This window comes from Liolophura sinensis, chromosome 7, assembly GCF_032854445.1.
Source record: "Liolophura sinensis isolate JHLJ2023 chromosome 7, CUHK_Ljap_v2, whole genome shotgun sequence".
Taxonomy (NCBI): Eukaryota; Metazoa; Mollusca; class Polyplacophora; order Chitonida; family Chitonidae; genus Liolophura; species Liolophura sinensis.
This window is the reverse complement of record NC_088301.1, coordinates 24,106,245-24,247,339: the sequence shown is the minus strand read 5'-3', so window position 1 is coordinate 24,247,339 and position 141,095 is coordinate 24,106,245. Positions and strand designations below refer to the sequence as shown.

General features: G+C 38.5%; 1 protein-coding gene and 1 long non-coding RNA gene across 4 annotated transcripts in view; both read right to left on the bottom strand.

Annotated features, from left to right (window-relative positions):
- Positions 1-32,362: 32,362 nt before the first annotated feature.
- On the bottom strand, positions 32,363-103,136 carry LOC135471771 (uncharacterized). The gene is made up of 5 exons (XR_010444470.1): positions 103,089-103,136; positions 72,638-72,797; positions 52,696-52,777; positions 34,225-34,635; positions 32,363-32,526 (listed from the first exon to the last, which is right to left on the bottom strand). It is a non-coding gene; the product is annotated as an uncharacterized LOC135471771 (long non-coding RNA).
- Positions 103,137-120,780: 17,644 nt separating this feature from the next.
- Positions 120,781-141,095, bottom strand: part of LOC135470189 (exportin-2-like) — a 23,571-nt gene continuing 3,256 nt past the window's right edge. For all 3 annotated transcript variants that reach the window (XM_064748993.1, XM_064748994.1, XM_064748995.1), the window contains exons 4-27: positions 140,721-140,822; positions 140,256-140,401; positions 139,349-139,439; positions 138,807-138,914; positions 137,640-137,732; positions 136,711-136,878; positions 136,129-136,258; positions 135,545-135,610; positions 135,085-135,194; positions 134,692-134,784; positions 133,829-133,913; positions 133,142-133,203; positions 131,853-131,989; positions 131,373-131,476; positions 129,805-129,902; positions 128,512-128,662; positions 127,583-127,782; positions 126,725-126,822; positions 126,070-126,155; positions 125,522-125,603; positions 124,979-125,122; positions 123,951-124,048; positions 122,951-123,081; positions 120,781-121,205 (exon numbers count right to left, since the gene is read on the bottom strand). In XM_064748993.1, coding sequence (XP_064605063.1) covers positions 121,116-121,205; positions 122,951-123,081; positions 123,951-124,048; positions 124,979-125,122; positions 125,522-125,603; positions 126,070-126,155; positions 126,725-126,822; positions 127,583-127,782; positions 128,512-128,662; positions 129,805-129,902; positions 131,373-131,476; positions 131,853-131,989; positions 133,142-133,203; positions 133,829-133,913; positions 134,692-134,784; positions 135,085-135,194; positions 135,545-135,610; positions 136,129-136,258; positions 136,711-136,878; positions 137,640-137,732; positions 138,807-138,914; positions 139,349-139,439; positions 140,256-140,401; positions 140,721-140,822 — 2,673 coding nt within the window. In that variant the 3' untranslated portion in view covers positions 120,781-121,115. The remainder of the gene's footprint in view (positions 121,206-122,950; positions 123,082-123,950; positions 124,049-124,978; positions 125,123-125,521; positions 125,604-126,069; positions 126,156-126,724; positions 126,823-127,582; positions 127,783-128,511; positions 128,663-129,804; positions 129,903-131,372; positions 131,477-131,852; positions 131,990-133,141; positions 133,204-133,828; positions 133,914-134,691; positions 134,785-135,084; positions 135,195-135,544; positions 135,611-136,128; positions 136,259-136,710; positions 136,879-137,639; positions 137,733-138,806; positions 138,915-139,348; positions 139,440-140,255; positions 140,402-140,720; positions 140,823-141,095) is intronic.

The window sequence follows — 141,095 nt, the reverse complement described above, 5'->3', positions numbered from 1 at the left end:
ACTAGTATGCAAAGGAATGTGCAGCCATGAAACCAAATATACTGACACGTTTTGGCAGCAAGTATTCATATATACAGCATTACGCGTGTGTACATATGCCCCTTGGGAGACACGAACACAAGCCGTCATATATACAAGCTTAACCATGCATGGACCCAAGTTTTGGGGATTGAATGTTTATATCGAAGACCTTTAACTGCTGCCCGAATAGCATTTACAATTTGGTCTACGATTTTCTGAAAAGGGCTGAGAGATATTAGTAAGTATCATCCCGGAGCGCTTACACTGAATGCATAAAATCCACGCGGGGTCACCCTTGGCGTCTGTGCATACACCAGACGTCGCGCATGGCAACAATCATCTGCGTGTGGAAATCAATCCGCCACGAGACAAGACGTTGGCAAATAAATGAATTTATTAGTGTCTGGTGACTAAAGCTATTGGGGCAATAATTAGGTCAAATTAGTGAAAATCAAAGCAGATGCGCCTCGGCCGAAGCGCAGGCTAATTGATGTTGGTCAGAGTATTCAAAGATAAAAGATGCCCGAATGAGATAAGAACAGGAGTCCGATCATGTCAGCGCTTGTTCAATATAATCATATTCTAACTGCTTGACGGCTTTTGTACTACCCCCAACTGCATGAGCGATGAAGACATATTTAATTACTTAAATACTCCATGTGAATGATGTCATGCCCAAATAGGCTTAAAACCACATTAAATTTAATCAATTAACTGGGTGAGAGATGTTATTTATGCACCGCACTTACAATTCGGTCATAGTATATACTAGAATTCGGCAGGATACATAGCTGCAGTATACAGACAAATTGGCGTTAAGCCATGGTCATTCGTTTGTGGTATACAGACTTAATTTGTATATAGGGAGCAATATTTGAGGGGGCAGGTCTCAGTTTATTTATTCCTTTGCTTTAATCTATTATTTTTTATTAGTCAGAGATAAATATTTTTATACGTAGTGCGAGTCAACTTATTTCACAATGTACACACCTAACCACAAATATATAATGTGACCTAACTGTTTCACTGTACTCGATAAACCCTAAATGGTTTTGAAGTCATCGCTTAGTTTATAGCCATATAGTACATGCCTCAGAATCTTACGTACTGTCGGCGCTATCCGCTTTGTAAATACATATGTATATGTAGATAAATGTAAATATATACCCAGTTGGTTCAGTGCAGGCGAACCGATAGCTACAGGTACAGAAGCTGAATTTCCAAAATGACTCCATCCATGTATCATTTGGACAATAAACCGATACAAGTCAAGCCGGCGGTGAATAGAACAACAGTAATGATGAGTAATACGATGACTAGTATTACCATTATACACATGCAGCTTTATTACATGACTGGAGGGAAAGGTGTGGTTGTTTAGTACGGTCGATATAACTGTACTACGTGTACCAGTACCAGTCTGGGTGACCTACATCATGACGTTGTCTGTAAACACACTTATACAAGTAGGCCTACCGGTGTACAGCACACACAATACAGATGAGAAGATCGTATATTCACTTATTTATTTGATTGTTGCTCAACGCAATACTCAAAATTTCACTTACACCCCAAAAATTAATCTGTTAAACTTAACCAAAAGTTTGTTGTCTACGTGATACTGGAATGTATTCTGTAATTTTAACACAATATTCTGTCATATTCAACTCAATATCCTGTTAGTCTAATAGAATGGTTATTTTGAATTAACAGAATATGTGTGTTATATTTAACAGAATATTCTGCTGCAATAACAGAATGTATTCTAGCATCACTCAGATAACAGAATTTCTGTTAAAATTAAGAAATAAATTTTTGGAGTGTAAATGTACGATGGTGACCAGTTTAACGGGTGGTTTAACCAATGAGCTTTATTCCTCCCACTCTCTTATGTACACGAGGCATACGCCATATTGGTGAAGGCAAGTGGTCTTTGGAGAACTTTAAGTTAGACCACACAACTGAGCACAACTTTACCGCTTATTGTCCTGTGAACAATGGATTTCGAATTTTGTCTTTCTCAGAGCGGGATTGAACCCACTCTGTTTGAATCTTACTCCAGTTTGTTTACGTGTCGATTTGATTGGTGTTTTACGCCGAACTGTCTAGGCGAGCAGATGTACGGTCGGGAAAATCACAGCATTTCAGGTATCTGACAAAAAATTCCTGAATTAAAATCACAGCCGCACAATCGGAAGCTGGATTCGAACAGGCGACCTCTTCGCCATACACGGGTTATGTTTATCTTCCGGTAAAACTCATACTTCCACAGATCGCTCTATCAGCGAAGTTCATTTCATGCCATGGTGTTACAATGCGGGCCCAGCTTCCTCGAGCCCATCCCACAACCTCCAATAAACATTATGCACGTATGTATGCTTTCGTTTTACGTTGTTTTAACGGCGAGGAGTCATTCCGTGTGTGCGTGTGCGTGTGTGTGTGTGTGTGTGTGTGTGTTTGTTTGTTTGTTTGTTTGCAAATATACCATGTCTTCTTGAGTCCATGCGGCCCAAGTACTTCCGCCACTGTAGTATCATGCAGAAGACACCTGACCTGAAAACCCACTCAATCACATTATACTGACACCGGGCCAACTATTCCTGCTTCCTTCCTGAGTACCAAGAGAGGCAGCAGTACGTACCATATTTATGTCTTTGGTCAGTATGACCCGACTTGGGGTTGATCCCGGTCTCCTGACATCGAGGCGAACCGCTTAACCACTAGACTGGCGAAGCGGTTTCAATGAATGTTATATAAAGCGCGCGGTACCCTATATAACAGAACGTTTATCGGTGGACACATAATTTCGGACCAGCTATTAATAACTGCCTTCAATCTATTTATGTCAATAAATATGGCATCATCATATCTGTATCATCAGTCTACGGCCACTTTGAACCTGGTAGGCACAATTATCTTTAAGCAGTGAGATATACAAAATAGTTTCACAATCCACAAATTCATGTTATTTATTTTTCCTCTCCATCTCTCAGTTTCCTTGGATGCACTTCAAGAACTGCAATTTGAGGATAAATAATCTGTGAGATCTCACATGCTTTATTTTTACAATTTAATTCGGGCACCCAAAAATAAGTTTTGTGGGGAAAACAACTCATTCGTAGACACAAAGAGTTGAGAGCAAAATAGGGTAATACCTGGTTCCCAGAATACAGCCGAGTCGTAAAGGTCACCAATGTGGATAAACCGATGCTAGAAACCACAGTACTGACGTAGACAAAGCCATCATATGCGTCACTGCACGACCAGACACTACATCACTGAACACATAGCCACGTCTAAGACTAGGCTTCAATTATAGCAGACACCGACTTCTGTCCAGTTTTCAGGTCAGAATATTACGCCGTTCTTGAAAGATGCCTAAATTAAGATCCGGTATGCCGTAAGATATAAGCCGTGGAGAACGTGTGCATGTAGGAACTGAAGGCCAAGCAATTGTCAAATGACGTATATACACTGACGTAAAGTAGTATTTCGCAGGAGCTGACAAAAAGAACTCTAGGCTTTGCTTGGCGAGAGGATGGGTTTTTGGGTTGGGATTTAATTCTACTTCCTTGTCTGCGATACGAAAATGTGAGGTGTTCGGGAATGTATAATCAGTGGATATTTCCCGTGAGCTGTTTGCTCCGGATGTTTATGTGCCTACATAAATGCAACCTGCACTTGACGGGTTTCGTTCTAATCCGGGTATAAAAAATCAAAACCGCGATCACCTGTGCTCACCTGTAATTATAGTCCTGCCTACATTTTCCTTATATTCCTTTTGGCACGTTAAATATGTGAATGGGATGTTAGAGCAGGTATCAAAGGATGTATGTACAGTATGTGTGTACTTAAGCTTTAGATAACTATGGACGCAGCATGTAATCATGTAATGACACAGAACCCGGGCTTAAACTGAAGGTACCACCAGTAATTATATGGCACCGGAGACGTCTAAGTGACCTGTCAAAAACTAATCGGCAAAAGTTATTGGACCAGTTTACCTATACGCATGCCACGTGTTCACGTCACGCGTTCTGTGGCCACTAACTGCACGTCTTAATGCGATAATTATAGAGGTCCAGACTGATGTCCACTGACTTTAAGCAACTCTGTCAGAACATTAACTCAATGCTATGACACATGATTATGACTTGTCAGATTCTATTGTTCCTTGATCCCAGCTATAACAGTGTCACAGGTAAATTATAAGTTACTCTTGCTAGTTTTGATGGCGGATAATCCGACTGGGAAAAAGTTCCGGTCATCCTGAGAAAGCTTCCTGGGGAGGAGTTTGACAGCAATCATCGGCTGGTCAAAAATATAATTCACAGCTTGGTGTGTAAACACATACTACTGCTGGCGCAAAAGACAGGCCTAAAAATATCACGATTATCCGGATATAAATACCAGTAAATGATATTACACTTTTCCTGGAGATGCCCCTTTTCTCCCACCATAATGTTGGCCGCCCCCTTATACATGAAATATTTTAAAGCACGGCTTAAAGCACCAATCCAATAATTAAGTAAAATAAATAACAATTTTGATATAAAGCTGATGAGTTCAATACTATATGAAGTGAAACAATGCTTTAGAGATACTAGTTATGCTTGGCCTACGTGTTTCACAGGGACAAGTGTTGACAAACTGCTCGTGCAGAATGTTCATGTACAGTACATAAACACTCCTATTCAAATGCGCATGACAATTAATATTAGCTGATATGAGCACCTTCAATTTTGTATAACGTCCAAATCCAGTTCCCATAATCCTCAACATACGCACCCAGGGCTCCCACTTACAGGCGTGAACAACCCAAGCGCGTGTAACATATAACATCGTCAGATGTGACTTCACCCCGACGGTGACAAATTCAACCGACTCATATTTCTAGTGACCAGTTAACGCTACAATTATTGGAACAAATGGCACTAAAATAACACGCGTCACCGGAAAAAAAGTACTGCCTATACATAGGGTCGTTCCGTTGCCCTGATGACTAAATCATTGACCAAGCTGTCTTAATCATCGCCTTCTAAGACAACCTTTACCATATATGGGCATAAAATGTTGCGGTGCGCAGCTTGCTTGCTTGCCTTAATGATCTACTACAAAATAGAGAATAAAAATAGTCGAGATTAAAATGAATAATTTTTTATTTTAGGTACCAGAAACTGAAGGTAAAATCGATAAGGAATGCGAGAGCGTATAGATATATTGATCATATATATGTATATACGTTTACATCACGGTGTTTTAATACATAATCCTCTCCGGTCGTAGGTGGGAAGATCTTGCAGCAACCTGCGGATGTTTGTAGGTTTCCCCCAAGCTCTGCCTGGTTTCCTCCCACCATAATGCTGACCGCCGTGGTATAGGTGAAATATTCTTGAGTACGGCCTGAAATATTCTTGAGTACGGCCTAAAACACAACACAAATAATATATAAATATAATACATAAACATCTTTTTCACTCATAATGGTACGAGTGCGGGAATAAGTACCAAGTATCTACATCAAGCATACTCACATGAAAGTTCGGGCTTAATTTACTTGCACCGTTCACAATACTTTATACATGCATATATCTACACCTTTTTCTTAAAAATTAAATTATAAGAAAATTTCTTAAATTATAAACTGTCCATTCAAAATACAGATGCATTGACATACTCTTAACGTATTCATTGATGGATGGGTTGACTGACTTTTTTGTCTTATCGATTTATTGCCTGATTAATATTTTTCAAGATGGAATTGTACAGTTCTGACTTACAGATGTATGAGTGAATGAGTCAGTGCTTGGGGTTTAACGTCATACTTAACAATTTTTCCGTCATATGACGACGAAGGAGTGCTTAGAGTGCCTCCCTGTTGTAACACGGATTTCCACCCCTCTTTCATCTTGTGCTGCTTCACTGAGACGCCTTACCGAAGGTAAGTAAGGCGCCCCGCCCGAGCCATTATACTGATACGGGCCAAGAAGTCGTTGCAATATCTAACCGCTGAATGCTATGCGAGCAAATTACAACTTCTCCTCTTTTAGGTGTGACCCGACCCAAGATTGACCCTGGATCTGCCGTCTCCCGAAGCGGGCGCTGTACTAACTGTGCTATCGGGGCCGGTACAGATGTATGAAGACTGCAGCTGCATCAAATGCTTGTATATTAGATGGTAACTACAGCATCACCTATACAGGGCGAGACGTGGGCACGAATGGCATCCCTGCAGTCAGAATTAGAGACAAGCGTGAGAAATGGTCGTCTCATTAATTGCAATAAGTGTGTCTAATTATTCTGTATCGGTGAGTCTACAAGGGACTAATGTCCTTTACACCTTTTAACACCGTAATTAAGCTTAGTGGGCGTCTTTTCAGAGTCATCTTCCCCTCTACACCCCACCCCACCTCCACCTTCTAGAATTCGCATCAGCAACATTTATCATCGGTGCGTCCCCACGGTTGTCAAAGACATCGAGTGAGCGAGTATATGCCGAGCGCGTAAACCGACCATTATCCTTCACACAAGCGCACGTGGCCGAACCATTATTGAACAGCACTGTCCTAAAATGATAAAGCAATTAAATGCCATTTGGAGCTGGGTGGGAGCGATATAGCGTCAGGGGTGCATGGGGTAAATAAGAATAGGGCTTGCGAGTAAGAACACAAATCACACATGTCATTTATAGCCAGGGCCTTCATTACGGCAACACAATAGCTACCTACAGACCGGATTATGCCCTCAGAAACGTCCACTTTTAGCCTTTCTTGTGGCAATGCAATTTCCGTTTCTTTCCGCTACACTGATTTCCGATTTCCTCTTTACTTATTTTTTTGTTTTGTTCCACGTGGATTGTACAAGGAGTAATTTGACATGTGTATAGATGGAGATCTACGGAAGCTTACTGCGGACATGCCTACGTGTCTATCTTGTACTGCTAGACTGGTGGCGGTCCATCAGTCACGAAGTTCACGCTTATAATAATATGTAGCCTGGCAACTCGAATCATGTAATATCCTGACCACACGGGTGGCTGTACAATCACATCCAACTAGCGACAGTCACATGATGGCATGATGACACGCTGATGACACTAGCAATGTCAACCAAATTCAGTGCCACTTCCGCAGTTAGCTAACGAGTGCATTGCATTTGTCCAAAGAAGAAAACTCCATCCGTTGACTTTTGCTTTTTATCGGGCTCTAAGTCTGGATTGCCTCTTAGATGTGACCATTGAACTAGAGTTTCCGGTGATATTCATTCCCAAAGCCAGACAATCCTCACTTATCCCATGATAACAACAAGTGTACCAATAGCTACTGGGCACTTGTGCGTTACCCCATGCAGTAAGTGTGGCAGGAAATGAAGTGTCATGCCTCAATGCAAGTATACAGGCCAAGCAATCCACTTTATACAGACCAATAGGCGTCATATCAGGCATTCACACACCAATCGTCGACCATAATGGACGTTCCACGTCAGTAATCGTTAAGACGATTTTCAATCCAAAACAACAAGCAACACAATTCACTGAAGGACTAAGAAACTAAAGTATAAGAAATTAAGACGGCGTCGTGTAAAAAGAAGCAGTAAACAATTTTCAATGATGCCAGGAAATGCAAGGGACGATTTGAGCGCGTGGACTTATTTGAATCACTGTTCATGCTAGTGCAACCTACGGCTGGGTTTCCCCTGGGCTCTGCCCGGTTGCCTCCCACCATAGTACTGGCCGCCGTGGTATAAGTAAAATATTCTTGAGTACGGCGTAAAACAACGATCAAACAAATAAACTGATGCTAGTTAATATAGCCTCTTGTTAAGATGAGTTTGACACAATACGGTTATAGCAACCTGCTGATGGTCGTGGGTTTCCCCCGGGCTCTGCCCGGTTTCCCCCCACCATAATGCTGGCCGCCGTCGTATAAGTGAAATATTCTTGAGTACGGCGTAAAACAACAATCAAACAAATAAATAAATAAATACGGTTATAAGGAAAGTTCCAGAAAACTTCTATACCGAAAATGTTCCATCCGGCAAATATTTTCCCATGGAAACTTTCAAATGAATTGAAACTATTTTCCTACCGGAAAACTGACCTGTTGACTTTTTGTGAAAAACATATACTAACCCAAAGGAACTTAGGACTTCAAATGCCATGAGTGGTAAATACATATAGTCGTAAGAAAATTACAGCTATTTCAGATTGCTACCAACAGTGTGAACGTTTGAAACTGTTGATTCAAATTGGTAGACAGTATCTTTTAATACGTCTATAGACCCACAAGGTACGTTAGGTTGTCCTTAACTGTAGGTGGAATAAAACTTCGCTGAATATTCCACTCCATTTCTAAAACTCGTCTTAGTTTTTCCAAGATGGCGGCGCTATGCTAGGCAGTTTGAAACCCTGAGGGATCTCCATACATCAGGCCATAAATGAACAGTGTGCTAACCATTTAGAAATCACGCTACATGCAAAAACATGTAGATTGTTTATTTGAGCCAGTTTTTTAGTGTTACATATCTTCTATGATCAATAAATGTAATTATCACACGTATATATTAGCCCACAAATAGCGTATTTAGCTGATCATCCTTAATATGGTTGTAAAAATTCCTTACAAACGGCCCCATCATGAAATATGGAAAAATCTATAAAGCGTCCCGAGTTTTATTTGACGATACAAATCTCAAAATACAACATAGCAATAACTTAGCAATAACATCATACTTTGCTCTGGTTTCGCCATTTCATACTTATACCTTAATTCATAATTTTATAGCTTTATTATCGATAAAGGTTTGAAATTGTTCTGTTAAGAGTTTGTCATCGATCACGTAAATAAAGGTGTCAGCGTAGAAAGGCTATGGGTACTATTCATCTTTCAAGATATTCGTATATCACCACTGAATAAATGCAGCAGTTTTATTTGGCATTTATTTCAAAGGTGGTTTACGAAGCATACTCAAGGAACAAAATGACTACCGGTGGATTTTATGTATAGCAGCTAGACCAGGGTACTCGGTGACCCATTATACTCTGATACACCTAAGTCACAGGTTCGAATCCAGCTCTCGCTGCTTGGACGGTGGTTTTTAATCCAGAGACTTTTTCTTTAACCTTCATTTTCCTCCATCCATAAACCTAACCACTGCCGTATAATTAAGTGGATAATTCAAATACCCAATCATGTAAATAAATTAATTCAAAGTAAATAGTCACGCACATGCAGATCCCCGACAAACATTTATACGATTGCACATATATGAATGAATAACTAAAATAGTATATGGTTTTCACGGCCTTTTTCGTGATAATCGTCCAGACACCAATACGGTGCCAATGCTACACCAATACTGCGCAGGCGTTTTGCATGACACGTACGTGAATCAGGTTGGGTTGCACTTTGAAGTCTGAATTCACAATCATCAGTTTCCATATACATGTACATTTTACAGATTAAATCGCCAATAAAAGATAGTCCACATAACGTTTTCTTCATCAGATGCTTCGGTGCTATTAATAAACTGTTTACCTAAATGAACATATTTTTTTTAATATTAATAGCCGTGGCTCATACGCTTTCATTGTCTCCTACTTTTTCACTGTGCAATATACGATTGCTGCACTTCTTTAAAAACGGGTACTCTCTTAGAAAAAAACAATCTGTACAAAGTTTACATCTGTCAAACGCCTTCAGTTTTGAAATGGTATTCAGCCTCTGCTCTTAATATACTGTAAATGTATATGTTATGTCAACCTAACCCCAGCTCTTTGACGAATGCATGGATTCAGTGACATTGTCAGGAGATAAAAAATGCAATCGAATTGAGTAATATGACATAATAATATATGGCATGCCGTTACTGAATAAATGTGCCATAAAACTTGTGAATGATTTGTCAATACAGGTAACGCTGGCCGGACTACCATCACTCAGAGATGGGCCCACAGTTAGAATCTGGGTCTTAGCCGGACTACTTTGTTGCGAGACGACACAGGCTAATACGATGTAATGGCGCTTGGCATTTGGGACACGTTTCGAAAAAGGTATTGATGCGTGTTGCAAAGTGTAACTCTGGTGACGTTGGACAGTGCGCAGTGGGAATGTAGCGTGCGGAGGAAGTGTGGTTTGTGTATGGAGGGCGGGGTGGGGGGAGAGAGAGAGAGAGAGCAGTTAGGGGGTCTGAGCAGTTGCAGGAAAGAGGTGGTGGGGAGAGGTGGGAGTGATTACATCACATGTCATTTTGTAACGTTGCAGCTGAAGAGTGACAATTGGTCGGTGCGCATGCACAGTGTCATGTCAACTTCTAATCTCATTTTGCACATGCTGAGAACGTGCGGAGCTTCAGTAGTGGAGCTGATAATTATTACTTCTTAACGCTCTGACATTAACATGTTATTTCCGACGATCCTGTACCCAGGCAAGGTCAATGCGACAGTGTAACATAGAACCTGGTGAAAAAACATGAAATATGCGCCATATGAACTGTCATTTATCAGCGAACACTTCAAGTTACTGCCGAGTTGCAAAGCATGGCCATGTATGTGATATCCCCCCAAAAATCTGTTTTACATTTTTATCTTTATCACTCTACAGGAAACAGTAACACACTTTGAAAACACATAACAACTAGCTTGTGTACGTATACTGCTAGTTAACGTTGTTTGTAAAATCGGACAACATGACATTTTGAGTAATTCTAGACCAGTGACGTCTAGTAAGTTGTAATCAATATCACTGTGTTTTTTTTTTTTATTTTCCTTTAATTATGGTGCTATAGGGGGCACTGCTTGGGCATTTACATGGATAGTTAGGGTACAATCCAAACTGAGGTAAACTGACAAGAGACCCGGATTTCACTGGTTACGTTTGACAAACTATCACTCGTCGCAACTCTGCATTTACTCTCCTGGCTCTAACATTCTATCCTCATAATGTTGTTTATTGCTAGCTCAGAACAGATAGAAGAGCGCATTAGCTGATTGCTCCTTCATGTCGACGACGTAAGATCTTAATGGTACGATTGCAAGACTCGCCTGTCGTCAGGTGCCAGAAATAAATTGTCCATTCGGACCAATGAATTTCCGCCTTTTCGTAATGCTGCAGAGATGACCGGCTTAAGACACCAAGGTGATGCTGATCACGTGAGATCTAAGTCACAGTTTCGTAGGCCAATTTGTTCAGACCACTAGGCTTGGAGAAGGAAGTTATAATGAGGACCCCCCTTTGCGTGTTGAGCTCCAATTATTGCCCCAGCCCAGGGAAACAAAACATTAAATCATTTTATAACAGCCACCGGGGCGTGCATCTTTGAGCGGGGATAAGGTAGAGACAGACGGGAAGTCTGTATCACCGACTTGTCTTTAACCAGCAGACTGATTCCGTCACACTCAAATTTGCCTGATAAATGCTGCATCGATTTCGGGGTGCACGCCATCGATTTTCAGTCAACTTCAGAACACATACGTATTCAGGGCTTAGAATAAATGGCCTTGTTTCCTTGTGCGCGTGAGGTCAAGCATAGTTGTCTAACATGATGCGGATCACAAGCACAGTCGTGCCATGCAGTTGGCTTCAAGAGAACGTCATGCCGTCAGTCTCAAAGTGACAATATAGCGGCGTGTCTCTGTAGAAAAGATAAAGAGTGTAGTTGCCGGGATTCAGTATTAGTGTTTCCTTTTAACCCACATTAAATATTTTCTTTCTCACTGGGGATTATGGAGCGTGCGCTCGGGCGCTGTTCTCTTCTATACACGGACTGACTGGCGAATATTAATTATAATTCATTTCAATTTGTTTTCGCGGCACACAAGGGGATCTGGCATTGTTCCGCCTTACCCTCGCGAAATCAGCCAATGTCGCCATTCTGCCAATCCAAGATTACGCTGTAGTTGCCTTAACTTATCACCCGCTACGCGACACCTGTAATGTCAGCCTATCTTAACGCTGGGAGGTGGTTGTTGTCTAGTCTGCTATGGCCCCAGTCTTTATCTGACCAGTGGTCATTTGGAACATGTGTTAGCAGCATGTTTTGGTGCCAAGGCGACTGGCCAGTCGGCTGCCGGGCTGTGATGTGTTTCTTCAGCGCCATACTGACACTTAATACGTTGAAAATCCTAAGTCGACCAGTGTTAGCCCATTAATCATGGGAAAGTTGACCGGTGCACGCGGGCTATGGGACCTTTCTGTATTAGATGACAGATGTTGATTCCTTGGTAGAAGTATCAAGGACATAAACAACCGTGCCCATTCGGACCATCATCGCCCCCAAGGCCCAGAGAGGCATCAAAGTCCGTGACGTATCTTACGCTCTCTATCTTGTAAGCTTAACATCACTGGAAGCCACTTATCACTCATCTAAGCCCGCTGGCGATTGCTCTACGCACTCACAAACACTACACTGATTGTGTAAACAGTCTACCGTAACACCAAATCTGCTAGTTAAACAACCAATGTCACATTCTTAACAACTGAAAGACTGGGCATTATACATGATTTAAGACAGTACATGGTGCTATATACACTTTTGGAAATAGGATTTGCTGTGTGCATAGAGGAGGAAATCCACCGGGTGATCCGCATTAAATACTCTAAAGCTTGCAACATGGGGACTTTCTTTGGCATATACTAATGACTGATCATGTAAGCCACATTTAAGCACTTTTCACATTGGCAAAATTTAACAACGTGTGTATGGCCCAGTACATTGCATAAGAATACAATTCAACGGACCATGCCATTCAATGCCATGAAATCCACATGAATGCTTGGGAAATTTTACATAGAATTGTTTACAGAAATACATGCATAGACAGGAAGATAATTCATTGCCTGTACTCAGAATGCTGGAAGGCAGAAGCTGCTATGAAAAGTTCAGTAAAAGACGTCGGATAAAACTGGTAACTTTCTGCTGTCGCACACCATTTCCTGTATCCTAGTGGAGCCCCCAACGCCCCCCGAAACGCATTAAGAAGCTGAAATGATGCGACACCAGTTCCATCTGTTTAAATTTTTCTCGCTGTCCCAAATCCGAGCGGCGTGCTTGGCTAGCACGCGAGGACACGTGTGAGGGTGCAGGAGCTGACGGTCCGGGTCGCGCCAGGGAAACTTGACACTTCTTCTCTAAGGCGAAGCCCTAGCCTGGTTAAGATGGGTCGATCCTGTCTGAATAGCTTACAGCAGAGCCCCTCCATCCTCTGCCCCCTTCCCCCTTCCATCATATCCTCGACTAGTCTACCACAGCCGCATCTTCCGCGGTGTCACCAAACAAGGCAGATGAAAACCAGATTGCAACATCACCGGGGATCTAGAAGGGGGACACTCGCGGAGAGAAAGATGACCGTTATAAATCTGCACACACATTTCTCAAAACTTTTTCAGTCGAGTTTTCGTAGCGTGTCTATATTAAATCTGGTCGTCTTACCATACCTTTACCTAGAAGATATCATTCACGAAAAACGTGAGAAGAACCCTGACCTACGAAGCTTTGTGGCTCTGGCCCCTGATCTGGTAAGGTTTACAGCCATCTAAATTAAAACCAAAACGCATTCTACTGTTTATACGGATAGCACATAAAATACGTTTCAGTTAATCAATACTGTCTTAAGCAAACACAGACGCGACGGCTAAGAAACCGTTACTATCTTGTGTTGGTGTTGAGTAGATGTTTACACTCGCACCTCACATAGGAATTTTGTCAACTATCCATCCGAAATTCCCAAAGGGGACCTCTTTCGCTGAAAAAGATAAAGTAATTACCCTTTGAAGATGAGGGAAGGGACCGACGACCGCACCGATCTGCAGAGTTTCAGGTTACCTACCATATGGTGCGCTGATTAAAATTAGATAAATAAAGCGGGAAATAGGTCTCGAAAATTCCAGCCGCTTGTGAACTTCTATGGCTGCCCAGTCAAGTGCAATTTCACGCCAGCTAGAAGTACTCGTAATTTGTTACACTCGCTGTATACACATGGTCAAAACTGCCTTCATTCTGGCGACTCGATCATTAAAATATTAAAACGGTAATCAAAGGCAGATTTATGCCATTGTTTACTAACAGAAAATCCAATTTCCGGGCTATGTTACATTTGCTCTCATCCCTTAACGCTTTGCATGGCATCTGCTCAGTCTGTTGGATCCCGTATCCCGTCACCTTACAGCGAGATGATATCACAAAGCTAGTCAAAATGCAGAACAACTCGACCAGGAGCTGTCAGATAAGCCGCTTCCAGGAAAACTCATCGCCACAAACTGTCTAAATGGTGTTTGTCAAATGGCTTCTGAATTCAGCAGACCCTATCTTTAACCTAGCATTCAACATTTTTCTATTCTGGTATTTATTTGTGTGCGTCGTGGACTCATAGGCATTAAAGTCTAATGGACTTGAGGCCATTATTTTAATAGGAAATAGCTACTCGTTCTTAAATGGTTCTACTACCAAAATTATCTATCAGAGGGAAACAAATGACCATACAATTTTTTCAAGCTGGTTTTGGGGACGACTTTTCGAGCTTTCACAGGTCATGAGGTTGTTAGTTTTTTCTTTAGTGTAGAAATAAACTTAGAAACTCTACGTTTCTTTGACGTTGCTCTTTTTGACTAGTTTTCGTTGTTTCAACTAAGTAAAGCTGTACAGTTTGTATCTAAAACTTTATCTGATCGTGCAGTTTAGCGCTGTTAGTTTTGTGCATGGATTATAGGTAACGTTTCGTCCTTTATATGCATGGTCAGTTATCTTTTGAGTACGTGTAAAACTTGAAGTTCGCTTTGCCAGACCGTCTATTAACAAAACCTAGTCAAGACAAACGATTACCAATACTCATCATGACCAACATTTTTGTGGAAGGCTCTATGTTTACGTTTCTTGCCTAGATCCGATGTACAGCCGATATCCTTCTTGGATACATCTGGGAGTGAAGTTGTATGTGTTTATATTGAAAAAAGGGGGACCAACGATGAATACCAGTTGTGCGACCGTGTCGGCTCAGGTATCATCTGATGGACAACAGTTGTAAGACGGTGTCGGCTCAGGTGTCCAATTCTGAATACCAGCTATCACGCTGTGTCCGACCAGCTGTCCACCGCTGGACACCAGCTATCCCACCCCGTCTGCTCGGAGTTCCACTGATGGACATCACCTTGTCGGCTCAGTGGTCCACTGATGGACACCAGCTATCTCACCTTGTAGGCTCAGTGGTCCACCGATGGATACCAGCTATCCCACTGCATGTGTATATGGACATTAGAGACAATTATATGTGTATATGGACATCAGAAACAAGTAGGTGTAAACGGACATCAGAAACAACTACATGTGTATATATGGACATCAGAAACAAGTAGGTGTAAACGGACATCAGAAACAACTACATGTGTATATGGACATCAGAAACAAGTAGGTGTAAACGGACATCAGAAACAACTACATGTGTATATGGACATCAGAAACAAGTACGTGTAAACGGACATCAGAAACAACTACATGTGTATATGGACATCACAAACAACTGTATATATGTGTATATTCGTCTTGCAGATACTTTGGTAAAAAAGATGTGTTTACTCCAGGCCCTCGGTTAGATCCTCTCACAAGACTGGCCGTCATTGTTCAGGTGAAAAAGTCGTGATAAGAGCGTTATGTACACCAATAAAACCCATGAAGACATAACTATTTCGTGAAACACTTATGATATGCTTATCTCTAGACATCCAGCCAACTCCATTTATGAAAATAGTCAGGAGAATACTGATTAATGATTACATGTGTGAAAGAGAATAGAGAGACTTAAACAAAATGCTCTAGGATCTGGTTGTTCAAAACTGTTATAAGACTTAATACCAGATTAAACTTTACGCCAAGTCATCAATTTTATACTTAACCCAAAAATGAACAGTATATTAAATATGAACTAAATATGCTGCTGTCATACTTTAGATAATTGTATTGGCTTCTGAATTTGCTTAAAATCTTAAATATAATTTATGACTTGATATCAGATAATACACTTTCGAACAACTGGGTCCTGTTTTACATTCGTAAGTTTCGATATCATTTAAAGGCCGAAATACCACATTAAACTAGCACGTGCTCTGCGTGATGCAAATTATATGGTATACACTTTACACACTTAATAAGTAACCTTGCATGGATCTATGGTTCATGGATGTGCTTCCTAACGAAATATCCCAAAGGAGCCTACCGAGAGCTATCAACAGACATCAAGAAGATATTTGAAAAGCTCGTTTCTTTCTCCCATATGTTACATTCATTAAATTGCAAAAAAGGAACAAACAAAAAAAAATCGCCAGAAAAACTGTGGTTGACCTAGAGTCAGTCGCATAGGGCCTTCCCTTTCTTAGTAGACCTTTATGCGGCGTCAGCTGTGGTAGAGTATCTGTAGTATATGTACACAGAACCTTTGGCACGGGGACCAGGCGCCGTGTGTTTGGATGTAAGTAAACCTAGGACGATTTGCTGATTTCAACATTCCGCACAGCCCACGTATCAGCTGTCACCAAAGCCCTTGTGTCTCCCCATCAGCTGCCCGGGTATACCCAGGGTGGCATTAGCTCCCGTGGGGGCTCCGGGATAGTATACTCTATGGTAGCTATCCTGAGGTCCGGCTGTAACGCCAATGAGATATAGTTTGGTTAACAACTGTTCATGAACTTGCCTAGTAGACGATTTGGACGCCGATTAAATTTATTTGTCTCGAAAATTCCTTTGCCTCTTTCCAACATCGTTGAAAAATGTTAACTGCTTCTCTTTGAATGATTCCGTCTTAATTTCATACGATATTTACTTTCTTAGTTCTTTTGATGGTTTCTATTCAATGTTGTTCCGGAAAGAGTCGACTTCCGATACTTGTCACGGAACGTCCATTATAGTCGACTGTTTCTAAAAGAGTCCGAGTGTCTGCCCATGTTGCTGGGCACCAAGGGTAACATCAGCTTCCGTAGGGACCCGGGGTAGTAGGCCTAACCTTGTATTGGTATTACAGCCACAGAGAAGTCCAGCTGGAAGGGTATCATCTAAAGAGAGTTTACGGGGCACGGACTCTCTCTACAGATCATATCACGTCAAGTCTACCCACCCAGATAGAAACGACATCGCTAATGAATTCATTACAGAAATTTAGGACTGATTACAGGGACGAAATGTAAGCTGCCCGGGTCATCTGCTGGGTTGAATCTATACAGACCTGGGTGGTAACAGACCCCTTAATGATTTAACATTGAGGAGAACCATATGTGTACAACAAGGAGCTATCAGGGCAACTCGTCCCACGACATACATCCCACTCCAAACCTTTTCTAACGCACGGCAAGTATAGGCATCAAATCCTGAGCTTTATATATGTCTGTTGTCAAAACGAATCACACAAATGAAGTTATTAAAGCACGTACATTCGCAGCGCTCGTTGGTTTAGACTCTTAAAGCGCTGGGTAGCTGCGACTGCCAAGCCCTGCCCAATGGGATCGTTGTTCAAACCCACTTCTGTGGCCTTCAGCCAGGAGGTTTGACTAGTACCTGGCAAGTGGCGGTGGTTTACTTCGATTTCCTCCACCGACAAACCTCACCGCTGTGATGTAAGAGGTTGTGTATTGTGATGGGAGGGAGGAACTGAAATACTACATGTACCATCCTGGAATAGAAATCTACACAGCGGCTTCCAACCAACGAGGTGACGTGATGGTCTATAGTTTTAGTCGTGGCACTAGGAGAAAAGGTATTTTTAACCTGTAAGACTCATTATATGTTCACTTTATAGTGCTTTATATACTACATGTAGTGGGCCTATACTTTCCTTGTCTATCCGTTAAATGGCCTGGAAAGGGAATGATAAGTCAGTCCAGACAGTTTAAACAGTTTAACTATTTGAGCTATACCACGATTTTTCAAAGACGGTGATCTTATCCAGTCTCTCTTACATTCGTTTTATCAAAACAGGGCAAGGTATGTGATACACATCCAAATGGACAACATCAGTGGTCTCCATCAGCTGTTTTACGATGACGCCTGAATAGCCCAATATGGTCTAGTCCAAGAGTAGTAATACGAATTGCCGTTAAAGGATACTTCGAACATTGGAAAAACACTTTGCTACAGCTTTAAAACCGTGAAGTAGGATCATAAAAGTCCAGTTTTAAAACATCATTAAATTTGTATTGTTCCATAAAAGGCCTTTCCCAAGACCGGTCTGTCACCGAACACTATGTGGTGATCGCCAGTACTTTGTCCAGGATAACGACTGTACCATCTGGAGGATATACGGTCGTGTTGTAGACACATCCGAATTTTTCATGCCCAGCACTTCCATGGGTGTGTGTTCCGTAATTGCAGATAAACGTAGTCAGGGTCAAACACGCTCAAATACACTTAACTTATTTATTTGAATCCAGTTTACCGTCACAGTCAAGAATGCTTCAGTTATAGGACAGCGGTCAGTTTAATGGTTGTAGGACACCACTTTGCCCTAAGCCCTTCGTCAGGTACGTTAAAATGTCCTGATTAAAAGCCGTGACCGAACTAGCGAGAGCTGGATTTGAAGCTGCGATCCAGCTCACTGATCAGGGATGAATACGCCGCGGCGATATCATCGCTTTATATGAATGAGCCAGCGCAAATGTACTGAACAAATATTAAGGATGCCGATGTGTTATATATCATACTGAGAAGACTACGGCATAGAGAGTAAAACCGGAGCAGTGACAACGGGGTGATGGTTGGCAGATGGTCACAAGTAACCGTAGGCCCTTGTCAGTTTACCTCAAATAAGGTTTTACTTCAGCTGTTCAAGTAATTTCTCAAATAGTAACAACTCATGTTAAAATGCAATGATGTTAACTGCAATTTATTAGATGTCAATGGTCTAGAATTATTCAAATTGCTGTGTCATCACATATAATAAAAATCACACGAAATCAATGCGAACGAAAAAGGCCTCGGGGACTCACTGACCACAAAGATAATACTTTACAATAGATAATCCACAGGCATCAAAACACGCATTCATATAGCAGCCGTAAACCAAACTGGACGCACCAGTTTCCAAAAGAACGTCCAACACAAAACATCACAGAGCTAACGAAGTATATAAAGTAAGAAATTAAGATGGTTTTATACGAAGAGAAGCAGTCAACAGTTTTCAACGATGATGGAAAGACGAAAGGAATGATCCAAGTAAATGAATTAAATCAGAATTCAAATCGTGTTTGATTTCATGTTTGTTTGTGTCAAAGTAGGTACCGATATCTCAGGTGCCCTTTCATTGTTATTGCTCAATAATATGAATGTTTCCTTTTCTTTGTATGTTATAAAAAAAGCTTACTCTAACCACATATTGAAAAATGTCAAGGTTAAGTTTTTCATATTAGAGGTCTTGTAAATAGAGTCATCTCCGGACAATGACAATTCTAGGCCAAGTTCACAGATAATAATTATGTCCAGCTCCAAACGCTAAAAATTTCCAAGGCCATATTCCTCATATAATAAGTCTTCCGTACACTGAAAAGTTTCAAGGCCAAGAGTCTCGTATAATATTAACAATAAAAAAAACAACCACTACAGAACTAATGAAAGGCTTCCACCTTTTCTAAAACGGAATCGCACATTCTGCGACAGTAATGATGTACACTGCACTATAGATGTTTTCTTATAACAACAACAGCAATTCGTCACTGCAGCAAATATATAGGAAAAGACTTCCCATAAATGGCACTACGCCCTACATAAGCACACACACTAAAGATAGGCTGGAAACTTCCATTCACTGGCTGGCACCTAGACATGCACCTAATGGCCTGTTGGTACTGGATAGCTTCACCAGTAGGCCAGCATATCTATCTCTCCCCCTCTCTCTCCAGCAGGTTCTGTATGGTACCTAGACAAGTCTATCGGTTATTCCGCTCAAAGTATCCCGACTAAACCCCTGTCTGGCCCCCATTCTCACCTCGCCTTGGGGATCAGGGCTATCATTCGGCGATTATGTCTGCGGAATTCATCCCATCTTGTCAAAAAAAAACATGACCCAGTTCCACGCCAATATTTCTGCGCAGCTGACAGATAGTGTGTTTTGGCAGACATTCGCAATTCTGTGCCTAGCCAGCCAAATGGCCCTTCGCATACAGTCTAATCATTGGTAAATTCAGCAGGAAATGTTGTTTTCCTGTTGGGAGGATTGGTACATTCATTTTTTTTTTGGTTGGCCAATTTGCTCTCAACCCATTTCATTTGGGTTTAAATATACCAGTCTAAAACAAGATATGTTTACCTTCTGACCGACGTCAACATGAGACTGCCTAACAAATAACTTTATTATAAAAGACAGCCACGACACCTCTGTACACAAGCGAGTGTCCTACATGTAAAATTAGTCCATTAAATTTAACTCCAGATATGAAATTCCAAAAACCTCACGAATGCGCTCCGTCGAGCCTCCGTATGTAACTTCCGCCGAATCCAGATTGCGCATTTTGATACACATTTAAAACATTGAGGTGACATATTCTTCCCATTACATAAATTAAACAAGTACTAACTTTTACGGCTTATATCAATCATCAACAGTTAAATTAAATGATTGTACAGGCATCCAGATGGGACGTACAAAGATATGCGTATACAGGTTGGTGACTTCATCCGATGCAGACATTAATGGATGCCTTGGTTTTATGATCCCCGTATGTATTTCTGCATAAAACGTAAATATCCATGCAAAATGCACATTACAGAATGTATATCACCTACATCATCTTTTCTCTGTTGTAATTCACGTTTGCTATTAGATATCATAACAATACACACACAGTATTAAGATTTATTTATTTATTTGATTGGTGTTTTACACCGTTCTCAAGAATATTTCACATATACACGGCGGCCAGCATTATGGTGGGTGGAAGCCGGGCAGAACCCGGGGGAAACCCACGACAATCCGCAGGTTGCTGCAAGACCTTCCCAAGTACAGCCGGAGAGGAAGTCAGCATGAGCTGGACTTGAACTCAGCGACCGCTTTGGTGAGAGGCTCCTGAGTCATTACGCGGCGCTAGATAGTTCTCTCTAAACCTTAATGTACAACCCTACCTAACCCGACTGACCATGAACCCGCCACTCTAACTGGCAATCTTCTCCAGCCAAAACACACACATTACTCCAATCTTTCATCCCCACACTGGTTATGAACGCACAAGCAAATAATTACTCTACAATTTGACTGATTACGAATCTATCATGGCCAAACCTATCCACAAACTGAGAGATAATGAACGCCCAAGCCTATTATGAACAAACCTTGCTATACAATTTGACTCATTATGAACGCACAAGCCTATCATGAACAAACCTGTATATAAGCTGACTGCTTATGAAAGCACAAGCCTATCATGAGCAAACCTGTACAAATGCGGACAGATTATAAAGACACAAGCCTATATCATGGACAACCCTTCCAACACAATCTGAGTGATTATGAACGCACAGGTCTATCATAGACAAACCTGTACACAAGTTGACTGCTTAATACTATCTATCTATGAGGGTCTATTTAATATGATACAGCACTCATAAACAATCTTCCTTCACCTGACTTTTTTACAACCGCACACTGAGCCTGCATACTCTGTAGAAACGGATTATCTACAGTATTGCTAAGCGAGGCATTTGTGGCCTGATTTCTTCATTAGATCGATGCCCCAGTTGTCTAGAAGATCTGAACTGAATATATCTGTGTTGCAATCGACCTCGTCCGCTTTGGGGCCAGTTCACGAGGCCGATATGCCGGGTTGTCGAGGGGTCAGTTATATACCCAGACAGTTGAGCTTCTGTGTACAGAGAAACCTCTTTAGTAGAGAGACCCCCAACACTAATACGTGGAATTATACATTTCACATCTGCTGACCGATTTACCCCAGCCTGTAAATAGACACTGACCCTTGCATTAAGGATGCGATGTGGGGGAAAATAGGCCTATTAACGCTATGCCGCCGATCTCCCTTTGGCTATTCACAGAAACTGGTCTGCTGGAAATCGCTGTCACTTGGCGGCAAATCGGTCAAACGGATATACATGTACATATACCAATACTCTATATTTCCATCGGCTTTTGTGTGATTATGAACGTTCTAGGTCTGAGCAACACTTCATTTTGCGATGATCAATACTCTGATGTTTGCATTGTCACGTATAATGAACTCAAATAGCCTCAGCGACTTGATTTTCCCGAATCCGCGACGTGCACCGAAGCAAGACAGCAACTGTCAAATGATTATTTCTACTCTGTCGACTTTGAAGACTGTATCGTCATCATTAAAAGCGAAACTGATTCTTGTCTCTTGTATATTATACAATAAACCGTGATATTTGAATACGTGTTATTATTGACACCTATGGACCATATACTAAGATCACATCAATGGTGTTGCCAAGGATAGCAGCCACTAAACCTGGTATTCAATGATTGGAATATATCACCTTTTATATCGATTTCACCCGTCATTGCTCTTCTTGAGCATTGCTTATTTAAAGCGTGCTGTTCAATTTAGGCCTTTAATTTGCCCTTTCTCATCTTTGATAATTTTGTTCATTTACTTCATTTAGAGTTCTTTTTTTGTCAGTATAAGCGTAACGTCTTCATTACACCAGTCATGAAACAACAGAAACACAAACTGCTGCCTCAGAGCATTAACGATGGAACATCTCCCTTGTTGTGTCTTACTTGTTTTAACAGATGCAGTACTTTTTGACATACAAACTTTAATGGCAAAGAGCTCACTAAAATGACGTCACATCAGGTTTTTGCAATTTAACATGCATAAGACTGCTACATTTCATCATTCAAAATGCATATACATACAGATCTATGAATGCATCCACAAATTTGACAATGAAACAAATTATTTCGGGCAACGAGAAAGGATGTGACGTCATTGATTCCCTCTGGGTCACAACAGACCACCGTAGAATCTGACGTTTTAACACTATTTTACTCCGTTAGAAAAATTCTAAAAAAAATGTATCCAAGTATTTTCCTGGACAATGTTTCATGGTCTTTCATCTGATGTGTACTTCATTTTAATTCAGTTCTGCCTTTAACACATACTTGAACAAGTACAGGTGAACTAAAAATCACACCAAGAATCACACCAGGCATATGACGATTTCAGGCCGACCATGCATGGAGTATGGAGGTTTAAAAATTCTATTGCATAAACACTTCTTACCCGTTCTCAATTTGAGAATTACCACAGAAACCAGAAAACAATGCTACAAAACGATGTCCAAGTATATATATATATAAACATACACACCCTACGACCATTAATATCGGCCGAGGAATAAGCCGATCAGCATGTAATATTTGGTTTGCTTCTTAGCTTTTGTGTCTGTCTCAGAACAGGAGAATCGGTATAAATATCCCATGTTATCCCGCCAATAAAGCCTGATTACTTTTTAGTCCTTAGGACTGACATCTTTTCCCGCTGACTGCACGTGGAATGAAACCGCACAGACGAATCTCCACATGCACGGATTCGTTGGACAGTTTTCAAAACTATATACATGCATATGGTGGTATGTCAGGATGGGGTTAGGTTAACTATCGCCAGGGAGAATAAGCCGTTGGCCGAATGCGTAGTGCGTAGGATAAGTGTAATGTTCGATAATGTTTACTCAATTAATTTCTGCACGAGGAGGCATGATGAATCAACCAGGTTAAGGCAATTTCTGTGTGGCATCAGTTTCTTGGCCAATGCATTTTTCATTTTTCATAAAATCCACAATAGTATTAATCGGTGTGTACGCATGTGTACGTGGGGAACCCACGACCATCCACAGGTTGCTCCAAGACCTTCCCCGGTACGGCCGGAGAGAAAGCTAGCATGAGCTAGACTTGAACTCACTGCGACCGCTTTGGTGAGAGGCTCCTGGGTCATTACGCTGCGCTAGCGCGCTAACCAACTGAGGCCCCCGGAGTATATAATACAAGAAACCCAAGGACCCCATGTTATTAAGCTCACTGCGGGATTATATAGATATACACTCCCAGATCGTGCATGTTCAGTGATGATTTTAAAGCCCAAATCTGAGTTGGTGTAAATCTAAACGTGAAACTCAACATTCGTATACTACTGGTAAACCATGAAAGGGCATCAAAGTCGATAACCCCCCAGGCCCTGTACTAAAAAAAAAATTGAACAACAGTTATCTACGGAATATGTAAGAAATACTTATGTAAATGGTAAATCAAGCTGGAATTATTATTATTATATATATAATAATTATTATTATTAATATAATATTATTAATGCTGATTCATTCCTGCATAGATTATATCTGTGAATTACCAGCCATTACGGACTCTTATTGTCAACGAAAGAGTCGTTCAGCAGTCGGACGACGAGTTCACAAGCTCAAATCCAGCACTAATTGGTTCATTTGCGGGTGCCCAGGACGTTTGTCGAGTACCTTATAAAGGGAGGTGGTTTATTCTACTTTCTTTCATCAACAATAAATGGAATTAAATCTGAGTTGAGCCTATTTAAGCGTGTGCATCTTGGCTAGTATATTCATTTACTTATTTTGGCCTTTTATACGTATTCTAATATAATTAAATACGTACCAACATCGAGGGTGAAACCAGAGCACCGACAGTGTGACATCTGGCAAATGGTTACACGTAACCGGTGAAATACGGCCTCTTGTCAATTTACCTCAGTTAGGTTTTTATTGTAACTGTTCATGTAAATGCATAAATAGCAGCCATTTACACGTCCCCTAGCACCACGGCTTAAGCAGAATTAGGTAAAAAATAATGTAGTGATATTAACTTCCATTAGACGTCACTGGTCTAGAATTACTCAAAATGCTGTGTTGCCTCTTTTTTAACATACATTCACATTAAAACAACGCAAAGGGACCAGGTCTTTGAGATGGTTCTACGCCCCCACTTACACTGCAGATTGGTCCGCCATCGGGTAGGACCCCGGATGAAGTGATAGGATGGGCGATCGGTTAAGTACCTGGAAAACTTTCTGACATAAAGCAGCAGGACTAGACTGGTTTTGAACTCGCGACCCCATTGGTTAAGGCGTGTGTCAAAGGACAGGGGTTCAGCTGAACGTCATACCATATCCTGTCCAGTTGAGTGTAATCCGATCAAGCCTTGGGAAGACAGTAAACTTTATGTGGCATTTCTCAACAGACGATGACATATTTTATTCCCATCCTATTAAAACAAAATGACACGCTTGTATTGATTTTCCTTGGTTAATACTGTATACAGATGCATGTAAGGTACTCCTGAACATCTGAACATCGCCAAGTATTGCTGCTAGTCTGACAAATAGAGACTCTAGGACCAAGCTTTCTCTGTGGCATTCGGTTCAAGGACTCTTAAGTAGGTCCGTTTCTGTTCGACAGTGGCTTTAACGATGGCCCTAAAATCTGTCCTTGCCTGGATTTTTTCATACATCTGTCCTTTTGGTTAATTGCCAATTGATTGGCATTTACAGACGAGAGCTTTTGGTGACCATGAAATTCACCGAAGTGCTAAATGGTCGACCTTGTTGAGAAGGTAAAAAGAAGGTGATAAAATGGCTTCTAGACTATTACATTCTTGTAATTAAGTCCATGTTATGTTTACTGTGACGACATGACGAACCAATTCTAACTCAAAGGCAGGAAAAAACACCATAAATGTGTTAGCATGATATATATGACTGAAATACTGTTGATATTGCGTAAAGTCACATTTATTCATTTATGCGGAACCCACTGACACATTTTATATTCTGCATTCTAAAACATAATATTAGTCAGCCATTCAATCCTAAAAAGAGATAAAGAAGGCAGATGTATTATATAATGCAGCTTTGAGACACACGAGTTGGGATTCAAACCATTGTACAGTGAATTTGTACATTTCGTCGCTCTCTCTGCTTGAGGAGCCTTAGTAAAACTAAGCGGTCAGCGATGCTCATGTTGCCGCTGTGGCAGTCTAATTACTTGTCTTTTACCAATGACAGAAAGCTTGTCAGGCACTCCGGATTCATCCAGCCAAGTATAACGGACCAGTATCGTATAAGTGAAAAAAAAAATCAATCAAATAAATCAAATAAATAAACAAATAAAAATAGAAATCTGCTTTACGATGAAATTGCCAAAATTCACTAAGCACCGTACTGGAAACTGGGAAACCTGGCGAGAAGGCAGTAATAGGTAAAGCGTTATGCATACGAATTAATCAAAGCTTGTATAATTCATGGCGCTAGTAAACTGATACTAACAGAAACCCCAGTATCGTGCCGGGAGAGGAAAGTGGCACATTTCTAAGGTAAATGACTCAATCCCACCCATGGAAACATGGAATTTCTAAACCCTCGCCACTCATTATTCACTGGGTGTAAGCAGGGACAAAAATAAAGCACCAATAAAATTTTTAAAAAATACAGGGTAAAGTCAGAGCACTATAACAGCAGTCTGAAAGTTGGCAAATGGCATTCGTTGGTTTCGAACTCATTGCTCCTCATTAAACGCCAAGTAGATGAACCAACTGACCCAGTCATCACATAGTTCATGGTTGTATTGAAAGCTGTTTTATACTATTCAGGCTAACTCGCGATTTGTTTGTTCTGTAAAATATGGCAGTCTCTTTGAAACATGTATCAGACAGGCCTCTCGACTCTCTATCATTAAGGCTCACCTAGATACCAACTGTTTAAGATACCGACAGCAAACAACGGCCACCAGGCCTCTGTTTGATGGGATCTGGGCCGATAGCCATATATACCTGGTCACCCCAAACTGACCTCCGGCCCCTCACCCTCGCCATTAATATAACACCCTCTTTAAACAGTAAGAGAATATTTTGTTAACACGGGACAGGGCAGGTGAGAGGGGACAGTCGCAGCACCTGCCCCGCTGACCACATCCTACATTCTCTCGCATCACACCCCAGCACCACCTACTCCCATTCATGGTACGGTTGTCCCGCCAAATCCCGGCACATATGCGTATATCCGCTAACCGTCATGATTAATTATACAAATCGCTCTGTCTTCTTCAACAACGCCTATAAGCTGTTTGCCAAACAAGAACGTCAAAGCGTTTTCAAGGCTTCGCATATGCGCCAGAAATTTGTTCAGATTAATAACGATTCCTTGAATCTGTCTGAGATCAGTCTTATGGATACACGATTATAAACGTCAACACGCTCCAGTCTGTACTTACAAGACAACACGTATACATGCATTATCATCAGTGGTGGTCTTGGACATAGATCTTCTGGCTGAATTAAAATACACCCATATATACATAACGTTTATATATCCGATAAGAAATATTACATTTTCTGGCATCAGAACCATCATTTGTCGCAATTAAGTGACGATCCCTTTCTGTTTTTGCTATGTATACATCGTTTGTCTGGAATGGCGTAATTATCCGGATCTGACTAATGTGATTAGAGTCTGTGCAGACGCTACGCCAAAATGCCTTGATTGGGGTAATACTATTTGATTCTCATATTTTCTTCTCCAGACACACACACATTGGACGAAATTGTCATTTGTGCCTTACAGAAACTTTGTTAGAAAGGCTTTACGTGACATGAATTAGATGAAATTCGATATGTAGTCGATTCGTTGGCGTCTCTTGAAATAACGAGACGAACATTGTAAAATACGAGTGCATTTTGTATCTTTGTCTTCATATGTGTACAAATACCTATAAAGTTCACCATGAAATTTAGTTCTTTTCATGGTGGCAAAATAAAGTCCCGAAATACTGAGTCGATATGAGGCTTTGGTTTTTCGGAGGTGCACTTCTCGTGTACTACGTTTAAAACTCATCAGTGGAACACAAGGTTTCTGGAATATTGTAAATGTATTCTAAAATTGACAGCAAGCAGAGTCTGACCAAAGGGAAACGTACATCGCGAAGTAAAATATCTATAAGAGAGAAAAGATGTTTACGAATACACAAGAATACTGCCGAACAACTCATCATTAGCGTGAACATAAACATGTTGGGCCTGGTCGCTATATCTACATAACCACGCACGTGTACTAGTATAAACGTGTTTAAATATCGGTTTGCAAAAAGCAGTCACACAATACCGGTGTAACTTTAAGATAAGTATGCTGGAATGGTAGAGCGATGACCTAGGTCAGGGTCTGAAGTGATCTGAGGTACAGAATCAGGGTAATTAGCGAAAGCTTAGAGTGGTCAGCCTGTTTATTGTCGAAGAAGTGTATGGTCAAGGAAGCCATCCTCAGTTAACAAGGTCTTAATGAGACCAAGAACGAGATAGCAAATCAAATCAGATGCGAGTATTGATCAGTGGCCAGAGATTGAACCTGTTGTTGTTGGACACTGACCACGCACTGACCGTTTTTACTCGTCAGGTCAGCAACGAAGGACAAACCTCTTCATGTCAATTTCTAACGGAAAACATCGCTTGTACGCTATCTTTTCAGATTCACTCTTGCTGAAATGCCGCCAAATATGAATAGATCTGACCTGGTTACCTACCAGTGCCCCATGCACACAAGTCAACCCGATATCCACACACCCTTGTGGATGACCAGGAATTATTGACCTCACTGTGCGTCCTTGGGTAACCCTACCCTTTGATGGTAGAAAGAAGATGCTATATTATGACTACTGACAACTACTGATGGGTTTTTGTCATGTTTCAAAGGTACAATTGATCGGATTCCATAAAAGATCGGGTGTATCCGACAGTACATGCATATCATGCGGGTATTTCCATCCCTTGCAGGAAGCGGGTAGTTAAGCCTATTGTCGTTATCCCAGACGATTAAGTGGTAAAACTGCACCGTATCAGATGCCTTCTTAGAGTGGAACTTCTCAGGCATGTATTTGCGAACACAGGAGAACTCTTCTTTCCAAAACTGTATCTGTACTAGTTGAATTTCCTTGAACACATGTATATTACGAAAACAAATATATCTTTAGTCTTTGGCGAATACATTATATCATCTGTTATCAGAGAAGCATTCGATTTTTTTCAAGGTTCCAGTGATAAATAAATGCATTTTTCTACTACAACGACGCTTGGAGCTATATGCACACAATTTTCTTGTTCATGAAGAAGATACTGCATGCACATACAATACAAGACTACAGCACAGATTTTAAATCAGAACGGCGACGACAGTGTGATAGTTGGGTAATGGCCAAACGTAACCGGTGAAATCCGGCATCTTGTCAAGTTTTTAACTCTTACTGTTATGTAAATGGTTCTAAACCCACACAACCCCTAACAAAATCACAAAACTCGCCATGAACAATGCGCCATTATTCAAAATCTGGCCTTTCATGTTTCTATTCGAAGATGTGAGGCTCTTCCGTCTTATGTCGCTTGATGCTGTACTTACATGAAGAAACCGCACATGCAGAAAGCCTTGTTGGTTTATTGACAGTAATTATGGTTGCACAGAAGCAATGGAAGCCAAATCAAACATGCTCAGCTGATTGCAGTATCTATGGCCGGAACTTCTAGACGTCTCCAGGACGCTGGGGTTTTGATCCGGAGATGAACTTCCTTGGCCACCGTGGGGAATGCCAAAGAGCGCGTTTTCCGTTCCCTTTCAATGAACCTGACTTGAATATTAAATGGTCCATGTTTACCTAAGATCTGGCAGTCGGGTTTCATCAATACCTACACGGGAAAGGACGCCAGTCGCTTTCTTCTCACTTGACAGTCCTCTAATCTGTCGTTTGTCATATCAAAGAGCGGGATTAGTGAAGAGAGAGAGAGTTAAAAAAACCCTTGGCGAGATCAATATTTTATAATGATTCGGAAACACAGTAATTGTGAGATAAGCTCGCACCAAACTCGCTGAGACAACTGTCTGTTTTCAGCCCGAAGCAAATCTAATATAACAGCCTAACTCGATTCCATAAATCTATTTTGTTGCCAATGGCTGCGGAGATTTTATGCCTGGGTTAATACACAAGAAGAGGAAAAGTGCCAGCTTAGTCTCGCTATTGAATCCCGCCACTCAATAAACGGCCAAAAACGGGACAGGTTTATGGTAAATATAACAGCGGGACACTTCAAACTCCCCAGAACAAATTAGCCGAGGAGTTTTACGGCAGGTTAAAGGTTGCATGGTCAATCGTTTGTCATCAGAAAATACACAATACAATGAAATGACTCACTTTGGTTAGTCATTAAGCTTCCCGCATTTCAACAAGTTTCCTCCGGATACTGCCATGGATCATGTTTCCCTTTTGCAAATGACTTTCCTTCATATATGCGTGTTAATACCGAAATACACATATACGCAGGTATTCAGCTCTCTATTACATACGCAAAGTAGATTTAAAGGGATAAAGAATCGATGCTGATTGGCAGAAAGTGAAGATAGTGCTTCCTGGGTCCACCTCTACAGCCTATTTATGTATTTATTTATTGATTTGATTGGTGCTTTACGCCATACTCAAGAATATTTCACTTACTAGACGGCAGCCAGCATTATGATGGGAAGAAACCGGACAGTCCCCGGGGGGGGGGGGAACCCAAGACTATCTACAGGCTGCTGGCTGACCTTCCCACGAACGGCCGGAGAGGGAGGAAGCATGAACTGGACTTGAACTCACAGCTATCCCACTGGGGAGAAGCTCCTGGGTCATTCCACTGTGCTGGCACAGTAACCACTTGCCCACTGAGGCTCCCACAGATACTTCAGTGGATGTATTTGTTTATGGTATATGTATTGGGGTTTTAATTCGTAAACTAGTTTACTTCACTAATATCAACTGTCAGTCTGAAATCTGATAGCTGCTCATAATATCTACACGCGATTCTCCCAAAGGAAAAATTGAAATTTTAAATGAAAGATGTCAGCCTTATACGTGCTCATCGAATAGGTTGCCGCTGAGTGTTCATTGTGCAGTGAGTAAAACAAACCAGGTCAAATACAATACGATGATACCCACTGGTGTTTATCCACAAAGATAGATGTGTTTCTTATACAATATTGGATAATGATTTACACGCGTAGAACATGCTGAAGGTTTCGGAAGACTTCCTCGGGACAACTTGACAGTATTACAGATAGGAAAGTCAAATACCTACATCGCCACCGATTATTTTTTTTATTTCACACCTAATTGTTGTACTCCGCCGTTTCAGTGAATGGGCGGAAGAAACCAAGCAAAACCCACTGGAAAACATATCTGAAAACATGACGCTGCGCGTCTTTCTGAGATGGACTTTCTGACTAAAAGCCTCTGCTAAACCAGAATCACCACATAACAAAGTTTGGTCAGCCATTTCAAAGTTTCGGGCCTCCTAAAATAGAATGTACGGATACTATGGTAAGCATGCAGGGACATCAGCAATAGAGAAAGTCGTTAATTGGCCTCTGATCAGTGAGTTTGTAGGCCAGAGTTCAACTTACGCTTCTTCTGCTGTGATTTTAAGAAAAGTGTTTTTATTAGGTACCTGGAAAAAGGTTTCTGCTTATGCCAAACGTGGTAAAGTTCACTGATAACCTGTCATCGACGGCTGTTTACTCCGGGCACTCCTGTTTCATCCACACATAGACCTGACCATCATCCTATGCGTGGAAAATTCTTCAGGACTACATGTGTTAAAACCCGATCAAGGTTTCATGAAAAGAGTGAGTGAGTGAGTGCTTGGGATTTAACATCGTACTTAACAATTTTTCAGTCATATGACGACGAAGGAATCCTAAGAGTGCATGTAATGTGCCTCCTTGTTGCAGGACGGATTTCCACCGCTCTTTCATCTAGTGCTGCTTCACTGAGACGCCTTACCGAAGGCATGTAAGGCGCCCCGCCCGAGCCATTATACCAATACGGGTCAACTAGTCGTTGCTCTATCCCCTTCATGCTGAACGCCAAGCGAGGAAGTTACATCTTCCTCTTTTAGGGTCTTAAGTGTGACTGGACCCAGGATTGACCCTGGATCTACCGCCCCCGAAGTTTCATGAAAAAAAGGTTTGCCAACTACCAATGCAAAAAGTATATTTAACGGAAGAGTCGTCAAATTTAGTCAAGTCATGGAGGTATATATACCTCCATGTTCAAATGGACACCACAGAGGTGAAACGATGTACTCTCAACATAAATAATGTCTCTATGAGGTTCCTGTGTGAACACGCTTGAAGTGACATGGATTTCCCGATTTCTAAAGTTCTGACTAGGATTAGCATTACACACGAAAAAATATAAAACAATTGCGGAATATTAACCAGAAACTACAATATGGAACATAAAACAAAGCTTAATTCAAAGGCAAAAAAACTGAAAACGCAGGAACTGTATAAGGACAATACTGTAACTTTTTTATTGACAAATATCAAAAATATGGAAACAGTAACAGTAAAACCGATTAAAGCGAGCAGTGGTCATGCATTGGACAGTACCGCTGTTCTTCAAAAGCGCCAACTCTTTCTTACCTTCTGATTGCCCACATGCAGAACTGGCTGGAAAGGGTGTCCTTGATTGCTGTTAAAGTACAGAAAAAGAACCCCGTATAAAAGAATTGCTGGAATTCTGGATTAGACTAACATATAGTTGGCCAGCTAGATGTAAGGTTTTGGCCTCATTGGCAAACCTCATATTGATAGTAGGCAAGCAATCAACGGTAAACTTTAGGTAAGACCACTTCTCATAAACTATGGAAGCAGAGGAATCTGGAAGACTCCATCCACGCATGGTACTAAACACACGACAGTGATTATATGCCTAGCAACCATTACCTACTCCCTCACTACACTGCTCAAGCTTTTCGCATGTGAAAGAGCAACTTTCAGTGCAATTTATGCACATTTGTCTTTTTATTTTGGAGACAAAACTACACTGGTTGAATTGGCCAGTTTCAGGGCTTCATAAAAAGTATAATTTTATCAGACAACACACAATGATGCTTTCACAATATATTTGAATATAGTGGCTCAGTTGGTTAGCTCGCAAGCATAGCCTAACGACCCAGGAGCCTCTTACCAATGGGATCCATGTGAGTTCAAGTCCAGCTCATGCTGGCTTACTCTCCAGCTAAACGTGGGAAGGTCTGTCAGCAACCTGCGGATGGTCGTGGGTTTCTCTCGGGCTCTGCCCTGTTTCCTCCCATCATAATGCTGGCCCCCTCCCATCAAAATGCTGGCTGCCGTCATATTTGTGAAATCTTCTTGAGTCCATAAATCAAACGTGAAAATGTTGAAGATTTACAGTATGAAACCCATAATCCTTTTTGACAGCTATAAAAGTTGCTGTCACATTTTTTTTTTTAACTTCCAGTTCCAACATCGTACAGAGCTTTTCCTGGTAACTTTTGTAATCCCCTGAACAATGTTACTGACGACACAATTGGGTCCAATCAATCATCAAAGACTACTTAATGCAAGACATCTCTCAGAGTTTTTGATTGGTCACGTTCTATCATTTTGATGATACAAGGTCTCAAGTGATATACAGGCCTCAAACTGAACCCGCCAGAAAAATATCCTGAATGAACTGGTAACACGAACAGTGTTGATAATCTTTTTTTTTTTTTTTTCTTTTCATTTTTTTTTTTTCATAATGATTTTTTGCCAATTCTAGAGTAACCATTATAATATTTCTTAACTTACTAATACTAGTTAGGCTAATGTACTGGACCTAAAATTTGAGGCAATTTAGAAGGAAATAAAGCCATTTTAGAGGGAAATAAAGACTTTAGTGTCAAATAAAGGCATTTTAGAGGAGAATAAAGGCATTTTAGAGGCAAATAAAGGTTACAAAATATTACTTTTAGTGCTGAAACATTTTCCAATAGGATGTTATTCTACCTCAAAATACCATTGTAATATGAATGGAATTTCAAGTAAATTAATAACAAGTCATCTTTTATTTTATTGCCAAGTTTTATGCCAAATGCAGTGTTTTGAAACATACATGTATCTTTAATTCACAGGCAACATTGATAGTCTTTCTTTTCCTACTTTTTATCAAGAATTTCTACATGCACCAATAAATGATACCCTTTTCACCCTTTTAAATCAACACTCCTGTTCAGCATTCACACAACATTTTAATCATTTGATGTCTGTAAAGCCTATTCTTAGAGCATTATCTTAATGCACCTCCATCATTCAAAATAAACCTTCCTTCCTGAGTTTAATCCAGCTTTCTTCTGAAGCATATGAATCTGGACTAAGAACTTGCCTGTGTGATTGTTTCGCGGGAGGGCTAGGTTGTCTTTGATCTGTTCATTAGCACAGCCCGGATTTGGCCGGATCAGGTTGCCACAAGGCCAGGATGAGTGCTGATGATATTGATTCCTGCATTTATCCACAGCGATGCTTCCCTCTATCTCTTTTTTTTTTTTTTTGTAATTATTTCTTCCTCTTCAGGTGAGAGCCGGAGCTGTCGTTGCGTTCTCCGAGGGCGCATAACTCATTACAGGACAGGTGAGCCCGGATTAGCCAACATGTTGCTTTGGATGGTAATGACTTAGACTGTGTCCACATCAGATGACAGCGGGGGAGGGGGGTGTGGTGAGAGCGCTGACATATCATGCTTCACGGACTCCCGACTGCTTTACCATTGCTACCTGGGGCAGGCTAAAAAAAAAAACTAAAAAAAAAACAAACGTCTGTCTTAGCAATTATGCCAGAGTAGTGTGAGATCAATTATGGCCGGATAATACAAGTAAAATCTCTGCCGCTAATTGATGGAAATGGATCAGACAACATTTACCTGCCTCAATATTGACAGATCCTCCTGGGCTGAATCTATTCCCACCCCACTTATCTTTTCTTGTACAGAGATCGGACTGGCTGAAAAAAAAAACCTCCTACCCTCTAAAGTTTCTATTGATGCAGAGTTATGTCGAAAAACAATGCAGTGTCAGTGAGTTTATTTGCCTTGTGAAAATGGCTCGTAAAAACACGATGTTTAACTGCATGGACAACCTAACTCATCAGCATTAAGTAGGCAATGAGCTGTGGTATAAATCACATGACCTGTACACGCTGATTCGGCTGTATTGTTGTCATCTTGAGCAAAGCAGCAGGCCTAGGGTCAATGTAAGGGGAAGCCATTAGGGTATTATGTGTGTACAACCGTACACAATAGGACAGACAAACAGCCACCTAGCTAAGGTACATGGATTATGTATGTGTTCTATTATGTCCAAAGAGAATGTGCACTGCCATCTACTTGAGCAAGTTTGCTGCTGATGAAATTCAAAGCCTGAGTGAATGGAAACACAGACATTTGCCGGGAGTAGGGGATGGAGGTGTGGGGGCCAAGTATTAATAACTTCAACCATGGAATTATGATTTATGAAGGGCTTCCAGGCTAATGCTGTTAATGAAATCAACACACAATTTGAAGAGGCTCCTTTATGTAAGGCTAAACTTCAACGCATCATATCTATTATAAAGCACATACTGATATAGATTATTTTCACAACAAATCTACAGAAACATATTGCAATCTACATGTACTGCATTTGCTCTAAAAAAAATCCCTTGGAAAAAAAAATGTATTTTTTGTTGCAAATACATGTATATGTAATAAAATAACACTTTTAAGGTGATCAATTTTAAGATCACTTTGTTATTGTGGTAATTACGGAGATTCGTATTAGTAACTTTACCAGTTCATGGTTAATTCGTACAAAACAACTAAAGGATGCTAAAATACGGCATAAAACGCCAATCATATAAATATGAAATAAATAACGATACTAAAATCTATTCATTGGGGATTCCATGAAACTGAAGCTAATTCCATCATAGCAGATTGGTTAGTGAGAGGCGTCTACAAGATTAGATAACACCAACTTGACTGTATGAATAATTGAAAGCTGTGCTACACATCAAAGCAATCTGAGGCACAATAAGTCTTCCTGGCAAAGCTTTGGAATTGCCCCCATTAAATATTAGGATTACGGGACCATGCCAGCAAACATTATCTGCCACCCCCCTCCCCTACCCAAAACTATATATGGTGTGTAGTAGACCCTGGAGGATCTGTGTATGCAATTGTTGCCTGTAACAGCTATCAATCACTGTTATATTTATTGACTATAGTGACTGATAGGAGAGGCAAATTTCATCTGGTTTTACAGTCACATTAATGATTAAGTGAATTTTACATATGCGTCCCAATACTTCTATTCTTCCTAAAGCACAAAGTAAATCTACTGAATACTGCACGAGTCTGATGTACAAAAAACAGCACTGACAATTACCATGCGTACAGTGACAGGTGTACAGTAAAGAATTAATACAGTACATGTTTATTTCACCCCAAAAAGTTGCTGTAGGTGGGGTTCAGTTGGTTGGCGAGCTAGTGCAGCGCAATGACCCAGAAGTCTCTCACCAATGCGGTCGCTGTGAGTTTAAATTCAGCTCATGCTGGCTTCCTCTCCGGCCATACGTGGGAAGGTCTGCCAGCAACCTGCGGATGGTTGTGGGTTTCTGCCCGGTTTCCATCCACCATAATGCTAGCCGCCATGGAGTAAGTGAAATATTCTTGAGTACGGCATAAAACACCAATCAAATAAAAAAAGATGAATGTAAAGTGATCCAAGAACTTTTATGCCGATTAATACTTTAAATTCAATAAACTGTCATGTAAGTTACATTTTAATCAGGGTTCACACTGCTTACATGACTTCAGACACAACAACTTTAGTGTAGGTCTACCCATTCAGGCTAAATTCAAGAGCCCTCGTTTACCCCTATTTTACATGTACAGGTATGTGTAAAGTCCTACTAAAGTCCCAAGACATTGTTTCTTCATGTTTGATAAACACGCTGTGAAAATATAATTTATTTATTTTATTTGATTGGTGTTTTACGCCGTACTCAAGAATATTTCACTTATACAACGGCGGCCAGCATTATGGTGGGTGGAAACCGGGCAGAGCCTGGGGGAAACCCACGACCATCCGCAGGTTGCTGGCAGACCTTCCCACTTACGGCCGGAGAGGAAGCCAGCATGAGCTGGACTTGAACTCACAGCGACCGCATTGGTGAGAGGCTTCTGGGTCATTACACTGCGCTAGCGCGCTAACCGACTGAGCCACGGAGGCCCCTGTGAAAATATAAAGAATATTTTCTCATGATATTATGCATATATGTACACACATTATATGTAAGTGGTCAATCTGTTTATTTTTTTATTTCAGTTTATTTTATTTTTTTAGATTCTAATTGAATTTCAGACTTTTCGAGAAGACAAAAATAAGCTGAAATACTTAAAAGGCATTGAATTTATTTAAATTGAGCATTCAGGAACCTGTGCAAACCATATTTCAAAAATGTGACTACTTACGAACGTCAAAGATGACATCAGTTAATATAACTCAGAGAAAATCAGATTAAAAGCAAGCGACACAACACCAGACTCTGTCATCGACAAAACCAGAGCCAGATTTGAACTCCCATTTTTCAGTGGGTTGGTGTGGTATTTTGCCAGCAGTGGTTGCCCTCCCTACACTCTATTTCAGATTAGGCTCATCTACATCACCCGACTTAACCAGAATACTGTTCAGAGTGTAACACACTCATTTAATTAGGCCTTGATGTCATGGCTGTCTTAAGCGCTGACTTGCTGTAACTATGTGTAACTTGACTGATAAGGCTGTATATTCAAATCCAGCCCGTATGTTTAATACAGACTAGTGAGTTTGAACTCTTAACATGTACAAGACAATGTTTTTATAATTGATATGATCTTCTATTATCTACTGCTTTATTTTTGCATTTGTTATTATAACGCAAGATTTCAGATGCAAAACAGAAAACATTTTTGAAGTTTTCTGCAAATAAAATAAAACAAGATAATGTTTTTATAATTGATATGATCTTCTATTATCTACTGCTTTATTTTTGCATTTGTTATTATAACGCAAGATTTCAGATGCAAAACAGAAAACATTTTTGAAGTTTTCTGCAAATAAAATAAAACAAGATAATGTTTTTATAATTGATATGATCTTCTATTATCTACTGCTTTATTTTTGCATTTGTTATTATAATGCAAGATTTTAGATGCAAAACAGAAAACATTTTTGAAGTTTTCTGCAAATAAAAAATCTTTAACGGACTTTCAGATTTCACCACCTGTCAAATATTTGTATATTCTCCATGAATGTTTGGAATATATATATATATATATATATATATATATATATATATATATATATACATATACTGCCTCACAAGATGGGATTTCTCACTTCAGAATTTTGGGAGCTGCAGACTTTACAGCATAGTCTATTGAGTTATACAAAACCCTTAAGCTATATCTTGCAGCATATTTTCTTCTACGCAGTTTGGCATGTGTGCATTATTTGTGTGAAAAACAATTTTTTTTTTAATCTACTGTCAACCCTGGCTCTCAATAACCAACAAGTGCTTTGGTCACACTAAACATCTGTTACTTGAGCAGTCTAAAAGAAGAAGAAAAACTGAAGATAGAAGGCACCGTGTGGTTTATGTTCAAATGAATAGTGTGATGGTGGCAGTTGTTTGCTAGGTACCAAATGTAGATGGTGCTACAATAAAGCACAAAGCCAGTGACATACACACACAGACGCTGGTCTTACCATATTATGACATCTACAGATGGTCCCCCTTTTCAAGGAGTTTTAATTAATTCATGCGGTGGCTGACTGACAGATGGCACACCTATCGTTCCTCTTCACACACACACAAACCTGCGGTTAGCAAACTAGCCATGCGGAACTAAAGAAAACCTAAAGTGTACTAACTTCAACTTCTGGCTAGGTTACACTTTGCCATATGCCACAGTTTGCTGCCTGATGGCAGCAGGTAGATTATTTGCCACTTCGTGTAATAAATGTTTACAGTCCTGGGCAAAGTCTATCTGCAAGCTGGAGTCAATAGCTTTCATATACATATATGGCTTACTGTATTTCAACTGAGTGACATATTTAACTTGATTCTGATTCGTCCACCTTATAGGGCATCTTAGGAGTTTTTTGTGGAGTTGGATTAATTTCTTATCAGAAAAAGTTTAGTGTTGGCATTATACAGTATACTTATTTCAACATAGGTATGTATATATATATATATATATATATATATATATATATATATATATATATATATATAGGCAAAAGCTTCTACTGGTAAAGGTTAAGACACAGAACACATACAAGTACATAAAGACTGTATTTACATTACATAACCTGCACCCAACAAAGGGCATTTCGTACAGGCATATCAAGATTACTGAAAATTACTTTTGGTGTTAAAACTTACACTTCCCTCATAGAATATCATCCTAGATGTACCTTTCAAAAAAAAAACCTCAAAACACCTTTCTAAGATAAAAAGAAATACTCTCAGGCAACTTAACCATTTACAAAATTATGGTCACATATGGTACATAAAACATACACAGCCATTTTAGTGGACTAAGAGCTGTTTGCATAAGTTACGAAGCTACTGATCAATACGAGGAAGTGTTCAAATTCACCTCTCCCCCTCCATTTTGCCAATAAGAAAACAATTTAATATGTAACTTTTGCACTGGAACTTCATCTTGCCGCCCACATTCTGTTTTAAATCTAACGGCTGATTTAAAGCTTTATCTTGGAGAAGTGTATAGCCAATGACTGTCAAACATGTAGTCCTAACACCCCCTTCAAATTGCCTACTTCCAAGAGAACAAAAATTTGGACCTCAGTGGTATGACTTGATTAGGGGTTGAACTCATACACCTTCCATTAAAGACAGACACCGATTCCTTGTTGAAAAGGAACATTTTAACATTATAGCAAACCCCATAGACATTATAAATAAACTGGTTAAAAAAAAAGAAAATAACTATTATTTAGTATCTTGTATTGTTCAATGCATTGATGATGTTTTTTTGTTGTAAGGATAATGGTTGACATCACAGAAACATAAGACCATTACTTTAACCTTCCAGGGTTTATTCCTTTAAGAGGAGGTGGGGGGGCACGGGGCAACTTTGCTTTTTAATGGAACTCTGCAAGTTTTGTCACTCAGAAAATTTTCCAATTGCACTCCAGGGCAAAGGTTAGAACATTGATCAGCCAAAGCCTATGTAATGTGCCGATATGCAAATGACATCACAATCTATTAATTTCAATGAACATGCTCAGAGTAGCGTGAAAAGGGAAATGTGCGAAGTTTGAGTCAGCTGAAGATCCCAGTCTAATTGGATGTGTGAACTGACCTGACTCATCAATTAGCGAGACATAAAAGGACACAAGCCACGGTGTGCGCTGCATGAGACGCCTGCTGCCATTGGCCTGTGCAGTCTATCTGGGGCGCTTATAAACTGATCAATATGCTTGCTTGCCGATAGGCAAGTCTTATCTGCAGATCTGGGAGAGCCGTAATTCCAGGCCCCCACCAACGAATAAATGAATGAGAGATTTTCAATAATGGCAATGCGATGATGAATTTACATTGCACTAAAGGCAAGATGACTAACTATGTCAAGTCATTACCCAAATAATACACTAATAGCCCAGTATCCATGACTGGTGAGTAAACTGACATATCTGTATGTAAAATGATATTCAGTATTCAAGTTCAATGAAAAAAATGATTAAAAAATAAATAAATAAAAAACATATAAGCAGCTTTGTGAAAAAATACCACTCAAAAAGTTTTACATATTGTGGCATGTTCATAGATGCTGCTGACTTTTTTTTATACAGGCTATCAATTCAAAACTTGTTACCCAGTTAAGCAAAAATAAAAAATCATAAATTATGCAATATAATCTACTCATGTGAGCTGTAAAAAGTTATCTTTGAATAAGATATACAGTATGCTGATTACATACTAATGGAATAGTCATTTCTAAGTGGGACCAGTGTGCTGTGCTGATTGTATAGTTAATATGTTAATGTTTATAAGTGGTATCTAAGTGAGATGTACCAGTGTGCTGTACTGACTGCATACCAAATGCATTCACAAAAATGACACCAAAGTGAGACCAGTGTACTGTGCTGATTGTGTACCCAATACATTGGCACAAATGACACCAAAATGAGACCAGTGTACTGTGCTGATTGTGCATCCAATACACTGACACAAATGAAACCAAAGTAAGAACAGTGTACCATGCTGATTGTGTACCCAATACATTAATACAAATGACACCAAAGTGAAACCAGAGTACTGTGCTGATTGTGTACCCAATACATTAATACAAATGACACCAAAGTGAGACCAGTGTACTGTGCTGATTGTGTACCCAATACATTGACACAAATGACACCAGAGTGAGGCCAGTGTACTGTGCTGATTGTGTATCCAATACACTGACACAAATGAAACCAAAGTAAGAACAGTGTACCATGCTGATTGTGTACCCAATACATTAATACAAATGACACCAAAGTGAAACCAGAGTACTGTGCTGATTGTGTACCCAATACATTAATATAAATGACACCAAAGTGAGACCAGTGTACTGTGCTGATTGTGTACCCAATACATTGACACAAATGACACCAGAGTGAGGCCAGTGTACTGTGCTGATTGTGCATCCAATACACTGACACAAATGAAACCAAAGTAAGAACAGTGTACCATGCTGATTGTGTACCCAATACATTAATACAAATGACACCAAAGTGAAACCAGAGTACTGTGCTGATTGTGTACCCAATACATTAATATAAATGACACCAAAGTGAGACCAGTGTACTGTGCTGATTGTGTACCCAATACATTGACACAAATGACACCAAAGTGAGGCCAGTGTACTGTGCTGATTGTGTATCCAATACACTGACACAAATGACACCAAAGTGAGACCAGTGTACTGTACTGATTGTGTACCCAATACATTGACACACCACCAAAGTGAAACCATTGTATCCTACTGATTTTGTACCCAATACATTCATACAAATGAAACCAAAGTGAGAACAGTGTACCGTGCTGATTGTGTATCCAATACATTAACAGAAATGGTGCCAGTGTACTGTACTGATTGTGTGCCCAATACATTAACACAAATGGCACCAGTGTGTTGTACTCATTGTGTGCTCAGTACATGAACACAAATGGCATCAGTGTGCTGTACTAATTGTGTGCCCAATACATTAACACAAATGGCATCAGTGTGCTGTACTGATTGTGTGCCCAATACATTAACACAAATAGTACTAGTGTACTGTACTGATTGTGTGCCCAATACATTAACACAAATGGCACGAGTGTGCTGTACTGATTGTGTGCCCAACACATTAACACAAATGGCACGAGTGTGCTGTACTGATTGTGTGCCCAATACATTAACACAAATGGCACCAGTGTACTGTACTGATTGTGTGCCCAATACATTAACACAAATGGCATCAGTGTACTGTAGTGATTGTGTGCCCAATACATTAACACAAAAGCATCAGTGTACTATACTGATTATGTGCCCAATTACATTTACACAAATAACACCTGTGTGCTGTACTGAATGTATAGCCAATTAATACATCACTACAAATGACATCAAGGTGAGACCAGCGTACTGTGCATGTACTGAGACTATATTCACTATACATTCCTACATCCACCCTGGCACAGACGGTGGGCCTGACCTCCCCCTACCACAAGCCCATATGGTTTTAAACTTACTACTCTGATCTGTAACCAAGTAATTGCACACAACTTTGTACGCATCCTGCCACAATATTAAGGTTGGAGGTCAATAGCACATAAATTACACTCAGAGGTACAATGAACACAGTGTATATGTGACCAAGGGTGTAATTATAGAGCACAGATGCCTCAACCACAAAATACCCTCGTTATTAATTGAGACCATGTACTAAGTTTACGCTTATACTGTTAAATAGTGACATATTATAAAGTTCATCAAGTACATGTACATGTACCTTACTCATCTGTCAACATCACAATTACCCATCAAACATGTTCACAGTATCACGCACAAAATAAGAAAATAACCGTGTTTTCACCACAGTTTAATAACAGGGCCAAAAAAAATTTCTTATTGTGGTCAACATGTTGGGTATGGTGACCAAATTTTGGCTTAAATTGGTAAAAGACTGAAATGCATTCTTTATAAATAAATACGCATCTTACTATTAAAAAGCGATTATGTCACATCACACATTTTAATCAAAGAACTGATCAAGCTCAATACACACTGAAACTTTTAGTATCTTCTTTATTCAGGGATGTTTGACAAAAAGTGGCTGAATTTGAGCACTGAAATGGGCACTATGTAAGTAATTAGTGAAAAGTTGACAATGATGTAATATCATACCCGTAAGTGTTCAAAACTTCTGCACCTATAAGATTTAGTTCATGTACAGTACATAAACAAGGTTCACTTGGTACAAGTTTGGTTTACAACATTTGGTTCATGTATACATGTAGTACATATACAAAGCTCACTTGGTACAAGTCTGGTTTATGACATTTGGTTCATGTATACATGTAGTACATATACAAAGCTCACTTGGTACAAGTTTGGTTTACAACATTTGGTTCATGTATACATGTAGTACATATACAAAGCTCACTTGGTACAAGTTTGGTTTACAACATTTGGTTCAGGTATACATGTAGTACATATACAAAGCTCACTTGGTACAAGTTTGGTTTACAACATTTGGTTCAGGTATACATGTAGTACATGTATGAGGCTCAGCTGGTACAAGTTCACTTTGCAACATTTAGGTCATGTTCGGTACTTATACAAAGCTCACTTGGTACAAGTTTGGTTTACAACATTTTTTCACGTATAGTACACATACGAGGCTCAGATGGTACAAATTCTATTTGATAACACTTGGTTCACATACATGTACCATACACAGCAAGCGCAGTTGGTTCAAGTTCAGTTTACTTTACCTATGGTAGTTTTACACTTTTGTAAAAATTCTGTTTACAACACTTGGTACATGCACAATACATACACCAGATTCTGCTGGTACAGGTTTGTTACAGTCAGTGGACCTAAGACAACTGGAGTGGATGAGGGGGAGGGGGGGAGTTGTTAGCCTGGGAAAGTACACTAGCCCTCTGGGGCGACTTATTTGAGAGTGGGACAGATGGGGACTATTAGATGGTTGGCTTTGATTACTGCTGCCCAGATGAAATATGGCATGTATAAACAGTGTTACTGTCCCCTAGCTAGGCACATGGAAGGTGTATGGACAGGGAGACCTATTTACTCATCTCCCATGCTACCCATGACTGCTGCTTCTTCTACCCCCCCCCCCCCACCCCCAACCCCATCCATCCTCCTCCAGCACTACATCCCTCTATCCCATCTTCACTGCCCACTTACTCCGTCAAAATACAGGAAATGCATAAACACCTGGTCTTTAAGTCGACTGAAGTAACACTACTGGAACTGAATGCATGTCATCATAAAGTTTTGAAACTTCAGTGAATTTTATTTTGTACAAATGAAATTTTGGTCTGGCAATTAATCGAAGCCCTTAAAAGTACCCCTTCTCATTCCACCATATGGGGATACCATATTTATTATTTCTTTTCAGCCTGAAATACTTCACAAGCTATTATATATCCACACACACGGCATGTCTTAATGAGAAACTTACGAATAGTTTCAGTAAGAAAAAGTACGTGTAATTGTAGATAAACACGTGCATGTATGATTGGAGACATATCTGCAGTAAATGTTGAGCACCCAAAACATTCTCACTTGTTTTGTAAAACGTAAAATAAACACATGCACATGACAAAGACTTCTATACATCGCTGACCTCATTGGGTTTTCTTTTTTTTTTTTTTTGAGTTGTAATGTGTCAAATTTCTTTTTTAATAGAATATTCATGCCTGTAAAATAGGTTTGGATCACAGAGCAAATTGCATTACTACTGTTTATTGATGCCGTAATTTTTTTACAGATCAACCCTAGACCTTCAAAAGCTTGTGTTAAACCTGCTGCCTGCATATGAACATCTCTCAACAAGCTCTACCACCCCTGTGGGCCCTCAGTCCCTTCACATTAATTATTAAGAGCATTCATTGCAGCCTTTGGCAGCCCAGAGTACACCCAAGGGATTTGGTTAATCCTTATCTCTTCTACAATCCCTTCATGTTTGATCATGCTGCAAGCGTGGGTCTGAAAGCTCACAACAAAATCCGTCACTTCTAATGTATTTAAGGAACGTAATATTCTGGGTATATCTTCAAACGTATCAGACGACTGCGTTAAATCAATGTACCTTATCAAATCCCCGACAAACTCTGATAAGACAAAAAAAATCACTTAGACTTATCACTGGTGATCTTAATTGGGCTGTTCACAAGATTTCAACACGTCACTTTATTGCTGTAGACACTTTACATGCTTCAAATTTTAAAACGTAATTAAAGTGATTTTGTCACCAGGCAATTTGACATCCTATGACAAACAATATTTGTGTTTTCAAACAAAAACTAAAGCCACATTAATACTGGTATATGGAGGACTGAATCCAATGAATGTAGAAAACACCTGAGCAAAATTACAGTAAACAAAACTCAGCTGTTCTTTTAACTTAAACAGGAAAGTTGTCATACTATCTTTACTTCTTGATTTACTTCTTGATTATCTGTCAAACTAAAGCAATTAAGGCATAAGGAATAAACCAAAGCAATTAAGGCATAAGGGATAAACCAAAGCAATTAAGGCATAACGGATAACCAAATCAATTAAGGCATAACGGATAAACCAAAGCCAACATTATTAGATTATTGTAAACCTCATTCATGTAAAGACAAATGAATGCTAAATCCTTCAAAAACAGACAAATCTAAGCTAAAGTCACCCTTCAAAGCCATCAGTGCAACTTAAAGCCCAAGTCACTTGTATAAGAGAAATTAAAGCCAAATTACATCTCAGAAATTTAAGCCCAAGCAAGACAAAATGAAACCCATCATTGTCCAACAAAATGAAAGCCATCCTTGTCCGATAAAATGAAAGCCATTCTTGTCAGACAAAATGAAAGCCATGCTTGTCAGACAAAATGAAAGCCATCATTGTCCGACAAAATGAAAGCCATAACTGTCCGACAAAATGAAAGCCATCATTGTCCAACAAAATGAAAGCCATCCTTGTCAGACAAAATGAAAGCTATCATTGTCCAACAAAATGAAAGCCATAACTGTCCAACAAAATGAAAGCCATCATTGTCCAACAACATGAAAGCCATCATTGTCTGACAAAATGAAAGCCATTCTTGTCCGACAAAATGAAAGCCATTCTTGTCAGACATGTTTTGTCACACAATGTAAAAACACTTATGCAAAAAAAATGATTTTAATGTATAATCAAGCATTCATATAAAAAACACTTCTAAACATACAAATGCAACTAATTTAACACAGCAGTTTTTCAGAAAGTGAAATCTGATAGTTGACTTTGTACTCGCAGAAAAGCCCAGCACTCCTTTATAGCCTAACAGTCTGTCGTTAGTCTGATCATTTTCACTGGGGCAGTTAATTCTCATCAAACATGCCAGTTTACACAATCAAACACTCAGAATTCATCTTTGACAACACTCAGACATTCTCATGCCAGGCAGGGAGTACTGCTGCCAAGCCACGGAGTGCTAAACCCTAACTCTAGATTTCCCCCGTACAGGTGACCCTCAGGTACCCTTACTGTGATTCCAGACAAGGGACCCCAGACACCCAGCCCCCACTGTACCCCTGTATGTCAGGTCAGCAGATGGCTGCCTTCCCAACCCTCTTCATATCTGACACAAGTGTCAACAAGCCTCACTGTTTCTTTATCTCCACTGGTTTAGTATGGAAGGTGATTCCTGAAATCCTTCAGACTACCCTGTAAATGACTTCCATAGATTCCATTTGTGGGTGAAATAAAAGTATGCCATCTGCGTCCCCCTCCACCCCCCCCCCCACCACTGACTAGAGGGTTCTGATCACATCCCTTAATACACAACCCTGTGCCCCCCAACTACTCCCTAAACCTCCCTGTGTACATTCCCTTCTTACACATTTCTAAATCATTCAGATCTGCCTCCCTAACTGCCCTTAGTGTGAAAACTCATACATGTACATGTATAGTACACATACATGTAGTACACTCTTGTTGTATACATACATACATTCTTACATACATACATTCTTACATACATACATACATACATACATACATACATACACACATACATACAATTGACCCAGAAAGTACAATATTTTGAGACAAATAGATGTCACACAATATTACTTCTGCCAGGTTCTGAAACTTAAAACCTGTCCTTGGACATGGAATTTATAGATTCCTATGGGGCCTTGGTCACAATAAACAGGTCGGCAAAGTTCGCCTTGCCATCTGCGCACTAGAAGTGTTTAGTGAACTGCACTTTTCATCCACCAATATGATTCTCTGCATGTCACACATATATGGTAAAGTTCATCAGTGTTTGCCAAAGGTCGGTCTTTTACTTCGCAAGATCCAATGCTTGAGTATATGGCATCAAATAACAATGAAATAAATAAAGTGAACTGTACATGTCTGAGCAAACTAGCTTGTATTTTTTTACATCAAAATGACTGAAGATACACACTGTTTTAAACTTACTGTCAGATAACCTGTCTTTTAACAGATGTCAGTTAATGTCTGATATGCATGGCAAGGACTACCAACACATTTCAATACTACATGTAAAAACTTATTACTGAACAAGTTAGGTGTTCAACTTCACATGCATACCCAGAGGAAGTTGTGTGCATCAATGTACATTAACAATTTTCGATATATATATGTATGTATATATATATATGTATGATTGTATATTGAACAATATTATTCAACAGAATTGAAATGTCTGTACCAAAATTGCAACAACATGGCTGAAAACTTGCCGATGTGGCCTAAAACCTTAGTCATTCATTCCAGTATGCATTCTTAAGTGTGCCTGAATACCTGTATTTCATATTTGCAATCAAACCATCTGGGAAGAAACTCCAGTATATGTACACTGTAAAACAGTTTTTATCAGTGAAAAAGGATGAAGCCATGGGATCAGTTCAGGTCCAGATGACAGGCTGGTTGATGTTGTTGTGTAGAGATAAAATGTTCTCAGGAAAACACTTCAGATGACGTGCGTACTATAACCGCAAAGGACAAGGTACATGGCTCACAAATAATATCAGGAAATCCTCGTCGCAGATCTTATCTTAACCACTATACCCTAAATTCTTGTCTCTGTTTTATTCGAAAAAAACAAAGCACCTCTTACATATAGGAGTGATTCAATTATTATTTTTTTTAGATGAATTATACCCATTTTCAGTTTATTGCACAAATATGAAATGAGGCTAAGTAGACAGCATACTTTTGTCATCGGGTCAAAACTACTACCCTATTTCTCCATAACCTTTTTGCTGATTGACTGGACATCTTATGATGACTACAATTTTTCATGAAAAGCGATAACTATGAATGTATTTTCTCAATTTGCCAAACCTTTGAATATTTTAGAAATGTCAAATCATATTTATTCCAAGATTGCTTTTCTCTGAAATTCCTTGCTTATTTACGTAAGAATGTACAGAAACTTTTTCAATGCAAGAACGGCCTGACTTGCATTTATTTTTGTTAATCACAAATTAGCCTCACATTTGCTACAGTTAGTTCAAAGTTATGTGTTTTCATACTTTGGTTTTGCACATGAAATCAACATTTTTATTAGTTTATGTTATCATATAAGATAATGATCAAAAATATATATCATACAACTTAGGACACGTATTAAGACTGCAAATCTTCCCTGACCTTTGGGTGAGTGCTTTTCAAAACGAACCATAAAGTGTTACTTTCATTTATTTTTATTTATATTTCATTTTTTTTTTCTTTGATAGTGTATAATACCCGATTCTCAAGAATTTCCATTTACACAAAAAAAAAAATTCAGCCATCTTCTGGTAGCTGACAAAGTGGTCTACCCAGCCACAGCTAGATCTGAACCTGGGACCTCATGGGCCGGAGACTGATCAGCAGCACAGTGTTCATGTAAAGTCTCATGAAGAGCTGACTGCATGTTTATGATGAGATCACTGTCAGATGCCAAAGTGTTGTGGGTTTAATGATTTCCTGACAAACATAACCTGGTTTTCCTGTTACTATCTAAAACCCAAAAATATCATCAGTGATATTTACATATGACTAAACAACATGTGCACGAAACTGACGATCAATCAATTAAGCATGCCTTTTATCTTTGTAGCAAATTGCCTGGTATTTTCGTAAAATTACTTATCGGATATTTTCCCAGAACTGTGTGATCAAAATTAGTGTAACATAATAAGAAATGTGCATGTAAATTTAAGAAAATATACCCCCAAAAGGTCTGTACCTGACGTACCAATCACTGCTGATACACACAGCATTTGCATGACTTATCACATTTATAGATCTATAATCTTAATGCTGACTTAATAATTACTTAATCTTTCTTCACATACCAGAACAAGATAGTGTGAACAAGGAGGCCCCATTCAGTATATTTAGCCTCTAAACAGGGGCATACATGGAAGTAGAAAAAATTAAAATATTGATTAGGTTTAAACATTTTCATAACTTAATGTATTTCAACTATAATTCACTCAGTGTGCTTCTTACCGATTTCATTCACCTTATAGCACAACTTAAAAGTTGTTTTGTTTTTTTTGTGAAGTTTGAATGATTTCTTACTAGAAAAACTTAAATGCTAGCATCAAAAGTCCTTTCTGGGCTTTTTAAAGTGCACTTTACTTACCAAATTTTTATAGAAAAATACGGAACATTTTCATTCCCAATTGTTAATTCTACAATAAATGGTCTTTATCAATTCATTTAGCTTTATTTGTTTAAGATCGTTTAAACATTGCATAATTAAACGCCATCTTTAGATGGCAAATGTATACCTGACATTCAGAAGAGCATAACAGGAGTTTTGTCTGGATTACTAAAAAAAAACAATTGAGATGGCACATATAAACCCTTAAACTGTATTTGAACTAAGACTTAATTTTGTTGATGGAAACAGATGCTTAGTTGCCATTTGGGGTAAAGCATATGTGTATACATGTCACTTGGGTAGAAAAATGCCATGTAGATATAAATATATACAAATTTTACAACATCATAACTAAATCATTCTAGTTACCATCAGGACATCCCACAGGGATTATGAGGTACCATAAACTATTACACGTCAACGACAGCATCATCCAGCCATCTGGATAATTCAAGGGAGACAAATTTGCTGAGCGGAGAGTTATCAGTGAAGGGAACAGCCGAATTCGTGCAAATGTAACCCAGCTGTGCACATGCCAACAAGAAAATACGGGTGTAGTGTATTCAGACAGAATCAGCGACATTTCGGCCAGCTCTACATCTTGGTCAACGACATTTCAAAGAATAATGTAAATGGAATTTGACAAATTTTAACAAATTTGACTGACAAAAGTCAGTGAAATTTACAGACACCTTATTTAAAGGTGTTAATTACTATTTAACGAAATTCACAATAATGAGCACAGGTATTAATTACTGATTAACCCACTCATGATCTCTGATGTGTTTAAATGCTTAATCTCTTTTCAATGAACTGTCATGTGCCAATTAAAAGTTCTCACACCCTTGAAAATTAGTCTTACCCATTGTAGTTCTCTTAACAAATTCCCCATACAATTTCAGTTTTAAAATCATTAGGTATTTCAGAAAACGAAAGAAAAATGTTCCAACTTTATATGTTCGTTTATGCTTTATGAGTTTTAAGGAACTAGTGAGTTTCTACAATGGAATTAACCTCTATTTTTTTATAGAGTATTAGATATTCATTCATCAGCATCTGGACACATTTTTATAATTATCTGCAACAAATCAATATTTGCCCAAAATCTTAGAGCAGTGTGATAATCAAACTAACCTAAACCAACTCCATTTTCACACCTGTTCATTACTAATATCTAAGATCAAAGGATTGAACACCTGTTCACTGTAATTCTGCCATCATCTTTAATACAATGTCCCATTCTCTAACATCTTCAGGAATAATGGTTTTGACTTTTGGCCCCCATCTGCCAGTGGTTAGTTACTAAGCCCACCCAATAAATAGCATTCTTTAGCAGGTCTACAGGAAGTTCTTGACCTACGTTTTCAATAATCTTTGCTGTACACAAACTTCACAGCTTATCAAAAGTATATACTTATAGCAGTGCTTTTACAACTCTGGACAGAATGTATATTTTTTAAGTTGTAGATGCTTTACATTGTACACCGGAATATTTTGCTCATACAACAGTGATAAAATTAATGGACCAAAGAAACCACTCACTTATAGAACAGTGATAAAGTTTATGGACCAAAGAAACCACTCACTTATAGAACAGTGATAAAGTTTATGGACCAAAGAAACCACTCACTTATAGAACAGTGATAAAGTTTATGGACCAAGGAAACCACTCACTTATAGAACAATGATAAAGTCTGTGGGTCAAGGAAATCACTCACTTATACAACAGTAATAAAGTTTATGGGTCAGGGAAACCATTCACTTGTAGAACAGAGATAAAGTTTATGGACCAAGGAAACCACTCACTTATAGAACAGTGATAAAGTCTGTGGGTCAAGGAAATCACTCACTTATACAACAGTAATAAAGTTTATGGACCAAAGAAACCACTCAGTTATAGAACAGTGATAAAGTTTATGGACCAAGGAAACCACTCACTTATAGAACAGTGATAAAGTCTGTGGGTCAAGGAAATCACTCACTTATACAACAGTAATAAAGTTTATGGGTCAGGGAAACCATTCACTTGTAGAACAGAGATAAAGTTTATGGGCCAAGGAAACCACTCACTTATAGAACAGTGATAAAGTTTATGGACCAAGGAAACCACTCACTTATAGAACAGTGATAAAGTCTGTGGGTCAAAGAAATCACTCACTTATACAACAGTAATAAAGTTTATGGGTCAGGGAAACCATTCACTTGTAGAACAGAGATAAAGTTTATGGGCCAAGGAAACCACTTTCTTATACAACAGTGATAAAGTTTATGGGCCAAGGAAACCGCTCACTTACAGAACAGTGATAAAGTTTATGGGCCAAGGAAACCACTCACTTATACATGTGATAAATGTTTATGGGCCAAGGAAACCACTTACTTATACAACAGTGATAAAAGTTTAGGGGCCAAGGAAACCACTTACTTACAGAACAGTGAAAAAGTTTATAGACCAAGGAAACAATTGACACAGCAGCAATTATAGGGTTACAGGCAAAGGAAACCACCCACTGATACAACACTGATTATTGGGTTACAGACCAAGGAAACCACTCACTGATAGAAAAATGGTCAAGTTTATGGGCCAAGGAAACCACTCTCTGATACAACACTGATTATTGGTTTACAGACCAAGGAAACCACTCACTGATACATCACTGATTATTGGGTTACAGACCAAGGAAACCACTCACTGATACAACACTGATTATTGGGTTACAGACCAAGGAAACTACTCACTGATACAACAGTGTGATTAAGGTTACCACTAGCTTATATAATAAAGATTAGTGCTATTGATGGAGAAAAGATGGAGGATGGTTTGGAAATGTTAATAGTCAAGGACAGTTTGACTTCCCGTAACACGGCTTATCGCTGCTCACCTGCTGTGTCATCACCTGTGGTCACCGCGTAAGTAGGGCATAAAACATTCCATTTAGCAAGTCAGTCCATCTTTTGTCAATGCTGAAAATGACAGTAAATAAGGTATGCGTTAATGAGAGCCTTCAGAACATACAAATATGTTAACTGACTGGAAGGACAAATCAATTTGGGGTTTCTGTCAAGGTATTAGAGACTTCTAAATTTTTCAACTTTCAAGTGAATTATCAGGCATACCCTAGTTCATCTAATTATCTGGACACATATTAGTTGTGCTGAAAAGCAAAGAATTACATCTCTCTCCAAGTTTTGGGAAAATGTAAAGATGTGAATATGTTAAATGGAATTACCATGTGAAAAGCAAGAAGCTTAAATAATTTTCTGATGTTTATAGACGTGACAAACATTTCTAGAAATTGGCGCACACAGTCTGTTGGTAGGTTGGTAAGTCTATCCATGCAACAAATGTTTTGACATCCCACTTCCTACTGGACATTTATTTCATGAGGGAAATGAGTGGAAAATGACACTGATTTATTGCACGATGTCACACCTATTCAAAATTTGCATTTTTAATTATGTTAAAATTTGAAAAAGAAAAATGCTTGGTCATGGTGAATGTTTGAAACAATTTCACAAATTGAAGGTAGATTTTACATGTAGATTGTGGTGCAAATTAATTTACAGCAGTATACATCTAGGGCTTAATATATATATATATATATATATATATATATATATATATATATATGGAAATGTGATGCAGGAACAAATAGCTTTGTTTCACTCAGTGTTCATACAAAACACTGCACCTGAGACACTGTAATTTCGAAAATGACCTCATACTTTATCCTTAATACTTTTTTATAATTAAAAAAAACTACATCTACATGTGTAATCTTGCCTTTTGTTATTATGGATGGACAAAAAATAAAACATTTTTCACAAAACTGCTTTGATAAACAACTAAATTGACTGTAACAGAGCTCAGTTGACTCTGCAGCAACTAATTAAGGGTCAATGCTTTTCGTTCTGCACAGTAGTTTCTGAAATGTACAGCTTAAATCAATGTGTCGTGATTTTCATTTACACACACAAAATCATAAAGACCCTTTCATTTTCTCAACACTTGTTACCATGGCTACTTAGGCTAGCCAGGTGACTTAAAGTGCATTTCGGACCAAATTTTCCCATTGAATTTACTGTTATTAAACTTCCAATATATTAGCATGAATATTTCACCATTTCATTGTTCAGATCCATTCTCTGACAAAAAAAAAAAAATCTACATAGGGTGACAGTGCCTCTAGGGTTTTATCTTTAATATGAATTGCTTTTTAAAAAAAAAAAGTTGAAAAACTATAGATTCAGAAATCTATACCACTCAGTTGCCATAGCAACCTGCTGGGTGTATAGTGTTCTGGGTAATGATAGAACGAGTGTTGTGCACGTGCGCTATCAGCTAAACTCACGCGCTCTGCCTCATCGTCATGGTAGCCAGCAGAAACACAATAACACACTTTACAATGAAAATGAATTGAAAACAAATCCATTTTAATACTCTACATCAAGTTATTGATCCTCCCTTCTTCTACCTTCTCCTTCCTCCACAAATATGCAAACGTGTGCTCACACCAGATTAGCCTGTAAACTGTCGGCTGAGAAAATCTCTGTGGTAAATTCAGGGCCATGAACTGACTGCTGATACAATATTTATAAAGGGCCATCATAATATTGAGACACACCAGCTATTATCTTACGGGGGGGAAAAGTTCCTGCAATCAGCCTGATTGAGCATGACCTATTTAGCTAGCTATAAAGATGACCTCACCTATATCTTGTCTTTTAGCAAAAATCACCCCCCCCCCCACTCCTCCCCCACATCTTCATCACACCCCCTTCCCAACACTACTGACACTGGCACCCTATTTTTTGCATTTCTGCTCTTTCCCTGGGGCTAGGGATAAGGCTTCTGTCACTGTTGATCATTAGTTTGGTTTCCTATGAGGGGTATGGCTCCAAAGGCTTGTTGGAGGAAGGAGGAAGATGAAAATCAAGTTGGTGGAGTTGGGGTGGGTGGAATTGGGGTGGGGGGAATTGGGGTGGGGAGACTTGGTGTGGGTGGAGTTGGTGTGGGGGCAGTTGGGTATGCAGGTAAACCAGAAATAAAGAATGCTGGGAAAGCAGAAATAAAAGGGAGAGGACAAACAGGAATGGTGTATCGCTTTCATAACTTAAAAATGTTGTCATTTTCAACTGGATTTAATAGCCTGGGCATTTGACAAATATAAATAATTAGAATTAGGTTATGAGCCGAATGAATGATAATAACATATACCTCATTCTGCTCATATCACAGAGTAAAGTTGGTGAAGATAGGAGTTAATGTTGGCCTTCAGGTCACACTAATTAATACATTGTCAATAAGCAGACACCTTGAAGTTACATGCATAATCTTTCTATTTATAATGTTGACACTGCTTAATGCTAAGCAAAATAAGTGCATACTGTATACATACTTTAAAAAACAAGATATGTGGATAATTAACCCTTAAGGCATGTCTCTTTAATTCAAGCTAAAGTCTTTCAACTCTGGGAAAAACGAGAAATGCTACGTGTTATCTCGAATAATCTAGAGAAAACAATCATTTCTGGCCATATATTGAGTCAATCTTGTGACTTGTCTTCATGCTGTAGAAAACAAATTGTGAAACAAGAGACTATTGTCAGCCAGCAGGGCTTTAATGATCTTATTTACTTCTCCTTTCTGGTTTGGTCTATTTTTAGACATCCACAAACAAATTTAATAATTATCTTATCTTTAAAGTCGTGTCCTCTATCACTGATAGATGCCACATAAACATAACGCACCGTCTGTTCTCATTCAGCCACTGTAAATTTAAACAAAAAACTCACAGAATTTCAATTAATTCCACCAAAAAGTTGAATAAGTTTAACAGCAGAAAACATCTGAGATGAGAGAAATGCTCGTGTATTAACGGCCAATTAATATGTCAAGATGTGAATGGTGTTCATACTTGGGGATAAAAAAAAAAAAAAAAGCATTTTTCATAGCCACACGTAAAATGTGCGAGAGGATTTTTGTGAACAGAAGTGATAAAGGATCGCTGTTGAAAACTAAAAGTTACAAAGTTTATGATTCTCATTATTAAGTCAACATAAAGAAGATCTGTGGATTGCTGATATCGTGACCAATATCGGGCCGCAGTATGAATTTCACAGCTTTGTTCACATGCGATGACCACAAAGACACATTACGCTACCTCCAAGAGCCTTTGACAATACCCAATCAAGTCAGCACATCGATATGGTTTTGTTTCACATCATATATTCTATTATTGCTGTCCCGTGACTTAAAACAGTATACATTGCATGCGTTGGGCAGACAATGGCTTTTGGAGAAAAGTGTTCAGTCAAGCGGAACTTTTCATGTGGAATAGTGCCTTTCCCATGACCACTTTCTCACATACATTATTAACACGATGCACACACGCCTCAGTCTCTCAAAAACAGTGTCACTTTTGGAAGAACAAAAAAAACAAAAAAAAACACACAAACACACACAAACTGGTCTGAATGCATAATTTCATTCTAAATAAGCTTCATCATATTTCCCCTTCACACCATAAATATCTGTATCTTTCCAATGACTGTATTATTTATTAATCTCAACTTTTCCTGCCGACGCTGCTTAAAGAATTAATAACTCAAAATCCGTTTCATTATACCACGCGTTTGATATGATGAATAGTTTCAAATTTTATTTATTATCCGTGAAAGAATAAAATTTTCTTTTCTGGTATTTCTAGCTAGCCAAAAAGTTCAGAATAAACAACTTCCAAAACAAGAGGGAAATGTTAACACAAAGGTTATCCGAAATGAAAGAAATGCAAAAGTGTAAAAAAGTGAGCATAAGAAATATAGATGGGTTAGGACTGACTACAAAAGCAAAATAAAACCCGCAGTTGTCATGATAAAAAGCGTCATTCCTCAAACCAACAGCTGGCTTTGGTCGTCTTTTATACATCTGACAACACCAACTAGCTCAAACGGTCACGCCTCACTGATCCAGGAGTCTACGCCCAGACTTTACCCGCCTAAATATTCACTTTCATTGAAGTCTTTACATAAAAAAAAATAATAATAAGAAGAAGAATAATAGAGCTATCTACAGTTCCAGTCCTGAGTCAAAGTCGTAAATTGAGCTGTGATACTTGAGCTGGCTAACATAATCCCTGTAGACAGCCACAAACCCTATGGCCTACTTTGACAACTGCTCCCTTCCAAGAATAGAACTGATGCCATCATCCACCTCTTACAGCAGTTAGCTGTGCAACTGGCCTGAAAAACTGCCCACTTTGACTAGCGCTATCATCGACTGACATACGGGCCTTAAAGCCTTTCCTTGACCCAGAAACAGTAAGATAATTCCGATTGTCTTCTTTCTTCAGGTGTGAATGTCTTTACAGTGCAGCCTTATATATGTGTCCTAAGATGAGCTGTATTCCCAGCAGTAAAGAAAATAATGGGTGCAGAAAGAGCACAACCTGGATGCAGTTAGAGAGCATACTAAATATTTTAATGCACAATATTTTCACAGGTAAACGATTCAATGTAATCCACACTTCATGGACATAATCGTCCAAACTTTGCTTGTTTCTGCCTAAATACATTGTCTAGCCAAGAATAAAAACATTTATCCATGCATACTAAACGAAAAAAAAAACTCCAAATTTCCCTATAATGCTTGGCCTTGAGGATGTTAAAATCAAAAGCTCGCTGTGCTTCAGCTGATAAATCTTAACATCCTCATGCAAATCTCTTGCACGAATGTTTCACTTACAGGTAGATCATATTTTTGTATAAAAAATTTTAAAAAACTGAAGGAATGAAATCCTGTGTTTAAAATGGGCTCCACCCATGCCTTCTGAATAGAGAGCAAACAGGGGAATTCTTCAGTTAGATAAGTGAAGATGACATCAGCGTGTGTTAAAAGACACACAGACTGTTGCCTAGGAACAACCTAAGAAACAAATGTTTTTATTTAGCAGATGACTTAATCCAAACATGCTGATGTAAAAATAAATTGTCCACATTCAAGACTACAGTACTTGTTTGAGATTTATATACACCTGTATTTAGATTTTGGATGAACTTTGAACTTGGACAAATAAGCAGGTATTTCAGTACCCCACAATGACAGGCAATCTGTCAAGTTCATTATGCGCCAAAACTGCCAATTAAGCAAATGCTGCATTTTTAACCTGTTTTGGTTAAAGTAAATACTTCATCCTCCTTGCTGTCACCTTTCTGTCCTATTCATCATTGCAGTTTCTGACTTAGGAAGATGTGCAATTTATCTTGTGCAATTATGTCTCCAAAAGCTAATGCAACTGTTCATAATAACATATACCTTAAATGACCTAACATTCTGCCTATAAAAATGCATCTACAAAGGCAAATAAATGTTACAAAAAGCTATTTTTGGAGCTGAACCTTACAATTTTCCATTAGAATATCATACCATGTTCCAAGCAAACCTCAGAACACCTTTCTAAAATCAATATAACTCCTAGAATCAGGAAAAATGATCAAGTTAGTCATGGAAGAATATTTAGGGTCATTTAGGGTACGTGCAATGTTAAAGAAGTTACAGACCTTCCCTTTAACAGATGGCAGACACGAATTTTACAATTTTACTTAATTTGCGAAGATTGAACTAAATTCTTCATTACATCCCCTAAGTACATTTAGGTGGAACTTTCCTACAATCCAACAGGGTCATCATCTAAAGTGTAGCCAAAAGCTGTAAAAAAATACATAATAAATTATGTTGAATCTATTTTCTTTCACAATTTACTAGAAAGCAGACCTTCCTTTTGTTCCCCTGTTTTTAAGACTATACGCACTAAACCATTTTATCACCAAACAGTACAACGGATGCTGGCCTGATCTCTTCATGGTTGTGAATGATGCATCTTGATATAAACTTTAATGATATTTTTTTTTCACAATTTCCTAGAAAGCCATTTTTTTTTTCTACAGTTTTTAAATCTATATATAAGTGGCTACAGGTATGTTTATCAACATACTGTAATATGATACTAACTTACTGCATGACTGATAGAGGTGATCGGTGATATTAATAGCCTACAACTGCAGAAATGAATGCTTTCTATTTTCGGTGAAGGAGAGTTAGGGGTAGTTGGGGAGGGTGGGGTAAGAGGTTACATCATTGGGCATGCAGGTATTTATGATCGTTACAGAATACTCCAGACCCATCATTACATGCCTGTGTACCTCATCCAGCTTTATTAATACGTCTAAAAATGGATACTCTCACAGTCGCCCTGAACTACTTTTTCCATTATGTGTGTTCAAAACACAACCAAGCTGATCTAAGCACGTAATCTAAATTTAATCTTTTCAATTTGCATTTTCATGTCTGCTTTTTTTTTTTTTTTTTTTTCCTTCTTGTTTATGATCTTGTTCATATTGTCATAAACACAAAGATAAAATGAGTCAGAGGGAGAGGCCATGGAAAGAGGAAGTGGCTATTTTTACCTGTAATACGCCGTCCGGCTATAGGAGAGCAATCAAGCTCTATTGTTACCACTGACAACAGTCATATACACTCTTAACTTCATATTTTCGTGTTTATTTATCAATGCATAAGCAATTAGCACCTGTACAAGGTTTTCTGACGTCCATGACCTGTATTGTCTAAAAACCTGTACAGGTAGCTTACGAGGCAGAGTGCGTATCAATGACCACTGCAATGTCTCACACTCCCTGTTGTGATGTGATGTCACTGGTTACAATATGCTTAGAAAAGGCCACCGTAGAATCCAATGTTTAAAACCTGTTTTGCTCAGGTCATAAAATTCCGCAAAAAAACCACAACAAAAAGCTGCTTTCTAGGACTGCGTTAAATGGTCTTCCATCTGACACATATTTCATATTCGTGTTTTCTTTGTGTCAAACATTAGATTTCACCTTTATCTCTATTTGCAATCCTTAGCTGGCTAAGTAGTTTAATGAGTTCTGCTGAAGCCCAGTAGTCCCTGATCATCAAGGTCACAGGTTTAATCTTGCTTCGTTTATTTATTTTTTTTATTTGATTGGTGGTTTTATGCCGTACTCAAGAATATTTCACTTACATGGTGACAGCCAGCATTATGGTGGGAGGAAACCAGGCAGGGCCCCGGAGGAAACCAGGCAGAGCCCCGGGGGAAACTCATTGACCATCCGCAAATCCTGCTTCAGTCACAACTTGATTTGTATGAGTAACATGAACCTCATCAATTAGAGTCAACGCTAACAATTTCCTTTGTGTTTTTCCACTTTCTTTGACCCATATATCTCACTAGTGAAATTATTTGGTTGTTGTTGTTGTTTAATGCCACAATCGGGAATTTTTCCAATATAAACCATGACAGTCGATTTTATGGGTGAAGGAAACCGGAGTGCCTTTTGCAAATCACCGGTTACTGACAAAATTTCCCACCTGATATGCACACCATACTGGTGGAAGCCAAGTGATCTTCAACGAACATTAGACTGTCTTTCGAGTATCGTTGACCACTCATTATCAACAAGGCCCCATGGACAGTGAGACTGGCCGAATATTATCATGTTCATCAAAATCAATACTCATTATTCTTATTCCTATTATCCTTAAATTCTTCTTAATTTTATTACAATTATTATTATTATCCAAATCAATTACTAATCTATTATTATCATTGCTGTTTCAAGAAAATAAGAGCCAAAAAAAGCATTATTATTATTATGATCATCATCCAAATCAATTACTAATCTATTATTATTATTATTGCTGCTTTCAAGAAAATAAGAGCAAAAGAGAAACATTATTATTATTATTATTATCCAAAGCAATTACTAATCTCTTATTATTATTACTGCTTTCCAGAAATTAGCAGCAAAAAAGAGGCAACTTACTCTCAAACCTAGAAAATGAAAAATCCATCTTCGTGAAAGCCTGTGGCTACTTCATTCATTAGAATAAACATGAAGCTATTGACTACGTAATTAGATATCTTACGCTTACTGTGCATGACAACTGTGTAATAAGCTGCATTTGCAAATTAAGCAGGCCAAGAAAACACACAATAGCTCTTTATCAACTCCATGTAAGTACGATATGTATGTACTATTATCAAAGGTTTATTTATTACACGTATTTGATTGAGGTTTTGTGCTGTGCTCAGGTATATTTCATATCACAGGTTTGTACATATACATATATATTTATATAAACACAATACACAAATCAAATTTTCAAAGCTCCATAAATCTTTGTTGTTAAAAGCTCATCAACACTGTGTACATGTGATCCAAACATCCAGTAAGTTGTTTAAATACCTACATGTACATATATAAGCAAATAATTAATATTACATGTATCATAAAGATTACAACAAGCTCCGCAAGAATATAACATGTTTAAAATGAAGGCCAGCACAAAAGCTAACTTTCAAAAAAATCAAAACAAAAAAATCTAAGATAAATATTTTGGCACATTGATCATCTGTCAAATTGGAATCAAACATCCCAGCTGGTTTATTTAGGGAATAAATCTCAACCAAGCAGAATGAGTAAAAAAAATGCTGTCCTTGAATCGCTTTATACAAACAAAGAAAACTCTCTTAGCACTGGCTGAGGGTTTAGTTTAGTTTCAGGAAAGGATTTGGCTCTGTCAACAAATCGGAGACAAGTTCTCTGTCAAACCCTGATTATTCTCAATTTCTACAAGTGGGTCAGACAGTTTGCTGTGTAATACCTAAACAACAACGTTTGGAGCCCTGTCAAATATCCTCAGTTCTCCTGCCAAAATATCTCCACAAACTGGACTATGTGTTTCTGTTTTTGTCCGCTGCCATAGCCGCAGGCAGGCTGGCTGGCTGGCTCATAGATCAGTAAAGGTTAAAGGGAGGCAACTCTTCGCTTGGCCAGAGTCAGGAGTATGTGCTACTTAAATAATGCTGTGTTTACAAACAAATTGCAGATAACTTTGGCAAAGTGCACCGGTGCTAAAACGAAGCCTATGCATTTATTTTAAATGTGACTTTGTTAACTATCGCTCAGTGGTATTGACTGAGGGGTTTCGAGCACAAGACAACATGTTTGACATGTTCGATAAAACTGTGGTACGTCTAGATCATGATGAATAAATTATAGGCCTAAATGTTTGTCCATGGCTGGCAAAGAAAGGAGTAATGGCTACAGAGAAAGGATTACTAAACAATGATGTAAAAGTTGCATTTGTGTATGAACATCAATAATGGTACATAAAATTGTAACCGACATGTATAAGTACAGCTAGATGTATGTTTACTTGTCCTGAATTCTCGAACTTTCATGCCTCATATAAAAAAAAAAAATACATAAAAATTTTCAGACAAAAATTTGCACTTTGAAGCCATTTATATATAAACACGATTCTCCCAGGGCCAGTTCAAAGTCCCTTTGAAACTGATTAGACGTGATGTACAGGTAATGAGTTACAGCATGGTGATCTAATTTTGGATAAATTACTTATCATATATAAACATGAGGGAAGAGTCCTTAAAGACAAAAATTGTGACCTACCTATTCTGACATTTTTTTTTTCTTTTCAAGTAATGAAGACAGCTATATAACTGCACTGTGGGAAATGTATGAAATAGACTTCCCGTCTGCATGGTTTTACACAAAGTGAAGTTTTTTAATAAGATGTATACAGTATACCCATCAAAGAATAACATGAAGTTCTGAAACAGGTTTGACTATTCAAGCCTTTAATATTGACTTTTTATATTAACCTTTTCAGAAGTTCTCCTCTCATTTTCCACCTTGAATTTAATTACATGTTCTCACTTAGTTTGATATGATTTGACTTTTCCCTTAAACACCTTGTCTATACATATACACTGTACATGTATCAGTGTATTTCACCTACAGATTGGTACCTTCAAAATGTTCGTTCAGAAGAACATAATGGCATTTAATAAAACAGTGCATTTCACATGAAGACTTCCATTTTTCTGACAAGAAATTAATCAAACTTCACAAAAAAAATCTCTAAAGTGGCCCTCTAAGTGAATAAATCAATAAGAAATGTGCCACTTTAAACAACATCTACGAAACGTTGGGGGGAAATACAGTATATGTTATTTTTATGCACACAAATTTATTAACACATTTGGAACAGCCCACTTATTAACATCACTGAAAATATGAATAATTTTCCATATTTGAAACACCCTTAACAAGATCTAATGTTTTTTTTTTCTTTTAAAGACTTGCAAAAAAATTATCTTAATTAAAAATATTTATCCAAAAAACAGTATTCAGAGTATAACACATTAGTATATCACTGCTATTACTTTGTAGCAAATCCAACCTATATGTTTGGAGCAAAATCTCAACCACTATAATGAAATTAACATAAATGACTCTGCAGGTACTCTTCCAATGCATGTAATTAAGGTAATTTCTGTTGTACAATTGATTTTCACTCCCATCCAGGTTGTACGAGGGTGGACTTACATGACAGGAGCTGGCTAATTGTCTACAGGTAGTCTTTCACACATGCAAGTTGTTTTGTTTTTTTTTTTCAGATAAAAAGTAAATCAATATGTATCACGAGGCCAATCTGAGACACATGAGTTCCGTGTGCTGTCCCATTTAAAAGCCTACAAAGCCATAAAGAATATGTTCATCAATATCCTTTGCACGGTGTAATATTTCTTCTCTACAACTATCCTTTTGAGGTTGCTCTCTGTTAACGCTGCCCTGACAAACTCGATCGTGTAAAGGACATACCCCGAGCGAATGAGAGCGATTAGCACTACGCTCAGATCTTCAGCCCCTCCCCTCCCAGCGTTGATCCCCACCCTGTTTCCTAGCCCTATCCCTCCCCCCCCCCCCCCCCCCAACGACAACACCCAACTGAGAGGCACACTCGCTATCTCTCCACACATCAATTTCATAAAAAGATATACCCTTAAGACAGACTTTCCAAAAAAAAAAAAATCACCATAACTCTCATTAAATCCTAAACTGTCCACCATGATTATGATGTTGCCATGGCAACTGCTGTTGTCATAGTATTTCAATTTCCTCTAGTTTCCCTACAGTGTGATTAGGTTTCACATAGCATGGACGCATAATGGCAAATATTATTGTGATAGCGCCTGCAAGACAGCGCTGACTCATTCATTTGTAAACTGCGGCTCTTAAATGCATGTGCTACAAGTTAATAAAAGCTCTGGGATGTCCTGGGCTAAGCACAATTCTAACCACTCCACACGTGTTCCTAGCAAACACACACAGGTCTTAGGTATCCGAACTGCGCAAAACACCGACATGAATTCACCAATTATCTGTAATGAGAAACGAGCAGTTTTGATCGTTACAGGTCTCCTGTTAAAATAGAAATATCCCTAGGTTTGTGATCAAAACTTAGATACAACAATCCCCACCCCACCCCACCCCATCTTTGTTTAAATACAGCTTCTGAACTAAACATCAATATGGTTATTAAAAAAAATTGCAGGAAAAGAAATGTCTCTACAGAACTTTTGCATTTTCCTGCAGGGAATAAATTGATGTTCTGGAAATCATACATAATCTTGAACAATTTATCTGATATGTAAATTGATATTAATAATCATATTGTTGACACAGAAATGATTCAGGTAAAACGTTCTACATTAATTGTCCTTTGTAAAACATTATTTTGCGGTAATATAACACATATTGGAATTATTTTTTCCAGTGATTTATTTTAAATGTTCAATTTTCATATACACAGGATGCAGTGTTTTAGACAATATATGAAACAACAAAAAAAAAAAAAATGAAATAAATAAGATTTTATCTTCTAGCAAATTTTAGTGAAAATTTAGATTAATAAAAGTTTAAAAAAAGCTGACTGAACACCTAAGATGTAGTAACTAATGTAGAAAAATGAAACTGAAACTATAGCAATTAATATAAAAGTGTATAAAAAGTAATCAATCTATTTATTTATTTGATTGGTGTTTTACGCCGTACCCAAGAATATGTCACTTATATGACGGCGGCCAGCATTATGGTGGGAGGAAACCGGGCAGAACCCGGGGAAACGCATGACCATCCGCAGGTTGCTGGCAGAATGTAAGTAACATCAACATCATTTACATACATCCACAAGTATAAATTATATCCTCTGCTAACACAGTCATGTCGACTCCTGTAATCAGTTTGATCACGCGCCGCAACATTGTTTTTTTTGATCGGTTTCATGCGGATGCACGTTGAACGGCCGTTTGTAAGATGAGCTTGTCACACCTGGTTATTTATGTCACATTCATGATAAACTTGGATAACGACTGCGAACCAACCATGACGCAATCCAGAGTCTCATTATGCTTCACAAAGGCTACCTTCATGTGTTCACGCTGTGTCGCACAAACACTGAGGATCATATGTGTGTGTATCACATAAATATCCAACACTATACATGTTTTTTTCCCTTCTTCTCCTATAAATGGTTATAAATAAATACATTTCATAATACAACCCCTGTGTTTGTCATTTTTATTTCGCCACATATGAAGTCACTAAACTTTCAGTGATAATTTAGTACTGTCTTTGATGATATTAAAAATTATCTTGATAATAATACATGATAATGTATAAAAAAAATACACGTATTATCCAAAATGTGAAATCTTAGAAAACAAAATTTGGGGGCATCAAAGGTATGGGTGTTTGAAAAAATTTTCATTACATGTACAATACATTATAAACTTGTTTTAGACTGAGAGATAAAGCCTAAAGAATTCCACACAATATACCTTATAATATAAATCTTCAACCTTTTCCACCTCTAAAGCACTTTTTTCAGTGGAATTTATGCATACAATTTTTATGTTTATGATGCCAGAAGTGATGATTTATTTGTGTCACTAAAGATGCAAACTTCATGAAAACTGTACAGATTATTTCTCTATACCCCAAAATCGCAGTGGTGGATGAAAAGGTCGAAGAATTGAGGTATTAAATTTTTCTTTTCCAGAAGCAACTGCTTGAGGATAAGCCATGTTCACAAGTGAAGTCATTAATAAGATGTATACAGTATACCCATCACAGAATCATATGAAATTCTAAAACAGGTTTTGCTATTCAAGCCTTTAATATGACTTCTAACCTTTCAGAAATTCTCATCTCATTTGCCACCTTGAATTTAATCACATGTACTGAGTTAGTTTGATACGATTTTACCTTTCCCTTAATTCAAAATATTTCACATAGTTTGGGCTTACTTAACTTACTTAGCCCAAATACAAATGCCCAGGGCACTACAACAACCTTATTAAGTTTTACCTGGTACTAACAACACATATATGTTATATCTATCCCAGGCTTTACTTTCTGGGGGGTCAAGATGAACTCTTGTATAAGAGTATCTATCTATTTAAATAAGCGTAATGACCCAGGAGCAGAGTTCCTCAACAAAGCAGTCGCTGAGTTCAAGTCCAGCTCATGCTGGCTTCCTCTCCGGCCATACCGGGGAAGGTCTTTCAGTAACCTGCGGATGGTCGTGGGTTTCCCATGGGCTCTGCCCGGCTTCCTCCCACTATAATGCTGGTCATATAAGTGAAATATTCTTGAGTACGGTGTAAAACACCAATCAAATAAATAAATAAAATAAATCTATTTAAATAAAACCAGTTTAACTGAATAAAATGTCAGCTGTGTAATTTCCCAAAAATGAAATAAAATAAAATAAAAATAATTGTGCATTTTTTGGGGGGGGGGGGAGATTGAATTTGGAAGCATTTCACTTTTGAGCTAGATTGAGTCCAAAAGTGAAATTCCCATTTATCAGTAATACCGAGTCTAATAAGTAAACAATTTGTACACAGAGAATTGTGCACATTATAAACAAAATATGGCGTCACAATGGCATATCATATTTTTTGACTCAATAAATAAAGACAAAATTCACAGATGTAGGTGAATTTCAGCACATTTTATATCAAAGTGAATTCACTGATTATAAATTTTCAGCATGATGTTTGAACAAATTGTTGGAAAATTTATTTTTTCCATCATAACTTGCAATTTTTTTACATAAAATGGCAACAGCCTACTTCAGGTGTTTCCCCCATGGTCAACAAAGAGATCCCGTACTCAAACTGTATATTTAACTGAAACCTCTTTCCTGACATACGTCATCTATTGTAAGTACCTCTACAACATACTATTAATTTATTTCCTGAATTTCAAACCTCTACTGTCGCACAGAAAAATATTCATCAGACAACAAAACATAGAGAGGGAACATATGTATATCTTAACGATCTATTCGCCATAGAGTCCTGTTGGATTGGGGGTGTGGGGGAAGAGATCGGGGATAACGCTTTGCAAGCCATTTTCAATCTCCAGATAAACACTGAATAAGTCACTTTTGTTCACTTTTCATCTAGTCGGTTTATTTTTGATTTACTGCCTCCAACTGTTACGGTTTTGCCATGCGGGTTGTTCATACAGTGTTGCAAATGTTATTTCAGTGCTGTGTTGTATTAGACACTGAAATAACCAGGCTCTTCTGAACAACCCCTCTATAGCTACAGGCAGGGGTGAGGGCATTGAGAAGACACCGGCTAAGGCCAGGGAAGTGAGGGAAGCAATAAAAGTAACCACCCTAGCTTTCTGTAAGGTTTCACTCACCTATCTCATTTAAATAACTATCCACAATTTATCACTGGCCCGGGCGCCAATGATCCAGCTGCCGGGCCTTATACGTCTCAATGGACACAGCTCGTGCCAGCCTATTCTTTCATTCACGCGCCTCAATGGCATTTGTCGCATATGCCCCAGCTACTTTACCCTCCAACTTGCAGTCATTAGGATGTTCGTGTTAAATGCAAACTGTAGGGCAAACAAAAAAATGTCATCGGGCTTTAGTTCACAGGCAGCATACTTCTGAACAATGGTAACTAAGTGTCCATTAACACCCTTGTGCCCAACTACAAAGTGAAACAAAAGTCGGCAAGGTCATAGTACAAAATGTAATCGAGATTTCTCTTTTTTGGCATCTCCATTATTTTCTCGCCCTGGACTGGCCAGAACTGCACGCCCTGTTGGAGTTTGAATTGTTATAGGTTTTAACAGCGTTGTTCCATGCCACAAACAGCACTGAAAACCATCCAACTCTGCTGACAATAGTTAATGCATGTCAAATCCGGCCAGCGAAGAAAAATGAAGTAAGCCGAGTCCAATAAAGTTATTCATTAACCCCCATCTTTACAGCAGTCCCCGCTTTTTTTGCACAGTCCCCGATGTAAAAATCTACATACAAATAGGATCTAAGGCCTGGCTCGAAAAAGGAAGCCATCTTGAAAATCTCCAGCCCATCTGTCGCAGTATTTGGATGGTATTGGTAGAGGATGTGCTTCCTGTCTAAGGATAATCACACGTAATTACAGTGCCTGGCCCTGCAGCCATCAGCTAAGTGACGATTGGTGATTGTAGGGAGAAAAGCTGATCATCTGCCACATCAAGAGCTATGCACGGACACTAATTAAAGCCATTTTTTAACGACAATTAGTTGAGATCCATACCAACAACTAGGCTCCATTTCCACAAAATTAAAAAGAAAAAACTAAATTCAAATAACTGCACTGTGCATGTTTCTGTGTTGTTTTCTTTTTCGTCACAGAATCCAAAGTATGCAATTTTTTCGCTAACAATGACAACTCACAACTAACAAGGTTTTTCCCAGTTCCTCCATCTTTGGAACAAGTTGTGGTTTTTGCACGATTCTGAACAGCTTTTCTGGTCTATAATTAATGTAGACCAGAAATAATATATAATTTATAGTTCAAAGAGGGTTAAATGATGGTCCTACTGCTTGTCCTGGAAAGATGACCAGCCCTTGACCATTAAGGCTTTAAGTTGATATATAATACACACCAGTTCAGCTGCTCCTTCAAGTCACGGTGTTTGTTAGGTATCTTAGCGGTTCAAGTGGTTTCCCTTGGGCACTGCCTCAGGTCTCCTCACCGCATAAACCGAACTGCTATACATGTTAAGTATTCTGGACTAAACTTTTCCGTGACCAAGCTACTAATTCCCCAACTGGAGTTCTATTGCTCTTGGGAAGTGTTTTGAGGTTTGTTTACATGGTAGTATGATGTACAACTGGGAATATGAAAATTTTAGCATCAAAAGTAAAATTTAATGACTATTATTTTTTTTTTCTAGAAGTGCATCTGCATTCTTCTGAGTCTGAAAGTGTTTTTCAACAGCCTACTAATTTTAGATCTTGTGTATGTAAGAAAGTCAAAGTGCATTAAATTATAGTTTTATTAATTACCATGTAGATGCAAGAAGCTGCTCCATACATGAAAGTTGGGCTTTTAAACACCGGCTGTTCATTTAATGAGGGGACCGAGAGTAAAACAATATTGACTTTCCACATGATGTCGCAACTATCAAAATCTGCGCATCTTTATATTCAATATCAAACGTGGACCTAAAGTGCTGTGAAACACTGTTATATACTGTGTGCTTATATTATGCCTAACTACAATACACAGAATAGAAAGCGTCATTTACATTATTATCATTATTACAAAGCATTATTAATGCTGATATCATCATTGATTAGAGCTAAATAATTATTTAGTTATTCCGTTTCTTTTTTCGCAATAGCTATAGATATATTTACGTTGTTTTTCTGGAACTACATAAATAAACATGAGGTGAAAGCATTTGTGGACAAAAGTCATAATGCATGCATTGTTGTGATACATGCATGATAAATATACTCCTAAATGTGATGTAAGTAATTCAAATAGACTCAATGACAACGGCAAAGACCTGATAGATAAAGGCCAAAAGATTTCAATACACTCGGAACAAAAAACAAAAATGGTAAACGAAAAAAAAAAAAAAACAGGTACCCTGTCGATGATTCAGTGCAGTTTACTGTAATTGTACTTGTACCTACCTGTAAACTCTTACCTGTAAGTGATTTAATATGCAAATTTATTCTTCAGGAGCGCCTGGATGAATTTTTATTACTCAGGTATGGGAAGGCGACTAGTTCGTACGTGTGTTCACCAGTGACTAATTCTAAGGCAGTTTAGTCACCAACCTGCAGAATTTCAATTCCCAATATGACTAACACATGGAGACTGGTACTGACCAAAACAGTCATCCATAATTAATCCATGCAGGTGCAGGTTTACTAATTCCGATCGGAAGGCTCTAAGTGCTTCTGTCACATGATTACTCACTGTTTGTGGGTTAGACAAACTATAATGACATGCAGGATGGGCCAATGCAAGTCACTTTCATGTTAGGCGTATTTATTGTATTTCACGTAAGGTGTGGAATCAAAAAGGCGCACTTTCAGAAACACATCAACGCCTTCAGATGACACTTTGAATGCCAACATTTAAGGTTTTCTGACTGAGAAATAAATCAAACTTCACAATAAAAAAACTCCTAATTGGCCCTATCAGTTTGATGAAACAATCAGAATCGAACAAAATGTTTCACTTATAAAATAGTAAGTTTTGGGTGAAATACAGTGTTTTGAGATGTTTAACGGCTTACATCAGTGAAGGAAACAGTACTGGCTAAAAAAAATGGTAAACCGCCATGACATCAGGCATATGATAAACCCACTGAATAACAACAGCCAGACAAAATATACAGCACTGATAATGGATTTTGGGCCTGGATTTTAAAAAAAGGCTTTGTTAAAATCTTTCTTGAAACTCCTCAGACAAAAGTTCGAACAGACGAAAGCTGCACATGTAAACAGACAAAAGCTGCATATGCGAACAGACAAAAGCTGCATATGCAAACAGACAAAAGCTGCATATGCAAACAGGCAAAAGCTGCATATGCAAACAGACAAAAGCTGCATATGCAAACAGGCAAAAGCTGCATATGCAAACAGACAAAAGCTGCATATGCGAACAGACAAAAGCTGCATATGCAAACAGACTAATCAAGTTCGAAAAAACGTCTTAAAAAGTCAAGTAAAAAAAAATTTTAAAACAAACAACAAAAACAAAATTTGGTCTGGCCTGAAGTGCACTTGCTTTACTTGTGCCATTGATCGCCATACCTTGACCAGTTGAATGACCAGTACACTTAGCAGTGACCAAACAATTAATCCAGGTAAGAGGATACTTGTCCTGTGTGTGTGACTGCCCGCTGTCAACAACTGTTCACCCTGCCTGCTACAGGATGACACAGCTGTCCGACACATTACTCCCACATACTCAGGAGTCTGCCACTCCCAAACCTTGATGTTACAACAACACTAACAAAAATGTGAATTGCCATTTAACCATGAAGGTTTAAACCGACACTGCATATGTAGGACTGATCAATTTTGGTATGAAACAAGGCTCAACGGTATCGGGTTACACAACAAACACCAAGAAGAAGATGTTAAAGTCTATGCTACCGCAAAAAAAAAAGAAGAAAATGGGGCAAAAATGGCGTATTTCATGTTGCCATTCTCCACACAGGTCACGCATTTTAGACCAATCAACAACAAGCTTAGGCCATTGCAGTTGACCTCGATATTTCAAAGCTGCGTATATATGACGCCATGTCTCATTATTACGTGACGCAGAAATGTAAAAGTTTACTGCACATGTATTATGACATCATACCGCTGAACTCAGATTGAAACAAATGCTTCTTTTGCCCCATCATGGCGTCTGAGTGTAAAATATCACACGTGTGAAAACAAAAGCAATATCAGTAAACTGTATGAAATAACATTTTTATGACCAAAGGAAATTCCAATAGTTCACTTTTATATAAATCAATTAAAGCAAAACTAACAAGTAGACAAACTCAAGTTTTTCTATTTGTAGACAAAAACAGTATGAAATCAGGGAGGTAACGGCTGGTGTGTTGCATGACACACTCGATGTTGTTTGAAAGGTCATATCTATTTAATATGTATATTTGCACACGGCCTGCAACTAACAGTGGGGTAGAATGAGAAGCACCTCCATTAATACTAGGTGGCTATGACCTAAAAGCGTAGTTAACACTCAATCCCAAGAAATAAAGCAGTCTTTTTCAAAAAGTATCCATTACAAGTGTTTAAGAAAAGGTGTACCAAATTTGAATTAAGTCTTACAGTACTTGAAAGATAAATGAGAATGACTTTAAACTACAGTTTTCCTACAGCCCCAGTGATCACTTTAGAAATTAAGCAGCCTGCAGTCATGACTTTTACAGTGACAGCTGCCAAAAACTAACTCTTTGGCAGGAATGAGTTCAAATAGGGAGAGCTTTGCTGGTAGCACCAAGGCAGTAAGTTTACCATTGATATCATTTCCGCAAATTTTCGCCTATTTGATAAAAAAATTTGCCTAACATAATGAGCAAATGATAAATTATAAGTTCCAAATATTAAAATTTAAAAAAAATCGTATGGGGACATATGTGTGATTGTTTTTATTTCCCTCAACTATAATCTCCAGTTTTCATGCATCCACTATTAAAGGTAGTATAGTTCAATACATTCATGTACATGTCACAAGGTGGCAGTTTTATTACTGGTAAACTCGCCCCGACCACTGTTTACTAGGATATGCACTGTAGCAGTATACTGGACAAAACCACATCATTCATTCCTGTAACTGGATAGCTTCTCCAGACACACGGTGACCTTTGACCCATGTGTTTACCATCACACTCTCTATAATTACTGCTATCATAAACTCTTCCCTGTCCACAATGGCATACACAAATAAACCACAGAGGCTGAAAATAAAGCCAAACACAATAGCTGTGTTTATATACAATATAATGAGTCAGTGTTACTCTTGAGTGTTATGTACCTACTGTATGGTAAAACAATTGAGCCTGTGTATCAGGACTTACCTTCTGTATGGCTGGATATGACAATAGCAATGAGAAGAGGGTAGGTGGTGTGGAGGGTATCAAGGTTTCATCATCCCCTATTGCCATATTTCACCCTTACACAACAAACCATTCTGGCAGATCTCCAAAAAACACCAAACATAAAGTTCAGTTGTGACATCTGAAAAAGGAGGACAATAAATCTTTTCAAAATGATTTCACAAACTTCTTTATTCCAGAATATTTCCAACATTCAACTGCAGTTAGTATTTTGAGTGCAGGAAACCAGGTAGGGCCTAGAGAGGTTTTGAGTGCAGGAAACCAGGTAGAGCCTAGAGAGGTTTTGAGTGCAGGAAACCAGGTAGGGCCTGGAGATGTTGTGAATGCAGGAAACCAGGTGGGGCCTGGAGGTGTTTTGAGTGCAGGAAACCAGGTAGGGCCTAAAGATGTTGTGAATGCAGGAAACCAGGTGGGGCCTAGAGGTGTTTCGAATGCAGAAGATCAGACAGGGTCTGAAGATGTTTCGAGTGGAGAAAACCAGGTAGTGCCTGGAAATGTTTTGAGTGCAGGAAACCACATAGTGGCTGGAAATGTTTTGAGTGCAGGAAGCCAGGCAGGGTCTGGAAAACGTTTGAGAGCAGGAAACCAGGCTGGAAACTGAGGACATGACAAACTACAGCTTGCTGGGAACATGACAAGACATTAATCACCCAATTCCCCATTTCAGTTAACATGTATTCTAAAAGACTGAAGGGTAATACCCACCAAAAAAAGTGAGGAAAATCGTGGAAAGCTGCACAGTATTGTGCAACACATCAGGTGAAAGTCCAAAAATAAAAAAAAAAATAAAAAAAAAAACAGCAGAAGTTGACAATAAATAATAATAGTGATAAACTAGAATCCCGATTTCCAAAACATGGCAAGATGTTGGCAAGATGTATGGCAAGTTTTATCAAAATCAACACTGCAGTTTGCGAGACGCATGGACACAATCATGTCCACAGACAGACAGAGACAGACAGACAAACATGGACGGATGGACGGACAGACAGACAGACAGACAGACAAACAGACCAACAGACACAGACAGACAGACAGACAGAGAGACAGGGTGAATAATGAATAATGATAATCATTGGACCTTGACATTACACACTAAAATATGTTACCAATAAATTAACATACTGCTTCATTTCCTTTTTTTCTTCTGTTTCTTTTTACCTTCTTTTCACTAAAATACATAAATGTGGTCAAAAAAACTAAGCCTACTTAGGAAAAGTAATAAAAGCATCTTTTACCACACAAGATCATTTATCATGAGATAAGCTGTTGCAGAGGATTTATGTGTGGAAAAGATACAGGTGTGGTGCTGTGTAATGACAGGTATCACTGATTGCAAACAGGACAGGTGAGGCACGTGGCTAGTGTATACCTATCAGCTCTTCAGCAGATCACCCCCCCAGGGGTGGGTTGGGGGAGGGGTTCACATGACTAGGGTATATGCTGTGACCAGCAGCTGGTAGGTAAGGGTCCCCAATCCCGAGCACCTGCTCCTCTTATCAATTAGATGAACCGAAGTCCCTCTTGCCCTTTATGTACCAAACTCCATATATTAATGACTTGATAATAAATTACAGTAGCACACAGATAGCAGTCCCCGATAAGACTTTCATCAGCTAAATGACATTAAGAACGGCTGAAAAGAGCTATTCTCTCAGAGTACCATTGAAACAAATGAGAAAATCAGACTTGTGCGTTGAAGTTTATCTCCATGAAACAGCCCTGGGGCTCTTCTTCGACTATCTAAGGTACCAGATATAATTATTATATATATATAAATATATACATTCAGGTGATGCTATCTACCCCCCCCCCCCCCCCCCCACCCCCCACCCCACCCCTTATCATTAGCCTGAGAAAACCAGACTACTTATATACATAAATGTATATACAAGTACTTTGGAAAAGGGGTTTTTTTTGGCTGTACAAATATACATACATGTGTAGTAAATCACCTATTATGGAGGAGTTTCGAGTTCAACCTCTTTTATCACTAAAGGTAAAAAAGTCCTATTGTACAATGTTTAACTATTTTCGAATACATTTACTATAACCTGAGCGTCTGAAAAAAGTGTACCAAAAAGTTACATAGAGTAAGATAAAACAATAGGAGAAAACTGAGTTTAGCCTTTGTGAACTTTTAAAGTTCCTGAGGGGAAGGCGGGTCATTTGTGCTTTTGGAACATGGTAGGACAGATAATCAGCAATTTAATGTCAGTCAAAGTTGTCTAACATTTTCAAGATGTCACATACAGTAGGGTTCTTTTTTTTTCGCCTTTAGAAACAGAAAAATTCAATCTCAAAACTCCCCCTATTAAATGAAATTTTTGATCACCTGATCACCCATCCACACAACATATAAAGCTACTGTGAAAATATGCGATTTACGGTAAAAAAAACACACTTCAGATTATTTTTTTATCAACTGATCACCATTATGCAATGTGAAGTCATTAGTGCAAAACTCCGTGGAATTATAGTTGATTTTAATCTTGCAGGTACAAGTATATTCAGATTAAATCCTTGTTACAAATTTACAAAGGCCAGTCTGTATATCATTAAACGCACAAAGTCAAGACAGTTTCCTGTTTTGTTTTTTTTTTTTTTATGTACATTATCAGATATATTTCTATATTAAGGGGCAAACTGTAATCAGCTCCCATCCACACCTGAGCAGAGTTATTAAGACAAAAAAAAACTACCAATACATGTGTGTATATAATATGAGTAATGAGTCCTGTGAGGCGTATCTATCAATCATCCGCCCTGTCACTTCAAACAATTGGTTATATTATACAGTGAGCTCATCTTTCTACACGCTTGGTCATAAGACCGACAGGTAAAGTCTGCCTGCGCAGCACCTTAACCATGCAGACGAGTATAGGAAAAACAAAACACAAAGCATTCTCGACCCCCACCTTAACTCTCTGAGGTACAATAAGTCAATGGTTTTCCTATTGGTCGACTTCCGTGTCAGATGGTAGGTTGAACGAGCCTGAGTGAAACTGACACTTAATGCTGTAGTTGACCTAAAATTTTGTCCATGGACAACTTACTCGTTATGCCTCAATCAAAGAGTTCTATTAATCTGACAAGTGTGTTTTGTGGTTAACTGTTTCAAAGGTAAGGTGATATCCTACCGGACAAGCGTACATTTCAGCTACAAGGATAATTTTCAGGACCTTTAACTGCCTCTAAAAATGACACTTTTTCGAGGGAATTTTTAGGCAAATGCAGTAACCTACAGGGGGCTTAATTGTGGGTTCTACAGATAGATTACAAATCATTTATTAACCATGGACAATTTTTACCCTAGGTACCTTTATGGCGGTGAGTAACTGAGTGCTTGGGGTTTAACATCGTACTTAACAATTTTTCAGTCATATTATGAAATTATAGGGGTGGTGTGGCTATGTACAAACAGTTGTCAAAATCATCCTGGGAAAACTCATCATACGGATATAATCATAGCACATAACCTGATAAATATAACGCTCTCCAACTGCCGCCTAAGGCTAAAATAAAAGGAAATGTGATTAGCTGTGTGGTGTATCTAGATGAAAAAAAAAGAAATGACAGCCAAGAAATGGACAGACAAGAACAAATTGTCCAAAAATTTCGAAGAGCAATGGGGCCAACATGATCACGAATTTGAAATTTTTTTGATTTTTCTTTGATTGGTGTTTTATGTTGTACTTATATTTGAGAAATTTGAAATAATCAATACATAATGATAATTGTACAGATAGAAGGAACATTATCTAAATATCTGGGCTAAGATTGGAGATAGATGGTTACAGCCAATGTGTGCCGGGGGGGGGGGCTGTGATGTGTAGTACATGTGTGTAAAGACGCAATTATTCACGTAACACACCAGCCCCCACAGCACAGTTAGTAGAGCATCCGCTTCGGGAGCGTTAGATCTAGGGTCAATCCCAGATTGGCCTTCAACATGAAGGGGATAGTGCAGCGACTGTTTGACCCGTATAAGTATAATGGCTCGGGCAGAGTGCCTTACATGCCTTGGGTAAGGTGTCTCAGTGAAGCAGCATTAGAATAAAAGAGAGGTGGAAATCTGTCCTGCAACAAGGAGGCACATTACATGCACTCTAAAAATTGTTAAATACGACATTAAGCCCCAAGCACTCACTCATTCCACACAGCAAGAATAGAATGGAATACCTGGTACAGCTTGCAAAGTTTCTTGAGTAAATGTCCATACATTTTTCCCCATATAAGTAGATATATTCATATTCTGTGTTCATTTATATATTATATTAACACATATATTTTATGTACTTTTCACGTTAAAGACACAAAAATGTGAGGTCACTATGGAAGCTATAAGATGGTTGATTAGTAAGTACTTCAATAAGCAATAAAGACCCTTCAGGAAATTCCAGAATTGGCCTCTACTCCAGCCACATGTATTCTCTTGGATATATGTAGTAGATGTAATCAGGGGATGTGTCATTTTCTCAAACAGATTCTGTAGTCTGCTACATGCCGTTAAATGAAAGAGGGATCCGTGAGAAATCAGTGATGACTCGTTGGTAATACCATATGTCACATAATCCACTTAGCCAAAAAAAAAAAAAAAGTGGGTATATGTAGAAGTAGAGGTAGATCAGACGCAAAAATATTAAAAACCCAGACATTTTACCTATCATAAATTTGACATCTTTGAATGCAATTTATGTGTCAAAATAATACAGACTGGAACATGAAAATGCTTTTCTTGGAATGGCTCGCAGAAGTATTTATTTGTCTGTCTGGAAAAGATAAGAACTACTGAGATTTAACTGATCATGCATTGTCTCCAAACACATTAATAGCATGCTGAAGAGACAGGTTGAAGCTCAACAGTACTGTCACCGATTCCACAAAGCCATTTCTGAATTTTAAAACTTCTTCACAAAGCTTAGTTTTTGGCACAGGAAGTTGCAATTTAGACACATTTGTCTGAAGATAACACTGATGATGTGGAAAAAAGTTTTAACTTCTAAAGCTGAAAAATACGCTTTAAGTTCGTATTTTGAATATTGACTTCAGCCAGAAATGGCTGTGGAATCAGCCCTGAGTATTCAAAGCTAGACTATTCAACTATACAGCCAACTAACAGCTACATGGGACAATTTTGACCATAATTTTGTTAATTCTCTTGATCTAGATAAATAATCATTTATTATCTATGCAGTGTTTTACTTTTGATCTGAATCTGATCTTTCTGATGCTTAACTGTCAAGATCAACTCTTATAAACCCCCAAACAGCAGGAATCCAAGCAAGTTCTTGCACAAAAAGAAGTCACAACAACTATTTTCAAGATAGTCAAATGTTGCTAAATTTCCGATTCATAACTACACGCCCTTCACTAAGACAAGTGGATGTGAGTTATACATTATTTCACTAAAAGTTATGCACATGGAATCCCTGAATCTGTTTACTTTTCTCTGTATTAAAACTTTCATTTTGAACAACAAGCTTTGTGGTTATAGAGTTGAGCAAAATTCTGGTGGGTTCCTGGAAAGCTAGTGTACCGGACTCCATTTACGGTAGATTCTACTATTATGAAAACAAAGTCCTGCTGTGCTACATATTCATGTACTCTGGTTGCAAACACCTTCCCCCAACCCCTACAATCCTTACACAAGGCTTAGTGTATCTAAGTACAATTTCTGTAACTGCCATGGAACCATACCTCAATTCAATCTCCTCAGACTTTTGATTTTGTCAGGTGTGTCTTACTAGCACACTAAAACTTTGTTTCAGGAGTGTGTCAGGTGTGAGAGTGTGATAGCACACCTCAATTCAATCTCCCCTGATTTTGTCAGGTGTGCCTTACTAGTGCACCCAGACTTTGCTTCAGGAGTGTGTCAGTTGTGAGAGTGTGATAGCACACCTCAATTCAATCTTCCCAGACTACTGATTTTGTCAGGTGTGTCTTACTAGCACACTAAGACTTTGTTTCAGGAGTGTGCCAGGTGTGAGAGTGTGATAGCACACCGAAATTCAATCTCCCTAGACTTTTGATTTTGTCAGGCGTGCCTTACTAGTGCACCAAGACATTGTTTCAGGAGTGTGTCAGTTGTGAGAGTGTGATAGCACACCAAAATTCAATCTTCCCAGACTATTGATTTTGTCAGGCGTGCCTTACTAGTGCACCAAGACTTGGTTTCAGGAGTGTGTCAGTTGTGAGAGTGTGATAGCACACCAAAATTCAATCTTCCCAGACTTTTGATTTTGTCAGGCGTGCCTTACTAGTGCACCAAGACATTGTTTCAGGAGTGTGTCAGTTGTGAGAGTGTGATAGCACACCAAAATTCAATCTTCCCAGACTACTGATTTTGTCAGGTGTGTCTTACTAGCACACTAAGACTTTGTTTCAGGAGTGTGTCAGGTCGGAGAGTGTGATAGCACACTTCAAATCCAAAAGCCTGTAACATGTTACCCTAATTCTTCTAATATTTTGGGACATATATAAGTAGTGTTGAAAGTAGAATATTTACATTTCTTTACCAGCCATTTGGAAAAGTAAGACCATTAGATGGTCTAACCATGTGAGAAAAAAAGAAACTCAATATTCCTACAAGAAATTACATGTAAATATACGTTGGCTAAAGCGAGCCTACCAGGTGTCCCAAATTTTAGAAGAAATAGGGTAACATGTCCTGCAATAGTAGTTACATTCAACTTAGTCCATGATGACAGCATCATAAAATAAAGCATAGATTAGCCAATGAAAGTAAGGTTAAATGATAAGGATTAAGATAGTCAGAATTCCTGTATAATATCGTAAATTTTTTGTAAAATGCACTGTATTACAGCCGTTGTTGTTAGTGTGGGAAAATAACATAGAAACAAAAGATTTCTGTTGTTTCCAAATTTGCCTGGTGTGACATCATACAAGAACACTTGACGTCACCGATCACTGACGTTTAGCCATAAATGACGTTGTATTTTCTGACACGCATGATGCCATTCCAGCATAACTGTCTTACTCAACGTCATACCTGCACGGTTCATCATCACACAAGGAATATTATCACAAAACAGCAGGGAAATTTTGCAGAAATATTCTGAGGATTTAGTTTTTGAGGACTCTTCACTTAACGGGGTTAAATAGTGCTTATACTGTTATGTTTTTTAAACCATAGTGCCGGCTCCATTCCATAGTGTATCCTTCATATCAGTTTAATATTTTCGCTTGGCCTCTCCTGCGACTGAAGTAGTAGTTAAAAAGAAACAAAAACACTGATTTTCAGTAGAGATACATCAACTCCTGAACTCGATAATTTTCACATGTACATGTAGGTATGTAGACATAGGTGTAACTGCACCAGATGTTCATGATATTTACCTGAGAAGCAGGTCACAGAGTGCAGTTCAACTGATCACACATGTTTACACACAAACGTCAATCAATGCATGATGTGTGTCAGAAGGCCAGCAATGACCCGTATTATTTTCCAAGTCACCTCCTAATAATGATGTCAGTGAGAATGTCCTCTAGACATACCTACATGTGCTTGTTTGTATGTCAGATACCGATCTTATCGTTGTATCAACAGACAAACTTCCGTTTACCTGTACATTACCATATATAAGACAGGAAATATCAATTCGGTTAGCAGGAAGGTAGAACAGCTGGACCCTTGTTGTATGTCTCGGTTTCATACAGATATACGGACATCCTAGTTTAACCTGCTACAGGTCACCAAGTGTAAATTTTACCTACATGTACTTAAACTCACCTGTACTTAACTATATCTATTCATTTTAGTGTTTAATATAACAGTATCTTGGTCAAGGACTTATTTATATCATTATGTTATGTACTGTACTAAAAGAATATTTCACTTCTCATTTAAGCAGCATACGTCATGTTTACACTTTACAAATGGGGGAAACCATGTACAGAGCCAAGATGAAACCATGCAGGGCTAGGAGGACAACATGTAAACCATCCACAACCATGAAGAATACATGAGGAAACAGTATAAAACCACGTGGAAACAGAATGAACCACCTGAAAGAAGCCATGTAGAAATAAATGTAGGAAGAAACCCTGCAGAGTCAGGAGGGAAACATGCAGAGCTGGAACGAAACCATATAGTACCATAAGAAAATGGTTCAAACTATACAAGCCATCAAAAATCCAAATCATGAGGAAACCATATGTAGATAACATGAAACCATATACACATCCAGAGCATGTAGAGCTAAGATGACACCATGTAGCACCATAAGGAAACCATACAAAGCCACTGGACATCCAAGCAGAGTCATAAGGAAACCATATGTAGACAAGATGTAACCATACACATATCCTGAAGGAAGTCATGCAGAGCTAAGAGGAAAGTCTTGTAGTCATTGCAGAGTGCATGTAACTAAGACAGAGCCAGGAAGAAAGTGTGCTGCACAATGCAAAGACCATGCAATGTAACTGACTGGACACACCTGACAATTTGTTGCACACAACCTAGCAATCAAAATCTTGAACACAACATCAACTCTGCAAGGTGGCACTGTCAGCTTCAAGGGTACAGCATTTACTTACCAGCCAAAACATAGGGAGTTTCTTAAACATGTCACATCCTAGATCGATTGCTTGAATGATTGATTGATTAGTGTGTAAGGCCTAACTCAAAAACCACAAGATCAAGACTGATTATTCGCTTGAAGTTTGCCACCTTAACATTATGACAAAAGTTTTTTAAATATAATTTTTGTCACCTTGTCCAATGCTGAAATGTTCAATATGCTGCCTCACTGAAATATAAGGACAAAGACTCCAGATATGACAAACCAATAGCCCCACCATGTACATATAACAATGACAACAGCACTTAACATTCAGACGTGATATACTGTCAGTATATCATATATCATATATTAGTGGTACTGTAGGTTTTCGGTAGAACACAAAGGCTATTACATCGCAAGTACCATAGGCCTACAAATGTGTATTGCTAACTGTGATATCACAAGTACCATAGGCCTGCAAATGTGTATTGCTGCCTATGATATCACAAGTACCGTAGGCCTTACAAATGTGTATTGCTAGCGGAATACGGGTTTGACATGATGTCAGCAGTACATGATGTCAGCAGTATATGATGTCATCAATACATGATGTCAGCCATACTGTACTAGCAGAATATATATACACACATTTTGTATGTTGTCCATATAATGCTGAATATTACCTTTGACCTCTTGACCCCTTATATATTGATGCCATAATGACACTCTAATTTTAATAATCAAGTTTAACCACTTCATTCTTGAATCAGGCAACATATCCCTTAACTGTCTGCCTGAAAGTACTGACTATAAACAGGTAGGGTTAAAATGGCAAATGTTATGAGACCAGAGACCTGGAAATCAATACATGCCCTGTAGTATACACAGGTGATGATTTACACCAGCAAGGTTATGGCTGTTTGAACAAGACACATGACGACAATGACCCACTTGTAACCAGTCTGCATGTTTACCAAGTCTACATAATCTGAAACAATCAGTACTCGTGATAAGTCAATTGACGATGCGAGTTTTCTTTACTCTTACAGGTCCGCTGCTCTGTCAAATACAATATAATGCAGCAGTGATATTTTGAAAGGTGATGACAGCATTACCTGACTTGTACACGCAGCCTTCAATTACCGTTCAGTTCTCTTGACTTACTGAGACCTATTCTGACATACATCATATTTCACAGCCCAGGTGCAACTGATATAGAAATCATATCAAAGAACTTTACATACCCAGATTTAACTCCAATTAAATCAAGACTGGTATACTGGTATACAAATCAAATTTATGTCTTAGCATGAGCCATTTATTAACGATTAAGGAGTTGGAGAGCAAGAAACTGCATCAAAACCAGGAGTTCATATATTTTCATCTTGATTGTGTGCATACAGCATTATATTCTAGAAAAGTATAAAAAAAAAGACACGTTTTATACCATGTATGTTACCTTGTAGGTAAATAACCACTAACAGCCCCCCACTCCAAATCCGACCCCAAACCCCACCCCCCACATACACCCCCCATCCCCCACCAGCAGGTAGCCTAATGCATTTAAATGTTGTGTACTGCTAAACCCCAACCTAATCCCTGGCCCTAAAGTACCTGCTGAACCCTTAGAGGTACTTTTATTAGAACATCTGTCCTTACCCTCTGGCTGGAAATACTTGATGACTTGAGCAAAGAAAAACAGACACCATCAATTAAAAAAAAAAAAACACATGAATTATAATTTAATCAATGTAAATTACACCAGAATGTTCCTAAGCAGTCAACGTATAAACAGTCAAAATATTCGCATGACAAAGCTAAAAATTAATGACAAACATGTCACAAGATCTAAATATAAATGCAAAGATTCAAGAAGACAGTTTAACTGTCATAATTCCCACATTAAAGATGAATTTTAATAAGTACTTACATAGCCTTTATACATTATTCAAGATGGCAAAGGTTTTGTAAAGGTAATTAAGAATTTAACGCAACCCTATTATACAGGAAGTCACTTATACACATCTTAGCTGTCAAACCAAAATGCTCTATGCAGATGCAGAATAACAAAATTGTTAACACAAACATCGGGCATTTACATTTGTGAACACAGGATTGCACTGAGCTCTAGTTTTCTAAATTTTACTGGACTTAAACTCTGTCTTACAAAATGGTATTGTACTCAACACTACAGGTAGCTATAGCTAAACTTTACTAGACTGAACATGAGGTAGCTAAACGTTAAAGAAGTGAGCACTAGCTACTTATACTGGCCCTGACAGCTCAGTTCGTAGGGCGTCCGCTTCGGGAACGGTAGATCCAGGGTCAATCCTGGGTTGAGTCACACCTAAGACGCGTTCAACATTAAGGGGATAGTGCAACGATCGATTGACCCATACCAGAATCATGGCTCGGGTGATGCGGCTTACTTGACTTCGATAAGTTGTCTCAGTGAAGCAGCACTAGATAACAGAGCAGTGAAAATCCGTCCAGCAACAAGGAGGCACATTACATGCACTCTAAGGACACTTCGTCGTCATAAGACTGAAAACTTGTTAAGTTGACGTTAAACCCCAAGCACTTACTGGCTCATTCACTCACTCCAGCTACCTCTTTAGAAACAAATACTGCCTAGATGTGAATGAACACTAGGTAGTTCAACTTTACTGGACTGAGCACTAGCTAGCTAAACATTACTGGACTGAGCACTAGCTAGCTAAACTTTACTGGGCTGGGCACTAACTAGCTAAACTTTACTGGGCTGAGCACTAGCTAGCTAAACTTTACTGGGCTGGGCACTAACTAGCTAAACTTTACTGGACTGAGCACTAACTAGCTAAATTTTACTGGACTGAACACTAGGTGCTAAACTTTACTGGACTGAACACTAGGTGCTAAACTTTACTGGACTGAACACTAGGTGCTAAACTTTACTGGACTGAACACTAGGTGCTAAACTTTACTGGGCTGGGCACTAACTAGCTAAACTTTACTGGGCTGAGCACTAGCTAGCTAAACTTTACTGGGCTGGGCACTAACTAGCTAAACTTTACTGGACTGAACACTAGCTAGCTAAATTTTACTGGACTGAACAATAGGTGCTAAACTTTACTGGACTGAACACTAGCTAGCTAAACTTTGCTTTACTGAGCATTAGTTACCTAAACTTTACAGGAAAGAACACCAGTTAAACTTAACTATATAGGAATGAATACTAGCTACATGTAGCTAAAATTTACGGGACTAAGCACTGAACTTTACCGGTATGAAAACAACATGTAGCGGCATAAACTTTACAGGTATGAACAGTAAACGAAAGAATACAAAAACGATTGAGACATTCTCAACTTTCTACATCTTCGTATTCCGATTGCAGTTTCGAACATCTTGTTCTTATCACAGAATGGAGTGTAATAGTTAAACATGTATATATATGTATATGTATATATATATATATATATATATATATATATATATATATATATATATATATAAATTATCCACTCTTGCATTAAACTTAGATCTTATCTTTGTGCATGTAAAGTTCATCATAGAGTTAAACAATGCTATACTGGAAGAAAAGTTAGAACAGGCATAGCACCAAAAATGGTTCAGACTTCGATTTTCAGTTAACCAAAGTCTCCATTTAAAACTCCTCTACACGCATCAGTTAAACGCATTTTCCGGCTTACTAAGCACGACTAAATGGTTAATAAGCCATTTTACTGCCCTTACATCACAGTTCAGAATAACCAATTTGTTGTCTTTCATCTGAGATGGTGGGAGACCAGTGGTTTGGCCCTGATCACAGGTGTATAATCATCATACCGTAAACGATCTAAAATTTCGTTCAGGACAACATTATTTCACTTAAAGTACACACATGGGTAATGTGAGGGTCAGTTGTAAAATTGTGGCCCACAGACAATAAATACCCAGTGATTTGTCCAGGGCTAACCAAAAAAAAAAAAAAGAAAAGAAAGTTCAACATGTTTCAAGTGATACACTTTGCTTGATTCTGATAGATTCATCCAGTTTTCAGTCAAGTTTTGTTTATCAAAAGTATCATTCTAAAGACTTTATGTGCTTCTGAAAGTGCCTTTTCTTTTGTCATAACAAACTTTAGATGAAATTCAGTTAGTGGTATCTCTACTGACTTTAGAAAAGTGTCCTGAGGTTTGTTTGGCTGGTGCGTGTAGGCTGATATCCTGCCAGAAAAATGTAATTTTTAGCACCCAAATAATTAATTGTATTATGGTTATTTGCCTCTAAAAACACACTTCTTATTTATGTTTTGTTTTGTTTTCTTAACATGAAAACCATCATGACCATATGAATCCGGTTCCAGGATCTTTAACAGTAACCACTAGTATATTCAACAGACACATGTTCATAAGAAATGAATATATATATGCAAACAGAAATAGATTGGTGAATTTGTAGGGCATATACATTACTCTAATGAGCTGTGAGTCAAATTAAGACAGGTTTACCTGAATCCAGGGTAAGTGGGCAGCAAAGTCGCCCCAAGGGGCCCACTCTGCATTGTAACCTTACCCCAAGATTAGCCCTGGAGCTGTGACATAACACAGTGGGGTGGAGAGTTGGGGAGGGGGGAGGCATATGATGTAACAGCCAACACAAGGCTTCCTGCCCACAACTGGACAATTCACAGACTGGACAAACACACAACTGATCAGTACTATCATTAGATCATCACACATTTAATTACCCACTCCCCACTGGCCCAGGACATCAAAGGTGATCTAATTGTTTATCATAAACACTGTTGCTGTCTAATTGATTACACCACAGTACTGGTATTTATGTGGGCTAATTGATCAACCATCTGTGTAACAGTCTTACACAGGGAGACTGAAGCCACATTTTGCTGCCCCAGTCTGTCTCCTCCATGGATTAGCTGATTTGTCTCTGAAGGGATTAATCTCTTCCGCAGTCCAAAACCCAACTAATCCCTTCATTACAGCCTACTTTCAAATTTAAGAAAGTAACCCAATCCTGAATATGCCTGCACATTTGGTAATCAATCCTGAATATGCTTGCACATTTGGTAATCAATCCTGAATATGCTTGCACATTTGGTAATTAATCCTAAATATGCTTGCACATTTGGTAATCAATCCTGAATATGCTTGCACATTTGGTAATCAATTCTGAATATGCTTGCACATTTGGTAATCAATCCTGAATATGCTGGCACATTTGGTAAACAATCCTGATTATGCCAGCACATTTGGTAATCAATCCTGAATATGCCAGCACATTTGGTAATCAATCCTGAATATGCCTGCACATTTGGTAATAAATCCTGAATATGCCTGCACATTTGGTAATCAATCCTGAATATGCTTGTACATTTGGTAATCAATCCTGAATATGCTTGCACATTTTGTAGATTAATCCCCTAGGTTTAATCTGACCAGAGCCTCATCTTCCAATTTATTTTAACGCTGAGAGTACTCAAAAAATTTTAAATATGTAATGTTGTGTATCATGAACTACAGTGACTCTGCCATCTGATTTATCCCACATAAATGGCCTGGTAGATGGAGTGCTTACCAAGGTTCAATCTAACTGAAGGCTCAAAGTAAAACATTATTTAAATCCAATATTTTGGTATGTCCTCCCAAGGTGCATGGTACATCCTCCCTAGATGCCTGGTAGGATCCTTCCTTGATCCTTGGTTATTTATTTATTTATTATTTATTTGATCGCCGTTTAACCCTGTAAACAAAAATATTATACTGGAGGCTGATCTGCACTCTACAAGGAGATAGAACTGCGATATGACCAAGAATAATGCTAAAACTGCGTCTAAAACTCTGAATTTGCTAACCTTCCGATTAGACTGAGGTACTTGTTGGTTGATCAAATGACTGCAGTCTACAATGTACATTACTGGGTTGTTGGAAGACTGAGTCACTGGTTGACTGACTGACTTACTGATTGGTTGATTAAATGACTACAGTGTATGTCACTGGGTTGTTGAAGGACTGGGTTACTGGTTAGCTGAGTGAGCGAGTCACTGTTTGAGTTAGTGAGTTACATGTTGGGAGATATACAGTGGCTGAGCTGCTGGTTGTTTGACTGAGTTACTGGTTGGTTGACTACAGTGCATGTTACCGTTTTGTTGATGACTGGATTACTGGCGAGCTGAGTGTGCAAATGAGGTTGAGTTGGTGAGTTGCATGTTGGGTGATCCAGTGAGTGATCTACTGACTGGTTGACTGAGTTGCTGGTTGACTGACTGAGTTACTGGTTGGTTGACTGGGTTACTGGTTGGTTGATTAATTGACTACAGTGTACAATGTATGTTTCTGGGTTGTTGAAAGACTGGGTTACCGGCAAGCTGAGTGTGTAAGTGAGTCAGTGGTTGAGCTAGTTAGTTTCATGTTGGGCGATCCAGTAACTCAGTTACTGGTTGATTGATTGAGTGACTACTGTGTATGTTACGGAACTGTTAAAAGACTGGGTTACTACTTACCTGAGTGAGTAAGTGAGTCACTGGTTAATCTAGTACAGTTAGTTCTTGGGTAATCCCCTGACAGGCTGGTTATATGAGTCAATAATTTACTGGTTGTTTGAGTAAGCAAGTTGGTTATATATTTTATTGACAGTACACTTCGCCTGTTGCCAAGTTATACAGGTCCAACGTCATTAATTTGAAACCGAACCGAACAGTTGGAGAATAATTTGAAAAACAGGATACTTGCTATCTAGTACCTCATTGAAAGAAAGTGTGTGTGAGAGTGTGTTTCAGAATCAAGGGAGCTTTATGGAAGGGAGATAATTATTAATGGAATTGCTAAGTTATACTTTAGCTTTGTGCAGTATAGTTGTCCATAAATCATGTCAGGTTGAGATGAGAACGTCACAAATCAACACTGGTACCTGAACATTAATTCTGGAGTAATGGTCCTTACAATTTATGATACACACGAACTACAGGCACGGGTGGTTGGTAAACTAATGAATATAGACAGTAGGCAAAGTAACCAGTTTATTGATTACCACATAAATAATCAATGTACATGTGTAATATGACAGAAGGACATATATATATATATATATATATATATATATATATATGCCGCCAGCATCGTTAGCCTAAACGAACCCACACCTGCTTACTACCCGAGGCAATGTCAATAAACATATTAACTGGTCCTGGCTTATCTATAAATAATACAGCAATCTGATGCAGAAAAAAAAATGAAGATTGAAAATTATAATATAGAGGTTTATAAATGGTGAATTTTTTTTTTTTTTACTTCTTTTACACGAGGGCAGAACAGAAAAGCAAGCAAGTTTTGATTCAATGTGGGATAAGCACTGAATGTATGAAAGTCCTGAGGAGTAAGAGATACTGTGTTTCCCCCTAAAATACCCTCCACAGCCAAGTAACTCCCTTCAAATGATTCACAGAGATCACTAGATCATTAAATGTGTATTAAGGTGTATTAAGGTGGGATGATATCCTATGGAGGGAAAAATGCAAGTTTCAGGACTATAAGTTATTATTTATGACCATTATTTTCCCATTATAATGCAATTTTGGGGAGTGATTTTTAGGGAAAATACAGCATATTGTAAATCTTACTGGTTGTTTCCACTCCCCCCCCCCCTCCCCGTCAGCTGTTGACACAAGCTCTAACCTGATATAACCTGTCATCACAGGGATGCTGATACAATTAATGACAAAATAAAAAAAAAAAATGAAACTCCAAAGGTGACCTTTTTATTCACACCAGATAACCACCAGCTCACAATTAAACATTTAAATTACGAATAAAGGACCTATGTACAGAAAGCTCTGCCCAAAAAAATTAGGTTGAATTTTTTATTCTTTTAGCTCAGTCATTTTCTCTAGAATTCGTTTTGACATTTGCACCGAAAATAGACTCCACATTTATTTTCTGCGCAATAAAACAGGGCAGTTTGTTTGACATTTAGCAGGACATTTTACAACATTGTACTTCTCTCCTCAGACGAAAAAAAAAAAACATGTGAATTGTGTGTAGGTGACATTAAGAATTGTTGCGGCTGTCTATTGAATGCTTCCAATATTCAGCCACAAACAATTTGAACTAATAACTTGAAAAGTGGCCTTGTATTCCCCCCCCTCCCCCCCCCCGAAAAACAGAAAAACAGAAAAACAATAAAAATTAACCTCTGCCTGACACTAGTATTAAGAAATGCAACAGGAAAAGCAAACTCATGGGTTGAACAATTTACAGCACCATAACTGCTGCCAAGAAACTGTTAGCAGTCTGTTATGGCAAGTGAAGATTTTGGGACTTTAGTTAGTCATTCATCTGGTTTTTCTTTCTGGCTCTGGTAATGAAAATCTACAAGTTCTTTTAAGGTTGACATAAAACTCGACTTTACTCCGCATGTACATAACTTACAGCAGCACCGGTCCTGCATTCTTTAATTTACATATTTATAATCTGATCTCATGAATATTCATTCATCATCTTCATATATAAATGTATCAATCTAAGAGGTGCGCCTATACACATTTGCACTGTTTGCCAAATGAGGCATTTAAATTCAAAACAGCTACATGTAATCATAGGTTTTGGGATGAACATTATGTATTTTGTGGTAATAGAAAAACAGATCAGCTAATTACACGTGAAAGTGTTTTAATGCATATATCTGTTACGATGTGCATATCTGCAAGGTATAATGTCAAAACTTTGAATTCCAATATCATTCAGTTTTCCACACAATTACAGTATACAAGTTTAAAAAAAAAAAAGTTGTCTTCCACTCAGGCTCCTGGTTAACTCGAGTTGACATCCTCAATCCCTATTTTTTTCAAAAGTGAACAGATGAAAATACAAGTACACACTAAACTGTTAACACCACCTAATACCCCCACCCCGACCCCCGACCCCTGACCCCCACCCCTCCCCAACCTTTGCGTCCACAGGCCTTTCTAACTTGCTGTCTATCCTGGAACTTCGTTTGTCACAGAGTATGTGTTTGGGGATATCTACCCAATTGTTATTAATGTATTCAACCAGCATGCCATCATGACAAAAATGCCTCAAGCTTTGCCAAAAAAGATTACACCACACCCCCCTCCCACCTCCACCCCCAATGTCACCCCCTCATTTAAACACCTCACTCCTTACTTCACACCACCTTAAGGGGTCATGTGACTTCCTTACCAAAGGGATCTGAATGGTACCTGACACTAGTCAATGACAGGTAAGTTTGGTGTCAATTATAATGCTAAACTCTCAAGTGATTAGGGACACCCTTCAGTGGGCCCCAATAGGATCACATGTGTGGTTCATGTCAACTGGGAAGGTCTGGAGATTAGCACACCTTACTCCTCAGGGTGATCATGCGATTAGAAAATGACTGAAATTCCATCAAAATCAAATTTAATGGAATTACACGGATTTTTATTTATAGATTAATGATGACAATTTGCAACTATCTGAATCTGATGGTGCTTTTTTTTCCCCAATGTGGATGTCTGCATCTTACAGGTCAAAGTCAAATGACATTCCTAGTCTATTATCTCAACATAACAATGAATCTTTCAATAAACTTTTCTCAATGAAAGAGTTTTAGAACCAAACTGAGAAAACAGAAAATACGGTACAAAAGTAACAGAGGAACTTCCAAAGGAAATGTACACTATAATTCAACCTTTCCATATAAAAGAACAACTTTCAGTGCAACTTATGCACATTTTTAATCTTATTTTGGATACAAAACTACAATGGTTGGACTATCCAGTTTCAGGGCTTCACAAAAAGTACAATTCAATCAGTCAACACAGAATAATGCCTTTAGAATATTCTTGAATAAACACCTTGCAAAAATGCAAAAGGCTCAAAGAATTACAGTATGTAAACAATTATGGTAAATAATACAAATCCTCCCCCCAGCCCCCCCCCCCCCCCAAAAACCTGCTTTTTTAAAATTCAGTGTCATTAAATTTTGGACGCTTTCCTGTTACCAGCAGGATGTCATCCCAAATGTACAAGTAACTTCTAAACAAACCCTCAAACATCTCTCTATGATCAACGGAACTCTCAAAATCAGGAAAAAATTTGCAACAGTGTTGGTCCCTCACATACTAAAACACGGAACAGACTAAATGGGAAGAGCCTGTTTGCTAGGATCCTTTTGGTTTAGTTCAACGTCCTTTTTTATTGTATGTGTTAAGAATTCCATTATGATGATTTCAAATAACTTTTTTTTTTGTTTGCAAAGACTTATGCAAATGCATATATGACATATAAGTACATCTGCATTCCACTTTATGCACTTCAAGGCTACATCAAACATACATACATATATGTAGATGGCATAAAGTTGTCCAAACTAACCAAGATATAGGCAGAAAATGTGAGGAAGGTTAGAAAGGACTTTTAAATCTCCTCTACCACATTATTGACAAAAGACAATATCCAAGCCAAATTAAGTCAAGGTTTCACACTTGCACAAAAAGACTGACTTTACACACGTGTTGCAACATCTTGCAATTTACCAGTATGTATAATATATAGTTTTTAGAGCAACATCTTGCCACATACAAGTATGTGGCAAGTATACGGTTTTGTTTTCCTTAATTTTCATTTCATCTAATCATTTGAATAACTCAGATTAAGAAATATTTGTTCATTTTTGGACATTGAGGTTAATGTTCATTTCCTCCAATCATTTGGATAACTCAGATGAAGAAATATTTGTTCATTATTGGACACTGAGGTTAATGTTCATTTCCTCTAATCATTTGAATAACTCAGATTAAGAAATATTTGTTCATTTTTGGACACTGAGATTAATGTTCATTTCCTCCAATCATTTGGATAACTCAGGTGAAGAAATATTTGCTCATTACTGGACACTGAGGTTAATGTTCATTTCATCTAATCATTTGAATAACTCAGATTAAGAAATATTTGTTCATTTTTTGGACACTGAGGTTAATGTTCATTTCCCTTAATCATTTGAATAACTCAGATTAAGAAATATTTGTTCATTTTTGGACACTGAGATTAATGTTCATTTCCTTTAATCATTTGAATAACTCAAACTAAGAAATATTTGTTCATTATTGGACACTGAAGTTAATGTTCATTTCCTCTAATCATTTGGATAACTCAGAATAAGAAATATTTGTTCATTTTTTGGACACCGAGAAAGTACAGGAACAAGGGTATGCTTCTACTGAACCAACATGTGACTCTTAATTTTAATTAGGTGACAGGTAAGTTTGGGTCAAATGGGATGCTTAACTAGTGAGATAGGGTTGATATTGCCCCATTACACCCAGTCCAAATAGGACCACATGGGGGATTCATGTTAACCAGGGAGGGTCTGGGGATTAACACAGCTCACCCCAAGGGATCTGCTGACAAGGGGATAGTGTCTCTACTGTCAGATCAAATCTAAGGGGGGATTAAATGCCAGGAGTAGCAAGTCCTGACTGTGTATAATTAAGCCATCTTTATGCAAATTCTACGTGTATTTATTGGAGTTCCAAAAAAAAAAAAAAAAATACTTCCTACATTCAACAACGTGTGAAGAATCTATGGATTTGGTTAATGAGCTTGCCCATAGAATCAGTTCAAGAGCTTGCCCACAGAATGAATGCAAAACTTTGTTTCACGAGCTTGCCCATAGAATGAATGTTAAACTTCAGATCAAGAACTTGCCCATAGAATGAATGCAAAACTTCAATTCAATTACATAAACTACTTAAAACTTTTACCTTAACGCGGATTCTAGTACACTAATGAGAAGTGATGATCATGAGTTTTGTACCGCCTATCTATTCTTTAATTTGGGCACATAGCATCAATGATGAAACATATTTCCAGTGTTACTGTACTTTACAGCCAAAAAAAAAAAAAAATCATGTTATCCTTACAAATCAATTGTTATTTTTCACTGATTCAATGAAGTCTTCAAATGCTGTTTATCAAATGCGCACTATTTATGTTGTGTTCCCATCTGATCCAGGCTTATCATATAACAGGGCCTGGTTGCTCAAAACTTAATTTTAAAGCTTAATAAGACTTAAGACTTAATACCAGATTTAACTTTAATCCAAGTCTTCAATTTTGTACCTAGCTCAAAAAAAATTTTGTAACAGTATATCAAATATGAACTAAAACTGCTGCTATTATACTTTGATTTAGGACTGCATATTGGCTGCTGAGTTTGACTAAAATTTAAAAATTAATATTTAAAATATGGCTTAATACCAGTATTAGCTAACACACTTTCGAGTAACTAGGCCTTGCACTGGGTGAGAACTTCCCAGATGTCACACAGAAAGACATTTTGTGCAAATAAACATGAAGTTACATATTTATTAGGGCAAACTTTGTACATACAACAGGTTTGGAATCTATACATTGGTACTGCATATGAAATGATACAGTGTTTATAGGATACTAATACATGCACATTTCAATACTGTTTAAATTCAAAACTGTGAAACTGTTTATCTATTGGACATACAAGACTCCAACTGTATCCAATCACAGCCAAGTTCTCAGCTTTCATCCAGATGCTTGTTTACATAATGGGTCAGGTTGTAAGATCAAGGCTTGGGTAATTGAGGAAGCCCTTATTAAATAAAGCTGGGATGGCTTAGTGAGAGAGGATGTGACAGTGATGGATGATGGCCATAGCCCCTGGGTGTTGAGAGGCTGCATGGTCAGTTAAACTAGCCAATCAGTGCTCAGAGTTAATAACACTGGTCACTTCTGTTTAGCCACCCTTTCACCAATGTGTCAACAATTGGTGTTGGGTTTACTATCCCTTGTCTGGCAATTCACAAACTCACTCAATCAAGGAAATTAATTCCACCCAGCCATCCCTACCCCCAAATCCCTTACTCCTACCCCACCCTAAAGCTGAATCCTGTCACATATTTCACCTATACTTAAGCATTTTTCAATAAAATGTTTTTCCATGATTCTGAATGACTCATCCACCTTATTGAATCGTTTCAGACATTTTTCAAGAAAAATTTAAGTGTAATTTTAAGTGGCACCAAAAGTATCACTTCAAGGCCTGTATGTTCTTCTGAAAAATGCAGTTTTACACACCAAAATTTAGCATGAAATAATGTATATCAAGAAAAAATATTATCTTGGAGCTTCATGGTAAAATTTTTTCCATTTTTTTTTTTTTTTCAGTCCACTTTAAACAAATTTCTGGCAAATTTAGCAGGCCTATCCTCTCACTTCATTTCTCATTGAAGCCCGAAAAAGGGGTTTTCTTTTAAAGAGGAAAGAGAGTCTTGTCAGTCAATAAAGTTTCTATTTCATGGTCCGTCACCCAATGATATAGATTACAGCTGTGGCACTGTAAAAATTAAGCCTCCATCCTACTTTCTTCTGGGAAACTACACACATGGCAACCAATTTGAAGAAGAAGAAGAAAAAAAAAGGCAAGTGAAAAACTTAAAAACCCCATGCTTCATTGTGCAGTGTTTTTGTATAGTCATGAGATATTAGATATGAGAGTTCAGTATAGTCTAATATTGTCTTTCTCTATGATTAATGCTTTAATAAAGGCAATTATCTTCAAAGTCAGGTTTTCTGTAAATTCGAATCCGGAGCCTGTGTCATCAGATGGAGCCTGCATGTACAGCCCCCCCCCCCCCCGACCTTCCCTTTTGCTACAGCCCCCCCCCCACCCCCCAAACCAACTCCCTTAACACCAGACCCTCTCCACTATCTCCTATTTGCATATGCCTGGGTGTGCATGGCAACCTGCTGTGACTTCAGCCCCTGGGCCAGAGTTAGTTTGAAGAGAACAAGAGATGAGAACTTCAAGATCTTAATAATTGATGACTGGGGTGTGATGAATGGGAGAGTTCATGTCAGCTGAGAGGGGTAGGGAGGGCAAGGTTAAATCCACACTAAATAGACCTTTCAAACAAATGACTGAAATCTAAACTGACAAAAACTATAATACTGACAACAATAATGTTAAGTAATTCACATAATGATGAGTTTAACAGACGTGCCAAATGTTTTTAACTGAATCAGAGCAGAAACTTTATTGTTTTAACTTGCTTAAAGTGACAATGTTACTTAAAAGATTGCATCAGACACACTGCCATTTCTCATGATAAATGAGAGACTTAAATTTGTCAGCTACACGACACATGTGACTAAGATATACAATTTAGACAACTCAGAAATAAATCTGAAAGAATTAAGAATGCACACATCAGATCAAGTTGTGATCAAGTGATTTTTGTTTAATTAAAATTAACCTCCATTTCATCAGCTAATGAACAGAATTACATCATACAACAGTTTAATGTCACGTTTTACACCTCACTATCAGAAAATATTCACAACTTTTTCATCACAACAATCTTCAGAAGACTACCATGTTTCTTCAAGCATTTAAGAGAAGAAAAAAAATTCAGCAGCAAATTTGTACATCTGTCTGTAACCTGTCAATTGCAAATAAATCTGCTCTGACAGAGATTAGAAACAATCATCACACGCTCAACTCTGATCATGTCGGAAAATAAATTTGTGAAAATGTTTGACTGTAAAAATCTCCATATTTCAATTTGAAAAATCTTCAGTTCCTACCCCACCCTTGCACCCCTGGGACCTAAAGTGGACTGGTCCCATTCATGTGCATTTGTTGAAGCCATTATCCCATGCAAAGCTGTTTTCCACACACCATCTGGTGGGGTAAAATTTGTCAGGGAAATCAAACTACTGCATGCTCTCCTGTCCAAACTCAAATAAATGGTAACTGACCTCAAATAATACTGAACTAGACATAGATAAACAGACTGGTCTGCTATCTGGGTTTAAAGAAAGGAGTAGTCCCACTGACCTTCCTGAACTTTCAGAAAAAAAAAAAAATAACAAATATTTTTTTTTTCTATTTGAAAACTGAAATATGAAATACTGAAAGAATTATGGGACCAATGCAGAATAATACAAACTTTTGACAAAAATTCATAATAAGATCTCATCAAATAAAAACTTTCAGAAACTGGATAGAATTCAACAGCGTGCTAAATGACTGATCACCCCATTATTATATGTCGCAAACTTTTGTCCTAAAACCAGAAGATACATCATACACACTTTGAACCAGAAACAATTCTTCCTTAAAATTCAAGTAGTGAGAATTACATAACCCAATAACAAGTAAATGGAATTTGAATGCCCCAAAGCTTCTTGGATAATTCTTTTCAATTTAACGTTAAAATGCCGTGCTCAAAAATGCAATTCTAATCCATAATCTTTCAATCATTTTGTTCACGCAGCATGAGTAGCAAAGGCCATGAAGATTCAAATTTTCCAAAATTGGAAAATTCACTGTTAAATTCACAATTTTCAAGAATTTATCACCTGTTAGGGCCATACATGTGTCTGTAGCGCTTTTAGATTCGGAGAATGTTTGGGCACCCAAACTGATCAAGCTGTGTTAAAACTAGCCAGTAAATTCAACAAATGTAAGACTGTTCACCACTACAAAATGTTTAGTTTTCGTTCAAGTTTCTTTCACTTACAGACTTCACAGATCTCAGAAAGCATCGTTTTGATTTGCATTTTATAAAACGTCTGTATATGCACGGTCAAGATGCCACCTTTAAAGTCTGCGATGAGAATGTTCAATTTGTTGACTGGATACGGGCCTGCTTGTGGTCAGTTTTACGGATGCAGGAAAGCAGAGCCACCAGGACGCTAAAAAAAGTCTCTGTTTCACTTTGTAATATTAAAGTCCTATCCTTTATCTGATATGGGTAACTAAGTACATAAAGATACAAACAAGTTATTCAAATTAATTCTGCTTAATTTTGATATTTCCTGTGTCATCTCTTCAAAAACAATAAATACATATACGTAAAAGAAATAAACAAAATCTTCTTTCAAAAGAAGCTTTCAAACAAATAATATCATCAGTAAAGGATATTTTCCTTTTTTAATGTAGTTTCCTGTGGATGACTCAGCCCCCCCCCCCCCCCCCCCCCAAATATAGGATGTAATAAGGATTTCATGAAAACAGCCATTTTATAAACAGCAACTATTACAACTGATAACAATTCTCTTATTAATCCTAAAGCTACACTTGATGAGATTCAAGCGAACAAGTCATTACATTATGTATTGTGTTATAATCAAATTGTTCACAAATTGTTTTTTTTTTTCTTTTTTTAAATTTTTTCTCTTTTTTTTGTTTTTTATTGTCTACTTTCCTAATGTTTACATCAAGCATACAATCTGCAAAAAGTGGAGACAGGCTTTGCATGTAGACAGTTGACACAAGCCGTTGTAAACATATCGAGCGATCCTTATGTTTTTTTTATTTAATTCTTTTGTGTGTGTGTTGTAGGATACCTTGAACGACAGAGTGTGATAGATGTATATAAATAAAGCTGCTATCAGCACAGCGGCCGCAGGGGATGGGGGGAGGGGTGTTGTGGGGGGGGGGGTGGGGGCAGCAGCGGCGTATTAATGGCGTGTGCCACACTTGTGCCCTGCTATTGTAATAGCCCAGTGGGTGACGCACATCGAGGCGTGTTTGCAATACATCTGTGCCTGATCTCAGCTCCATCTGGCTATAAAATAACAACTCTCCTAAGGGTTGTATGTAACTTAAGATTTGACAGATTATAGCTGTGCATTATTGTATGTCCACCAGGATAGGTAATCAAACGGCCACAGACTGCGAAGCGCTCTAAAAGCCTTTCACTGTTCTGAGCACATTTAGTACACCTGTAATAACATGCATTTTCATTTTGGTCAGGTAGTCATACCACTCACATCTACAAGATGTAAAGTACAATCACAATTAAGACAAGTATTGAAAAATCACCATGCAATGTCTACCATATATCCTATATATACAAATGTAAATGACCTAAACCTGCTGATGGTCAAGGGTTTCACTCAGGCTCAGCCCAGTTTCCACCCACCATAATGCTGGCCGCCGTAGTGTAAGTAAAATATTCTTAAGTACGGAGTAAAACACCAATCAAATAAATAAATAAATAAGTCAGTCAGTCACCTAAAATTTTGCCCCAAAAATGTCTTTATGTCATAAAATAGTACCTGCAGCTCAAATTTAGATTTTTCTAACAGGATGTCATCCTTCTTTCCAATAAAATCTAAAAAAAAAAAAAAAAAAAAAAGTAAAAACCATTGTAGTTAGGAAAACTGAGCGCATGTAGCTATGGACGAAATTTAGAATTTAAACTAATCAGATTATATAGGTGTCTCTCTCTCAAAAGTCGTCTCTAATGCTGAGTAAACTTTTCATCTGCACTGATAATAAAGCATTAGAAGATAAAGAAAAATGGAAATTATATTTCTACATGTTCACGTAGTACTCTAATTTATGTCAACTATCTCACATAGATGTCAACAATGTGACAGATGACAAAATTAACATCTTAGATAGGAGCTGAAGTATTCAATCAGCAAAAAAATGGTTGCTGAGAAAATGCGCTTTTATTTGAACCATTAAGTTTCGTACCACAACAAATTTTACATTTATATCTATCTTACAGCCGTAAAGTTGACAAAAATATTAACAGATATATTTTCTTAAGGAAGATAAGAATAAGAAAATCACTCAAATGGTACAACATGGGTTTTTTTTTCTTTTCAGGAAAAGAAAGAAAGAGTGATGAACTAAATATACGTCTGTTGTTAAAAACGCATGCATGATGGCCTTATAAACTTCACTGATCCGTGTACAGCAGACCCTTTAGCTTTTAGACTGTGACAGTGTCATTGCATTTAGTTTAGTTCCTTAATTTACTGTTACAGAATGGCTGCAGACCAATAATGAACACAGCAGTAGCCATCATAATGATGTATTCATTTATTAATTGATTACTCTAATTGTTCAACCTTCTGCATATTTTCAAGGTGTCTATTCAGGCATATTCTGAAGGCACATGTATTACTCTGCATAGACTGATAAAATTATACTTTTTACGATGCCCTGAATTTGGCCAATCCAACCGATGTAGTTTTGTTTCCAAATTAAAACATGCATAAATTGCTCTGAAATTATGTTCACACAGACATGTTCTATTCCGTTTGAGTTGAATGTACATACATGTATATCTAAAGAATATAACCAGACAGGCACTAATATAAATATAAGTCACAAGGAGACAAGAAAAACACAGCCGAGTCAAAGTAAGTTTAGTTGGTTGTTGGTGATCTGTTATCAATAATATTCATGAGGTGGTCCTTTAATTTACATATATGTTTAAAAAAGTAACAGCGGTGATTGATTTATTTATTTATATATTTGACTGGTGTTTTACGCCGTACTCAAGAATATTTCACTTGTACGACGTCGGCAAGCATCATGGTGGGTTTAAACCGAGTCCAGGGGAAACCCATGACCATCCACAGGTTGCTGCAAGACCTTCCCACGTAAGGCCGGAGAGGAAGCCAGCATGAGTGAGAGACTCCTGGGTCATTACGCTGCGCTAATGAGCTAACCAACTGAGCCACAGAAGCCCCGTAACTGTTTTAAGATATTGAAGAAGCTTGTTCCATTTTCATTCCCGTTCTTTCAAGTGGACAGAACATAGAGAGGTTAGTTCTGGTAAGAGGTGTACGGAGCTTTGATCTTTGATTCTGTGTATGGTGAAGGTGTACATCAGATTGTATTTTGACAATGGTTTCAAAGTTGCTGGAAGGTTGAAGAGACTATATACAATCTTAAATGGATAATTTAGAGGCATTAGAAAGTGGTGAGTTGAAAAACATCAGGCATTTGTAATTGCCGGGCTCAAGAATTTTTCGCTCCCAGGACAGACAGTTGCCATGACAACAACAAGGCACATATACATGTAATGTGTACATGTTTAAATATACATGCATGTACAGTACACACATGTAAATGACTGAAGAAAATTACCGCTCAGTTATTCATATAAAATGTATCATTATTTTATAAATTTGCTTGTTGTTGCTTGTTTGTTACCATACTCAAGGTTTATCACCTGCACGATAGCCAATGGTTTTAAGGATGGAAGAAGCCACGATCAGCACATGTAAACCACTGACCGCTTGTCTTCCACCAATATGGTGTGCGTGTTTGTACATCACATGTGGGTAAGTTTGTTAGTACCTTGCTAATGGTTGGTGGTTTACCCCACGCACTCAGATTTAACTCAAACATTCATAAAACCCTTGATAAAATGATCTTTTGAAAACACAGCTGAAACAACACTCCAGTTTTCATTTCATATTCAGATGAATTTAGATGACTTTTAATTGATCTTTTAAGTAGTACACAGTTTAAATTTTATGAATATTTCAGCTTAACAGATTCTGTTTTTCTGATCAATTTGTTAAGTTACAATCTAGGGGAGATAACCTCTAGGGCTTCAAGCAAAGTAGCAGAACCAATATGCCAATACAGTGAAAATCTCAGCTTATATACATATTAAGATCAAAATATAGTAATTCATGCTAAAATTTAACTTGTTTCTAATCAAAGATTCAGCCATAAAGTAGTCATCAGTCAAAAAAGATATCACACACTTAAATCTCACAGAAGCCTTATTTTACTGATGTTGACATGTACATGCACTTTCAGGCTGACAGTTTGATTGCATCTATAGTCAAGGGGGCATAACTCACATTGTATCGGCATTTCAGTTTGTTTGCCTAGTTATCTTCCCTGAACTGACAAAAGTGTCATCATGTACTTAAGGTTGAACTTGCATGCATTTCAGCACTTGTACTAGTCTGTAGCTTATGGAAATTTCTCTTTAGCCTGGTTGGTAGAGTGCCAGATTTCAGATTTGGAGGACCGAGTTCAAATCCTGGTGAAATCTACAGAGCAAATTAATTAGCAATTTCACAATATAATGATTGTGAACTAAAAAATTGTTAAGTACGACGTTAAACCCCAAGCACTCACTCAATCACTCACAATATAATGATATAGCGCTTCTGTAGTTAAATGAAATTACAGAAAACCCTCCAGACGTTAACTCACAAGAAAATACTGGATTCAGAATGTAGTTACGATGTATGGTCATGTACCTAAGGACAGTTTTCTAGAAGCTACATAAACTGAAACTTCTGGGATTGATTTTTGATTTATCTGTTTTTGTGCTAAAAACCAAGTCAAGTCAGTTAGTACAATTCACCCTGCTCCCTAGTCAAACCAAACAGTAACAAAGGGCAACAACCCATGCAAACTATTTTAGTGCAAAAAATATATATATAAAATTCGCAAGGAAAAGTTGGATCGGCCCTGAAAGAACAGTTGGTAGAGCATCCGCTTCGGGACCCAGGGTCAATCCTGGGTCAAGTCACACCTAAGACCTTAAAAGAGGGAGTTGCAACTTCTTCGCTTGACATACAGCATGAAAGGGATAGTGCAACGACTGGTTGACCCGTATCAGTATGATGGCTCTGGCGGGGCAACTAACTTGCCTTTGGCAAAGGCGTCTCAGTGAAGCAGCACTAGATAAAAGTGCAGTGGAAATCCGTCCTGCAACAAGGAAGCACATTACACGTACACCCTAAGGATTCCTTCATCATAATATGACTGAAAAATCGTTAAGTACGATGTTAAACCCCAAGTACTCAGTCATTCACTCAAGGAAATGTTTGAACGGCCAGCACATACCTTTGCTAGAGCTTGGCAGTTTGCATATAAAACAGAGCGGATATTCTATCAACTTGCTTTATTCAAAAGTTTAAACAGCTGGATTACTGTGAAAAGACCGTTTACTAACAGAAGCTGGTTTTCACCAGACTACACTTTACATGACTTTGAAAATCAGTGCATACCAAAGATGTGAAGAAAGGTGTGACAAGAAAATTTTCATTTAGCTGCTATAATAAACACTAAAAAAAACTGCTCTTCATACACTTGTCTGTCATGGAATAGATAAAATGTTCTTGTCTGGCCTTAAAACAGTTAAAAAGACAAATCTCAACAATGCAAGGATAACAATGATAGCTCACTACATACTTATCTCATAACTTCAACATGTATCGTTTTAAGGGAAATAAAAGAAAGCTATGCCAACAAAAAATGAAAAAAAATTCATTTTTTTGCATATTTTATGTGTTTTATTAATGGCTATTTTGTAGATATTTTCCATCGATGATAGGGAATATTCAGAAATAACATCATCAATTAACATACTGGGAACTCGGGACAAACTTAGCAAACCCAAATCTGGCATAACACCCAGACCCCTACCCCCTCCCCAACAAAGTTGTTTTGGCAGCCATTAATTTTCAGATTGACCTCAGGTGCCTAAGGAAAACTGTAGCTCAAAGTCATTTTTACACCAAGAGAAAAGCTGAAAAGATTGCACAAATGCCAAACTGCGAAATAACAATGTCAAGTTCAAAGACCAGTTCTGACATGTTGAATTGCCTTTGAATCTGTCATACTGGAGAGGAAAATGCACCTTTAGAAAATCACTCTGGAAAATTACCTGTACACCTATTACTTTGACCCCTGCACAATTTTAAATACACAGTACAAATATTTACGTCAGGTAGATGAACATGCCAGCTCAGCCAACTTCTTAATAATTGTTTATTTTTCGTTCATAATTCACATTAATAAAATGATCTTAATTAAACACATCACATGAATTCTTAACTGTGTTTTTGCACGACTAATACTTCAGTTCAGTTTACACTGGAAGGTGGAAGCAATTCATGGGAGATAACTTCTCCAATGCACATTACATGGTCTGAGACTTTTTAGGGCCAAGAGTAGTCCCCCTTGAACCACTATCTTACTACAAAACACAACTAATAATACAATAAGCCAGCAACACAGATTACTTGATACGACTGCATTTTAAAATTTAAAGGAAAGTTAAAACTCACCAAAACTCTGCTGTAAGTTATCAAAAACTGCTCGCTAGCATCACCTGTTTAAAACAAAGCAAATACATTATTTAAATCCGTTAAGTTTCATCACTGAAATTTTACATTAGAGCCTACACATTCACACAAATTAGTATAATGAAAAACTGAGAAATCATGTATTTGACATTCAAAGAACAATCAGAGAAATTTATGGATTCCCTTTTTTTTTTCTCTCAGTATATCTATACTTTTGCACTATGCTAAGCTTATTGGTGGATCAATCAAGTTTTTTCACATAGTTCTAGTACATAGACATGCTTGTAGATGCTATAAATACAAGGACCACCAAAAACCCAGGTCTCATACATGCCAAACAGTATGGCAAGATGTTTACAAAAAAAAGGCATAGTAATTAATAGTTTCTAGAATTTCAGACACTCTAGAAATTCAGACACACTCTAATACCCCCTCCCAAACATCCAGGTATTTACTTTTCTGAGAATGCCGCCATGAGAAATGTCAAGAACACAGAGCCGGGTAAGCTGCGATTTGCATATCAATACAACTCGGCTGTTTATATCTGAATACGCTCAGTCAGTAACAGATTGACAGATATGGAATAGAACAAGATCTTTTGGAGATTTATTCCTGCCAGATTCATACCAGCAATAATATCAATATGTTTCTGTTTGTAAATCTGTATGCCTACTGTTGTAAAACTGTTCCCAATGATTCTGGTGAAATAAAAGACAACTCAAAAATTCAGACATACCTCCCCCATGAAATTTCCACACAATGAACGCTATTGTTAGATCATTACAGCCTACATTTGTAAAATGTAAAGACGTACAATATGTATGTTTTGATGCAACAAACTGAGTGAACATGGATTTTCTTGTAGCTCTGAGCCTAATTTCGGTAAGCAAATAAAACAAAAATAAACAAAGATACAAATTCTATAAAACGAAAAGAGAGCAAAGGCAGCTCCAGATATACATATAATTTCTCATTGTCCTTTATGTTTTTTTGGTGACGTTTTATTAACATGCAGTGTTTCACTGATCAGATTTTTCAAAAGGAGGCTTCAAAATAAATTTGTCAACTAATGGACTAGAACAAGAATTGAAATCATGTCTGAAAGTATTTGAGATTTTAATTGAACAAACATGATGATACTTGGCTCTGTGTCATCTGTAACATCCTCAGCATGAGTTGGGCAGGGGTGGGAGGTGTGGCGGTGGAGGGAGGGGGGAGGTATTGAAACAAAGGCATTGTCTTAAATCAGCAGCCAGCTGTGAAGAAATATCATAACAAGCTGCTCATTACTGTTGTAACGGAGACTTTGTCATAGAAACTAGGGCAGCGAAAGACAAGCAACAAAGGAAAGAGAGCGAGAGAGAAAGAGAGATGGAACAATAAGGTCAATGTGAATAAGACAATGTAACACAGGGAGTTGTGTCTGGTTTGTAGCATGTTTACAATTTTTTTTTCAAAAATTTACGATGTAATTCTTCTTACTTGTAGGGCATCTATTTTGGAAATGCTGAAAGCTACAAATTACACATCTCTCCTAATTTGTTTTTTTTGAAAAGTAAAATATGGATATGTTGTTCATTAGATACATAGACTTACAATGTGAGAAAATTGAAACTGTGTATCCCTGTAACAGTTACATGTGTATTGGATAAAAACAGCAGACCAGCTGTCTCAGAAACGAGAAGAATTACATAGACACATGTAAATTGTCATTCCAAATTTCTTGAGATTTCAGTATCCCCCCAGGCTCTGGCCGGTTTTCTCCCACCATAATGCTGGCCACCGTCGTATAAGTGAAATATTTTTGAGTATGGTGAAAAACACCAATCAAATAAATGAATATAAAACTGAGATTTCAATATGATTTTACCAGTAAAATATCCAAATTTTTGCCAGATTATATCCTTTCTGATACAAGTTTAAGACAGATGAATAACTTAATTTTAAATGTCGAAACATTAGTCAAGGGGAGTCAAAGACGGCCAGAGCAACTGTGACTGGATGGCCAGAGCCACTGTCGCAGGATGGCCACAGCCACTGTGACAAGATAGCCAGAGCCACTGTGACAGGATGGCCAGAGCCACTGTCACAGGGTGACCACAACCACTGTCATGGGGTGAACAGAGCCACTGTCACAGGATGGCCACAGCCACTGTCACTGGGTGACCACAACCACTGTCTTGGGGTGAACAAAGCCACTGGATGGCCAGAGTCACTGTAACAGGATAGCCACAGCCACTGTCACAGGGGGACCAGAGTCAGTGTCACAGGATGGCTAGAGTCAGTGTCACAGGGGGACCAGAGCCACTGTCACAGGATGGCCAGAGCCACTGTCACAGGGGGACCAGAGCCACTGTCACAGGGGGACCAGAACCACTGTCACAGGATGGCTAGAGTCAGTGTCACACGGGGACCAGAGCCACTGTCACAGGATGGCTAGAGTCAGTGTCACAGGGGGACCAGAGCCACTGTCACAGGACAGCCAGAGCCACTGTCAAAGGACAGCCAGAGCCACTGTCACAGGATGGCTAGAGTCAGTGTCACAGGGGGACCAGAGCCACTGTCACAGGACAGCCAGAACCACTGTCACAGGATGGCCAGAGCCACTGTCACAGGGTGACCGGAGCCACTGTCACAAAGTGAACAGCACCACTGTCACAGGATGGTCACAGCTGCTGTCACAGGATGGCCACAGCCAGAACCACTGTCACAGAGTGACCACAGTCACACAGGGCAACTAGAGCCACTCACAGGCGGCCAGAGAGACTGTCACAGGATGACCAGAGCCACTGTCACAGGTTGGCCAGAGCCACTGTCACAGGATGACCAGAGCCACTGTCACAGGATGACCAGAGCCACTGTCACAGGATGGCCACAGCCACTGTCACAGGACGGCCAGAGCCACTGTCACAGGACAGCCAGAGCCACTGTCACAGGGGAGCCACAGCCACTGTCACAGGACGGCCAGAGCCACTGTCACAGGATGGCCACAGCCACTGTCACAGGATGACCAGAGCCACTGTCACAGGACAGCCACAGCCACCGTCACAGGATGGCCACAGCCACTGTCACAGGACAGCCACAGCCACTGTCACAGGATGGCCAGAGCCACTGTCACAGGATGGCCAGAGTCACTGTCACAGGACAGCCACAGCCACTGTCACAGGACAGCCACAGCCACTGTCACAGGATGGCCAGAGCCACTGTCACAGGATGGCCAGAGTCACTGTCACAGGACAGCCACAGCCACTGTCACAGGGGAGCCACAGTCACTGTCACAGGATGGCCAGAGCCACTGTCACAGGACAGCCACTGCCACAGGATGGCCAGAGCTACTGTCACAGGGTGACCAGAGCCACTGTCACAAAGTGACCTGCACCACTGTCACATGATGGTTACAGCCAGAGCCACTGTCACAGGACAGCCACAGCCACTGTCACAGGATGGCCAGAGCTACTGTCACAGGGTGACCAGAGCCACTGTCACAAAGTGACCTGCACCACTGTCACATGATGGTTACAGCCAGAGCCACTGTCACAGGGTGATAACAGCCACTGTCACAGGGTGATTACAGCCACTGTCACAGGGTGACCACAGTCACTGTCTCAGAATTACCAGAGCCATGCACAGGATGGCCACAGCCACTGTCACAGGGGGACCAGAGCCACGCACAGGATGGCCAGGGCCACTGTCACAGGGTGACCACAGCCACTGTCACAGGGTGATTACAGCCAATGTCACAGGGTGACCACATTCACTGTCTCAGAATGACCAGAGCCACGCACAGGATGGCCACAGTCACTGTCACAGGATGGCCAGAGCTACTCACAGAACAGCAAAAGCCACTGTCACTGGGTGACCACAGCTACTGTCGCAGGATGACCAGAGCCAATGTCACAAGATGACCAGAGCCACTGTCACAGGATGGCCAGGGCCTCTGTCATGGGCGGACCAGAGCCACTGTCACAGGATGACCAGAGGCACTGTCACAGGATGGCCAGGGCCACTCTCACTGGGGAGACCAGAGCCACTGTCACAGGATGACCAAAGGCACTGTCACAGGGTGGCCAGAGCCACTGTCACAGGGCAACCAGAGCCACTGTCACAGGACAGCCAGAGCCACTGTCACAGGATGGCCACATCCTGTGATCAAACATACTGGCACAAGGTGATCAGAGAGAGTGGTGCAGTGTGATCAAAGAAACTGGCACTGGGTGGTCAAACATACTGGCACAATGTGATCAAAGACACTGGCACAGTGTGATCAAAGAAACTGACCCTCGATGATCAAAGATACTGGCACAAGGTGATCAAAGACATATAAACCACTGAAATTGTGAATTTGGTAATTTACGGTAATTAATATGCCCACAGAGCATCAGTGATAGAACACCCCTCTTGTGTCATTGTGTTTTATATGCTTATAAAATTTCACGTCAATACATGCTGTACTTTTTGAGATACCATCCCTGACATTTTGTTGAACTCTGATTTGAATAAGTCGGGAATTCAGTAATTTATGGTATTTAATATGTACACATCGTATCAACGATGGCATACACCCCTGGTCCTATTGAGCTCTACATGCATGCTAACCCTGAGCTCAATACATGCTGTACTTTTTGAGGTACCACTCCTAACATTTTATTTAACATCGATCTTAGTGCACAATACACTAAGTCAGGAATTTGGTATTTTATGGTATTTAATATGCAACACTCCGAATCAGTGATGGAATATCCCCCTCTTGCTAATGTGCTCTACAAGTGTACCCCTAACATTTTGTTTAACATTGCTTTCCATGTTACTGGATCCTACAACATACACCATGCCTGTACTTTGTACGGATGGGCTAAAAGTACTCCCATAGCGTGATCAAAGATACTGTTACAGGGTGATCAAAGACACTTGCACAGAGTGATCAAAGATACTGGTACAGGGCGATCAAAGACACTTGCACAGAGTGATCAAAGATACTGGTACAGGGCGATCAAAGACACTTGCACAGTGATCAAAGGTACTGGTAAAGGATGAACAAAGATACTGGCAAAGGGAAGGGTGATCAGAGAGACTGGAACAGGGCAATCAAATATACTGGCCCAGGGTGATCAAAGACACTGGCACATGGTGATCAAAGACACTGACATTGAGTGATCAGAGTGTACACTTCATTCATGGATAAAGAAAAAGGATGTCCACAGTTTTGAAAATTTGATGAGTAAATTCAATTGCCATCAGTGATAGAGGGCTACAACCTAATGGGCGGAGCATTCATAGCGCCCTTATCAGCAATAGGGCGCCAAAAAAAAAACAAAGGTCATAAATTTATACACATCACATTTGATGCTGAAACAATTCTCCAGCAGGTTATCACCGGTACCTTCCAAACAAACCTCAAAACAACTTTTAAAGATCAGTAAAAATACAGGAATTAGGTAGAGTGTGTAACTTTGTCGTGTACAAAATGATAAGTAACTTACAGTATTAATTAGCATAAATGTCTCTCACAAAATTAATCATATTGCTTAAAAAATAGCAGCAGAAAACATGATTTGTCCAATTTACCCAAAGTCCTCTGTCGAGTACTGAAATTACAATGTACAAGGTGCTTCAAAACGCCAGGTTTCAGTGCCACTGGCTTAAGTTTTTTATTTCAGATTTGTGCTCCCATTTTTACACCGATTCCAGGGAAATGAGTTCTACAGTTTGCTGGTTAACAACCAAATTCTAAACAAAGACAAATCCTAGTAAAGTTTGACAACCGTTTGACAAAGAAGGCTGCATGCGAGCTCATTAACATCCAAGACAAGCTCTGATGAGCAACAAAGGCTGGACAACAAAGAAAACTTTGAACAATGGAGCCGAAACAGACGAGCTATTGTCAAGATGCACCTCTAGATTATTGAAATTTCTGTTGTCGAAGGACAGCAAAGAAAGGCAGTCTGCAAAGTTGGGTTAAACAATGCCTGCAGACAACTTTTGGGTTTCCCAGATGTCTGACACTTTGGGATGATATCTTGGGACCAAAATGAGAACTGGCAAACATTTTTTATACTTTTGAAAGTGGCAACTTTATTACATTACTAAGTTACCTTTTCATTCCTTTTTTTTTTTTTCAGACTGAGCTGGAGAAATTCTTAAGTGTCAAAGTTAACTAGGTTATGGTAGAAGTTCTGAGAGCTTAGAAATAAAATAAGACTTTAATATACACATTGAACAGGCCACAATTATACATTTAGGTTATTTCTATGTGATCCACAAAAAAAAGAACATGATTTCATGTTTCAAACTTTGACTCCTGAAATTCTAAAAAAAATTTTAATCTGCCCCAGTGTAGTCAGTGTAGAGTTGAAGACGCTTTCAACAGCAAACAATTTCTGCCATACCATTTCTTGTAAACAACACTACAACAATTAACCAATGATGATCAGTTACAGTCAACAATCATTTATCATCATTTAATGCATCGTTTAAACAGTGCGGATGGCGCCAAAAGTTCCAAAAATAGGGACAATTTAGTAAATCAGATTGGTCGGGTTGTGTGCATACATTTCATTTTGTGTATTTCAGTTTTAAAGGTACCTCCACCTGCTAACTTTTACATCCAATTGACACCTAAAGCTGGGGAGCCTCGTGGCCTGGATGTTAGCCTGCTAGCGCAGCACAATAAACCAAGAGCCTGTCACTATGAGTTCAAGTCCAGCTCATGCCTCCATGGCTTCCTCTCCAGTCGTACACAGGAAGGTCTGCCAGCAACATGTGGATGGTCGTGGGTTTCCCCTGTGCTCTGCTCGGTTTCCTTCTACAAACCATAATGCTGACTACCGTTGTATAAGTGAAATGTTCTTGAGAATGGTGCAAAACTCCAATCAAGTAAATAACTAAATATTTCAAGCGGCTGTACACGAGGATTAGGGGGAAAACTTGGATCAACAAAATTCAATTCTTGCTATTATTTTAGAATAGCCCAATTAATTAGCTTTGACAAAATGTCAGCCTCATTTTGGGAAACATGTGACCATTCTACATTGATAATTAAATTCAACCTTCACATTTTTTAACAATAAAAAAATTTAAACAGTACAGGCCGAAGTCCAATATTTAATGAAAGGTAATAAAGTTTTCCTTGGTAAATTTTATTTCATTGATGAATATATAATTTTTGCAACAGCTGATTAATAGCTATCAAATCAAACTTTGAGCTTTGATGTTTTCAGAGAGTAGCTGACTCTGCAAAATTCAATGGAACAGGTTGAAAGATTTAGTATGTCAAACTTTCAATCTCTTCAGACACTGGGTTAACTAATTCTGCCAAAAGTTTGACCTACTGTAATCAGGTGGAAACTTTTCCGATACTGACTTCAATTCAACAGCACAATTTCCGGAATTGCTAAGTACAAGAAGTTAAAAATTGAACACAAACCAATTGATTTTAAAGCAGCAGTTAGTTCCAAACTAAATTTTTAGACAATGCATGTATTCTCAAAATGCAATGCAACAGTTTCTTTACTTTTAAACTTTTAAACATTTTAGCAAAAAAAACTGATTATTATGAAATCGGGCTTGCTTGGGAAAATCAGCATCAAAACTTTAACTTTCACAAAACTTCTTCCGAACAGCTACAAGTGTAATGTGCAAAATTTTAAGAATTCAGACAATTTTCCAAGTCACCTGATGTCAATGCAGCAGTTGGTTTCACACAACTTCTGTGCACAAATCTACTTTTCTGTGTTCCCAATATTTCAATGCATGTTTTGCACATGTTCCAGGATGCCCTCTGATTGCGAGCTATTACATAGTATACATATATATCCCTATATAATGTTAATATATTATTAACCAGTTACAAACACTGGAAACCAATATATGTTACATACATTATTTGTACAGGTGAAAACCTGCAGTAATATAATTCCCCAACCTTTCTGTATGTTTCCAAGGTGTTTATTCAAGCATATTCTGAAGGCATTATTCTGTGTGGACTTATATAAATATACTTTTTCTGAAGCCCTGAAATTGGCCAATCCAGCCAATGCAGTTTTCCTTCAAAAATTAAAAAAAATCCGAAAAATTCAAAAAGCATAAACTGTACTGAAAGTTGCTCTTATTTGGTAATTAGGGCATAAGGTTTATTATAACCCCTAGGAGTAGTTTATTTGCCATCTGATTGGTCAGTTACCCACTGATCAGAAGTATTATCAGGTGCCCTTCCCAACCAATACGGCAAAACTTTGTTTCCACACACCCTTTATAGCGGAGCGCACAAAAAGTGACACACACATGAAAGCCTATATAGTATTACTGTTCAGTGTGATTTATTTATTTATCTGATTGGAGTTTTAGGCCGTACTCAAGAATATTTCACCTATACGAAGGTGGCCAGCATTATGGTTGAAGGAAACCAGGCAGAGCCCATGAGAAACCCACGCCAATCCATAGATTGCTGGCAGGCCTTCCCACGTCTGGCAGGAGAGGAAGTCAGCATGAGCTTTCGGTGTAATATTATGATTTGCCAATAATGCCTGATTTTCAACAAACTGGAAAAAAAAAATCATTTCTTCTAGCAAGCATTGTATGTGCGGAAAAAATGGAACATCACAAATTATCCAAGACATAGACAGCATTACCGTCACTTTGTAATAAATACTACAAAAAAATTAACACACAAAAAGAAAAAAAATAAACTTGGACAAGTTACTAACTTTCCCAAATGTGACGTCCACCCATGCACACGATATCGGTGAAAGATAAATGACCTTCTGCCTTCAGCGAAGGTTAAACTACACAAACATCCACATGAGCACCACAGAAAGCTTATTGACATTAAGGTCGGACTAGCAGCGAGAGTCGAGAGTCGAGAGTCGAGAGTCGGGCAATACACTACAACACAGCCCAAGACATGGACTGAGCCCACACCCAAGGATTCTGGCGTGTGAAAGACAAGCATCTTAACCACTATCCCTCAACCAGCTCCCTACAATTGTTTAACAAAAATTGATAGTCAAACCATTATTTAGGCCTAAGAAAAAAACTTATATGTACTCTAAAAGTTTGAAATGGAAACTTAATAGCTGGGGCATTCACCCTATAGTTCAGACAACTGTCTCTTTACCAATTGTCTCTTCACCAAATGATGTTCTTTAAACTGTGTTTTTCACTTTCTTGTATATGCGTAGTTATCTACACCTCGTCTTACTGCTGTTGTAATACTTAAAGGTTTGCACTAGCCCTAGACCAGTAAGGATGCAGGTTCAAATCCAGCTGGTTTTGTCGATGGCTTTAAGTCAGGAGTTGAATGTACCTAGCAAGGTGCTTTGCACAGATTTCTCCCATTTCCTCTACCCGCAAATCTAACTAAAGTGCCTCACATACAAGGAAATTCTTGTGTAAGAATTTTAACAGTAGGTAAAATTAGAAAATAAACAGACGCAAAACCTGTGACAAATGATATAATATGAAATATATTTTCAGTGTCTTGGAGTACATGCATGTACATTCAATTAATAACTGAGAAGATCTTTTACTAATTCATTCACCAAGCTTACCATTTACACCTATATGTATTAAAACAGTTCAGGGTGTGTACATAAACATATGGATTCTGCCATGGGTAAAACTTCCTTATGCAGAAAGGAGTGTGTGCTTAGGGTTTAACACCATACTTAACAATTTTAAGAAGGAATCCTCAGAGTGCATTGAATGTGCCTCCTTGTCGCGGGACAGATTTCCTCTGCTCTTTTTATCTAGTGTTGCTTCACTGAGACGCCTTACCGAAGGCAAGTAAGCCGCACCGCCCGAGCCATTATACTGATAGGGGTCAACCAATACTAACCCCTTCGTGCTGGATCCTTCCTTACTGCAAATCTTTAAAAGAGGAAGTTGTAACTTCCTCTTTCAAAGGTATGCAGTAAGGAAAATCACAATTTGATATCTTACATCCAAACACAGCAACAAAAAAACATGTTCTTCCCCCAGACATTTTTTTTTCAAGAAAATTATCATCTGCATCGACACATAAGTTCCATTTTTATGAAGTTCTGAAATGCAACAAGTCAGAAATTTGTTGTATTTGCACTAAATATACGGTAGAATATTTTTGTTGCATATCTGGCAGATGACAGCCTCTTTACACAGTAAAACCAAGTAAAAATTCAAATTAAGTTACAGCTAGATGTAAAACAAATGCCTCCCAAAGTTTTTTGTGAAGTCAGAAAAGCTATACAATATAGCTTCATAACTGACTGTGTAAACAGAAATTAACTCTGAGAGAAAGTTTTTCACGGTTGTACATGTATAACTGCCCACCTACGAAAACTTTCCAGAAAAACAGGTTAAACCGGCAATTTTATTTACCCAGGAGTCCAGACCATCCTAGACCAAAGTATTTCTGGGTGTTGACTAACTTTTAACCGTCAACAATCTTCATGAAGATATATCACATAAACAAGACTGCCTTTAAATGCATATCTATTGATTCCGTTCAAGAAATATTGTTATTGCAACGAACAATAATAATATAAATACAGGTTACTATTTCAGATAATAAACATTATCATTTCATCAATACATGTACAGAGTACTATTTCTGAAATTATAATCAGCTGCTTTCTGGAATGACTTTTAGTCCAAGAATTTCTCCATGAAATAAAACTACCGATACATAAATACAGGTTTGCATGTGAAATCTATTTATTTATTTATTTTATTGGTGTTTACCGCCATACTCAAGAATATTTCACTTATACGACGGTGTTCAGCATTATGGTGGGTGATAACCGGGCACAGCCCGGGGGAAACCCACGATCATCCACAGGCTGCTGAGAGACCATGTGAAATCAAAGTTAACAATCTGATGACAGTACGAATTCTAAAGATGCATTAAAATTTTTATTTTTTCTTATTTCAAAAACCAAATTTTTGTTTATGCCTTTAAACTTGTTTAACTGCCATACCTTAATGTTACTTTTGAGAGCTTTTTTGTGACAGAAGTTGGCAACTTGAAATACATGTAATCAGCAAGCAACAAGGTAATGCATTTAAAGTAACAGAAACATACTTTTTTTTTTACAAACAGGGCTTACTCCTTTTTATACATTCTATTACAAGAATATTAAATTCTTTTTTTTTTTACCTTATTATTTTCATTAAAGTGATATCTTCAACAGAACATCAAGACAACTTAGACTGTTGTGAAGTCTTACAAAGGACTGGCCAGGGTGACAACAAAGGGGCTTCTGAAGAGCTGTTACATAACACCGTCTGGGTTCTGCCCAGTGAACGCAGCAACAAAGCAATCACAGACAGCTTCACACAAAACATCCACTTGGAAGGGTTAATAAAAGCACAATAGCATTTAAATCACCAGAATGAAAGGGACTAAAATCTGGCAAGTATATAGCAATGATATTTTATAAACAAATCATTTCGTTGTATTAATATTCACCGAGTTGGTTCCATAGAATGAAACAAAGGTCATGTATTGTGATCGCGGTGTTCACACACAATTTCCACAGAATGGGCGTTAATTAAGCATTTTTGTACAATTATTTTCGCGTTCACATGTTAAGTATTCAATATTCCCGACCAACGCGACAAGAAAATACATCTTTGTATGCATATCTCGAAAGAAAAACTCACTTTCTGTCCCCCGCGTGCCCGTTACTACATGCCTGTTGATTAACCCGGAAATAGAGGGAAAAAGCAAATCCGCTTTATTTGTTTGTCCCGTTAAAGTTTGAGATGTGAGACATACAGAAAACAATATACTCTGTGAGAGGGACTTTATTTTGTCCAACTACGTCAACGAAAACCAAGGTTATAATTCTTGTGTTGGAATTACAAATTACAAAATCACTCACAATGAAACTCGACGGGGGGTGTACCCCTTCGTTGCAGGGCTGAAAACACACCTATTCAAATTATCGCAAAACAAAAGTTTACTTTTGTCACGGAATGTTCCTATCTTGTGCATGATATCTTTAAAAAGTCAACAAATTCCAGACTTACCGGTAACAGAACTTTGTGCGCAGTTTTCCCGTTCTACTTTCATACATATCACCTCACGTAAAATCCATAGTGCCCCTCCCCCACACCCATCCCACTACAGAATACGGGCTCAGGCCCGTGAGGGGCTATGCTGAAGCCCAGCTCACGCGCGCTGTGTGTATTTCCTCATGTCCTCGTACTACAGCGTGAACAAAGACCATACCTTATTTAGGCATTCACTCCCGCCAATCTCTTTGTCTCCCTCATTCATAATCACATGGTCGACGTGCACTGTCTGATTGGTAGCTCCCTTATATTTTTTCGTTCAGATCAATTCTAAAAACTATAAAAACTGGTCTGTGTTATAAACACCATTTTTACCGTGTACGACGAGTTGCATATGTTTATTGTTAGCCAAAGTTACTTCCCTTGTGACTGTGGGTCTAAAATGGCGTCTATATCTGTAAGAGATACTACTGTGCGGATACGAGCTCGCGTTCGTACGTAATTTCGACTCTCTCCGCCGCCTAGCCGGAGATTGCCGAGTCCTTTACCCGTGCTCACAATCGTCCACGTCTACGCAATCACATTTTGACTTGGTAGATTTGCCATTTTCTCTGGAAATTTGGTTAGATTTGTCGGACTGACACTGAATCAGGTTTGTATGATTCCATTGCCAATAACAGAAACTGCATAGACACGCGTAAATCTCGAAATCAGCGTGATAAACAGAGGCGGCATCATAGTAGGTGGTTGTGGTTTACTTTTTACGACAACAACGTCAACGTGTAAACAGGATCGCGGTTACAAGTAGAATGTTATCGTTTAAAACTACGACAATCATACATCTGTGTTGATTCCTGAGACATGGTAAATTAGATTATGTATTCATATCAGTGGAGTGAAATTACATCATAAGTAGTCCAAAATTTGACAGTTTCAGGGTTTGTGTCTACCCTATTTCTTATAATTTTTGAGACACCTGGTCTACTCATTTTATCCAATAAATATGTAATTGTAGCAGGTATATTCAGTTTCTTCTTTCTCACATGATTAGACCATCTAATGAGCAACATTCTTGTATCTTTACTGTTCCAAAAGGCTGGAAAAGAAATCTAATGTTCTATTTTCAACACAACTAATATCCCCAAAAATTAGAAGAATTAGAATAGCTCTACCTTTGCTAACAGTCCGGTAGAGCTGTACCTCCTTCTGTTTAATTTTCTTGGAGTACTGCCAGAGTTCTGCATACTCACACCTCAGGCACTTATCTTGTCTCCTGCAAAAGAACAGATGTCCACAAATTGTGGTGGCCTAACATATTCCATAGCAGCCTGCTGGGCTCAAAGATGATTGCCCCATGTTGAAATCGGTGATAGGTATTAATGTCTGTTTTCAGACTCTTATATGCAACAATATAGACAACACATATATATACAGAAGAAAATCCAATCCATGTTGAAATTGAGTAGACCCAACTTGCTGTCATTAATGTGTTCACCAGTTAATTTTTTTCAGAAACATTTAAAAACTTGTAATGCTCCATTAAAGTGTGAATGTTTTAGCTTGACTGTTGTGACCAAAACAGTTCAGTTATGAACAAGGCTCCTACATAAGGTCAACAAAGTCTGCATGAGCAGAGGTCTGCACAACCAGTGGTATGCACAACCAGTGGTATGCACATTATAGACAACTGTTAGCAGGAGGCAATAAATATTTACCAGAGGGCTGTCTTTCAAAGCAGGTAATCACCCTCAGTGATTTAGTCCATCCAATTAGTGAGAACCACCAAACATGACTGTCATGGATCATTTTGGGCAAATTTAAGGTAGTCACAATTTGAACTTGTTTTTCATCTTTTAGGTGGGAGGAAAGATGATAAAATGTAGCAAAATGTAAAATAAAAGAATGACCAGATTTCAGTCATTAGTATTCTTAAACCTATCCTGTCGATATCACTTTGAATTCCTTAAGTTTTCATCATCTTTTTAAATTGTACTTATAAGTGTTATGTTTGTATTTTTCTTTTCAGTATGGTGACAGATGTACAGTTAGCAATATTTGCAAATGCTCTGGGCGTGAGCTTGTTTTTGTTGGTAGTCTTGTACCATTATATCTCTGTGAATAACCCAAAGAGAATGGATTAGAGAACTAATACACCAGGTGAGGTTGTTTAACAGTCATGTTTGAAGTCTTATGTCTGGACCTATAGTGAACAGCCTAAATTCAGACTACCATAGCTCTCAAGTAATGAGGTTGTGTGTCCTAACTCAGCTCTCTCTCTCTGGTTCATTCTGGTCACCGTATCTCTGCTGGCTTGTCAGGTACTGATATGGTACAAGCAGCATTGGTTTCATCTAGGTGGGGTGAAACCTGCATGCATAAACCCTATTGTTGTGAAGTATGTGGTGACATAAAATATAAATCAAAGGAATGCTACTCCGGTCAAAATTTTTCCAAACCATTAATCTGGTATGCAGTGTGATGACTGACTGCTTACGACACATAACTCACTGTAACATAACTTGGTGCTTCCTTAGTTGGCTCAGCATTGCCCTTGATAGAATAATAACTTGTTGGTGAGGTGCCAGAACACACAGTCTGGTTGGAGAATCTGCTGGGATGTCTTGAAAGATGAGAAGCCCTTTTGTTTGACTCCTGTTCTTGTTAGCTCGGCTGTTGCTTTACATCAAAATTTTTGACAAGTACCACTGTACTTTGCAACTAAAAGTAAGTTGCACAAGTTCCATGAACGTTAAGTGAACCATAATAAAAGTTTCAGAACCAAAAGCAGTATTTTCTGACGTATGTTCTTAATATGTACTTTTTGGGGGATTAAATGTACATGTAATGTCAATTACCATAGATCTGAAAACTGTTTTGAAATGACCAATCTACAAAATCTCCATAGTGGTAATGTTTTCTTTTTTTTCCAGGCTGGACCATGGTGTACTGTCAGTGTTGCCATGACAACAGGCATCATTTCCTGATGAAAAGCAACAGACTATAAGTGGCCTACCCCCAATGGCAGCGGCTGTATGAACTCGACTGTGGTTAGACTGGACTTGTGTATATGTCATGTCTTAACAACTATCATGTCTTCATAATAGTTTATCTTGTAAATAAATGAATCATTTACATCACATCTGGTTTGGATTTGGTTGCGTTCATGGTATTTGGTTGCAGTTTAAATGTATGATTTCTTTTTTTTTTTTTTCCTTTCTTTACAAACATCCTGTCTATGGCTAGGATTAAACCAGTACCTTATGTCTTCTAGCAATTTAACCACTCAGCAGTGACTCAATCCTCCACGTCATTGTTTGAAGGTTTATCACAACTATCATAAGATATGTTACTAGTATTAATAGATGGGATTGATGTGTGCAGGTAAAACAACCCTATGTTGCACTGGCTAGGCTCAGATTTGAATATGTAATATTAACAATCCTTATACGAACTCTAATAATAATCACAGGTCATTTTCACTGACCAAAAATGCAATCTGGTCTAGAAGAACCAGCAGTGAGACTGTAATTGTTTATTTGATTGGTGTTACGCCCTACTCAAGACTATTTCACTTACACAATGGTAACTAGCATTGTGGTGTGAGGAAACTGGGCAAACCATGCAACAACAACAGGCCATCACAGGTTGCTGACAGTTTGCCAGTTGCAATTGGAGAGGAAGAGAGCATTAGCTGGACTAGAATTCACCACAATCGCATTGGTGAGAGGCTCCAGAGCCACTGTTCTGCTCTTGCACGCTTACCTTAAGCCTCTCCCTCTCCCCCCCACTCCCCAAATAAGATAAAATCAAATTTTATTTAGTTTGACTCAGTAGTTTTGGTGACATGTTCTCAAGCAAAATAGACAGCTCAAGCCCTGGCCTGTTGCAAATGTCAGGCCCTTGACAAATGAGGTCACATCTTCAATGAGGTTACCTGACATCTTTTGATGTCAGGTAACCTGTCTGGAGAAGGGTGGCGGTTTAGTCGGTTCTGTCAATACATAACCCTCCGGCCCTACGTGGGAAGGTCTGCCAGCAACCTGCAGATGGTAGTGGGTTTCCCCCGGGAAAATCAAATAACAATCCATAAACCTGAATGCCACTGTTTAAACGAAAAATTCTACACAATCTAGCACACAATGGACACGGGTCAGTTGTGCTGACAACAATTACCTACAAATTACTCCATCTATTGAGTATCTGACTGATAATAGTTTTATGGTGAAAGTGGCCTCAGGCCTTGGCAACGACCAGATTTTGAGGAAACCTGACAGAGCCCCGGGAAAACCACAGAACCTGGCCAAGTACATGTACCTGACAAACTGTGCTGTATTTTGGTACTGAAGACTGGATCAATCAAACAAGGACAACCATCAGATTTTGAGGAAACCTGACAGAGACCAGGGAAAACCACAGAGCCTCACCAAGTACAAGTACCTGACAAACTGTGCTGTATTTTGGTACTGAAGACTGCATCAATCAAACAAGGACAACCATCAGATTTTGAGGAAACCCGTCAGAGACCAGGGAAAACCACAGAACCTCACCAAGTACATGTACCTGACAAACTGTGCTGTATTTTGGTACTGGAGAAAGGATCGATCAAACATGGGCAACCATCAGATTTTGAGGAAACCCGTCAGAGACCAGGGAAAACCACAGAACCTCACCAAGTACATGTACCTGACAAACTGTACTGTATTTTGGTACTGGAGAAAGGATCAATCAAACATGGACAACCATCAGATTTTGAGGAAACCCGTCAGAGACCAGGGAAAACCACAGAACCTCACCAAGTACATGTACCTGACAAACTGTGCTGTATTTTGGTACTGGAGAAAGGATCAATCAAACATGGGCAACCATCAGATTTTGAGGAAACCTGACAGAGCTCAGGGAAAAGCACAGAACCTCACCAAGTACAAGTACCTGACAAACTGTGCTGTATTTTGGTACTGAAGAATGGATCAATCAAACATGGACAACCATCAGACTTTGAGAAAACCTGAACAGGCCAGGGTACACAACAGTACCTCAACATGTACCAGTATCTGACACACTAGGCTGTATTTTCTAACAAAGACTACATCACTCATCCAATATCAGATCTTGAAGCTACCATGCTGCTACAAAGCACCTCACATCGTTGACCTTTGGTAACCAAACACGTCATAACCTTTTCGGTCTATTGTCAAAAACAAAAAAAAAAAAACACCAATACAACAGCAACAACATGCATCAGACACCAGTGAACTTCGATCGTGTTTCCTCCTTATGACTTGAGTACAAATCCATTCCTCCACCGCTCCATTTTTTGTTCACGTGGGATTATTAACTTCCGAGCACAGGAAAAGTGGCTCAGCCCAAGTCAAGCACTGGAGAGCCAATCAAAGTTGAGAAATAAGATCTAATGTGTATGTTAACATATTTTGAACTTTCAACTGCTCCATGGCCAGACTGTCCACTGGACATCATTTTAATGCCAGATATTTTTAAAATTTTGCTGGACTAACCAAAAACAAGAAGACCACTTGTAAGTATGTACACATGCCTGCCTTCAAAGTTTATTCACAAAACACTACTTCTTTTAGACCAACTCAACATGAGATACCCACATAAGACTCCAAAATTTTGCTTCATTCTTGACAAAAACTAAAGCACACATTACATGACAGGGATTCATTTTTTCCTTTCTCTTCAGAATTCGATACTGGTATGTCCTCTCTTTGTGAAATTCTTCCAAACAGGGCAAACGCTGCTGTGTGGCAGAAAAAGCGCTAGTAAGACCCACATTTTGGATCTCTCTGATTTGAATTTGAACACAAGATGTTGGCAGGAACAACAGGTGTTTTTAAAATTGCTCAGTCCTTTGTTCAGCTGTTTTGTGTTATAGCAATGAAGAGTTCCTTATCAAGGCCAATAACTCTAACAGACACATCTTTGATTGCACCCTGTACTCCAAATGACTCAGCCTGATAGGAAGCTGGAAGCTGATTCACCCAGTGTAGATACCTCCCCTCATGCTAGGTTGACCTGTGCCGCCTGGAGATAATTATGTAAGAAGCTCTGTGCCTCAGTAGACAGTCCCGCAGCCATTAATGGCTTCAGCTGTAACACAGAAAAATAAAAGCTTACAGACAACATTTCATTTTTAGTGAACTTGCAGAAGTACAAGCACAGCTTTGCACCTTTTTTTTTTCCCAGGCCTATATTTCAAACATTAATTTTTAACAATAAAATTTAAACCAAACATGGCTACATCACATACATAAGAACAAAAAAAACAAACACCATGGTTCAAAATGATCCACAAGCTTAAGTGGCTTGTCACATCAGGTAGAAGGAAAAGGACCTGGTACAGTAAAGTGGGGAATGAGCCATTGGAGTGGCATGATAAGAAAGTGTGAATTTCAAAATCCCAGCACAATTCTGTAAATTTCCAGTTCAGAAAAATAAAACTTGGTCAAATAACCGATGAAAGTTCATACAGTTCATAAACAAGATCACCATAAACAGAGATGGTTGCTCAGTAATAATCTACCGAAAATGCACTCTCCATCAAAAATGCCAATTTTTCGTTCAAGGAGGCACTGTGTCTTTAATTTACAGTATGAAGATCAACATTAACCCGAAAAATATTTATTCACTGGGATTTACTGAAGGTTTCATGCATGTATTTCTACGTGTTGTCAAGGTTTCATTTTGGTAAAAGCTTGTCTTCATATGTAAAAAATAAACTTTATAATGTGATCAGTTATATTTGTTATATTGTTATATTTGGAAAGTTTGAGATCTGTATTTGCGCCATAGTCTGCCGGGTATCCTTCATTGTACATTGAGCTAAAGCAGTCAGAAAAAGTCAAAAAAGCCGGGGGAAATAGGTTGCACTTCAAGGAGGAGTTTGAATCTTTGTGGTTCTTTTTTTTCTTTGGCAACATATTTTTGTGTAAGTAATAAGGATACAGGCTGTCTTGCATTAAAAAAGTGTTATTATGAATTGGAATGGATAATTGTTCAACTATGGCATTACCTAACATGTGGTAACCATAGTCATATGTGAATCCTGGTTGAGTGCCCATGCAGTTTTTTTTAGCTATCATTAATATTAACATGTTATGCATACCAGAACTATAAGGCTAAACATTTGTTATATATGTATTTAATTGATTCGTGCATAGCAGCATGCTCAGAATTTTTTTTTACAAAGTTACATTTGTGGTGCAATGATTTTCCCCACTCCAAAGTGTCTAATGGAACAAAAAGAAAAGATATTTCAGTGTGACTGGAGCAGGCTACCATTTTTCCATTTTATGACCTATACATTGCTTCAGGGCATGTTTGGAAGCTTTATAAGTCGTATGTTTGCCACATAACAGGAAAAAAAGGAGTGAAAAAAAAAAAGAAAATTAGGATGAAATTATGCAAAGTTTTCAATAATGTTGGTATAACAGTTGTCAAGAATAAAATATGTATCTCTGTTGCACTTTGACTGCAATTATTCATATATCCAACAACGGCGATGTAATTCAACACAATAAATATACAGCCCACTATCCCTGGGGTAAGCAGAATTAGACACCATCACGAAGCAGAGTGCCAGAAATTCTGGAAGCTGTGTCCAAAATTATACTCATTGTGAAACTCAAGAAAATTAGAGTGAAGGTGATTGATGGAATAACACTGACATGCTCATTTTTGCCGTAATAACTTATGATGTTGATTGAAATCTTCACACATAAAACACAGAATCTAACAAATGCTATAAGGCCAAATATGTACACTCCATATGCAGGACACTTCGATATATTAAGGTTTATAAGGCTTTTAAGCTTTTAAGCAGACTTCCAGTTTACCTTTCCCGGACATGTTGCTGAAAATTTCTCCAGGTTTTTAGCGAGCAGCAGTTTAGGGTCCACTGTCTCCCCTACTGGGTCATGAGCCTTCTTACCCGCAAAAGCCAACTGTGAATACGCGGTTTGGTAGCCTGGGACAGAACAGGATAAAACAGGAGCCGTGATATCTGGTCCGAGATTTGTCTGCACTTTGCTGACATCCACTTATGGTTTACTGAACAATGTTTTCAAATACAAAATCGTCACATTCATTTTACATTACAACAATCATCCATTTATTTTAGATCCAAGACTCCCATCTTCAAGCATTCCAAGAGACATATGTACATACCTGGCGTGTCCTCTATCTCCATGAAGTGTTCATTATCAGGCACAGTCTCATCCCCAGGTAACTCAAACAGTTCGATCACACAAACATATGTACATACCTGGCGTGTCCTCTATCTCTATGTAGTGTTCATCATCAGGCACAGTCTCGTCCCCAGGTAACTCAAACAGTTCAATCACACAGACATAAATACATACCTGGCATGTCCTCTATCTCTTTGTAGTGTTCATCATCACGCACAGTCTCGTCCCCAGGTAACTCAAACAGTTCGATCACACAGACATAAGTACATACCTGGTGTGTCCTCTAGTGTTCATCATCAGGCACAGCCTCGTCCCCAGGTAACTCAAACAGTTCGATCACACAGACATAAGTACATACCTGGCATGTCCTCTATCTCTTTGTAGTGTTCATCATCAGGCACAGTCTCATTCCCAGGTAACTCAAACAGTTCGATCACACAGACATAAGTACATACCTGGTGTGTCCTCTATCTCTATGAAGTGTTCATTATCAGGCACAGTCTCATTACCAGGGAACTCAAATAGTTCGATCACACAGACATAAGTACATACCTGGTGTGTCCTCTATCTCTTTGTAGTGTTCATCATCACGCACAGCCTCGTCCCCAGGTAACTCAAACAGTTCGATCACACAGACATAAGTACATACCTGGTGTGTCCTCTATCTCTATGAAGTGTTCATCATCAGGCACAGTCTCATCCTCCGGTAACTCAAACAGTTTGATCAGAGCCTCTAACAGCTGTATCCTAGGTGCAACAAAAACAAACATAAATTGTGTAAAACTTAATGATCAGATTTACTTTAACTGTTTACTCCTGCGTTAAAGAAGCTATCATCTCCAGTCCTAGAATGGAATAGACACCAGAGCATTAGACTCCCTAAAATCTACCTAAAAAAATGATCACGCTAATGATTAAGCAAAGTCCAAACCAATCCAAGTATTCAGTGATTTAAGCAAACTGAAACGAAACTCATGAAGTTAAATTGATAGCAAATTTTTCTACTGTCGTCACATATAATATCTGATTTTTAATTTAATCTGATTTGATATTTAATGCCTCGCTCAAGAATCATTCACTAATGACACTGAGGTTTATGGGCGGTGGAAGCTCAAATGTTAACAATAAACTATTGTCCATCATCAAACTGTACCCAACATCAAATTGAGGCCCCACTGATCAGGGGAGTTTTAGCTGTAATGGCCTAGGGGGTCCTTAGCATGCATGTACATGTATTTTTACCCTGTGGCCAAGGTGGTTAGCGCGCCAGGCAGTGCAATGACCCAGGAGCCTCTCACCAATGCAGTTGCTGTGAGTTCAAGTCCAGCTCATGCTGGCTTTCTCTTCGGCCATACGTAGGAAGGTCTGTCAGCAACCTGCGGATGGTCAGCAACCTGCATTTCCTCTTGGCTCTGGCCAGTTGCCTCCCGCCATTATGCTGGCCACAGTCATATAAGTGAATCATTCATGAATATGGCGAAAAACACCAATGAAATCAATAAATAGGATTTACAGAGTAGTTAATAATTGTGAATTCTGTAATACTATTCATGTTATGGTCAGGATTTTGGTACCCATCAAAATACAATCACAAAATCTGGTTCATAATTCTGCAAAGAGACAGGTGTTTCTGTCAGGATTTTGGTCACTGCCCAAACTACAATCACAACAAATTACCACAATGGTTCGTAATTCTGTAAGAAGATGGGTGTTTCTGTCAGGATTTTGGTCACCCCCACGGCGCAAATCTTTTTCTCTATGTGCCCGGAGACTTTCTGTAGATCTGCCAGGTAAAGCTTCTCCACTACCATGCCAAACATCCTGTGAGTCAGGAGAAAACACACAAGTTACACACACAGATAGAACGTTTATTCGCATCATCGTTTCAATAAACATGGTGACTATCCATCCACCTGGGGGTTTATTTGTTTATGTTTTTCTTTCCATAGAATGAACTGTCCATCAAATACTGATATAAACCATCCAAGAACACAAAAATCTATCAAGCAGCTATGCTCACCAAAGAATTCCTTTCAGAAATTGTAAATCAGTCTGAAATTCCAAAACACAAATGAATAGGCAAGTCTTCACATATATATGCTAATACATGTATATGCATTAGGCTAATGGGTATAGTACAGGTATTTGTATTTCTATAAAATCTCAGCACAATATTCAGACACTGAGCCAGACACTGAGCCAGACACTGAGCTGACTTACTTGGCTTGGATTGCGTCTATTGTTTCCACGAGATTTCCTGCACCAAATTTGATGGCATAAAGCGAGAAGAAAACCAGTAAACCTGTAAAACAACAACAACAAAGATAACAGAAAACAAAAATCCTATTTTTTTAAAATAAAACATAGCCTTTACTTGTCTTTCCCATAACATAAAGGATGTGATATCAACCAACATACTGCAGGAAAATCTGTAAGTTGATCTGCAATCATGTTATTGTCTTTTTATTGCTTAAAAAGCGATCCCAGGTCACTAAACTATATCCATGCACTTTATTTCCAAACTCCTTGTGTTTTTAAAGGATTTGATGATAAAAATAGAGAAAACATGGATTGTTTTTCTTAATCACATTCAGATTGTGGGATAAACACGTCTCTTTCACAAGTTTTTCATAACACCTTCTTGTAACCATAACAGTTTTTTAACCATGAAATCTTTGCAACCATGAAATCTTTTTAACCATGAAATAGTGTTTGCATAAAGCTAACCCCAAAATGTTCATACATGCTTTCTATAATCATTCGCTTACTTTTTATGAATTTTGTTGTTTTTGAGCTCTGTAATCTTTGGAACAGTAAAACGAAGATTTGCTTCAGAAAATCTGTGACCACCGCACTGGAAAAAAAAAAAAAAAAAAACATTAACAAAATACTTAACACACCGTAATAAGTACACTTATTTTCCATGCATTACTTCAGCATTAATTTTACACAAAGAAAGCAAACAACATTGCCTTGTCACCTGTTTACATGATTTTGACAAAGCTCTGTCAAAATGTTTCTTTCATCTAATCTTAAATGTTCCTCTCCATTTCTGGGGTGAGGGGGAAGGGGGCAATGCATGTAGTTGACACACACAGCATTATTAGTCTACTGTCCTAAATCAAATCACTTTCCTTCCATCACCTGCACTCAAACGTGTCTTTCAAAACCTTATTCCCATGAGACAAATCATGATACATACCAATATGACTCTTCCTGACAAAACAGAACTGTCAAAAAACACCATACACTGTATACCCAAAATTAATAACCTAGGGGGTGCAATTAAATTTTTGTGTAAATGTTATCTTATTTAGAATATCTGCATGAAAAGGTCCCTTTTTGCTTCCTGTGAAATGCTTAAGGGAGTATGGGGTCAAAAACAGGATTACAAATTATTGCCAATAAAGCTGCAAAACTTACGAGGGAACAAACTCAATGATGGAATTCAGAAGATAAAAGCCTTCATGGTCGTGTGTCTTTGATGCTATCAGCTTCTGAAACACTCCCAAGACACCTTTCTGGAAATGAAATGAAATAAAATTTCCAAAAAGTTTCTTTTCCAACTCCAGATATTTCTCTGATACCGTTAAGAAATTTTAACGAAGCTTTGCATCAGTGTTTGCACATCTTTATTCTGATACTTGTTGAATAAAATGACTCAAGATGGAGGTAAAATCACTACATGTACTAAATATAATATAAAAATAATAATATTTAGCTTTTTTTAATTCAGTTCAACAAATGTTGCCATGCATTTTGTGAATAAATGCCGACCACTCAGAAGAAGTACATACTTGCATGTCAACATTTTGCTTTTCCAGACTGTAAACATACTTTAAATCTTCCAGGCACTTTCAGCGGAATTTATTCATATAATTCTTAAAAAAATGACTATAAAATGAATTGTTTGTGTTACTTAAGATTCAGGCTTCATGAAACTGTGCAAATAAATTCCCTGCATGCCACGGTTCTTTCAAAATGTTTCAAAAAACTGGTCGCACAGGCGACTGAAAAGCTTGAAGATTTAGGCTACATACATATATGTATATCTATGTATTTATTTGATTGGTTTACAATGGTTGCAAAAATATGGCCTTCTGATGAATGATTTGAAATTTTTCATCACAATACTAAATGCTGACACTTTACACACTATAAAATGCATGACCAAGTGAGACATTTTACACCTTACACACTATAAAATGCACGACCAAGTGAGACATATTACACCTTACACACTATAAAATGCATGACCAAGTGAGACATGTTACAACCTACCAACTTCTCAGTGTCTATCTGGGCAGACCCCTGCTGGATGTAAGCCTGTAACAGCCGCACCAGGGGTGGGATGTTACCCGGTCTCTCCCACAGGACAGGGTTCAGAAGAAAGGGGAATAACTCCATGTAGGTGGCCGACAATGTCCCCTGGTGTAGCTCAATCAGTATTGACAGGATTTGAAAGACATAAGGCAGGAATTCTGCAAGGGCAAAAAATTATTTGAAAATATCTGATAAAAGACAATAAAGCACAACTGCGTATGGAATTACACAAATAAAAAAAGCCTCTTGTTATATCTCATAAACTTTTTTGGTTAATTTCACAGATGTGTGAACATGTGTTACATTTAGTCAGCAGTTTGATAAATACGAAGTGTATTCTACTTCCACGTAGCAAGACCTACGTGAATTTATACGTTCATATAAACAGAGATTTCTTCAATCATAGTTAGATATAAACACCTAAAAAGCTACTCTTGTATCAAGACCTGTACATCTTAAAAGCAGGTTAAGTGATAAAAATCAAGATAGTCTAAATGGCTTTCCTAAATCGTAAAAAAAATTGCACCGTATTAAAACCATTATCATAAGTTTCAGATACAAAGAAACAAAAAGTTTTCTGTCCTTGCCAATCTTGCCTGATATGATGAAAGACCACCTGATGTCACCCATGGCTGACGTATATGCACAAAACCACTTTCCAATTCACATGCCGTCATTCCAGCACAACTTCCTTACCCGATGTTACATCTGCCTGATTTGTCGACACACACAGAACAATATATCAACACTTCAAAAAAAATGTATTCTTCGTTAACCCTTTTGAACCACGGCGTGAGCTCTGTTCCAATGCATATCATTTTAATATTTCCGCCTGGATTACCTTGGGACTGAAGTAACACTTTCTGGTTAAAGAGGATGAGTCTTACCTTGAACGTCTAGCTTGAGTATACCAGTGAAGGATGGGAACAGGGCCTCCTCAAACCTGGTGACTGCTGCGGGCTGGGCCTTACACGTGGCCCGAATACAGATACACAGTGACTCAAACAGGTAGTGGTTGAAGTGCGGCTTGCTCGGGTTCTGCATATAGGCAAAATTATGCACATAGGTAATAAGCTACAACTCCATGATACAGTCTAGTAAATAGCTTACGATTTTTACACCGTACTCAAGAATATTTACACTTGTACTTGGCCGGCATTATTGTAGGAGGAACCTGGAGGGGAACCAACAGCGATCTGCAGGTTGCTGCTACGCCTTCTCAGGTAGGCCCAGAGAGGAAGCCAGCATGAGATTGACTTGAACAAACAGTGATTGCATTGGTGAGAGGCTCCTGGGTAATGACACTGTGGTATAGCACATAGGTGGCAGAATCGTCCGATCGCTATTTATACCTAATATATATAACAAGGTAGATAACTTCAGTGCCTAGGACAGAAGACCCAACTTTACACAGCTGGACATAAATTACGGAAAAATAGTCCAATCTTAGCCAAACAACGTTCGTTCGAAAGCTGACTCAGTAAGCTTTACATTGGTGTGTGAATTGGCAAACAAGCATGCTTTCATTTGGCTAGACAAAGCCGGAAACCCGTAGTTTGTAAGTTTTTTGTTCAACTGACAGATTTGCATTTATGGAATAAAAAACAGAGAATGACGCATAACTTCCGTAGACTGTAACCAATCAAGTTATTTCAAAGCGTTTTATTAAAATAACATTTCACTTGGTCGATGGTAGAAATATGGTGGCTCCAGCGGCTTTCATCGCTAAGAAATCAAGCCAGAACTGTCACCTGAGGTCTTCTCCTTGTTACGGAATTTCTCTGACTAAACAAAAAACTTACAAACTTATGGGTTTCCGGATTTGTCTAGCCAAGTGAAAGCACGTTTGTGGGTCAATTTATACACCACCGTAAAGCCTAATGTGTCAACTTTTGAACGAATATTGTTTGGCTGAGATTGGACTACTTTTCCGTAATTTATGTCCAGCTATGTAAAGTTGGCGTCTTCTGTCCTAGGCGCTGAAGTTATGTACCTTGTTATATATATTAGGTATGAATAACGTTTGGATGATTCTGCCACCTATGGTACAACATCAGATAACGGTGAATTGTGAGTCTGATTGGTTGGTCGTGTTAATTACTGCTAGCACTTTTTAAGAATTTCAAATGTCAGTAAGAACCCTGATTTTCTAAAAAGTTCCTCTGACCCTGGGGCCTGACCTTACTGACATCCTGAAGCTTCTGGGTGAGATACTTTAGCAGTTCGTCCACCATGGGGATTATATGCTCCTGCATCATGGATAGACTCCTCATGATGGCTGAAAGAAAGAGGTCACAACCAGTGAAAGAGGTGAACCAGTGAAAGAAAGAGGTCACAACCAGTGAAACAGGTGAACAAGTGAAAGACAGAGGTCACAACCAGTGAAAGAGGTCACAACCAGTGAAAAGACAATTTCAGCCTCTTTATGCATTTGGGTAGAAATATTTGGGTATTACGATTAACAGTGACATCTACAAACTGAAGATATCAACTTAAATATATTTCTGGAGAAAGAATACAATTATTACTGTTTGCTGTCTTGTATAAAGACATTGATGAAATAAAGACATTAAATGTATTTCTAGAAGAGCAGAAATATTACTTTTCATATGCTACACTGTAAACATATTATGTTTTTTTTTAATCACAAAAAACTTGCCAGAGGACAGAAAAGGGCATCTGTTAATAAACAGCACAACAGAACTTGGCATGTTTTCAATATTTTCTGCTTTGTAATAACAATATAGTTTTAGTTTCATGCCTTGTCCAATCTTATTCATCAATATACATTTTCTATTCAGCTTCTGAAAATGAAAAGCTCTTGACAATCTCAGTTTTTTTGGGGGGGGGGAGGGGGATGGGCATCTTAAAGGTGTATTCTAATAATCCAATAATTCTCCCCAGATCCAGGATTCTGCATTTCCCCCAAACAGATCATGTGACATCAGGGTAAAATGTGTTACCATGCACTGCTGTTTCATAGGGGACCTACCCTTCATAATGTACTCATTCTCCCCAGACCTCGGATGCTGCATGGCCCCAAATAGATTAGCCACCAGATCATGTGACACCAGGGTAAAATGTGTTAGCATGCACTACTGTTTCATGGGGGAACTGCCCTTCATGATGCACTCATTCTCCCCAGACCTCGGATGCTGCATGGCCCCAAATAGATTAGCCACCAGATCATGTGACACTAGGGTAAAATGTGTTAGCATGCACTACTGTTTCATGGGGGAACTGCCCTTCATGATGCACTCATTCTCCCCAGACCTCGGATGCTGCATGGCCCCAAATAGATTAGCCACCAGATCATGTGACACCAGGGTAAAATGTGTTAGCATGCACTACTGTTTCATGGGGGAACTGCCCTTCATGATGCACTCATTCTCCCCAGACCTCAGATGCTGCATGGCCCCAAATAGATTAGCCACCAGATCATGTGACATCAGGGTAAAATGTGTTAGCATGCACTACTGTCTCATGGGGGACCTATCCTTCATGATGTACTCGTTCTCCCCAGACCCCGGATGCTGGCTGGACCCAAACAGATTAGCCACCAGATCATGTGACATCTGGGTACAATGTGTTAGCATGCACTACTGTTACATGGGGGACCTATCCTTCATGATGTACTCGTTCTCCCCAGACCCCGGATGCTGGCTGGACCCAAACAGATTAGCCACCAGATCATGTGACATCAGGGTACAATGTGTTAGCATGCACTACTGTTACATGTGGGACCTACCCTTCATGATGTACTCGTTCTCCCCAGACCCCGGATGCTGCATGGCCCCAAACAGATTAGCTACCAGATCATGAACACTGGCTTGAACGTCTGTTACTGTGATACTGGTAAAATCAAATTGTAAATAATTGCAGTAATTTGTATGGAATTAATACCACATCTAGGAATAATTCATTCCAAATTTGCATGAATGTTCATGAATCCTAGTGGCTGAAAGACAAGCATCTTGACCCCTGGGGTGTCAAATTCCTGCAAATATTCTGTTACACAGCTGAGGCCATCAGTAATTAGTTAGGTACACTCCAAATGACTCTTCTAAAAGGTCCCTACTCTAAAACTTTAAAACCCCTCTCTTGTTTATTAGCCAGTAATAATAATAAAAAAAAAAAACAAGAATTCCCTATCAACCCACCCAAATTTTTTTTTCTGGCAGGTCACGTTACACTCAACAAAAAATTTTCTTGGCATGGCCTGACTTACGCGGCTCCTCCCTGTGGTGTCTTGATTGTGAAGATCCTCTCTATGGTGTGAGCAGCGTAGGTGTGCACCACAGGGCTCTTAGCTCTCAGGATACGGACCAGATGAGGGACGCTGTGACAAATCACCTCCTTTGGCAGCTGGTGACAGAGCAGGGAAGTGGTTACAGTAACACTAACATTTCTATGTCATTCATTTCTATTACACAAGGCAAATGACCTAAACTTTCCCCCATGACTAAGTCGTCCATTTTACCTGGTTCTGAGACTTCTACTGATCTTAAAAGGCTGTGTTGAGGTCTTGTTTACGAGACAAGATAACATCTTACTGGGAAAATGCAAGTTTTATTTATTTATTTATTTATTTGATTGGTGTTTTACGCCTTACTCAAGAATATTTCACTTATACGACAGCAAGTTTTATTTATTTTTTTGATTGGTGTTTTGCGCCATACTCAAGAATATTTCACTTATACGACGGCGGCCAGCATTATGGTGGGAGGAACCGGGCAGAGCCCAGGGGAAATGAGCGACCATCCGCAGGTTGCTGACAGATTTTCCCCACGTACGATGCAAGTTTCAGCACCTCTGGTAATATTTTTAAACAAGCATTGCAGATGCCACCTACGGCCTTGCGCTGCGTGAGCAATAGTTATGTTTGACTAAACCAAAGTGTTTTCCAACGTACCGGTACAGGGATAATTACTATATTTGCAGTAAACCTTCCCCATAATATTAAATTTTAGAGGCAATAAAAGATCATATCATACTCCTGCTGATACTAAAACTTTTCACTTTGCCCATACAGTATATCAGACACACCTCAAAACACATTTGTAAATACCCACAGAATCTGGCAAAATCGGCAACATATTCATTGACGAAATTTTTTTTATCAAAATGCAGTACTCACAATAGTTAATATCATTTTAAAATATCCAAATTAGGATCATATTTGTTAGTCTGGTTATAGACAAAGACCAATTGCGAGATTTTTATAGTCATTCCCTATACCGGCTTGCTGACGACTGGGTCTGAAGTATAATCTGCTCTCCGCCAGTCAGGTGACCCCTATTTAGCTGGAAGTCAAACCTTGCCAATCAGAATTTTTCTTTCAATTCGGAACTAAGTGCACAGGCAGGCTTTACTTTGTAAAATATGTTAGCCAGGATTCGACTGGACCAACAGCCAACTGTCTCGGAATAGATATTTCTCAGACGTGTGAGTCAGTACTGAGAGTTTCTTACAACTCTGAACTTATTAGTCAGATATTAAGTTACTAAGATTGCTCACCTGATTTCTAAAGACCATTAAATATTTGAGGGCATCTGCTGTCAGCACCGGCTGATCATCAACTGAAATGAAACAATATCTAGTTTTATAAAACATTTAGGGGCTCACTTGGTTAGAGCGCTAGCGCGGCGTAAAGAACCAGGAGTCTCTCAACAATGTGGTCGCTGTGAGTTCAAGACCAGCTCATGCTGTCATACGTTGGAAGGAATTCCAGCAACCTGCAGATGGTCGTGGGTTTCCCCAGGCTCTGCCCGGTCTCAACCCACCGAAATACTGGCCTCCGCCGTCGTATAAGTGAAATGTTCTTGAGTACTGCGTAAAACACCAATCAAATAAATAAATAAATTATAAAACAATTAAATCTCCTATATGTTAGACTGTTTTGGTTTTAATGATAACTGCTTTTTGTATTTGTATTAACTAAAGAGATGGATAAAAAACAATCAGCCTATACATATATATGTTAAGATTATATATATTTGTATAGCCAATGCAGGTCGGAGCCTCAGCGTTTTGGAGACACTCTTAATTCTATTCTGACGAAATTAATGCAGGAGGTGGGGAAAATAGGAGAAAAAAGTACATATCAGATATCCTGATCCTACTTTTTACCAATGATCCAAATAATCACTGCTTAAATCTAGGGAAAGAGAAGGAACAGAAAAGAAACACAGCTGTTTGATTCACCATTTGAATTCTGTAGATGAGGTGATATTTGATTGGCATAAAACTCCTCCACGTTCACTAATGAACTGCTCTGCGTGACTCCATGCTGAAACACAAAACATCATCATCACAATCCATCTGGCAGGTAAACTGTAAATACTTGTCACATTCTGCTGTTTATAATGAACACTACAGTTTGTAGGGCTGTTAAACCTCTCAATTGGTTCTACCCTTTAAACAAAATATGCAAACACTACTTGTGTTTTTTTTGGTGGGGGGGGGGTATTTTTGGGTTGTTTTTTTTACAAATATTTGTGCTCATTTAACTTTTTTATGCTCTTTGCCTATAATGCTCCTAAAACAAAGAACAATAAATAATAAAAGGAATCCTGATTTTTCTTTTCTTCATGCATGGAGTGGTGTAATAAATATCTGATCTCCGCATTTATAATCTACATTTATCAGTTCATATGAAGTCTTTGTTCCTGGTGAAAAAAAAAGGTGCCTTGCTTAACCTTTATATTTTGAGCATATTTGCAAAGGCAAAATAAAAACTTATGATGTTATGTATGTATGTATGCTTGGGTTTTTACATCGTACTTAACAATTTTTCAGTCACATGACTATGAGAAGTCATTAGGTGTGTGTACATGTAGTGTGTCCTCTTGTGGTAGGCAATCCACCCAGGTCACATTATACTGATGTTTCCATTATCTAACCTCTCAGGGCTGAGCACCAAGCAAGTATCATTTTAAAGTTTTTGGTATGACCCAGGCTGGGCTTGATCCTGTGTCTCCCGAGGGCTACCGAAGCGGTTAATAGCAAATGGAGGAAAGGCAGGTAAATCAGCACAGGCCAAAAACACCAGCATTACAGTCGCTCACCTTTTGTGTCTGAGCTTTGGCTGCTAATGACGTCACCAGGTAGATGGCCACATCTTTACTCTTCCAGTTGCTTACAGGGTCCTTTGAAAATTCCTGAGACACAGAAAAAAAGTCACAAAACTGTACAACGCATATCATCAAAGAGTCAGAATAATAAAATTCTCTTTCAATTTCCAATTTATAAATAAATTAAATATATTAAAAATTTGTATTATAAATTATCAACAGATCTTAACAAATTTGGGCTTTTTCTTTGACTTTTTAAGTTCTGTTTATAAGTTCTCCCAATCTGCAGTCAATTACTAAGAAATGTAATGATAATAGAAGCCTACAATCACAATAACGGTCAAACAAATACTGGTCGTCATTACGGTTTCTTAATCCAAAGTTTACCTCTAAAAGAGCCTGGACATACTGTGAGAAGTTCTGTATCACCGGACCCTCAAATGATTTACAGAGAGAATGGACCAAGTCACAGGCAGACCGTCGCCTGGTATCAATGTCTGAAATACACACCAACACAGATATGCAATGCAGGCTTTCTGATTAATAGTATTTACTGCCATCATTCACATTTAATTTAATTAAAGTTGAGCAAACAGAAATTAATCTAGATCAATTCACAGTATTCAAATCCTAATTTTGTGATAATTAAGATAGAAAAAAAATTGGCCAAAAATTAGTAAAAAGGTTATATTCAGATTTCTGAAGCGCCGTCTAGTATGAAAGAAAGGGTACCAGCCTAGACAACATCCACATCTGGAATGCCATAAGGTCTTGAAACATTTTTCAATTAAAAGAGTGGTCAAGAACAGTGTATATTTTTTTAAATGAAAAGCCTGCAGTTTCTCACCTGATCCCTCTATATCTCGTCTGATGTACTCCTCAGGATTGTCCTCAAACAGCTCCTCATCAGCCACTAATCAACACAATAATGCAACAACAACACAATAACAATATTCACTGAAAGATATTTTGTAGTTAAATGCTATACTCAAGAACTTTTAACACAAATAAGATATTTGATGAGTAGCTATCCTCACGATACAACTCTCTCCCAGGCCCTCTTTTCACTCCACACATGGAGCCCGTTTCTCAAAGCGATATTGGGCAATAGGCTAAAATTGTACTTTAAATTGCGCTCTTGAATATAAGGAACAAATCCACAAAATTTGGACCAGTTTTTCCATGCTGTTGTATGACAAATTCATCTAAGTTTAAGCATCCAGCTTCAATTATTTTGATTTGTAAAGATTGAAATTTTGGACTTTAGCCCAAAATATTTTATGGGGCCAGCCCAATGCACTGACATTGTCACATGATCTCAACCCTTGTTCCTACCTCTGAATGTAGGAGACGACGACGCTGTCACAGAGAAAAGTTCTACAACCTACATATTCATAAACATTATGACATAATCCAAAGCCTTTTTCATACCTCTAAACTGCATGTTAGGGACGATGACTTTCTCACAGATGCTGGCCAAGGTGTTTGGGTCCTCGAACAGGCTCTTGTAGGACGGGCGGTCAGCCACCGAGGCCAGAAACTGGATGGCATTACTCACCAGCTGGTCAAACAAATACAACAGTCTTAATACAATGACCATGTAATCGGCGATGATGTATGAGGTGATATTAACCAAGAATGACTCACAATGATTGGTCAACCAAGGACCCCTAATATACAAGTAGAGATAAATTTATTTTTATAACTATGCTTATAACTATGCAGTAACCATAGTCTTATTCTGAAAGACAAAATGAAGACAGCAGAAACATTTTTTTTTTACCTCACTGACATTTAATGCCATGGTCAACAATTTTTTTACCTACATGTATATGACGACGCTCTGCTTTATGGCTGAAGGAAAGCCGAGTGTCCGCTTTCCTCCACCAAACTTCACCAAGTACTCGACAAACCTCCTGATTAAAAGCCATGGCCAAACCAACATCTGAGTCTGAGAAGAATTTAACAGAAAATTTTAGAGGTACATGTCAAGGAGACTTTTTATAAACTGACCAGATCATACTTGACTTGCTGACCAGTGGAGACCAGCAGTGACCAGATCGCCTTCACAAACCCTGGCAGATGAGGTGAGAATTCCTCGTCGTATTTCTGAGCGTACAACGCCACATTATCACAGATCTGTGATTTCACCTGCTCCAGTAACCCCGCCTCCTCCTCATCCTGGAACACAACACAGGTGAGTTGATTGGTTGGGAGAATGGGAGAATAATGGACATTTTGACTGGCACAAGAAATCAATGACTAAGAGATTCACAAAAAACGTGGTAGATAAAATGGCCAGGAGATTTTTGATTTGCCTGGGAAATCACTGGATTACAAAAATCTTATAGATGAAATTGCTTAAACACCGGTTTTCACCATGCGTATGATTTCACTAAGGCGACGCTAATTTTATTTTGAGGTTACGAGCAAGCCAAAAATAAAACTGCAAAAATGGAATAAAAATAAAAGTGAAAATCTAGCTTTCATTTTGTTCCATCTTGATACTTTTCTGATTTTTCCTCTTTTCAAGGCTTTCTAACCATGTATATACGTCTTTGACAGGAAAAAAATTGCTCAATGATTTTTAAGATTCTAGTTTGTATTTTTACACATTCTAAGGTTGATCAATAGGAAAATAGATTTCTGTATCCAAATAAGAATAAAAAGAGAACATTTCAAATTCTACAGGCCAATGGTTGATATATTATGGTATATTCTAATCTAGTTTCCAGACGGTCCCTTTCTAGTTTCCAGACGGTCCCTTTCTAGTTTCCAGGGGGTCCCTTTCTAGTTTCTAGGGGGTCCCATTCACAAACCAGATGTACCCTAAAATGCCCATTACCATGGTGATGTTACATCAACAGCAGCGGCAGCCATGTGTTGTAACATTTCATACAATTTGTGACATAGCCCCTGACCCAAATTCTCCTTCGTCTTACTTGAGTTTGGAGAATCTTGTGATCTGCCTCCAGGAGTGTCATGAAGTGAGCCATCCACGTTCCCATGTTGTCCTCAAAGTGCTCGGGTAAATCCTTCAAAAATAAACAGTAGCCATGAAGTTTGACGAATAAAGAAAACAAAATTCAAAGCACTGACATCAACTTCTGACTTTCAACATATCACTCTTACAGCATGGATATGTCATGGGGAGGTGAATGTAGCCATCTTGAATCACAAAGCTCAGCGAACAGCGACCAACCTCTCCATCGTCCAAGTTTGAAAGCTGTGCCTTGATTTACTTTGAAGATTCACAAGGCCAATTTCTATTGCACGCCGCGCCACACACAGCAATGTCATGAAACAGAACACTACTTGTTATGTATAACCATTTCGACTGTTCGTAGCAATGTCATTTTAAACCAATCATATGCAAATACAATCCCTTGCCCCTTTGTGGCTATGGTTTGCGGAGGCAGCCATTTTGTATCAACAAACTGCTCGTTTGTCTTCGGGGACGTTCGGCAAATATCTGACATGTAACGTGGCAGCAGTGGAAATTACTAATGTGGCGAGACTAGTGTGCTGCGAGGACTTTGCAGCGCAGTTCGCAGTGGAAAATGGCCTACACTCTCAATCTCAGATGGGACAGGTAGACAGTAGTATTTCCAAATAATTCTCTTTCCACATAAGTGCTGTCATTGGACATATGAAAGGTCAGACCTAAGTATAACAGCATTCTTAAACCATCCAAAATAATCATTCATACGTTACGTAACACTGTCACAAATCCTTTTTAAACAACATGAGCTGCGACATCTGAAATAAAACAAATCTGTTCAAAACCATCGCATATTTTGGTAGCATATCAGCATTTGCTTCATTTCAATGATTGCTTAAACTTACTTGATTGATTTATTTGATTGGGATTTTACGCCGTACTCAAGAATATTTCACTTATACGACGGCAGCCAGCATTATGGTGGGAGGAAACCGGGCAGAGCCCAGGGGAAACCCACGACCATCCGCAGGTTGCTGGCAGACCTTCTAAACTTACTTGAAGAAGTTAAATATTAATGTGTGGACAATATTTAGTGGAACAAACAATAAAAACAGAAAATGATACTTCTAATGAAGCGACTTCCTGAGAAAAGACAAAAACTTGTTACCTGAAAATTAAGGCTGTAGAATATCTTACAGATCAGCACAATTGAACTGAAGATGACCTTGAGGGCGTCAGGGTTAGAGGCATGGGTCTTTGCTAAATCCATGGTGGCCTGGTGAAGAAACAATAAACATGTTTTTATTCAGCAAATAGTCCAGATGTGCGTATTATATTTATGTCATTATTTGTCCAATATTCTGAATGCTATTACTTTTGTTCTCACGCTTCACTAATTTTCCCACCACACGTAGATCTTTATGGCTTTATTTTTGTCAAATGTCATCAAGTAAAGCCAAGCACCGGTTATCGGATGTGTTTATTCATTTATTTGTTTATAAATTTATTTATTTATTTATTTTTTTTTTTTTTTGGTATTGTTTTTACTAAATATTCTATTTCCCACTGTTTCCTTTACTGTTATGACCTGTTGCAATTCATTTTAACACATGCAAACAACACATTCTACATGACATTAACTTTTTGTTTTAAAGCATACAAACCAAACAAATTCAAGTGCTTTGCTTTTTCACAAAATTGGTGACTTACATTGAATAAGTTTGTGAACGGAGCCGCAAAGTTGTCAAGCACAAATTTGATCTCTGTCCAAAGCTCCTGAGATTTGAACTCGTGTCGATACCTTTAAAATAAAAATACATTCAGACACATATAGACGTCATTTTAGAAAGTGGATTAAGTACCATTATTATCGTGACTGATATATTCACCTAAGGGAGTGGTGTCATTTGTGATTATCAGAGGAGTACTGCATGTTCGCTATAAAGTCTACCGGTCAACTACCTTCTATATTTCTGGAAGGCCTGTTGGTCGAGTGGTCTAGACGGTTGATATGTCTAGCTGGCGATTGGGTGCCGGACTCTGAGGTCGCTGGTTCAAAACCCACAGTGGTCAGCACTAGAATCTATGCTATATTCAGAAAGTGTATCCCTATTAACGATAATACTGTTAAAAATAGGTTGCTTGGTACAGAACACTTTTTTCTTACATTTTTATTTTTCTGGCTAATGAAAAACAAAGGGACTGTAGACAAATTAACATTGAAAGAGAAATAATAATAAAAAAAAAAAAAACACACCTGACAAAGTTCCAATGTAAGCTTAAAGCAGGGCCATGCTTCCTGAGGGTAGGTCAGGTTACACAAAAGGAACACATTTTTAATGATGGCCTAAAAACTTTCAGAAGAAGCCAGCATGACCTGGACTTGAACTAACAGCGATTGCATTGGTGAGAGGTTCCTGGGTCTTTGCACCACACTGGCACCCTACCACAGAGGCCCCTCCTGGAAACTGAGCTGATTATAAGTTTAAATACGCTTTAAGGGGCATTACTGAATATTCAAATAGCAGCTTATTATCGGAATACCTTGATTCAAACCAATGGATTCAATTACCCGGTTAACCTGCTTTCCCACAAGTATCCAGTAACCTAAACTTACCTTTTAAACAGTGAATGGGCAGTTCTGAGGACTCCGTTGATGATGTGGAAATCTCCACTGTCAAACTTACTGACCATCTGGAAGATCAAATCTGGCCATTTGTCCGGAAAATCTTCCTTCCCGATGATGCTGATAGCATCACTTAACTAAAATGAAGACATGATAACACAATTTGGAATTGAATATAATGACGTTTTATGCAGTTAAAATTATGTCACACCAAAATTTAGCAGAAACCCATTCTTACCAATGGCAAAACTTTTCTTTGTGTGACATACATCACATCGGTGGAAGGCTAGTGCTATCTTATGAACTTCATGAAAAAACACACGACAGAGGGCCATTAATAACAATTACTGCCACCATATGCTATGAGACAAAGTACCAAGACAGCCAATTTTTAAAATTTCAAGCATGTACAGGCTTTTGTCCAAACCTTTCATTCGTCACAGTGAGGAACCTCACCTGTTTCTGAACCTGCTCAGGACTCTTCAACATCAGTCCTACAATCAGCTGTTTGATGGCAGTCCTGTCGTTCACATGTACTTTATCATGGCTGTCTTCATGCTGTCAAACATAACGGCAACAACATAACTAAAGGTGGTACGTCCAGGGAACATAACTACAAGAGTCAAAGAATTAGATGATACTTGCATGTAGGATACATGCAAGAAACTTATCAATGACTGTAGGAACTGAAATTTATTTATTTATTTACTTATTTGATTGATGTTCTATGCCGTCCTCAAGAATATTTCACTTATATGACAGGGGTCAGCATTATGGTGGGAGGAAACCGGGCAGTGCCCAGGGGAAACCCACGACCATCCGCAGGTAGAT